This window comes from Notamacropus eugenii, chromosome 2 (genome assembly GCF_028372415.1).
Source record: "Notamacropus eugenii isolate mMacEug1 chromosome 2, mMacEug1.pri_v2, whole genome shotgun sequence".
NCBI classification, from domain to species: Eukaryota; Metazoa; Chordata; class Mammalia; order Diprotodontia; family Macropodidae; genus Notamacropus; species Notamacropus eugenii.
In genome coordinates this window covers 109468949-109613127 of record NC_092873.1, presented here as the reverse complement: position 1 = coordinate 109613127, position 144179 = coordinate 109468949, and the positions used below count along the sequence as shown (strand labels likewise).

The 144179-nt window shown below is 40.7% G+C and overlaps 1 protein-coding gene across 1 annotated transcript; it reads right to left on the bottom strand.

Annotated features, from left to right (window-relative positions):
* Positions 1-51416: 51416 nt before the first annotated feature.
* LOC140522791 (uncharacterized) lies at positions 51417-113110 on the bottom strand. Its single transcript, XM_072638050.1, has 3 exons — positions 112955-113110; positions 112816-112885; positions 51417-54215 (listed from the first exon to the last, which is right to left on the bottom strand). Exons 1-3 carry the CDS (start codon positions 113108-113110, stop codon positions 53551-53553), a joined length of 891 nt encoding a protein of 296 aa, XP_072494151.1. The 3' UTR covers positions 51417-53550.
* Between the last annotated feature and the right edge of the window lie 31069 nt (positions 113111-144179).

Genomic DNA, 144179 nt, shown 5'->3' with positions numbered 1-144179 from the left:
CCCCCACCCCAACCCAGCCCTCATCAAAAAGCCTTCAAGGAGGCCCCAATTTCAAAGCCCTCGCTGTGTCCCGCAGTGAGACGTTAAATCTATTGGTCTCAGCTGGTTATTCCAGACCAGTAGCAAACCTCACAAGACCCAGCCAAGGACCCCGCAAGCCACACAGGCTGGTGTGGAAAACATTCTGCACCTAATGAGCGTAAAAAGCAGAAAAAGCCTCTTTTAGCTATTCTCAATGTCTGTTGTTTGTGGTAAGCAGGAGGTAGAGGAAGACGGGAGGCCTAGAGATGGTGCCCCACCCCCTCCCCCTCGTTCCTCACCAGCTCTAGTTCTGCAAAATATCATAGATCCACGGCTCATGGCATGCAGAAAGGTCCCTACATCTAATACTTTGTTTCCTGCAAGTTTTTGAATCAAAAAACAGCAGGTATTGGGGCTACAGTGGTGAGTTAGAAAAGCAGAGGTTGGGTCTCCATTGTCTAGGACATGGTATAAGTTTCAACTTCAATCATTTCTTCAGCAAGTTTTTGCACTGAAAAAACTTGGGGGTAGAGAGCCTGTGGAGAGGAGGGAAAGAGGTAGAAGGCAGAGCCTCAAGTCAAAAGACCAGCAATGCTATTACTGCCCAGAGTTGGAACTAGCATGGGCCAACCAGGGCTTTGTCCCAGGCTCCCAAGGTTACAGTGAGTCCTCTTCCTTACATTTTCTGTCACCAGTCATATGCCTCAGTTTATGATCCTCTGCTGGATGGTGCTTCAGGGCAGTATAACCATCTCTACCTCTAGGTTCCTTTGACCATGGGTCTGCTTTTTCAGGTCCTCTAGCTCCCATAGGAATGAGGGTCTAACAGTCTTTCTCCTTCTACAGCCACATCTGTAGTTGAATTGTCCCTCTATACAGTCACCACTAAACAACAGTACCCTATATTATCACCGCATTTGTCTCTGGCCCCAAAATTCTCAACACCTCTCTACATAGTGAATTTTGGAGAAGCAGGGCTTGGTGAAGTTCATACCATGTAAACAGGAGTATTTGGCTATAGTTGACTTCTTCTGGGTAGCTAAGTGGTACAGTGGATAGAGTGTCAGGCCTGGAATCAGGAAGACCTGATTTCAAATCTGGCCTCAGACACTTACTAGCTATGTGACCCTGGGCAAGTCACCTAACATGTTTGCCTTAATCTACTGGAGAAGAAAATAGCAACCCCACCTAGTATCTTTGCCAAGAAAACCTTGGGGTCCTAAAGAATTGGACACAACTGAACAAAGACAAGACTGCTCCAATATAAATTGCAATTTATCCTGCATGGAGTTTGTTTGTACAGAGCTGTTTACTTATCACCCTCATCAGATTGTAATCTCTGATAGCAGGGACTGCCTTTTACCTTTCTTTTTATGCCCAGCATTTAACACATAATTGATGCTTAATAAAAGTTTGTTAATGATTGGCTAACCAGCAAAAATAATTTGCATTTTTATAGTACTTTGCAATAAGCAAAGCAATTTCCTTATGACAGTCTTGTGAAGCAAGTAATCTAGTATTATCATCACTCTTTTACAGAACTCACAAGGTGCAGGTCTATAAATTGAACCTAGGACTTTCAGTTCCAGGTTCGGCATTATCCCCCATCTACTATGTACCAAAAGTAGGCCTTGTCCCAAATAGTCCCATTCTACCTCCTGAACATGAGATGCTTCAACCCCTGGGTCCCTGAAAGGGGATTACTGGAAAGCGAAGGTAGGTATGGGAAAATATTGTGAGTGTAGTGGAAAAAGCCATGGATTGGAAATCAAGAGGCCCAGTTGTAGGCCTGGTCCTTCTATTAACTTTGTTAGATTTCCCTGACAAATTGCTTCCCCTATCTGGGCCTCAGCTTCTTTATCCCTGAAAAGAAAGGGTTAGACTTAGTGATCTAAGGCCCCTACTGATGAGGACTGGAAGGGGGTTGTGAGACCCCCTACAATGAGCAGGGTATCAGGGGCAGGTGATCTGGAGAAGAATTCATGGCTGAGGTCAAGGTAAAGATTTATTACATTTTTCAGAGGGTAAGCATTCTTAGGGAACCTGCAACCTTAATGGGGTACAAGGAAAGTTTATAGTATTACTTGTGCCAAATATGCTAACTAGGTGTTTTGGGATGGGATTAGGGAGTGGTGAAGGAGTGGTCGGTTCTTAAAGGAACATGCACTTTTGGTATCTACTGCACAGGTATTTTACCCAAAATTCATCTGGAAATAGCCCAAGCAGGGTCCACCTGGAGGTGTGATTTTAGGTCTGAAACATCTCTAAGTCAACCAACAGTCAGGGCTGACCAGGAAAAATCAGGCTTCTTTCATCAGTCTTGTTAGACAAGATTAATGTAAGGGAGTATAGGTATGTCTAAGTCTAGGATACGTAGGATTGGTCAGTGGGTGGCAAATATCGTTATGATCCAGTGCACAGCCCGTTAAGCCAGTACACAGCTGGTTCAGACTAATGAGTTCTACAGGTGCAGCTGGCTACTATAGCAGGAAGGGAGATGACGGTTGTTGCTAGGGCAGGCTGTGTCCTTGAGAGAGAAACTGCCTGAGATAGTGTTTTGAGGCTGGGGAGAAATGTGATTTTTAAAGAGAAATGTGATTTTAGAATGGGGGCCCAAATACATGCACCCAAGCACCCCATCACTACCAGTTCTAATATTCTGAGTCTATGTTGTACCAGAGGCTTCTATTATTTTGAAAAATTAGAAGGGGAGCTGGCTACCATACCATGCCTAGCTGAGGAGGAGTCAGTTGTTGTGTTCATCCTTTATTTTCAAAGAAGACCATGACATCAGAGAAATGACGACATGACTTGCACTGGATTTTGTTTTGAGTGAAGGAGGGCTGTGCAAGGTCACCAGCCTCCCCTTCTCCTCCTAAGCCTTCTGGATCCAGTGACTAGATATTCATCAGGAGTCAGTAAGCTAACTGGGATATATTTATTGAGCAATTGTTGCAGTTTGATGTTAACCCCAGTCTACATACCCAGTTTAAACCTAGTTTTGTGCAACAGACAAATGTGGCAAGGCTTGGACCTACGTACACACAGCCTTCCTCTCTCCCTTTCTCCCCCATCAAATATGTATGCACACATATTTATGTATAATATTATACATATGTATGTATGTATACTGCATATAGGTGGAGAAAAAGATACAGAAATTGAAAGAGAAAAGATAGGAAGAAAGGAGACAGAGAAAGGAGAGACAAGAGAGGGAAGGAAGAAAAAGTGAGGGTGAGAGACAGGAAGGAAGGAAGAAAGGAAGGAAGGAAGGAAGGAAGGAAGGAAGGAAGGAAGGAAGGAAGGAAGGAAGGAAGGAAGGGAGGGAGGGAGGGAGGGAGGAAGGAAGGAAGGAAGGAAGGAAGGAAGGAAGGAAGGAAGGAAGGAAGGAAGGAAGGAAGAAGACATACAGAAACAGAGAGATAGGACAGAGAGAAAGGAAAGACAAAGAAAGGGACAGAGATAAAAAGAGACAGACACAGAAGAGACAAAGAGAAACAGAGAGACAGAGAGTGTGTCTCCTAGTCAGAAGCACCTAGTTCAAATCTCACCTCTAACACATACTGACTATAACCCTGGGCCAATCAATTAGCATCTCTTTGTTCTGGGAAACTAAGAATCTAAGTTGCAGATCACACCTACACTGCAACTTCTGTGAGGAGACAGAAAGACAGAAAGACAAAGAAAGATGTATATATATATGTATACATGTATATGTATGTATGTTCATATGCACAACCATATTGGTGCATACATATATACATATATGTGTGTATAGTGTACAATGCATGCTTGTATATGCAAATTGTATAAGCATACCTGTATATGCATACATATACACATACATAGATATGTGCATAAGACACTATGAGGTGGCTGGAAAAAAGTGCTAAATTTGGTGTCACAGGGTCTGGGTTTTAATCCTGATTCTTTCCCTAGCTCTGTGAACTCAGACAAATCTCTTAACATCCCTAGGCTTCAATTCACTCCCCAGTACAATGAAAGTGTTAGAATAAGTGACCTCTAAGATGCCCTATTGCTCTAATCTTCCAGGCCTGTCACCTGGGGTGGTGAGTGATACTCGAAAGCCTTTGCACATTTTATTTCTTTTCTTTTATCTTTTTGTTTCTTCAGTGTGGCTGTCTCAGCTTAGAGATCATGGATGACACCAGCTGATGACCAGGCAGCATTAGAGGTCATCTAATCCAATGAGTTGGGGTGTATGAGGTGTTCAAGGAGGATTAGCACCTCTGGAGTGAGGGCTGCTCATCCACCTTTGCTGTCTATCTGGCACTCAGCTCTTCGCTGGGGTTTCAAGAAGCTGTAGTATGCACAGTGGCCACACCCCTGTAAAACTGTCCCCACAGATGGGCCAAACCAGGGTGAGAGTAATGAACACGAATTAAACCTGTAGATGAGGTTGGGGGTGTCTATCCCAAGCATGTGAAGACTTCCCTCCAGTGGAATGGGTGAATGAGAACAATTTATTCCAGCGTCCATGAAGGCTGCTGAAACAGGCACTGTGGAGCACTTAGAGCTTGGTCAGACAACAGACACTTGGGTAATCCACTGCAACCCCAGCCATCGCCAGTTGTCTTGACTTTTGTCTTGGCCCTGGACTTGGATGACTCTGGAAGGAAGAGTCAGGCTGAGGACTTTGTGTAACTCTGCCTCACTTAAATCCAATTCACAAAGGAGTTAAGATATCATTCTGTGACATCATCAGTCCTCTTCAAAAACAAATCTAAACTAAAACAGAACAACGATCCAGTGAGTACTTGGCTAAAAATCCTTCCAACAAGATGGAGATAAGACTCCACACTTTATGTTTTCTTGTGGTTTCATCGGAGCAGAGAGCTCACTGTGAGGACTCTCTCTACCAATGTATATAATCACCTGCCTAGAGTACCACAAGGTTTAGTGACTTGACCAGTGCCCACATTCATAATATGTCATATGAGAGATTTGAACTGTGTCTTTGCGATTCCAAGGCTAGATCTCTATTCACTGTGCTAAACTTTCTAAGATTGTTTATGCCACCCCTTTAATCTCACTCCAAATCGTAATGAAATTTGAAACAACGAAAATTTGAAAAACCATTGGAAATGAAATCAATGATTCTCATGACCCATCTCATGGTTTCCACAAGTATTTTTTTAGGTATACTGTCTAAGGATTTTACATGTATTAAAAGTAAGGACAAATCCTAAAAGACTGAGTAAAATTTTTGGAGAATCCTCACTCATTCTGGCTGCTTCAATATTTCAAAAGATTATTGATTTCATTGGTGTGGGTACCCCCATCTCTCACCCCCTGCCTCCACTGACCTAGCTGAAAACTCATCTATAACTTGGAAAACAATTTCATAAGTTGCTGTGACCAAAATGATCCATCATCTGAAAATGAGACCCCTCTGAACTTAGCTAGTCTGGTCTTCAGCTCAAAGATGAACACCTCTCACTGAGCCTATCCTCAAAGTAAGGGTGTGAGAAGAAGGGGAAGGGAACAAGAATTTATTAAGTATCACTTTGTGCCAGAAACCATACTAAGTGCCTTATAAATATCATCTCATTGATTCTTAGAACAATCTGGGAGGTAGGTTCTATCTAATCTCTATTTACAGTTGAGGAAACTGAGGCGGGCAGAGACAAAGTGACTGGTCCAGAATCATGTAGCTAGGGGCAAATCTATCTGAGGGCAAATTGAATTCAAGTGTATCTAACTCCAGGTCTAGTATTCTACCCACAGCACAAGACTTTCAGTCAGTAAGCATTTGTTATTAAATGCTTATTATGTGCCAGGCACTGTGCTAAGTGCCAAGGATACAAAAAGAGGCAAAAAACCAATTGGTGCTCTCACAAAGTTCACAATCCTATGAGGGGGCAAGCAGACAAATTTGCACGAACAAGCAATATGTGAGATAAATAAGAGATAATTAACGAAGGGAAGGCACTAGAATGAAGAGGGGTTGAGAAAGGCTTTCTGTAGAAGATGTAATTTTAGTTGGGACTTAAAGGAAGCCAGGAAGTGGAGATGAGGAAGGAGAGTGTTCCAGGCAGAAAAAATGTCCAGTGCCAGCAGAGGAAGAGGAATAATGAGAAAGCAAAGGCCACTGGATACCAAAAGACTGAAAAGTTAGAAAAGAGCTAGGTTGTGAATGACTCTGAACACTGGAGGATTTTGTGTTTGATCCTGGAGGTGATAGGTAGCCACTAGAATATTAGGAAGGGGTGTGATCTTTATGGGTAGCTATGGGGCACAGTGGTTAGAGTGCCAGGCCTTAAGTCAGGAAGAGCTGAGTTCAAATCCAGCCCCAGACACTTATTAGCTATGTGACTCTGGACAAGTCACTTAACCCTCTCTGCCTCAGTTTCCTCATCTGTAAAATGAACTGGAGAAGGAAATAGAAAACCCTTCCAGTATTTTTGCCAAAACCAAAAAAAAATAATCAAAAAATGGAGGCAGAAAAGACTGAAAAACACCTGAACAATAAAAATGACCTCTCCAGTTTTTTATACTCCCTTGAGAACCCATGATAAGGTATCAGAGGAGGACTTTTAATGGAAGTGTGGTCCACTAAGAATACAAATGCGACACATAATCATCCATAGGCAAAAAGATTCAGGCTCAAATACTTCCTTAGATGCTTACTGGCTATATTATCCTGGGCTAGTCATTCAAATCCTCTCAGTTTTTGTCTCCTCATCTGTAGGGAGAAGATAATGATACCTATAGGACTCACCTCACAGGTGAGTGAGGGGCCCATAAAATAGTGTATTGTAAACCTTAAGGATGAGCAGGTATGGACAAATTGCCTTCTGCATCTTTGAGAGAATATCCAAATTGAAGAGGTCACTGACCCATTTCAATATTTGTGTTATTATTATCGTTATTACATCAATATACTACCCTCCTGTCCTGCTCACCAGCACCACTACTCATATTGTTGTTCAGATGTTCATTGTTCATGACCACATGAATCATACCATCTAGGGGGTTTTCTTGGCAAAGATACTGGAGTGGTTTGCCATCCCCTTTAGTTATCTATATCCAGCACTTTCCTTCCTAAAAATATGTTTATTAGTAGTCTCATAAAGAAATGAAAACAAATTAAAATGGAAAAAATCCTCAAGTAATCTTGAAATTTTGGAAATAATTTTAAATGAAGGAAAAAGAAGATGAAAAGAAATCTGTCATTTCATAGCTCATAACAAGACGATGGCAATTAAAATTTGAAACTGAACTGAGCTTCCAAAAAGCAATGAATATATACAAATATACAATGAATATATCGTCCCACCACTGCACTCAACTGACCATTCATTTGCACCTTTCACTGTCAAGACGAATTTGTCATCAGGGCGAGGGAGGGGAAAGCCTTATGGAAATGTTTTATCACAAGACCAAGGAGAGAAGAATATGTATAGTCTCATTGAACTATACAAACCCCTCTGCCATGACAAGGCAATGATCCAGGAGGGGAGCAACCAAATGTAGTAAAGAATAAAAGAAGATTTTATGGCAAAGCCTAAGAAGGAATAGGACCAAATGCTACAAAATCATGAAAGGGTTGTCCATGGGAAAGGTAACAGGTTGGTGCTGAATGTAGCTCAAACCAGCTTGTCTGAGAGCTGATTGTGAAATTTTCAGGATGATCATTTATTCTTTGATTTTATGCAAACTCCCTCAAATCAGGGCTTAATTTCTTGTCCTGTTGATTGTCTAGACTTAAGAAAGTGATGGAGAAAAGTTTATAATACAGATTTAACTTAAGAGTGTGCCCTGCATACATTCATTCCCAGAGAGCCGATTATTAAACATGTACTGGCACATCCCTGAATATAGACCTCTTGAAAATCAAACCCCCATATCCTAGATCTAGAGGGACCTTCCCTTAGGCTAGGAAGAAGTAGCTTTAGGTCATATAAAAGCAAACTAATTCAGACAGCAGGTGATAGAGTCAAAGAACTCAGTAATTTGCTAATATGAGTAGATTCAAAAGGCCCTCTTCTTTTTTTAGTCAGTAGCTGTTGCTGCTGCTACTACCACTACTGCTACTACTATTAATACTACTACTACTTCTACTACTACTACTACTACCACCACCACCAGTACCACTACCACTATTACCTCTTCCACAACTACCATTACTAATTCTTCTCCTTCTCCTTCTCCTTCTTCTTCTTCTTCTTCTTCTTCTTCTTCTTCTTCTTCTTCTACTACTACTACTACTGCTACTACTGATAATAACATTAATGTAGTGCTTTAGGGTTTACAAAGCACATTGTAGATAGTATCTCATTTTATCCTCACAATAACTCTAGGACGTAGATACTATATGAATCCCATTTTACAGATGAGGAAAATGAGGCAGTTAGAGATTAAAGTGACTTGATTAGAGTCATACTTAGTAAGTGTCTGAGGCTGGATTTGGACTCAGGTCTTCCAGACTCCAGTAGGGTTCACTATACAAAACAAACTTGTCAAAGAATCACACAGCTGCTAAGGCATTGCATGTGTTAACCTTGAGTCTAAAACTCAAACAAAATCAAGGAATAATTCATATTTCTACAAGTTCATATACATATTCTTCTCTCCTTGGTCTTGTGATAAAGCATTTCCATAATGCTTTTCTCTCACTCGCCCTGGGGACAAATACGTCTGGACAATGAATAGGTACAAATGAACGATCAATTGAGTGCAGTGATGGGATAATATATTCATTCTATATTTGTATATGTTCATTGTATTTTGAAAGCTCAGTTGAGTCTCACATTTTACCTTCCATTGTCTTATTATGAACTATGATGTGACAGATTTCTTCTCATCTTCTTTTCCTTCATTTAAAATTATTTCTAAGATATCTTGTGGATTTTTTTTTTCTATTTTCCATTTTGATTTACTTTCATTTCTTTATAAGACTACTAATACACCTATTTTTAAGAGGGAAAGAACTGGATAGACATAATTATGACAACAACCACTGATATTTAGATAGTACCTTAAAGTTTGCAAAACATTTTACATATTTAACCACCAAGAGTTACCACTAACCTGATCCTGATCCCAATAAAAACTAGGCACCAAGATGTTCTCACACACATCCTGGTGGCTAAGTACTTCTTCCAATACCCAAAAGTTCCTTTGGGAATGATCATTGTGGTTCCTGCTATTCAGTCAAGTGTGATTCTTTGTGACCCCATTTGCAATTTCCTTGGCAAAGATACTAGAGAAGTTTGTCATTTCCTTCTCCAGCTCATTTAATAGATGAGAAAACTGAGTCAAACAGGGTTAAGTAACTTGACCATAGTCACAAAACTAGTAAGAGCTAGGCCAGATTTGAACTCAAGGAGATGAGTCTTTCTGATTTGAGGCCTGGCTCTCTATCCACTGTACTACTTAGCTGTCCATTGAGAAGGGTGGAAAATAAAAAATTTTCCATGATTCTTAGAAAGCAGAGGGCTTTCTCTCTCTCTCTCAGCTGTAACTCTCTAGGGTTAGCACTTGAGTTGTTGGTCTAAGGCATATCCTAAGTGTTGGTTTTCCAATCAATGTAGTTCCTCATCTCACCAGGAAACTCCATCTCCCTCCCTGAATCTTCTGTAGTTTAATAAAGAACTTCTATGTATAGATGTAGTAAAAAAAAAAAAAAATGGTGTCATAAGCCACCAAACAGCCTGGATCCTACACACAGTGGCTTTTACTGAGGCACAAAATCAACAAAATATATACAATTCAAAATAGGGTTAAACTTAAGTCATTCAGGCTGTAAGGCTGAACATCTAGATTTAAGAAGTCCTTAAGGATTCTATAGACATGGTATAAACCTAGGTGTTCTAAGACAAAGGTGTCAAACCATGACCCATTAAAGCACGTAATTCACAACATGCCAGAGTGTTTCTGGGACTGGGTTAAAATATAATTGGGAAACTAAAATGTTATTGATGAAAGAAATAAAAAGACAATAAAACACAGATGATGTTAATATGTGGTTTTCTAAGTCAATATGCAACCCATGGAGATCCTTGTGTGTGGCTGGTGCCCCATTTTTATTTGAGCTTACCTATTGTTCTTTAGCATGATGCAAGGTACCCAAGCTCAGCCTTTATTTGTCCCCATTGGTGACTGCAACTATTGCCAACAAAGAGGTCAACGAACCTTCTCAATGCAAGAGTTAACTAAAGTTCCCAGGTCCCTGATTCATTCCTGCCCAAGTCTGGTCTAGACTGTTTGGGAACTAGTTGTGTATTGCAAGCTCCCAGTAGCTAGTCCAACTAGTAGCTTTTTCCTTTCAGAGACTTTGGACTATTTCTCTCTGAGGCTATCTCATCAGAGAGAGTGGTAGAGTGGAATCAAGGGCAAGCCAGGCCCAGAGAAAGACTCTTCTGGAGACGATTCCTTTGGCTTATCCACCATCTGTCTCTGTCTTTGCAGCTCTTTGGGGCCAGCTTGGCTGACTACAACAGTGCCTTCCTCTCATCTTGACTCTTCCACACTTCTAATTTTCCCATCCGGTCTCAGGCTTTATGGGTGGGGTTCAGAGTTCATCAGGTGGGGAATACATATAATTCCCTACTATACACATATATTATTTCATTTGAGCCTGTTGTCTTCTCTATTAGGATGTTACCTCCATGAGAGTAGAGATTATTTCCTTCTTTGTAATTTAACCCCCAGTGCCTAGCACATAGTAAGTGCATAATAAGTATTTACTGAGCAAAACAGCCAAAACTGAATCCTAGGAAATTATAATGACCAAACTTGGCCCCAGAGAACTGATATGAAAAAACATCTCCTCCTGATTCTTTGAAAAGGCAGGGGAATAATAGGTGTGGAATATTAACTTTTTTTTTGATATGTTGGTTAATTTTGAGAAATTTTTTTTCTTTTCTCTTCCTCTTTTTAAAATTATTAAAAGGGAAAGCTCTCTGGAAGCTTTACCTTCCAAGAGGTAGAAAGTATAGTAGGAAATATAGTAATGTAAAAACAAAACTATTCATAAAAATTTGTTTTAAAAATAACAACAACCATGTGAAGTAAATAGGCATCATTGTCTCCATTTTATTGATAAGAGGCAGATGTAGCATAGTGACTAAAGAGCTGACCTTAGAACCAGAAGACCTGGGTTTGAATTCTGCTTCTGACATTCACTAGCAGTATGATTTTGGGCAAGTCACTGGAACTCTCAGTGCTCTATATAGCTCTCTAGGATGAGAAGGTGATGACCCATATTAGAACGCTAGACCTTCCCTCTACTAATTAAATCACAGGTCTAGCTAGTAAGTGTTTGAGGCAGGATTCAAACCCAGCTCTTCCTGGCTCCAAGTTCAGCATTCTATCCATAATGCAGTTTTATATAAACCCATGGTGGGAAACTCATTAACGGATGATTAGGAGAAGTCACAGATGCCTGAGGTATGGCTGGAATCTCAGGAGAATGCCTTCAAAAAGGACAAAAAAGGCCCTCCTTCATCTCATACTTTGGTGCTCTTGTCAGGGACAGAACCAAGGCTAGAGGGACCAGAGAGCTGACCCAAGATGGCCATTTTGTAGCTCCCATGACTTTCCTGGGGTCAAGGAACAAAATAAAGCACCATCTCAAACTTAATTCAGGAATGATATTTGGCCCAGCCAGGCAATGGATAGGTTGGACATGAGTATGGTAAGATTAGGGACTGAACCTTGGAGTTGAAAAGACATAATCGCAGTAAGCTCCTTACATCATGGGAGAGAGTTTTCTCCAAGCTGGGGTCCTCTACCCACCAACCACTCCCTATTCTATAAAGAGGCAGAGAGGGGTCCATTGCTGGGCCTATAGCAAGCAGACTGTAAGATTTCTCCCAGTGAGATTGTACCTTTTGACCTGGAGGAGCCTGTGATTTTCTCTCCTCCAATTCAAGTCCCAGGGATCCACCCTAGGGACGCTTCCACTCCAGATTGTTCTATATGGGACTCCCCTGCAGGACCACCCAGGAGTCTGAACTGTTGCAGAACCCTGGCTGCCTGTTTACTTAAGAACATGAGCCGAATGGAATGTACGGCACCTGTCTGTACTGGCTACCTAGTCTTTCCTGGAAGACCTTGGAGGTGTTTAATTTAATCTACAGAACTCTGTGGGGGGAGACCCTTGCTCACTCAAGGGCTTCTGCTTTTAGTGTCATTTTGCTGCCATAAAGTTAGGAATCTATATCCCTAGGAACTTGGGGGCTAGTCATTACTGCAACTCCCTCCCACAACCACCACTAAATAGCAAAGCATCTGTCTCTTTGGGGAAAATGGCTACATTCTAGAGCTCATGTGACATTTGTGACAGTAAAATAAAAAGTTCATGTTTCTATAGCCATCAAAAGTTGACTAAGGGACCTCCTAACAATAACCAGGTGAGGAAACTAGTATAAGCATTATAATCCACATTTTACAGTGGAGGAAATTGAGGTCTTCCACCACCATGACCTTGAACTGTGATAGTCCCCTTTCTGATCATACTGGATTACTAATCAGAGGGCATGGGTTCAAACCCTATACTTGCCATTTACTCCCTGTATTACTTTGGAGAAATCACTTCATTTCTCTGGACCTCAGTTTCCTCATCTATAAAATAGGGGAAGAGATTGGGAAGCAGGAAGAAGAAGGAGGAGGAGGAGGAGAAGAAGAAATGAGAAGGAAAAGGAGAAGCACTGTAAAGTTTCCAAATCACTTTACAAATATCATCTCATCTGATCCTCACAACTGTCCTAGAAAGTAGGTGCTAAATTATCCCTATTGTCTAGACGAGGGCAACTGAGGCTCAGAGAAGTAACTTGTTCAGAGAAACACGGTTAGTGTCAGAAGCCAGATCTGAATTCAGAACTTTCTGAGTGCAAATCCAACACTCTAACCTTTGTACCACCTAGCATTTTCTCTCCAGCTCCATCTATGCTGTTATGATCCTACAATTTCTTGGTTTTCCATATTTGCTTCTGCCTTCTTGTTGTTGAGTCATTTCAGTCATGTCTTATTCTCCATAACCCTCTTTGGGTTTTCTTGGCAAAGATATTGGATTTATTCACCATTTCCTTCTCCTGCTCATTTTACAGATGAGGTAACTGAGGCAAACAGGGTTAAGTGACTTGCCCAGGGTGATACAGCTAGTAAGCATCTGAAGTCAGATTTGAACTTTGGTCCTCCTGACTCCAGGGACAATGATCTATCCACCACACCAACTAGCTGCCCCTTATAATTACTTTTTTAACTTATCTCTCTGCCCTCAATATTTCCCTCTCTTCAATCCAACTAACACATAGCTGCCAAGATAATCTTCCTGAGACATAAATTTGACCATATTACTTTTCACCCTGAACTTTAATGGCTCCCCATTTCCTCTAAAATAAAATACAAACTCTCTCTCCTGGCATATAAGATACCCCACAGTCTGACTTTGACCTGCCTTTTCAACTATTTTACATTACTCTTTTGTATACATTTACCATTCCAGTCACATTCAATAGCTAGCTATGTTATTTCTAATACCGAATAGGTAGTGAGGTTATATCGGGTTGAGAACAGGACTTAGAGTTAGGAAGACCTGAGTTCATATCCTACCTCTGACACTCACTAACTGTGTCATCCTGGGCAAATGCTTTAGCCTCTCTGAGTCTCAGTTCTTCATCTGTAAAATGGAAGCAGACAAAAGGTTCCCTTAGGTCCCACCTCTCTGCAAATCTACGATCCTCTGGCCCTGTGAATTTGCACAGGAAATAATTTTTTCGGTTGAAATCACTTTCTTCTTTGATGGTTCAATTCTGGCACCACCTCCTCCATGAATCCTCCCCTCTTCTCTTCCTCCCCAAAAGCCTTTTCTTCCTCCTCCGCTTTTCCTAGAGCACTTTGCCCCTCTTCTCTGTTCCTATCTCTCTCCTCCTTTCATTATACTTGACAATGTATAAAGCAGGGGTTCTTAATGCCTTTGACAAGCTAGTGAAGTCTGTGGACCTCTTCTCAAAATGATGTTTTTAAATGCAAAAAAAAAAAAATACATAGAATTATAAAGGAAGCCAATCATATTGTAATGCAGCTTTCAATTTTTTAAAATAAGGTCACAGACCCCTGTGATAGGGAAATATAGTCTCCTATGGGAATATTAGTTGTTAAAAATAGTCTGGGACCCAATGATATCTAAAGATATCTAAGATGCCTTCAGCTCGATAGTCTCTGGTTTCAAAAGTTCCCTGTTTTTCTGTGGTTTTCTGAACACAGAGCAACAGCTCAGGTAGTGTTTCCTGTGTGCTCAGGTGAACACTTGACAAGACTTATTTTCTCCTTTGCTTAGAAATGAAAGTGATTTTCATACTGAACAGGAGTCTGTTTTAATTTGAACTTCTTGACTTTGAACTTTGCTGCCTACTTCTCCTGACCTTACTTCAGAGGGATTTGAGACTGGTAACAGCCTTTCATCTTTGTTACCTTGTTCAAGCAGTTCTATTCCTCTGGTAGGGTTTCAATCATTCCCCAAGAGGGATCTTTTATATTAATTCTCAATTTTATTGTTTCTTTTTTAAAAAATTAATTGAGGAAAATAGGGTTAAGTGACTTGCCTAAGGTCACACAGCCAATAAAGTGTCTTAGGACGGATTCAAACTCCTGAAGACGAGTCTTCCTCATTCCAAGTTCAGTGTTCTATCCCCTGCATGACCTAGTTTCTCCAAACTTTACTTTTCAAACATTACTTTTGAAAGAAATTGTTCTTTTATCATAGAATCGTGAAGGTCTTTGAGCAAGGTTAGATATGTTTGAAACCAATGAGTTTGAACTTTTAGAACTTATTTTGGGACCAGAGAGGTGCCTTCTAAACATCTGGAGCTCTAGAGAAAAATCTATGATGGTATTCAGGAACAATCACGGGCTGGATTTTCATTTTTTGAGATATTATGGCAGAGGTAACTGGTCTGTTTGAAATATGGGCTTCAAGTTATGGTCTTAGTGAGTTTTGTTATAACAAATATAATGAGGAGGAGGAAGGTAATGATGATGGTGATCATGGTGATGCTAAACAATTAAGACATCTGTAGCAATACTTTTAGAGTAAGCAGATATTACTTCACTGAGCAATAGGAAAGACTGCTAACACGAACATGCCTTTGGGTTTGTCAACTGTAACAATAAGTGATTTGTCTCCAGAAGGAAGCTATACCTCAGTTAAGCCTCAGGAGTGGAATCAAAAGATCTTCAATCAAGGGAGTCTGCATGAACGTTAGCCAAGTATATATATATTCGCAAGAAGGCATGAAACAAATGCCTGAGTCATGCTAACTTGTTTATAGAAATGGAATGACTTATAACAGCAGATTAGAACCAGGCCATTGTTACCAGAAATTACAAAAGGGCTACACAGTGGATGGAGTGCCAGACCTGGAGCCAAGAAGACTGAGCTCAAATCTAGCCTCACACACTTACTAGCTGTGTGACCCTGGGCAAGTCACTTAACCCTGTTTACCTCAAATTCCTCATCTGAAAAGTGAGCTGGAGAAGGAAATGGCAAACAAGTCCGATATCTTTGCAGAGAAAATTCCAAATAGGGTCATGAAAAGTAGGACGCAACTAATCAACAAAAAAGTTGGACATGATTAAAAAAATAGTTCAACAACAGCAACAACTGCTGCTGCTGCTGCTGCTGCTACCCTTAAGGAGTCTTGACTTGGTGACCAGTGCATGTCATTGACATCATTTTCTAATTTCTATAGCACTTTAAAGCTTGCAGAGCTCTTGGCATATGTTCTTACTCAGTTCTTAAATTAACCCAACGAGATTATCAATATTATTATCATCACTGTTTTACAAATGAGGAAGCTGATGCTGAGAAAAGTTAAATGATATACCTAGAGCCACACAGCCAGCAAGTCTCTGAGGAAGGATTAGAACTCAGGTATTCCTGACTCCACGTCTAGCATTCCCTCCACTGTGCCATCTACTTGTCTCCTTATGTAAGAAAACGGTAGAAGCTATGCCACACATCACAGGATGCAAATACTTACTGAACCTCTGATCTGGCAGCTACAATTATACACTGGAAAGTCCCTGTCTTTCATGGACATGACAGATGACAAATTCCTGAGGACAAACGTCAACCTTAAAAACTCAACCAATGGACTAATGGAATTGGAACATTATTACAGACTCAATGGTTGCCTGGAATTGCCTGCATATAATATTGACCCATAAAAATTTGGAAAATTATTTTTAGTAGCTAACACTATACCAAATACTCACAATCTCCAAGCTATACGGAACAAAAAAGCTTTCAAAATAGAGAGACCAAGAAGAGACTAATATAGGAAAAGGATGAGGGGGTCATATCATCTCCATCATCCTGTCTGCTTTAAGAGCATCCAGAAGATTCTTGCGGTAAGTCTGCAGAAAGTGAGCTTAGGTCTCAATACTTTTATTGAGTTGCAAAAAACAATCATTTTTTCCATCTACTCATTATTTTACTAAACATGAAATGTAAGATAGCAACTTGTACCAGGACTATTTCTATCTCAAATCCTTCAAATAGAAAATGAGAAGAATGAATATACTATTACTAATTAATGAAAAAGATGTCACTATCATCATTTTATTGTTTAGTACAAGTGCTATAGCATGGAATCCAGAGATCTGTGTTCAAATCCTGGTCTTGAAACTTATCATACTGTGATCTGGGGCAAGTCAGTTCATCTCTCTTAGCTCCAGTTTCCTCATCTGCAAATTTGAGTGAGGATGGGAGGCAGGGGAGGAGGAGAGGGGGTTTCCTACCTGCTTATTCCAAGGTTAAGAAAGGTTTATGAAAAGGTTTTTAAAATACTAAGCCACTGTATCCATGCAAGATAATGATACATGTGTATATAAGTAAATACAACTCATACTTATTGCCTTTTATGCATAAGGCACTGTACTGGGCACCAGAAAATCAAAGACAAAATCAAAATGGCTCCTATCCTCAAGAAGCTCCTTCCACCGTGGTGAGACAATGTGCCCGTAAGTAAAGAAATATATAGCAATGTGAGAAGGAGGAGAGCAATAACATCTGGGGATGGGGGAAGAGAAAGTTATACAGGGTTTGTGACACTTGAACCAAGACCTGAGAATCAGAGATGAGCAAGGACTTGCCTTCTAAAGCATGGATGATGCCTTGTGCAAATTCCCGGAGATGGGATGTTAAGATTGAAGAGGTCCCAGAGTCCAGTGGGGCAGAAATATAGCATGCAGGAAGGTGAATATGTGAAACATCAACCAAATCAAAAAGCATTTTGCTAAAGATACAAAGAAAGTCCAAAATATGATGCCAATTCTCAAAGAGTTCATAACAAGCAAATAACTATGTGCATACAACGTATATTGTGAATAGAAGGTAACCTCAGAAGCAAGGCACTGAGATGACGATGGGACTGAGAAAGTCTTCTTTCAGAAGGTGGGATTTGAGCTGAGATTTGAAAGAAATCCAGAAATCAGGAGGGTAAAGAGGAGGAGAAGAAGCATTTCTCTCATGAGAGACCATGCAAAAAACCAGTGAAAAGGCATGCAGTTGAGAGATGGAGTATTATGTGAGATGAACAATAAATTGGTCTGTGTAGTTGGATTATGGAGTATGTGGAGAGGAGTAATGAATAAAAAGAATGGAAAGGTAGAGGCAGGGCAGGATATGAGGGGTTTTATAATTTATAATTTGGTCCTGAAGGTGACAGGGAGCCACTGGAGATATTGAACAGGGCAGTAATATAATCACACTTATACTTTAGGGAAATTGCTTTGGCAGCTGAGTGGAGGATGGATTGGAGTCAAGAAAGAAGTGAGGTTGAGAGCCAACAGGAGGTTATTGCGATAACCCCGGTGAGTAGTTCTGTGGATCTGAACTAGTGTGATGGTTATATGGGGGGAGAGAAGGCAGGGATGTACTGGCAAATGTTTAACAACTCTCTCTCAAAAAAAAATGTACATGTGACAAAATTTTCAGTTAAATTTGCATTATTAATGCTGTCTCCATCACTTTCTTAAGCCAAGACAATCAACAAAACAATAAATAAATCCCTGATTTGTAGCATTTGCCAATTTCCTACTATCATATCCAAATCTTCTTTGTATATGAGGAAACTGAACATGGTGCAGTATCTATAGTGCTGAGACGGGAGTTAGGAGGATTTATCTTTGTGAGTTTAAATCCAGCCCCAGACACTTACTAGCTGTGTGACCTTGGGCAAGTCACTTAACCCATTTGCCTCAGTTTCCTGTCTGTAAAATGAACTGGATAAGGAAATAGTAAACCACTCCAGTACCTTTGCCAAGAAAACCCCAAATGGGGTCAAGAGAGTCAGACGGTGTTCAAAAACTACTGAACAACAAAAACAACGTATAAGATATAGGATGTTACTGGGAGCAGGTGGAATGAGGGGATCCAAAGTCACCTCCCATTTCTTTGAGTCCCCATTCTATTGTCCTGCTTGGAAACAAGGTTGACAAGTACCAATGATTAGTCAAACACTAGAGATGAAGAGAGGCAATCTTTTCCTGGAAAGAGGGCACCATAAGACCACACAATTAAGGCTGGAAGTGATGATCTAGGTCATCAAGTTCAACTCCAGTTATTCTAGGTGGGGCAACTGAAGCCAAAGAGATTAAATAACTTATACTCAAGGCCACAAAGTTAATAAAAGGCAGAGATAGGGCTCAAACCCCAGTCCTCTTAACTCCAAGTTCTGTTCTCTATCCTCTGCACTCCACTGAACATGTACCTATAAACCAAAAATGACCCTGGGACACTAATCAGCTTTCTTGGGAATGTCACAGTTTAAGGGGTGGAGACAAAATGTAGGTTTCAAGAGCAGAGAACTGGACCGGGAGCTAAGTACCAGATCAGGAGGCAAGATACAAGGCTTTGGAGGATGGGAGCTGAGTGGAGGGAGGGTTGTTTGTTTGTTTGTTTTTTTTATTTTTCTGATTCAACCTCTTTCCCAAAGACATCAGGATCTTATAGCAGCTGACAAATTCCTTGACCCAATTCAGCAATTAGGACCATAAATTTAGATCTGTAAGGTAACTTGGAAGTCATCAAATTGAAGTCCTTCATCTTACAGCTGAAGAAAGTGAGGCCCAGAGAGGTTTCCCTGGGTCACACATCCAATAAGTCTCTCAGGCAGGATTCTAAGACATGACTTCCTCACTCAGGACCCAGTGTTCTAATCCAGTGATGTCCAACTCACATAGAAATATGGCTACTAATACAGATTTTGACTTAGAAAACCACACACAAACTGTTTTATTGTATTGTATTTATTTTGTTAAATATATCCCAATTATATTTTAATGTGATTTAGACAACACTCAGGGAGTGTTGTGAGCAGTGTACAGCCCACCAGCTGTGGATTACTCTAATTCACATTAATATATTGCCTCTTCAGGGGAGTACCATCAGGCTTTCATGGAAGCTGTCATGTTCATTATGAGGCCCAATTCTATACTGGCCTGTTGGCTGACCCTATCATTCCCTTCTCCTATATCATCTGCACTAGCAAAGTCTACATACTCAAGCACTTCTGCTTTTATTGAGCCTAAAAAGATCCCAGGTAAATAATACAAGAGTCAGAAGTAGATAGAATATGAGAGTTAGTTACTGTACACACCTCTTCAAAGTCCTGGCACAGAATTATGGTCACAGAATTGTGCTCCAAGAATGGGAAAATGTCATTGTAAAATTCCCAATAGCCAGTCTATTTTATCAGCAAAATACTTCCCCATTCTCTCATAAAGAGGGGAAATTATATAAGTAAAAAGCTCAGAAGAAATGACAAAGATTGAGTGACTGAATAGGAAATGTCAGATACCCTCGGTAAAAGCTCCCAGGCCCCCCACCAAGAAGCGAGGTTCAGACAGGGATCTAGGGCCCCTAGGGTAAGGCACAGGAGCTGCTCTACAGCAGCCTGGCCCAACAGTATTGCTTCTGTGAGGTGGGTGGCTGAAGTTTCACACACACTTCAAAATCCATTTCCCTTCACACACATACTCTCACTCACACATACACACTGCATGCTTTCTATGGTTGCCGGTGATAAAACACCCCAAAGTAACCCTTTAATGAACTCTCACATTCATTCCTTGGACACCACTCTTCCTGGAGGGAAACGTTGCCTTAGAGAGCCACAGACCTGACAAATTAGGAAGAGGGGACCCCCGATTCCCTTTCTGGGACATTTAGGACTTTGCCAACAACAAGGGATTGGAGGAAGAAGTCAAGACTTTCAAAGGAAACAGTCTATTCTAGGGAAATAGTATTTGTCTTGTTATCCTAGCCAGGTTCTTCTCAGCATGGAGAAAAGAGTGAGAATTGGAAAAAGGAGGTCTTGGGGCACCTAGAGCTGGGTGACCTTGTGATCACTCCTCACCTCCACTTCATTGAATCCATAGCCCACCCAGTTCAAACACTACCTCATTCAGGAGGCCAACTGCTAGTACTCTCTCTAGGGATTTTATATTTAATTTATAATATTTCGTATTTCTTTAACTATGTTCATTGTATTTCCCCCAAGAAAATATAAGCTCTTTGAGATGAGGGACTTATACTCCTATTGACTCTCACAGTATCTGGCGCATAGTAGGTGCTAGTTGAATTGAAATGAATTAACAATCCTTCCTCTGATACTTACTAGCTGTATGACCCAGAGCCAGTCACTCAACCCCTCTGAGCCTCATTTTTTCATCTGTAGAATGAAGTGTTTACTCTGGGTGGCCTCTAAGGTCCCTCCCAGCTCTAAATTTATGATCCTAGAAATTTCCTCATATTAGTAAAATGGAGGAGTTACACTAGATAATCTCTAGGACCGGGGGTATATTGGCTCTCCAGTGAGGGAAATGTACTCACAACACATTTCTAAGTTTAATCTGAATTATCAACATTTTATCCAACGGTTTTTTTAAGTCTAGACAATCAACAAAATAATAAATCAAGCCCCGATTGGTGGCATTAGACAATTTCGAAGTAGTAAACGGTAACACTGAACAATGAACAATGGGGTCTCAGAAGCCTATAAGAAAAGGCTCTGGCTCTCCTCTATCTAAGACCCTTCTGAGCTCTAACATTTTCTATGACTGTGATTGTCTGACCAAGGGAAACATGCACTGAGTGATAAGAAAAGGTCACTGGAGATGAGACAGATGTGGGGGAAATGCTCAGAGTAAGAAGGGGTTCGGTAAGAGAATGTGTCATCCAGAGGTGGGGTACATACAGATGGAGAAAGGAAGGAGGAGTTCCTGGTATCTCCTGATATCTTGATGCCCCAAAATGCTGAAAGGGACCTGAGACCAGTTAGAAAGTCCAAAAGATTACTATAATACCAGGTTTCATTTAAGTCTTACAACAATACGGAGAAGCGGGCACCACAGGCATTGCTATCTTTTTACAGACAGGGAAACTGAGGCTCAGAAAAGTCACCAGCTAGGGGTTAGCCCATAGCAAGTGTCAAAGGCAACATTTGATCCCATATCTCTGGGTTCAGTACTATTCATTCTACAACACGTTTTAAAGTTTTAAAAGTTTTCTTTTTAAAATTGTTTATTTTATCTTTGATTTCTGGAATAAAACAAGCATTTCCATACCATAGTATAATAAAAACAAAGATTGCACTTAAAACTACAAATCTATTATGTACAACCTGCTGTCCCTTCTAAATATGTAATAAAGTGATTTAATATTTAAATGTATAACAGCTATCCTGTAAATTTTTTTCTTCCTTCCCTCCTCCCAGAGATGGCTACCATTGGACACACACATGTGCACATATATATGTAAAATCATTCTATACATACTCTTTCTCTGGATGCAGATGGTATCTTCCCTCATAGGTCCTTTGTAGTTAATTTGGGTATTTATAATAGTCAAAATTGCTTGTTCATTCCAATTTGTTTTAAAACAATTATTGCTATTACTGTATACAATGTTGTCTTAGTTCTGCTAATTTCACTCCATTATTTTGTGCAAGTCTATAGTGTTATTATTTCATGCTTCATTATTTCATGCAAGTATCATGTAAGTATCTCATATTTATAAATAACTTTAAGGTTTATGTAGTGATTTCTTCATAACAATCCTGTGAAGTAGTTAGTGCATATGTCCCCACTTGATAGGGAAACTGAGTCTCAGAAAAATGAAATGACCTTCATAACCAGGGACACACAACTATTAAATGTATGAGATAAAATTTTATCTCAAATACCCTGCTTCCAAGACTAGCGTTCTTCCTGCCATGGCACACCGGTATCCCTTCCACCCCTTGTATGCTTCAGGTAGCTTCAAGTAGTAGTAGCCCCAACCCCCATCTTTAGACCATTTAGAATATTGGAAGAGATAGGACAATAAAGTCAGGTTATGAGTCACTTTTCAACCTTAATGATGATTTAAAAATATAATTAATGATACTCCTAGAGTCCTACAACAATACCTCCTCATAGCAGGCATGGAGGTGACCTTGGGTTCTCAAGGCAATACCAATAGAGAGTACCATGTCATGTTAGGACCAAGGTGGAAAGACTTCCATTCTGGGACCAATAATGTGCCTGCCATCATGGAAGTCTAGCCAAGGTCATCACCAGAAGACTGGCCACAAGGTGATGAGTCATTGGCCTCAGCCAACACAAGAAGCTTATGATCTGCCTAGGCTGACGGAAAACCTCTATTGATGAAACTAAGGAGCTTTCAAAGTAAAAGTACTTTCTATCTTCACTCCAAGGAATTACAGACATTTATAGACCTAATACTTTGGAGTTAGAAGGGATCTTAGACCCAATCTAGCCCAATCCCCTCATTTTACAAATGAGGAAACTAAGGCCCAGAGAAGATACATTTCCGTTTAGAGTTATAAAGCACTAACACGTGTACAGAGGTCATCTAATCCAATTCCCTTCCCCTCCTCCATTCTATAGATGAAGAAAACGGAGGCCTAAGGAGGATGTGTGACTTGCTCATGACTGCAAAAGTAGGAAACCCTCTGACTCCAAATTCTACCCTCTTTTCAATATTCCATGACAATATAACTCAGCCAAAGTAATAAGTAGTACAGTCGAAATTAAAACCTAGGTGTTGTGATTCCCTCATCCAAAACTCTTGCCACCGTACCACAGCCACCCCTACCTATGAGGCCTCCATCCAACTGGCTTGAAAAATCTACATTCAAATCCCAATTTTGTTACTATGAAACCTTGGACAAATCATTCAACATCTCTGGGCCTAAGTTTCTTCACTCATCTGTAAAATGAGGGAGTCAGACTACAGTTACCCCTTCCACACAATGAGGTTTAGGGCATGGCACTCCAGCAATCTGGAAAATTCATGTAAAATTTTTTGGTTCTCCCTTTGTATCTGAGAAGTCTGAATTACTATGGTATTAAAAGATAAAATGTGTTGATTGTTATACAATACTACACATACATTTTATACATTTCTGAATTTCTAAACTTTTTCTGTGTTATCTGCTGACCTTCATGTGTTATGTGAGGCTTCTGCAAAACTCTCCCAAAATTCCCATTTAATTTCTTAAGCTGATCCACAGTGTTTTGAAACTGTGATGGGGAAAGTTGCAACATGGAAGAGAGAAGTGTAGATGGAATTCAGAGAGTTCTTTTCTTCCTCCACATCAGTGATGCTATGACCCTGTTCTTTGTCTCTGAGATGCCAACGGCAAACACCACCACCTTAATGCTACAGGAAAAGAACAAAGACCAAGGGGTGAAGGATTTTGGCCAAGGTCAAGGCAGGGGGGAAGCTAGAATACAATAGGATGCCTGCCTCTTGTTCACCATCCCATCCCCATGCCCCATCTCCCCTTTACACCCTTGAGAAACTAAACCACATTTCCTGCCTTGAAAAATTGTCCAAAGAGAGTGCTGGCTGGGCCAGAGTGAAAGGGGGTTGGGGGCTAGACAGAATGAAAAAAGCCTTGGAAGGATTCCAGCTATTTGCCTTTTTATTTTAGTTTGGAGATCTGGGACACATTGATTCACAATTTTATAGGTCTTATACTGCATTGATTTATAGGCCTGCCAATCTGGGCCCAAATAGTCAGAGAGGGATTGTTTTTTCATCCAATAGTGTTATATTTACGAGCCCGTTAAGCTCACCATCCATAGGGCATTGCCTGGAGTCAATAGAACAGCCCTTTTAAGATCACTGGGAGGGGAGGTTTTGCAGCACATTTTCTACACCCATACTATGCTTAAAGCTCCACGATACATTAAAGGCTTCTGGTGTCATCTCGTCTTTAAACTTCAAACTGCTTCCCTATAAATCTTTAACAACTGTGAACTGCTACAATTGTTTTGAATGTGCCTAGTTCTGTCTGTCTGTCACCTTTCCTCCCTTCTCCCCCATCTATTTTGCTTTCTGAATTGCAAAGATGACTAGCCTGGGATCGGTGATTTTTTTTTTTTTACAAGGTCCAATGCTCCCTGGACAATTCACAGCTACAGAGACCAGAGGTTCTTGCTGTTACACACTAGCTTCTCAAGCTCTGGCTGTGGCTGCGCTGGGGTTCAGCAGGTTTTCACACACTTCCTGCTTGATTTGTGGTTACTCTGGTTCAGTAACTGTACAGAAATGAGCTGCTTGGCTAGACAGGAACTAGCTCAGAGCCTGCGATGGTACAGAGGAAGTGGATATACTTATATTTCAAGTTTTTTTTTTTTTTTGGTTTCTATTTTATGCTCAAAGAATGTCTCTGTCGTGTTCATGTTGTCAGCTGCTTCCCGTGGATACCTAGTTCTTTTACAACTGCCTCTTATGTTAGCTTCACACTAAGTCAGTAGGGTCAGAGATTGCTAACTTCTAGAAAGTCCAAGCTGGAGAAAACTTTAGAGAACATTTAGACCAGAGGTTTCCAAAGTAGGTGATACTATCCCCTGGAATGATCCAGGGGGGTGGTGGTAGCCTCAGGTGCAACTGGGGGGCATTGAGTAAAAATAAAATAAAAATAAGGGGTGGTAGAAGCATAAAAAAAGAAGAAAAGCAAATTTTGAAAAACCCTTGTACGTCTCATCTGTTGTATAACAGAGTTAAAGACATAGTGATTACATTATTTTCCAAATAAACACACAAAATGCAAGTTATAACTCATCAGTGGTCAAGGCCACGGACAGGTCTTAACAAGCAAGTGTTGGCAGGCAAGAGTGTCATGCATTGTCGGGAAGTCTAGCATGCAATGGCAAGAGTACCTGCATGTAATAACTTGTTTACAATATGATACTATGCCGTTGCATGACACAATATTGTGTCATCTAAATTTCAATGAAAAAAATAATTATAATAAATTATTAAATTTAAGATGCATCATTTTTTTTACAAAAATATTTTTTTTTTAAATGATGCAATTTTTTAAAAAAATCATTAAAGGGTTAAAGAAAGATTTCTGGAGGGTTGCTGAGAAATTTTTTTTTTTTCAAAAGAAGTGACTAAGTCTCTGGTTTAGACCAATACTTCCATTTGATAGATGAGAAAAGTGACACCCAGGTCTGTCATATATGATTGACACCTTCTATTTAATACAGAGTTCATTGGTGTCAATACTCTAGGTTGGCATGGCAACTCCTCCTATCAAAGGGGCTGATATGATCATAACACATAATTTTATAGCTTCCTCCAAGGTCTCTACATGTCAGGGTATTTCTTAGAAAAAACAAAGAAGCAAAAATCTAAGAAACCCTAACACTACCATTACTGTGAAAGTCAAGCGGGATTCCATCAATAAGGAAAGAAACTTCAGACTCTCAATTATTGACCATGAACCTCTTGGGGATTTTCTTCTAGTCCAAAGCCAGTGGTGGAACCTTCCTAAAAGAAAAGGTAATCCTTTTGGGCATTGGGATGATAACTCTCTATAGTCAGATCAAGTTAATCTAAGAATGCTTTCCCCTGACACAAACCCACACTGCAGAATCAAAGCTGGAAAGGAATTTAGTGACCATTTAGTTCAATCCTTACCTAAACAAGAATTCTTTCTACAACATGTCAGATAAATGGACATCCAGTCCAGCTCAAAGACCTCCAAAGAGAGAGAAACCCAGATCCTCCAGCTATCACTTGATCCACTCTGGGCAGCTTCAATTGTGAGGAGGTTTGGTCTTTTCCTTCCTGTAAGTCTCTTTGCAGCTTCTACCCATTATTTATAGTGGGTCAAATGAACAAGTCTCACGCCTCTTCCAAGGGAGAGCACTTCCAATACTTGAAGACAGCTATCCTGTCTCCCCCAAAGTTTTTTCTTCTCCAAACTGAACACCCCAAGTCCCTGCAATTGACCCACCCTTTGTGCTTGACCCAAAGCACTTGACTCACCTGGTTGTCATCTTGTGGACATCCTCCAGCTTATTAACAGCCTTCTTAAAATATGGTACCCAAAATGAATACAGTACTCCAGATGCAGTTTGACCAGGGAGGAATACAGTGGAATGACCTCCTCCCTAGTCCTGCACACCAAGCTTCTTACAATCACTTTGGTTTCCTTGGCTTCCATGTTGGACTCAAAGGCCACTAAGCTCCTAAGAACTTTTTCAAATGAAGTTCTATCCGGTCAAACCACCTCTATTTCATACTTGTGAGGCTGATTCTTGAACCTAAGTGTAAGACTGCACATTTTTTTGTTGCTGTTGAGTTGTTTTGGTTACGTCCCACTGTTTGTGACCCCCATCTGGGGTTTTTCTGGCAAAGAAACTGGAGTGGTTTACCTTTTCTCCAGCTCATTTTACAGATGAGGCAAGTGAGGTAAATGGGGTTAAGTGACTTGCCCAGAGTCACATAGCTAGCAAGTGTCTGAGACCAGATTTGAACTAAGGAAGATGAGTCTTCCTGACTTCAGACCCTACACTCTATCTACTTTACCTTGCTGCCTTTTATCCCTATTCAATTTCCTCTTATCCACCTATTGAAATCCCAACCATCCTTTAATGCCACCTTTTCCATGAAATTTTCCCTCTTTCAAGTGGGCTCCCATTGCCTTCTGCTCATATACTTGTCAATTCTGTTTTGTACTATAAATGGGGGCCATCACCACAGTCTTTATCTATGTCTTAGAACTGGACTCAGATGACTCTGGAGAAGAGACTGGGGTTGACTTTGCACAGCTCTGCCTCTCTTAAATCCAATTCACTTGCAAGTAAAGACATCACACTCCTGAGGTCCCTGATCCTCTTTGAGAAACAACTACTATAGGTATTTGTATATATGTCTTAGTTTCCCTTTAAGGCTGTAAAGTTCTTGAGGGCAGCAATAGCACCTTATTTATAGTGCCTTCCTTGGTATCAAGAATAGAGAGCTTCCTCTGCAGTTCAAAGCCCTGTGCTTAATAAATGCTTGCTAAATGTTTAGGAATTCAATTAAACAAGCATTTATTAAGTATCCACTATGACCCCACTACTGGGACATTCTATTAGGGGTAATATAGTATGTATATGGCTAAGGAAATATGAAATGCATATAATGTAAATAGAAAGGAATTTGGAGGAAGGGTTGTTGGGAAAGAATTAAGAGATAACAACTGGGAGGACCAGGAAATGACAAGTGTAGGAGACGGCAACTGGACTGTGCCTTGAAGGGTGATAGGGGGTTTCAAGAAGTAGAAGTAAGGAAGGTGAGTATTCTAGGCACGGATTGGGCACAGTCTGTGCAGAGGTACATTTGGGTGTGTGGGTGGATCATTGTGAAAAAGAAACAGCAGGTAGGATGATTTGGCTGAGACAGATTTCATGAGAGGAGTAGAGAAATAAACCTGAGAAAAAAGATTGGAACCCCATTGTAAAGGGCTCCAAAAGCCAAATAGAGGAGTTTGTATTTGTTGAGTGTTGAGTGAACAAATTCTTACAACTCAATCCTGTGAAAACTTATTTTCCCCTTAGTTGTTTGAAGTGAGAGAATAGCCCTAATTGTCCCAATAGTCTCTGGGGCTATTGGACTAATAATGGAGAGGTGATTTCCTTGCCAGGGTGAGATCTTGCACAGGTATTATTGGGTAGATCATCAAGAGACCTGGCATCCAGTTCTGCTGCTAGATCTTAGTGCAGCTCCATCCTTAGTGAGGAAACAGGTCCTGAGAGATGTAAGTGACAAAGAGGTTTGTTCAAAATCAGCTTAGTTTCAACAGTGGGTCAGGAGATTGGACCACTGAGGAAAAAGAGGGAACCTGCCCTCGATGTATGACCTTGGGTACAGCTTGAAGCCTCAGTTTCCCTATTTGTAAAATGAAAGTTTCCATATTTGAAAAATAAAAGAATTGGACAAGATGAATTAATCAATAAACCTTCATTAAGTAACTACTGTGCATATGTATCACTTGGGGAATGACTATACAAATTGTGGTATGTGAATGAAATGGAATGTACTGTGCTATAAGAAATTATGTATATAATGGATATCAAGAAATGTGGAAACATGAACTAACGAAAAGTAAAGTAAACATAATCAAGTAAAGAATACGTAGAATGTCGACAGCAATGTAGATGGAAAAAACAGCCGCCTCAGAACAATCAGAAATGAACGCTGCAAAATTACAGATAACAAGGTTGGCCCCTGGAGCAGAGATATGAGAAGACACCTCCTCCCACTGCTTTGCAGAGGTGGAAGGGTTCATAGCATGGGTGTGTAACACTGCATAGACTGTCAGATTTTTTTTTTTTTTGATATATCAATGTTTCTCCGATTTTTTCTCTTCCTTTTTCTTTGAAAAAAATATTCATTATAAGGGATAACCCTGGGAAGGAAGAAAGAGAGGGATCCTGGGGGTAAATTCATCTATGTTAAAACAAAAGATACCAATAAGTTAAGGGTTTTTTTTTTTAATAGTATGTGCCAGATACTATGCTTAGCTCTTGAGATACAAAGAGAAAACTGAAATAAGTGCTACCCTCAGGGAGCGTTTTATTCTATCCATGGAAACACATTTAAGTATAAACAAAATGCAAAAAAGAAAAAAAAATGAATACAAGATGAGGGAGAGAGGACAGGAACACACATAGATCTCCCTCTCAGCTCTAACACTCTAGGATTTCGCGAACTCGTTCTTTAGTTTGGATGCGGTGGAAACAAAAGCAGCCTCTTTAAGAGAAAGTACTCCTGACTGAATGTTCAGAAGGTCTGTGTGACTCGGGTAGGTTAGACCACCTCTGCCACTCCTACCACAGAAATAAGCCCTGTGGAGTTCTGTCCAAGCCAGGAGTGGGTGTAGCTGAACAGGACATACTATTGTGGGCAGACACTGAGAAAACAAGCTAAGTTCATGCCAGAAAATTAGAGATGAGGCAGGTCAGTCTGACCTTCTTCCCCTCTCAAATGCCAGATGAGTCTTTGGTTCACTGAGATTCAAAACAGCCCAAGGGCCGTGGCTTTCATCATTTCCCTTGGGTTGCCAAAGTCCCAGCTCACTGTTCATAGAGAGATCTGTCTGCCCCCTGGGCCCTTTACTTCCTTTGCATCATCCCTTCCTTAATACCCACCACGCACCACCCACCATCAGTACCACTGAATCATAGAATGGGAGCTTAGGGATCATCTTAGTACAGCTCCATCACTAGGGAGGAAACAGGCCCTGAGAGATGTAAGTGACAAAGGGGCTTGTTCAAAATCAGCTTAGTTTCAACAATGGGTCAGGAGATTGAACCACTGAGGAAAAAAGAGGGAACCTGCCCTCAACTCCTAAAAGGTTAATTTGTCTATCCTCTTTGTGGATATAACTTGACCCTAACTAGGACCCAGCCACTCTCCTCTGAGCCTGTGAAGTGTCAAGGTAAAAGTCAAGATCAATTGTGGGGTAGTGTGGTGTGGTATAAAGAGAACTCAAACGGAAGTCAAAAGAAACCTGGACTCAGATGCTGTCAAACTCTTAATAAGCATGTGCATCAGGGCAAATCATTTAATCTCTCTAAGCTTCAGTTTCTTTGTCTGTGAAATGGAGATAATAATACCTGTGATTAATAATTGTTTGTTCCTAAAAGGCTGAGAACACCAACTTCTGGTGAAATGAATGGAACTCAACCACGCTTATCTTTACTTAGTAACAGCAGAATCTATCTGCCTAACTTCCCTAGTCTCCGTCTCACCAGTCTGTCTTCTCTGAATTTTCTCTTTCTCAATTCATTCTTTCTCTTTCCTGCTCACTTCCTCTACTCCTCCCCTAAAAATTTCCAAAGTTTGTGACTAGAGAAACCCATGATGATACTTTACCCTCCTTCATCTCCTGACTCTTTGTATCAAGCTTTATGGATATTTAGTTCCCCAGAGACCATCTATAAACATTGACTTAGTTACTGGTATTATAAATGGGTGATTCTTGTCTAAGAATGCATTGCTACATAAAACATGTAGAGAATAATCAGGGGAAAAGGGAATCAAAGTATTTACAGATAATATTAGTAACATATTAATAAAGTTGACATAATAACCTCATAACAACCCTGAGAAGTAGGTAGTGCAAAGTATTATTATTTCTGGGAAACTGAGTCTGAAGCATTTAGTAGACACTTTTCATGTGCCAACACTGTACCAGGTACTGGAGATACAAAGAAAGCAGGGGAAAAGACCTTCCCCCCAAAAAATCCCACCACCTGACCTTAGGAGCTCACATTCTGATGAGGGAAACAATACAATGTACATAGTAGAAATGGAACGTTTATAAGGGAGGCACTGTGGTGTGGAGGGGGACAGTCACATGCCTAAAAAGTGTCTGAGAACCATGTTGCCTGGTTCGAAATCTGTCGCCCTAGCCACTATACCACACAGTTTCACAGAATCTTAGGTTTGGAAGGAATCTTAGAAATCATCTCATCCCGCCTCCAGTTCAGGAAAGTACCCCAGGTGGCTTGTTGGTATGGCCAGCTCATTTCCCTCTGCTACCACCTCTCCTCTAGATCTGAGTTCCTGGTAGACTTTTCCCTCTCCTCTTTCCCTGCTCCCAGAAAACATAATAGAACTCTTCTTTGGGGAATTTTTAAGATTTTTACTATTGTACATTGTAGGAAACCATCTCAGGGTTAAAAATAACAAAGGAAAATGTTTATAAATTTCCAGGAGTCTTAAAAAAGTTAATTCTGGCCTCACATGCACATATGATCTTTCTTACTTCCTCTTCTTTTGTCTCAAATAACCTCTTTTTGTCCTCTTGCCCTCTCACAGTTTTTATGAAGATCAAATGAGATAATCCTTGTGAAATGAAAATCCTTGTGAAAGCACTTAGCACAGTACCTGGCACATAGTAGGTGATATATAAATGTTAAGTATTATTGTAGTTAGTTGGTCCATATAGGCTGGATTGCTAGGTCTAGCTCTAGATTTCTCACTAAGACAGAGACAAGGGGATATAGGGACTAGAAAACTGGCCTTTTGGAATCAGGGAGACCTAGATTCAGATCCCTCCTTTGACACATAATGACTTCGTAATCCTGGGTAAACCTCTTAAACTGTCAGTGCCCTAGACAACTCATTAACACTATTAGCTACAGAGATGTTGTGGAAACTCATCAGGAATTCTCTATTCCAGTGAAACCTCAAGTCCAATCCGCTCAAAGATTTGGTTTAGCAAGGTTGCTAAGTATCACTGGCACTTAGTAGGTGTTTAATATATGTTTATTGAATTGACTTCACTAGAGTCAGCTTTCCCAAGACTTAACTCTGGAGTTAAAGTCCAGACCCACAGAATGAATCTATGTATTTGGTCCCCACAGTGAGACCATTCCCAAGCTTCAGGGGGTCACTTTCTTCAACTCAGACTCACTACCCACATAGCTATGACTGTGGTCCCCTTGCCCATAGCTCTCTGGCCTTTGTTGTCTTATATTTTGATGTTCTGATGGGTCTGTGATCTCATCAATATGTCTTCCAATAGTGTCAAAGGACCAGGACCCTTGGTAAATCTAAGTCCAAAAAGATGGAGGAAGTAGGTAATTTGTCCAAAGGAATGTATCCTTTGTTCATTAGTTCCGTGGCGTGAAACACACCCTAATCACAAGTCATCCAAAACTTATCATCACATCACATTCACCATACTTTTATCTCTTCTTTTCCCTAACATGTACCATTAAAGGATGCGCCATGTTCTTATTTGAAGGGTTCACCTGGCTCCCAGTCCATGGAAAGTGTCAAGATAGCATACATACCCTGAAGCCAATGAACAATGGACACTTTCTTTGAACCAACTTACCTATTCCCTCATTTCCTTGTCCTTCACTTTACCGGAGTTTGAAATCTCTGACAAAGACATGCTTGAGGATAGAAAAGTGCCCAGAAAGTGTTATCAAGGACCAGACATACTTTACTGTCTTCTATGCCTAAGAACTCAATCAACTTACAACACAGCCAGATGCAAAAGACAAGACACGAACACTCACAACACAAGGGAACCCAGACACATAAACACAGGAGAGGCCACCCAGACAACCAGACTACCCAGAATTGCTCTGCCACAGAGATCTAGCCTCATTCTCTTCCTTTTCCCTTCTTCCAAAACATCTACGTAGCTTAACTAACATAGTATAATGGAGAACTCTAACAGCAGAAGCCTGGGAGTTTTCTGCATTACCTACAAATAATCTCAGTATGGAAAAGAAACTGATGCCCTCTCTCATATCTATTAGCAGCAGCCTCTGCCTTCCTGTTTCACAAATCAACCATGGCAATGATTCTAGTCAATTCAGAAGACTTTTATTAAGTACTTACTATGCACAAGGCACTGTACTAGATTTGGAGAATACAAAAGGAAAAATAGAAAAAGATCTGCTTATTTTCTAATGAAGAAACAGAATAAGTACACAGACAAATAAATGCAAGGTGATTTGAGACAGAAGAGAACATTCGCTGAGAGTAGCAGAGAAGGCTTCATACCAGAACGAACAAGATGAAACCTGAAAGAACATCAGTATTCAGGGAGACAGAGATGAGGAGAGAGGCTGTTCCAAGCAGGGGTGAGAATGACTTGTGTGAATTCATAGAGGTGGGAAATTGAATGTCGAATGTCAGGAACAGACTGGAATTGAATTTGGCTGGAACAAAGAATGAATGAGAGGGAAAGAAATAAAGTAAAACTGGAAAAGCAATTTAAAGCCAAATTGTGGAGGGTCTGAAAAGTTGAGGAATTCGTATTTCATCCTAAAAGCAATAAGGGAATCAATGGAGGTTTTTGAGCCGGGGAATGATGTGGTCAAATTGATGGATCAGCCTCAGACATTCCCCCAAGAAAAAATGCCATTAAGCATAGAGTAAATAATAATAAATAACCCCACTGCAACTACCAGTGGGGGCAAGGTCATGGCAGCACTAATGGTTTAATATTCTCTTGAACATAGTTTTGGTCAAGGGTAAGTCCCTTACCCCAAAAAACCTTTCAGAATAACTCCCTTGCCTATCGAGTCAAGTAGAAAACCTTGGTCTTGAGAGCTGAAGCCCTCCACTATCTGACTTCAGTTCCAGGCTAATCTTGACGGACTGCCTTTCCATGAATTCCATCTAAATTTATCTCCATCCCCCATTCTTCTACTGCCTTCTCAAAACATTTTCTGGAACCATCGCATTGCCGGAACCCTCTATCACCTCTAACTTGTTGGAATTTCTGCCTTCCTTTAAAATCTAAGTCAAGTGCCACCTATTCTACAGGGCTGTTTTGAAGATAATGTTTTGTAAATTCTGTTTTCATTCATTCATTCATTGTCCAACTAGTATTTAAAAGCTTTAACTATGTTCCAGATCATGTACTAAGGGGTGGGGATACAAAAACAAAATTAAAGCTGTCCCAGCCTTTATGTAACTTATATTTAGGGGGAAGGGGAGGAAATCCTATATAAATAGATACATAAATATGATATATGCAAAGTAATTTCATAAGGGGAAGGCATTGTATATTATAATTAAACAAGATAATGTATGAGAAAGTACTATGTTAATGAGCATTAACGTTACCATGAGTGCCATGAAAATAACAAGCATTACCTCATGCCTTTGGGTAATAGGAGTAAGCAGAGAGTTAAAAGAAGAGGCTTAGTAGTAGGCAGAATATGTAGTTAACAGTCCAGACACCTGTTTCTCTCCTTACCCTGACTGCTGATGATCCAAATTCCAAAGAGGTTTTTTCATTTCTCTAACTTACAGGGCTAAGCAGTCAGCACCTTACAAGTCACATGTGACTTAAAAGTCCATTAGATGGGCTATTTTATCCAAAATAAATGAACACAAGCATTGTGAATAGAAAGTCAACCTCAGAGTCAAGAGGATCTTGACATACTGACTGTGTGACTAAGGGAGAGTAATTTTTAATGTCCCAGTTAGCTGCCTAAGACTATAACACCTCTTCTGGAAGGAAGGAAGGAAGGAAGGAAGGAAGGAAGGAAGGAAGGAAGGAAGGAAGGAAGGAAGGAAGGAAGGAAGGAAGGGAAGAAATAGGGAAGAAGGGTGCGAGACAGGAAGGAAGGAAAGAAGGGAGGGAGGAAGGGAAAGAAGGAAAGAAGAAGAAAAGAAGGAAGGAAGCATTTTACTAAGTACCTACTATGTGCCCAGCACTCTTTACAAATATTACTAAACACTTTACAAATATTACCTTACCTATCTTCATAACAACCTGGGGAGGGAGGTACTATTATAATCTCTATTTCTATTTTACATTTGAAGAAACTGAGGCAAACATAATAACTTGCCCAGAGTCACATGCTAATAAATGTCTGAAGCCAGATTTGAATCCAGGCTTGGGACTCTATCCACTGTGTCACCTAGGTATCTGAACTTTTCTATTATTGTTAAGAGCATCACCATCTTCCTAGTCACCCTGACTCACAACCTCACAGTCATCCTCTACTCATGCCTTGACCTCACATATTCAATCTGTTATCAAGCCTTGTTTCTATTTTCTACCTTCACAATTTCTCTCATATGTGTCCCTTTCTCTCTATTCACAGGCATCACCCTAGTTAAGGTCTGTATCTCACCTCTCCTCTAAACTATTACTTGTTCAGTCATGTTCATCTCTCCATGACCCCATTTGGGATCTTCCTGGCAAAGATACTGAATCAGTCTACCATTTTCTTCTCTGGTTCATTTTACAAATGAGGAAACTGAGGCAAACAGAATAAAGTGACTTGCCCAAAGTCACACAACTAATAAGTGTTTGAGACTAGATTTGAACTCAGGTCTTTCTGACTCCAGGTCTAATTCTCTATCCATTTTGACATCTAGCTTTACCTAGACTATTATAATAACCTTCTAGTTAATCTCCCTGCATTAATCCTTCCTCACTATAATCCACCTTCCACTGACAAAGTGATTTTCCTAAAGCTGAATGTGACCAAATAGATTCCAGTGGCTCCTAATTACTTCCATTATCTTTCAGTTAGTCAGCCAACATTTCATTAATTTAGTCTTCTATTTGTCATTTAAACTCTTCATAATCCATCCCTTATAAATTGATACCCAAAGCCTGAGTGCCGCATTTGGACCTACTCACTTCAGTTGTTGCTCCCCTCCATTTAGAGGTATCTCCCCCATTCTTCTGTTATCCTTTACCCCAATTATTTCTTCTATTACCTCTTGCCCCATATCACACCCCCTCAGACCCACCCTACCTTTCAAGGTGACACAATCTCATAAGCTCTTTGTACTGATGACAGAAACCCAAAAGAGGTCCTTGCGGAGCTGGTACTGATGTACTAATGAGGAAAAAAAAACAAAACTATAGGAGCTCCCTCCAATTCCCTGACCACATATGTACAAAAGTCCTTCTGGAAGCCATAAGTAATTGGCTTGATATCAGAAAATACCAAGGTTAAATTCCCGCCTATGACATGTACTTCCCATGTGACCTTGGGTTAATCAGTTGATTTTCCTGGGCTTTGTGATTTATAAAATAGAGCATTTGGTTTAGACCTGGGGGGTGGGGGGAAGGAGAAGAGAAAGGAAGAAAAAAGGGGAAAAAGTTACATGATAACTTTATTATACATCTAAAAGGAGTAGTAAGTTGTTAAGAATAGATTTGTAGTTTCTATAATCATCTTCCCCCCCACCCTGTCCATTCTACTAGTTATGGAAATACTTGTTTTATTTCTTAAGTTCAGAATAAAGTTAATTAAATTTTTTAAAATGAAGGAGTTGGCCTAGATGACTTCTGAGGTTCTTCATAGCTCTAAATTTATGATCAATGAATTATTATTTGTACTTTTTCCTCTATGGACTATTTACAGGAAGACATGAATGAAAGAAGGTATGGATAGGTTTTGGTTTGTATCAATAAAGGGTTGTCATTGTTGATGCAATCCTGAGTACACTGAAGGAAGGCATTGTTTACTATTTAGTACTTTGAATTGAGTCTTATTATTTTAACCCAGAGGTTCTCAGACTTATTTGGCCCACCACCCCCTTTTCAAAAGAAAAATTACTCAGCAACCCTGTGGAAATCTACTTTTTTTCACCCTTTAATGGCTTTTTTCAAAATTTGTGTCATTTTTAAAAAATTTGTTTTAAATGATGTAACTTATATTTAATAACATTGTAAATTTGTGGGGTTTTTTCCTACATTAAAATTTTGATGATAAGTATAGTAAACAAGTCATATACAATATTTTATACATATATAGAGACACACAAACACATATATGTGTCATTACATGCACATATTCCTACTGATGCATGCTGGACTTCCTGACAGTGCACAATATGCTTGCCTGCCAACACTTGCTTGTTAAGACTCGTTGGCAGTCTTAACCACTAAAGGGTTATAACTTTAAATATACACAAAGCTAAGTGTCCCAAGTAGGAGATTAATCCTTACTTCTGGAGCCAAGTCTCAAATTCTTTTAAATTCATCGGACTGCCTCTGACTTTAATCTTAATCAGATCAGCAGAATGCATAGGATTCTAGGATCAGAGCTAGGAAGGATCCTAAGAAAGATAAATCTTGAAATGAGAGATGGGAAGGGTGATTCTGGAGCAAAAGCAGAGTCTAGATAGGCCAAATATCTTTGAATAGTAAGAAGGTACTATTAGGAGAATGAGGAGAAGATAGGAGCAGTTCAGAAAGGGAAATCAGAGAATACTGGTTTCTACCAGAAATTTCTACCAACAAACTACCAGAAACCTGTTCTTACTAGTAGACAAAATAGTCTATTATAGATTATTGAATAGGAAACGTTTGTTTTTTTTTTTTCTATTGCAAACATAGAATGTAGAGATATTGGTGGGGGGAAGTCTCAGAGTCTTGGGGACAACTGAGTATGTCATTAAAAGATAGATGGGGAGAGGAATGAAGCTAACTACCTCCACCATTTTCATCTCCTGAGCCCTATCTGTCATCTGGAATCAGCAAAAAGCTGAGAAGGAAAGACTAGTATAGAGCAGTTGGGCTGATTTAGAGTCTATGGAACAATCTTGGCCTCTGACACCTCATTTGGAAAGTGGAGTTGTTTGTGTGAATGCTGTGTGGTCAACTTGTGTGCAGAGTTACTTTGGGTGAACAGATTCTAGAAATGCCTCATGGGACACTGTACACTCTGCCATGACCCACAGAGAGATCAGGATATGGGCCCAGCCTCTGGGGTCACAAGACTGTCAACATCCTGGTATATTTGTGGGAAGGGAACCACTGCCTATGTTGAGAGGTCATTTTTGGCTCTGTTCCTTGCTGGGGTCTCAGGGCTGATCAAGCTACAGGAGGAAGGGGAAATTGTCAAGGAAAACCCCATCCTGGTTTGGGGAGAAGACATTTCATTCCAGATACAGCAGTTTCAACCTACCATGGATGGGACTCATGGATGAAGGGCACCATTGACGGACATGATGCTTGTGGACTGGGCAGGACTATTATAACTGCCCCACTCCAAGGAGGAAAATATCCGAATATCCAAAGAAGTTCAGAATGGAAAATCACTGGATAAGGAGTCAGAAAGTCTTAAATTATACATCTAGTCCTGTAACTTTCTAAAGTGAGCAAGTCTCCTATTGGGGCCTCAGTTTCCCCAAATGCAAAATAACTAGATAGTTGATGTAGTAGGTAGAATACTGGTCTTGGAATCAGAAAAAGCTCAAATCCTGCATCCAATTATTGCTAACTAACCTGAGCAAGTCACTTTATTTTGCTTAACCTTAGTTTCCTCTCATCTGTAACATGGGAATAATAGTAGTACATAATTCATAGGATGTTTGTGAGAAAGGGAACCATTGTCTGTTTTGGGAGGCCATTTTTAGCTCCTGTGGGGGAGGGGAGGGTGGGTCCCAGGGCTCCTGAGCTGATCAAGTCACAGGAGGAAGGGAAAATTTTTTGGATTAATGTGTGATTTTAAAAAAATAATTGCTTTCTTTGAAATGAGTCTTATGTTCCTTCCAAGGTTGTTCAAAGCCCTTTACTTTCTCTACATACTCTATCTTGATGATCTCCAACTCCCATGGTTTCAACAATTATCCCTATTCAGTTGAATACCAGTTCTGTATATCCAGACCTAGTCTTTCTCCTGAGTACCAGTCTTGCATTGCCAACTGCCTATTGGACATTTCCAACAAAATGTCCCAAAGGCATCTCAAACTCAACATGTTTAAAATGGCATTCGTTATCTTTCTTTCAAAGCCCACCCCCTTCCTAATTTCCCTAATCTCATTAAGGCTACCACCACCCTTCAAGTCACTTAGCTTCATGCCTTCAGTCATCCTCAACTCTTTACCATCACTCACTCCCATAATCAATCAGGTGCCATTTTTTGCCCCAGTTCTCTCACCATAACATCTTTCACACCTGTACTCTCCTCTCTACTCATGTGGTCACAACTATAGGGATGGGAAATTTCCTGCCTTAAGACCACATGTGGCCCTGTAGGTCCTCAAGTGTGGTCCTTCGATGGAATCCAAACTTCACAGAACAACTCTCCTCAATAAAAGGATTTGTTCTGTAAAACTTGGACTCAGGCAAAAGGTTGTACTCAAGGACCTAGAAGGCCACATGCAGCCTTGAGGTTTAGGCCTTTGTTTTTTCCTAGACTATTTCAGTAGTTTTCTAACTGGTCTTCTTACCTCAGGTCTCTCCCATTTCTTAGCCATTATTTCAAGTGCTACCAAATTGAAATTCCTCATGCATTGGTCTGACCATGTCAATACTTTGCTTAAAAAGCTTCAGTGGACCCTTCTTGCCTGGAGGATAAAATGCAGTCTTCTCTGTCTGACTATTAAAACCCTTTACAATCTAACTTCAGCTTACTTTTCTCAGCTAATTATTCATTTCTCACTCTTGCCTGACCTATGTTCCTGACACATAGGGCTACTTACTGCTTACCATATAGGACTTTCCATGTCCCATCTTTGCACTGTTATACAGACTATCTTACATTTCTGAAATGAATAAGAGGTCAAGGCTGTACAAAGCAATGGATTTGGAATCAGAAGACCTAGGATCAATACCTACCCATGCCCCTGGGTCACAACCTCTCTGGGTCTCAGTTTCCTCATCTGTAAAGCGAAAAAGTTGGACTAAAGTTCCTTTCCAGTTCCAAATGTATGATCCTTCTTTGCTTCTGCCTCTTAGAATCCCTGGCTTCCTTCAGAGGTCAACCCAAGTTCCAGGACTTCTTGGAAGCCTTTCATAATTCCCTCAGTTCCTAATGCCCCTCTCACCAAAATCAAATTGTATATATATTTTTATTTGCCCATATGTCTACATGTTGTTCCCCCTGCCCCCAAGAGAAAATAGGCTACATACAGACAGAGACTATCTTATTTTATTTTTCTCTCTGTATTCCTACCACCTGGCACATAGTAGGTACTTAATGTCTATTGAATGATTAAATGAATGAGTGAATGACTGAAAGCCAGGCTAATAATTTACAAGACCAAATAAAATGGGAATTGACACAAATATGTAAAACCAAAAGCCATTTCCTAACAGAAAAACAGTCAAAGGAAAAAAAAAAGAAAATACAAGGGAATGATCTGCGAACATATGAAAGATTACTGCATAATCACCAACAGTAGAATTACAAATTAAAACAACTCGTAGGTTTCACGTCATATCCATTGAAATTGACAAGGATGATTTAAAAACTGAAAATAGTTCATGTTAATGGCATAGTATGCTATCAGTGAAGTTGTAAAAGGTCCAAGAATTCTGGGGGAAAAAAATTGTAACTAAAGTGAGAAAATACACTAAATCTTCCATACACAAGGAAGTCAATGAAAAAAAAGAAAGTTCCTACACATAAAATATTCATAGCAAAACTCTTTGTTGCAGGAAAAAACTAGTGAATAGATGAACAAATTGTGGTATATAAATGTAATGGAATAATATTGTATTATAAGAACTGATGCATATGAGAAATCCAGAGAAATATGGGAAGACCCCTACAAAGTGATGAAGAGAAAAATAAATTGAATCAAGACAATTGTATGCACAATGATTGCAACTATGCAAACAAAATCTACAAGAAAAGGCATTTGGATTCTGATTAACTGTAATAAAACCATCTCTGTCCTGGAGAACTCATAGGGGAACCCATCTTCCTCTCAACAGAGATGTGGGGACCATGAATTTGAAATGCAAGATACACTGTCAGATATTTGTTATAGGAAATGGCTTTGCTTAAATCATAAGATCAAAGACTGAGAGCTGGAATGAAAAAGAAGCCATCTAATCCAACCCATTCATTTTAAACCTGAAGAAACTGATGCCCAGAGAAATGGAATGATTTCAGCTAGGTCACATAAGAAGTAAGCAGCAAAGACAGATCTCAAATACAGACTTTTGATTCCAGAACCAACCTTCTTCCCACTGTACCCTGATACCTCCTTAAGGTTTTTCTTAGGAAGAGTTCCTAGGCAGGAAGGGGTAAGGAGAAAGAACTGTGGTATAATAACAAAAGATAACAATAACACTTTTACTAAATAAAATAAATAAGTAAAATTTTTTATTAAAAATTAAAAGCCCAGGTTAGGAAAAATCAAATGAGATAAGGTAGATGAGAAGGGAAAGTCACAGAAAGAGAAGCCTGGGGATATTACACTCAGTCCCCAGCATCATATTTGGCTTGGGGCCAGTTCTGAGATGGGGACTGATATGAACCTCCAAAGTGTGACCAAATATATTTTGGAGATCAAATGAGGACAAATATTATAGACATCAGAAACAACCATGAGCTAGAGTATTCCTCTCTGAAAGAACAAGAGATGAATCCAAAGGTGTCCAAATGTGAGTCTTTGCTCTCCATTTCCATTTAAAAACAACATTCAAAAGACTTACAGCTTTCAAGACCATCAAGCAGCACCAAAATGACTGAAACGATTCTGATGCACCAACCCCATCCCTCGGCAAACCTGAGGATTACTGGCACAAAGATTTGTTTTGTGTCATTTCAACAACAGTCATGTTAACATGTGAGGAGAGCTTTAGTCAAAAATCCAGTAGATTAGGAAGGAAAACAACAAACAAGGGATCCCCCAGCAGTAGTTTTCAGTGATATTGGAAGAAATCCAAGATGGAAGAAAAGGAGTGAGGAGAAAACAGAGAGGAGTACAGTAAGGTGCAAGGGAGAGGAGTGAGCAGGGAAGAAGAGACAAAATAGAAGGAAAAGTGGAGAAAATAGAAGCAGAAGAGAGGAGAAAAGAGTGAAAAAAAGGGGGAAAAGAGAAAAGGGGGTGAGAGAAAAAGAGAAGAAAGAGGAAAGAAGAAGGATGAAGAAGAGAAGGAAAAAGAAAATGAAAAGGAGGAAAAAGAGGAGGGAGAGGGGGGGGGGAAGGGGAGGAGAAGAAGGGGGAAGAGGGAGGAGGAATGGAGAGAGGGAAGCAAAAATGTGAGCAGTGGCCCAGAAAGCCATAGAATCAATCCCATGGGGGTAGGACAGGGAGTGAGTGAAGCAAGCTGCTCATCGAGGAATGACATGCCTCCCTATGCCAGTAAGATATAATCAACTAGCTTATTTAGACAATGAGAGAGAATTATGATGAGTCATTGATATTATTAAACTGGCTACATCCTTTTGTTTAAATTTAAATTTTTATTGATCTTTTGTTTTTACATCATCTTCATTTCCCATAGCCTTCTCTCTTCCCACTCCCAAAGAACTATCTTTATAAGGAAAAAAATTCCACAGTTCAGCAAAACTAACCAACACATCAACCAAGTCTGACATTAAATGTGATATTCCACACCCATAGTCCCCTACTTCTATAAAGAGAGGAAGGAGGTGTATTCTCATAACCGGATGTCCTCATTAATCTGTAGACACAGAATAAACATCTGAAGAGGAGATAAAGAAAAAGTTGGAAGGAACTTCTAATAAGGCAATTAATAACTTGGTATCACTCATGTGTTTTGTTATATTTCTGATTCTGGATCCTTTTGCAACATCCTTAGCTTAAGGAGATAGTCAGTCTCATATGGGTCCCTTAAGCCCTCTGGTTTTTCATTACAAGCAGTCAGAGAGACAAGTGGGCAAATACCAGGGCATGGTTGGTCAATAATGAGTTGTCCTGATCTATATCTTGCCACTAGATCCAGATGGCTCCCGAGGACAAAGTGAAGCTGGTAACTTTGCATAGCCCTCCCTCACTTAAATCCAATTCACTTGCAAGTCATGGCATCACTTCTCTGATGTCATGGTTCTCTTCGAGAAAGGACAGACAATAACAAAAAATGTCCATAAGCACAGCTGGTTGATTCTCTTGTCATCTCACCTGGGACTAAATCTGTTTACTAAAGGTATTGCTGCTGCAAACTAAATTGCTTTGAATCGAGCAAAGAAAAAGAAAAGAGAAAGGGGGGGGGGGGGCGGGTAGAGGAGAGGCCAAATCTTGTCATTTCTCTGAATACTCTGTCTGTCAAATCTGATCACATATCCACTGATTTAATTCAGGTCATCAACATCTCTGACCCAGACTTGCAAGAATTTCCTAATTATTCTCATGGCCTCATGTCTTTCTCTACTTCAATGCACGTACCCAATATCCACCAAAGTGATTTTCCTAAAACCAGATCAGACCATGTTACTCCTCTACTCAATAAATTCCAATGATTTCCTATTACTTCTGGTTAAACTATTCATTCTTTTTTGCTTTTAAATCTCTTCACAACTTGGCCCCAACCTATATTTCCAAAGTCTTTCCTCTCCTTCCCACACTCCACAATCCAGTCCAGTGACCTTCTCCTGGTGTCTCCTTAGACAGCTCCACTGTCCTATCTCCATTCCTTTCAATGCCTGGATTCTACTCTCTCCTCACCTCTGCCTCCAAATCCTTCATTTCCTTCAAGACTGTTCAAGCCCCACTTTCTTTACACAGTATCTTTCCTTATCACCCTCCAACTTCTAGTGCTCTTTCCCTTTAACTACATTTTATTTCATTGTTTTATATTTATTTTGTGCCAATTCTGATTAAATTTATTCTTAGAAATATGTCTGTATAGGTCATGTTCTTCAATAGAATAGATGCTCCTTGAGAGCAGGGCCTGAGTTTTGTTGTTCATGTATCATTGGTGCCTAGCACAGAGCCTGCTTGACTGAGAGAAAATAGAAAGGAAAAAAGGAAAAGAGAAGAAAAAAGAGGGGTGAAAAGGAGTGGAGTTGAGTGGAGTTCTACAGACTCAGTAGCTCCCTAAGAGAAAATAGTGAGTAATATAAAACTGTTAACAGAAGGTGGTAAAATTTGAGGGATTTGTTCTAACCAAAAACATCCCTGTTCCCCCTCCTCCAAACTATTTGCCAGCTGGTACATTAATGACTGACATTTTAACATTAGAGATTCATTCTTTGGGAATAAGATAGTATCCCCTTTTAGAATGCCAAAACAAAAACTAGGAAAATACCATATTAAGCTAACAGTTGTTAAAACTTACGCATAAATAACTTTTTTTCTTTGTGGCAGCTACCGCATCTCCAAGCGCTAAGAGGATAAGAAGTTTGATTAAGTTTGATGGTAAGAAGTGAGGCAGCTACGTTGGGCAGTGGATAGAGCACCAGACCTGCAGACTCATTTCCCAGAGTTCACATCTGGCCTCAGACATTTACTAGCTGTGTGATGCTGGACAAGTCACTTTAACTCTGTTTGTCTCAGTTTCCTCATCTGTAAAATGTGCTGGAGAAGGAAACGCAAACCACTCCAGTATCTTTGCCACGAAATCCCCAAATGGGGTCATGGAGAGTAGGAGAGGACTGAAACAACTCAACAACAGGAAGAAGGGAGGAGTAGAAAGAGTCCATTAGAAGTCAGAGGACCTGAGTGAGAATCCTGCTTCTGTCACTTACTCTTTCTGTGACCCTGGAAAAGTCACCTAGCCTCTCTCACCCTCAATGTCCTCAGCTGTAAAATGGGGAAAACAATCCCACCAATATTCAGAGGGTTCTTGTAAGAATCAAATAAAATAAAGCACACAAGGTATTTCACAAAAGCTTTAGGATTATATGAATGTGAGCAATTATTATCATTCTTCTATGTGATATAATAAATAAAAAGGAAGCCAAGAAGCCAGAAAGACGGGGGTTCACATCCCACCCCTGACACATAATATCTGTGTGATCCTGGACACAGTGCCCCAGGCAATTCACTAAGAACAATCAGCTGCAAAGATAGATGGAAGTTCCTCACTAATTCATTGTTGGTGGAGCTGCGAGCGCATCCAACCATTCTGGAGAGCAATTTGGAACTATGCCCAAAGGGCTACAAAAATGTGCATACCCTTTGACCCAGCAATATCGCTACTAGGACTGTATCCCCAAGAGATCATAAAAATGGGAAAGGGTCCCACATGTACAAAAATATTTATAGCAGCACTCTATGTAGTTGCCAAAAACTGGAAGTCAAGGGGATGTCCATCAATTGGGGAATGGCTGAATTAATTATGGTATATGAATGTAATGGAGTACTATTGTGCCATAAGAAATGATGAACAAGAAGACTTCAGAGAGGCCTGGAAGGACTTATATGACCTGATGCTGAGTGAAAGGAGCAGAACCAGGAGAACTTTGTGCACAGCAACGACCACAGTGTGTGAGAGTTTTTTCTGGTAGACTTGGAATTTTGTAATAACGCAAAAACTTCTTATAAAAAAAAAAAATCCCAAAGATGGTTCTCAAGGCAAAATGCCTTCCACACTCAGAGAAAGAAATATGGAAGTCACTCACAAAATGTAGCAGATCATGTTTGTGTATGTGTATGTGTTTGTGTATCATGTTCTGATTTGTTATACGATTTCTTTCATTTATTTTAGTCTGACTACATAGCATGACTATAGAGAAAATATACTCAATAGGAAAGTATATGTAGAATCTATACAGAATTGTATGCAGTCGTGGGGAGGGAGGGGGGTAGTGGGGGGTAGGTGGGGGGGGATAAAATCTCAATTGTATGGCAGTGATTGTTAAACATTAAAAAATAAAAAAAAATTAAAAAAGTGTAATTGGGAAATGTTTAGCAAAATAAAAAGAAACACAATACAACATAAAAAAAAAAATAGATGGAAGTTCCTCCTTGGGAAATCCCTACAGCAGTGAAATTTCAGGCCCTGTCCCAAATCTCAGAGATTTTGTTTAACAAGGTTCCAAAGTTGGAAAAAGTGCTGACTTGGGTGGATAGAAGGGACTTTCCTCACTGGGAGGTCCTTACGATGACAAAATGCCAAGTTTAGCCTCTTTCTCAATCATCTTGCAGATATGCTGTACCTAAGTCAATCAATGAACATTTATTAAGCACCTACTATGTGCTAAGTGCTGGGGATATAAAAAGAGGTAAAAGATAGTCCTTACCCTCAAGGAGCTTAGGATCCAAAGGGGGAGACAAGATGCAAACAAATATACACAAAACAAATTATGTAGAGGATAAGTGGGAAATAATTAACAGAGGAAAGGCACCAGAATTAAGAGGGTTTGGAGAAGGCTTCCCGTGGACTTACAAGAAGCCATGCATATCAGTAGTCTGAGAGGAAATCCTCTGGGGAGTGACCAAATGTCTGGGCACAAAAGGAGGAGACAGATTTTAGTCCTCTCTTTCTATTATAGGATTCTGTTTACAGCCTTGGGGCTCTCTGAGACATAGGTTCCAGTCTGATTGGACTAGATAATATCAGCTCTCACTTTTATCTCCCTTGAAGGTCTACAAAGTGCTCTACTCACACCAGCCCAGCAAGGTCAGAAGGATAAGTATAGTCCCTATTTTCCGGATCAGAAAACTGAGGTATATCAAGATGAAGTGACTTACCTAGGGTCACAGTGCTAATATCAAAGGTGAGATTTAAATCTTTTGACTGCAAAAACTGTGATCTTTTCACAATTTCCTGCTCTTTCTCTTGCAGGCTATCATACGGTGTCAGATTTAGCACTTTGGGGGATAATGTTGGGAATAAGTTCCTTGGGAACATTTTCTTTCCAGGCAGGGGAAAGAAAGCAAATCTGTCATTCTCTAACAGTCCTGGAAGCCAGTCCTGCTGAAGGAACCCTCACACCAGAATTAACACCTTGGCAAAAAATACCTGTCGTTTTTGTCTCATTTTGTTCTGTTTTTCCCATCTGTCAGAGGAGTCATCCCATTTTTCCTCCCTAAGGAAATGTAATTACATTCTTTCTGGGGAGCCCCACCCTCTGCTCTTTAGCCCTCACTTCTTTGGTTATGCAGAGTCAAGGACTGTCCATTGAAAGATATGACTCAGCGATACTTTCCAAAGTCAGGTCAGGACAGGGGGTGGGGGACCAAGAAGGATAGGGAGAGAAAAGGAGGAAGGGAAGGAGAGATGAGAAGGGAAAGAAGAGCATGCAAGGTTGGCAAAACATTTGTCATGGAGGAAATGGTCAAAAAGCATGACTAGGGATTTTCCTGAACTAGTGGCCTGGGAGAGGCAGTGAGTGACCATTTAGAAAAAGAGGATCCAAGGGTAGAAGCTTCTCTACAATTCAAAGTTGCAATAGCTGGTATCCATAATCATAATAATGCACCCTACACCCCCCAAAAAAATTTCTCATGATGAACATTTCTACACTAACCTGGAGCCTTTCAATTTGGGTAGAAATGCATGGGATCATTGATTTAGGGCTAGAAGGTACATCAGAGGCCATCCAGTCCAAACCCCTTATTTTACAGGTAAGGAAACTGAGTTCCATAAAGGTGAAGTGACTTACCCAAAAATGCAAAGATCAGAAGTGAAAGAAATAGGTCACTTGATTCCAAATCCAGATCTTTTTCCATGGACCATGCTGCCTGTCAGAGTTCATACCCTGTTAACCTAACCATCCTCAATGTCCCCTTAGTACAATGGCAAAGCATACCAAAAGAGCTTCAGTGGGATAAAATGCTAGGTAAGGCATCATAGTGTCAGCTTTAATGAAAATTGTGCTCAGAGTGTCCCAGACCTGAAGACCTAAGCACATCATTTTACAATTAAAGCATATATTTCTTTAAATTTATGGATACTACCTATAGACATGGTAAGTGATAATGGATTTATAGTCAGAGGACACAGATTCAAATCCAACCCCTATACTTCCTATGTGATTTAGGGCAAATTCACTTCAGTTCTATGCATCCCCATTTCCCCAGTTGTAAAATGAGAGGATTTGGAATTAGATGACCTCTAGAGTTCCTTCCAGCTCTAAGCTATGCTCTGTGACTACTTGGTAATCTTGAAATCTTTATTTTCCCATACAAATATATATTAATCCTACTATTTACCCACAAGAACCAAGGCACCAAGAGCTGCATAAAATGTGGTTGAAAGGGCATACAAGAATTTCTATGTATCTTTAGTCCTTGAATTTGAGGTCACTGGCTGAGCTATAGTTTGAGATAGATAGATAGATAGATAGATAGATAGATAGATAGATAGATAGATAGATAGATAGATAGATAGATAGATGGATGGATGGATGGATGGATGGATGGATGGATGGATGGATGGATGGATGGATGGATGGATGGATGGATGGATGGATGGATGGATGGATAGATGGAGAGATGGATAGATGGATGGACAGACAGATGATAGATGGATGAATGGATAAATAGATGATAGATAGATGGATAGATAGACAGACACATAACTATAGAGATATATTGCATACTGTCTCCTCCATGAGATAATGAGCTTCTTAAGGGCAGGGACTGTCTTTTCCCTCTTTATGTATCCCCACCACTTAGTACAGTGACTGACATATAGTAGGTGCTTAATGTTTATTATTAATTAGCATGTAATTAATTAACACAGCAAAGCTGTGTTCTAAACAAAAAACCTTATTCAGGTTCCCTTCTGGCCTCAGTTGTACCAGCTTTTTAGTCTCTGTAAACCTTATTTGCCCCAACACACAGTGCTAATACAGATCTCTTTTCCCAGGATGTTGATCATTAGACATCGAAAGCAATAAGAAACACACGGCATTATGAGATGCAGTACCGGAATGAAGTGTTTTTAATATGGTGTTCTCTCGTAAGAGTGTCTGGATGAAATAGACCTGGCCTGAAATTCATTAGATGGAAGCAAGAAAGACCCCCACAAGAGAATTGTGATGAAAGTTTTAGTGGAAGACTGAAGGAATGCAGGCCACTGGATGTGAAAGTAGAAGCAGGAGCTCCTTGGAACCAGCTGCAGCCTGAATCTGCATCCCCAAAGGCCATTGCAGCGGAAACAGATGGATTACCTCCATTTCTAGAAGTTGATTTGCTACCAGAGGAAGACAGCAGGGAAGCAACAGACAGCACCATCCTGACTGGCCAAGTCATCAGTGGCTGCGTCTTACTCTGATCAATGTGATCATGCATCTAATTATTTCATTAGTTTCTTTTAAATCAATCAATAGATACATTTATTAAGCACCTACCATAGTCCCAGATGTCTTGTTGAGTTCTGGAGAGGCAAAAAGCATGAAAATCAGCTAAACTGAGTTTTGAAGCTTAAAATCTATTGGTGAGATGTTCTCAGATAGGCAAATATAGGACATGTAGAAATATAAAGTGAATATATACATATGTATGTGTGTATATTTATAAATAAGGTAAAAGAATGGGAATTAATAGCTGTGAGAATCAAGGCAGGTCTTTTGAAGGAGATAGTACCTAAGCTGAGCCTTGAAGGGAGATGGGGGTACCAAGAATTAAAAAAAGAACATTCTATACCTGGTCAAAAGCATAGAGACAAGAGATGGGATGTCATGTATGGGAGTCAGAAACTAAGCAAGTGTGTGTGGAATGGAGGTATGAGTACATTAGGGTGAGAAATATATAATCAGCCTGGAAATATGACTTGGAGCCAGATGGTAAAGGACTTTAAATGCCAAACTGAGACTTTTGTATTTCATTTTAAAGGCAATGGGGAGCCATGGAAGCTTATTGAGCAGGGAAGTGGCATGGTCAGACCTGTGCTTTTATATCATTTGACGATTATGTGAAGGATGGATCAGAGAAGGGAGAGATGAGAGAAAGGAAAACCAATTAGGAGGCTATTATAATAGTCCATATGCAAAAGAGTGATGAGACTCTGGACTGGGGTGGCTATGTTTACTTCATGGGTGGGTAGGTAAACCTGAAACAGTAAGAGTAGCAAAATGAGACCCATATTTCCTCCTTTCGTGACAGGCAGCACCACTAAAGGCATATGGGGTTTCCTCGGCCTTCATGTGGTTGCCCAAAGAGCCACATTCAGCATTTCGGTGCCACTCCTCCAATACTCTGAACCTGTTAAAAGAAGTAGAGGGTACAAGACAGTGAGAAGACGATCCAGTGTCCAAGGAAGATCAAAGGGGTGCTACTTCCGTCCTTAGCTGAGTCACAGTGGAAGATGTGATCCTCAATGACACAAGCACAATCCTGGGATCTTTGGGAACCTGGGAATTCACGTCCTACTACTAAAGACTTTTCTTTGATTCTTAGGCATATCATATTCCCTCAAGCAGTGGCTTTGTAAAGAATTAGAAATTATTTCTTTTTCTAAAAAACAAAAAATGCAGCTCAGAGAGGGAAGTAAGTGATGGGGAAGAATGAGAACTGGATTTGGAAGCAGAGGATTTAAATTCAAATCTTACTTTGTCATTTATTTCCTATGTGACCTTAGGCAAGTCATTTACCTGCAATCTTTAAGATTATAAATTCAAGAGTAGAGGCAGATCTAATAAATAGATTTCTCCTACCTGGGAGCTCCCCACATCCATGAAATCACAGATATGGGACAAAATGACAATAATAGCTCACATTACCACAGCATTTTGGGGTTCACAAAGTAAACCTTAGAACAATCCTGTGAGCTAAGTGGGGAAGGTATGACTGTAGCCATTTTGCAGATGGGGAAACCAAGGTACAGAAAGGCTAATTGACCCTACAGCTAGTTAAGTATTATTAGTGCCAACATTCAAATCAGAAGCAAGGTGGTACACCAGAAGTGTTGGTTGGGTCTGAAGTCAGAGTTCAAATTCTGGCTCTATCACTTAGCATCTGTGTGATCTTGGACAAGATACCATCTCCCTGGGTCTCAGTTCTCTCTCCTGTGAAATGAGGTGATTGGATCAGGGGTGGGGAACATGTCGCCTCAAGGCTACAGGGAGCCCTCTAGGTCCTCAGGTATGACACAGAATTCTGTGAAGCTGGATTCAGTCAAAGGACCACACAGGACCTAGAGATCCTCAAGTGGCCTTGAGGCCACAGGTTCCCCACCCTTGGACTAGATGACTTCTGAGGTCCCCTCCTGCTTTAGGTCTGTGATCATAGCTATAAAACCAGTGTGACCTTGGGCAAGTCACTGAATTCTCTTAGCCTCCATCTATGTCTGGAAAAGGAGGAGGTTGAACCAGACACTCTCTAAAGTCTCTTCTAAATCTAAATCTATGATCCTGACTCATAGGTTCTTTTGGCTACTACAAAATGTTGCCCTAAAATGACAGAAATGGAAAGGACTTTGGTGATTGCTAAATCCAGTTCTCAGAATTTGGTCCGGGGGTCCCCCAAAGCTGCATTTAGTAAAGTTTTCACAAGGCCAAAACTATTTTCATAATAATACTAAGATGTTTCATTTTCTAATATGGTAAACATCGATAGATATAATTCACAAGAACAAAAGATCTCTAGTGGAGGAGGTTCCCAAATAGTTTTTAAAAATGTTAAAAGGGTCCAAAGAGTTTGAAAACCACTGACTTAATCCACCCCCTCACTTTACAAGAAAGACAATCTAAAACCCAGAAAAGTGAAACCACTTAGGACCCCTTACCACCATATCTCATTGCCTCCGGTCTAACTCCTTTTTTTTTTTTTTTTTTTGACAACCCAGGGGTAGATTTCTTATCCTTTGGGGTTGTAAGAAAAAGCAGGAAGAATGCAGAAAGACTTATTCCTCAGGAGTGAAGGGAAAATGGAGAATCGGAAGATGGAAAAATAAAAGTGAAGAAAGAAGGACATTTTTACTTTTGAATTCCTCTACTCCTGTAGGGCAACATCAGACTCCAAGAGACTATTAGGCCAGTGTGGGATAACATCAAGCACGTCACAGCACACATAGCAGAACAGGTATCAACGATTTTATTGATGACAAGAAATTATGTGCTTCATGCAGTTATATACTAACCTTGAACCATCTGTTCTTGATACAATTTCTTGGTTTGGTTTTTAAAGCAATACATCATGCCCAAAAGTCTTAGTGCAGTTCAAAGCTTGAATAAGTTCAGAAATGTAAATGCTACAAACACTTTTTAAAAATACCATTTGAAAGGTAAAATATTTAATTTTTTAAAATATGGATAGGTTTCTCATTAAAATTCAGCCTCACCACCTTCTTGGGCTATATTCATTGCCTTGTTTTTCAAATTTTATAAGAACCTCCATGAGCTGCTGCTCAGTGACAGAAAGGATTGTATTTGTAATCCTAGAACTAAGATTATCCAAAGAAGGAGGTTTTCACACATAATATGATAATTTTATTGTGATCCCACAAGAAAAAACCTATTGAAGATAGATCAAGGGACCAAGGTGCTCAAGCAAGAAGACCCCTTTTATAGATCTATCTGTCTGAAAAAGTGTCATATAGAAGGTGTCACGTACACAATCCAGAATGATAGAGTCCTTGACTTGTTAAAATGAAAATATTAAAGTGATTATTAAAAATTCATAAAACTCATTCGAAGTAAAATTTAAATAATTAAACTTTCAACTGATGTGGGTTTTTTAAGGTTGTAGCATTATAACAAACTATAAACAGGCATATTTCAAAAAAATCTGGAAAGATATATCAATTGATGCAAAATAAAGTGAGCAGAGACAGGAGAATATTGTACACACAAATCGCAGTATTGTAAGGGTGATCAACTGTGAATGGCTTAACTATTCTCAGCAATGCAACAATCCAAGACAATTCCAAAGGACTCTTGATGAAAATGCTGTCTACCTCCAGAGAATGAAGTGATGAAGTATGAATGCAGATCGAAGCATCCTTTTTTCATTGTCTGCATTTTTTATGAGTTTTTTTCTCCTTTGGGCCTGTGTGTCTTTTCACAACGTGACTAATATGGTAATATGTTTTGCATGATTGAACATGTATAACCCATATTAAATTGCTTACTGTCTCAGAGACAAGGAAAGGGAGGGAGGGATAGAGAAAATGTAGAGCTCAAAATTTTTTAAAAATGAATGTTAAAAATTGTCTTTACATGTAACAGGGTGGGAAAATTACAAATAAATTTTTTAAAAGGACCATAGCATTTATGCTTCTAAAGTTCTTAAAGCTTATGGCTGCACTGACCTTGGGGATAAGATTTCATGTGTGTGTATGTGTGTGTGTGTATGTACATATGGGGGTATGTGTGTGAGTATATGTATATACACACATGTAACATACATATGTGCACACGTGTGCATGTATATATGCACCTGTGTGTGTACACTCATACTTATGTGTGTGTATACCCATATACATATATACACATATATGTGTGTACATACATACATACACATATACATACCCAAAGATCAACTAGTCCAATCCCTTCATTTTACAGATGAAGAAACTGAGGCTCTGAGAAGTAAGTGACTTGCCCAAGGTCACATACACATAGTAAGCATCAGATATGAAATTCGAACCCCTGGGTCCTCTGAATCCAGAGCCAGTGTTCTTTCCATTGGACCACACTGCTACTTTCTAGGTTGACCATCGAAATGTATGCTATCATCTGGCCAGTGACTAATTGCTCCCATGGTATCCTCCTAATATCAGGAGAAAATGAGGAATGCCTTACCCCACCTTCAACCCTCTGCCTGTTGATCCTTTGTCAAACTTCTAGGAAGTCATGGGTTCTTTAGAGAACAGGCAGACATGGAAGGGGCACAGTTTGGGATAATGGGAAGGAATCATTTTGGGACTGGATTATGGGACAGCATTATGGGAATGGATGTCCAAACAGAGGAGACCAGAGATTGATCACATAAGTATTTTTAGAGAAAGTAACACCATTCATTCCTGAAATGGTTTCATGGACACCTCTTAAATTTAGTACCCAACTACAGTTGTGTACTTGGAGCCAACATGGGAGCACACCAATAGCATCCATAAGAAGCCTTCTCAGGCAGAAGAGAGCAGGGAATGGGAAGTGTGCCATGATACTCTATTTGGATCCTTGGCTATCTGGAGTGTTCTGGGTTTGGGGCAGAAGAGACGTGGCCAGCTTGGTGAGGGCTTTAGCGATAAGGTCCAAGTGGCCATTCATTGTCCTCAATTCCACAAGGATGTTGCCCACATCTGCTTCCAAGTTTGGAGTGACTGCAAGAACCTTTTTGGAGTCTGAAGGACCCACAGGACAGGTAAGAGATGGGCGGGCGTCTGCGGGTGACTGCTCCTCCACACTCACTCTCTGAACGTCTCCCTGTCTTCCACTCATGTGTGAAGTTCTATCTCCGCCCCTCTCTGGGCCCTGAATACTTCCCTCCATGGGAAACGTGTGCTCCCGCTCATCCCCAGGGCCCCCACTTGGAGGTATTGCCGAGGTGAGGTTGGGCAGCCAGTCAATGAGGCGAGGGGCTGGTTCTGGGGACGTGGCCAAAGGGGAGTAAAGTCCAGGATGTCTAGTGGTGTTAGAGCTGGCCTTGGGTGCCAGTGGGAGCAGTGAGGGCAGCAGGGGCTGGAGGGCTGAGGAAGGAGGTGAAAATGGTGGGGGCACGTGCTCACAGGAGGAGGATGGGGAAGGGAGATCCGTGGTGGAGCGACCTGGCTCTTCAGATGATAGGAACAAAGTGCTGGAAGATGGGGAGTCCAGGCTGCTAGGCTCTGAATCTGTTAAGGAAGGAACAAGACATTGGTCACTCAGGCATTTCAGTAAGCACTTATTAAGCATCTGTGCAGTGCCCAGCTTTCGTATAGGCACCATGGAGAGCAGGGGAGAGGGGAGGGGAGGAGAAACAGGGGAGAGAAAGACCAGGGGAGAGAGAGAGAGGGAGAGGCGGGGCGGGGAGAGAGACAGAGACAGAGACAGAGAAACAGAGACGGAGAGAAACAGGACAGAGGTAGGGAGAGAGAGCAGAGAGGGAGATAGGAAGACAGAGAGAGATAAGGAGAGACAGAGAGAAGAGGGAGATAGGGAGAGTCAGAGAAAGAGACAGAGAGAGAGAGCAACAGAGAAAGAGAAAGAGAGAGCAGACAGAGGTAGGGAGAGAGAGCAGAGAGGGAGAGAGAGAAAGAGAGAGAGAGAGAGAGAGAGAGAGAGAGACAGACAGACAGACAGACAGACAGACAGACAGACAGACAGACAGAGATAGGGAGAGATAGATAGAGATAGATAGAGAGAGAGGAGGGAGATAGGGAGAGACAGGGAGAGACAGAGAGAGAAAGAGAGAGAGACAGAGAGAGAGACAGAGAGACAGACAGAGAAAGACAGAAAGAGACAGAGAGACAGAGAGACAGAGAGAGAGATTTCCTACCTTTGGAATAATTTATGATCCAGCTGGAGAAGCTAGATATTCAACTCATTTCAATATAACATATTATTTGCCCAGCATTGTACTAGGTTCTGGGAATATAAAGACAAAAACAAAACCATCTTGTGCACAGAAACTTAAATACAAAGTAAGGAAAGGATGATGGATTTGGAGTCAGAGGATGTCAAGTCAAGAAGTACTTATTACACACTTTCTATATGGCAGGCACTGAGCTCAAATGTCAGCTCAGCCACTTCCTAAATGTGTTACCTAATTACAAGTCACTTTAACTTTTCTGGGACTTAGTTTCCTCATTTGTAATATGAAGGGGTTGGATTCAGTGATATCTAAGATCCCTTACAACTCTAAATCAGTGATCCTATGACCCTACAGAGAGGAAAGAAAGGGACATCTAGGTGGCTCAGCAGATGGAGCACAGGCCCTGCAGTCAGGAGGACCTACGTTCAAACTTGCTAGCTAGGTGACTCTGGGCCAGTCACTTAATTCATATTGCTTTGCATAAAAAGCAAAACAAAGAGAGAGAGAGAGAGAGAGAGAGAGAGAGAGAGAGAGAGAGAGAGAGAGAGAGAGAGGAGAGATGATAAAAGGAAGGAGAGAGAAAATGAGGGGAAAGGAGAAGAGAAAAGAGGCAGAAGAGGAGAAAGGAGGGAAGGCATTCCAGGAGAATGGAGAACATGAGAAAAATAATCTTTTACTCTGAGTTGGGAATCATAAGAGGTGGGTCTGAGGACAGTGGGAGCATCTCTCTATTTATAGCAGAAAGTTCCTGCGCGTAATGATTTCAGATGAGATAATTAGCAAGGATGGGGTTGTGCCTTTCCCCTCTAAATACTGGATTGAATTTATATTTATTTTGTATTTCGTAGGTTTTGCCTGTACTCCTAGGTGCTTCTGTTGCCTCCCCTACCAGATGCAAGCCTCTTGAGTAGACATATCATTCCAACTTTTATCATTGGATTCCAGCACAGTTACAGGAACATGGTAGGTACTTAGTAAATGCTTGATGATTGTCACCAAGTAGATAAAACAGACCAACAATGGAGACTGTCAGGTGAGTGCACCACAACAGCACTTTAAATACATTTTAACACTCCTTCCATCTATTATCTCCTTTGATCCTCACAACAATCCTGTGAAGCAGGTACCACAGGTATTATTATTGCCCCATTTTATATAAGAAGAAACTCAAGGGAGTTAAGTAACTTACATGGAGTCACACAGGTTAAGTAGAACCAGAAGTGGCATTTGAACCCAGGTTATTCTGGGTGGCTTCTTCCTCCCTCCCCCTCCTCCTCTCCCCACAGTAATTTTATTAAATAGCCCAAATATTATCATTCCATTTTACAGATGATGGAACTGAGGCTCCAAAAAAAAAGGTTAAATGGGTTACAAACCCAAGGTCACACAACTTATAAGTGTAGGAACCACGTGCTGAGCCCAGATCTGATCCGAAGTCAAGGATTCTTGAATAACAATGTACAACTTATATAGGTTTAGCATCTTTAGAGCTGGAATTAATCAATCAACAAACACTTATTAAGCAGCTACCATAGGGCACTATGATAGGTGCTAGGGATATGAAGATGAGAAATAAGACAGTTGCTGACCCCAAGTACATTCTACTGGGAGATACTTTTAACAATTATGTAGTTTGACCTCTTCATTTTACAGTTAAGGATACCGAGGTCCAGTGAGAAGAGGTCCTGGGATCATATGACTAGAGATGGAAAGGATCTCAGAGGCTATCGATCCATCCCCCTCACGACAGAATGAGAGAGAGAGAGACTAAATGACTTGCCCAAGGTCATATAGAGACTAATCTTGAGAGGTGGGATTTCAACCCATATCTTCTGACTTTAGAATCAGGGAATTTCCCCACCAAGTCAAACTACTTTTGCAATGAATAAAATTGCATGTTTATGTAATGGGATTTGGTGTTTGCCCAGACCATCTAAAATGGTGTCACTCATATGGGAGACACTTGGTACCTGCCCCTGGAAAATCGGGGAAATGTCTGGTATACGTATGGATATTTTTCCTTGGCCATCTTTACCTTTAGACATGCATACTGGAAAAGAGGAATTGTGCTCAGTCAGGTCATTTTAAAGATGTAGACAGTTCAGGCTATGTAGCTGTTGGAGAAACACTGCTCCCAACCATCTAGCCAAAGCAGAATGTCAATACATATGCTACCTAGTTCTCCCACCAGCAAGTCCCAAGTACCTGCCAGATGGGGAATACTATTTTAGGTGGTCTGAACAGGCACCAAATTCTGTTATATTTATAACTTTAAGATCACTATGGTGTCTGTGACATAACTAGGAGAAGATTTGGGAATCTCTTTGCCGCAAAGATTCTGAAAGTGACTCTAGGCTCTTCAACAAGCCAAAGTATTCCTGGCTTTGACCATGGGGACTCGGAGAGCATTAATGTGTCTCCAATACAGCTCAGCTTGGGGCACATCTACATTAAGGTTAAATAGGTTTAAACATTCTGCCTCTGGGAACAAAAGAGACCCAAAGTCTTTTTCAGAGACTTTTCAGAGAAAATCTGACCAAGAGCATTGAGTGACAAGTAATAAAGATGATCATTACAAAGTTTCCAAGTAAATGATGCAGCTGAATCTCCTCCATCCTAAGCACTCATGGGACGATAGAAACAACAGGGGACCTGGACTCAAGTGTCCAGTAACTGTGTGACAAGTCAGCAGGGTAGCTAGGCGGTAGAGTACCTAGTACGCTGACCCTGGAGTGAGGAAGACCTTGGTTCAAATCCAGCCTCAGAAAATTTCAAGCATAACTTCTAGCTGTCTCCCTCATCTATAAGACTGGGAGAAGAATAACACCTACCTAAGATTGTTGTGAAGATCAAATGAGATAATATTTGTGAAAAGTGTTTTGCAAATCGTAAAGTTACATATAGATATACAAATATATTAGCTATTATCATATAAATATCAGATATTACTATTAGCAAATTTAAAAGGCCTGCCTGCATTGGAATCCCAGCTTTACTGGGATTTACTACTTGTGAAGGTAAGTCATTTAACTTTTCACTTTATTTCCTCACCTTAAATGTAGTAGTGGACTAAATAAACTCTGAGATCTCTTCCAACTTAAATACCATAAACAACTCTCTAAGATTATTTTTTGTTGTTCAGTCACGTTGGACTCTTTGTAACCCTGTATGGCATTTTCTTGGCAAAGATACTGAAGTGGTTTGCCCTTTTCTTCCCCAATGGATTAAGGCAAAAAGAGATTAATTTGACTTACCCAAGGTCACATAGATAGTAAGTACTTGAGGTCACATTTGAACTCAGGCCTACTGCTTTATCCACTGAGGTGCCCCTTTAAGACTATAGGTTACTGAGACCTGAGAAAGATCTTAACACAGAAAGGCCAAGACCACTACATCTGTCTTGATTTTTATCTTGCCACTGGATTTTAATGACTCTGGAGGAGAGAGTGAGGCTGATGAGTTTGCACACCTCTGCCTCACTTCAATCTAATTCATGCTATGTGGAGATATCATTTTCATGAAGTCATTAGTCCATTTCAAGAAGGATAAACAACAAAAGCAGATAATTAGGTGCCTAACTGAATTGAAAGAGGGAATGGCTCATCCAGGAATTCCTTATAACAATGAAATTGCAGATCTAGTCCCTTTCCTTATCCCTAAAGCTGAAATGGACCTTAGACAGGAGTGTGCTGATAAATATTTAACAACCAGCTCTATGAGGGGGGAGGGAGAGAATGTATACATGGTACATTTTTCCATTTTAACATCATTAATATTTTCTCCATCACTTTCTTAGGTCTAGACAACCAACAAAAAATAAATCAAGGCCTGATTTGTAGCATTTGCCAATTTCTAAGGTATAAATGCTCAAGTTGAAAATTTAACAATTGATTCACCAGAGCCAGTACAGCTAGCTCCAGCCCACCGCTCATTAGAGATCATATAGTCTCATCCTTTTACTTTACAAATGAGGAAACTGAGGCCCAGAGAAGTTACACTATTGACCATGGTGGGTTGATTTTAAAGGTTCTTTCCAGCTTTAATGCTCTGTGATTAATTAACTTTGACTTTCCCAGAAGCTCAAAGTTAGGGAATTGCTCTAAGTTTACAGTGTCATTCATTCTCTTAAATAACTCAACCCACTTTACAAACATTGGTACATTTGCCCTTCCCTAATCCCTTGCTCTTCCAGATAGAAAATGGGAGGGAGATATTTGCCAGCAGATAGAGAATACTTCAAGATTCTAAGATCAAAGGACCCACATCAATGACGAGGGGGAATCATTCCTGCCACTGCTTCAGTCCCCTCTGTTGGACAGACTTTGAGCAGATGATCTCCATTATCCCTTTGAATCACATCTGGAGCCTAAGGCACCAAGACACTGAGTGACCTCTCCCAGCTCTCAATCCACCTCTTTTAGTCTGCTCTGTTGCTCTACTTCAAACCATTGGCTTGCGGATTTCCCTCTGAGCAGATCCACATGCCCCACCCCTGGCCAGTCTGTCTGCTCTCTCCCTCCTGGGGATTCCAGGCTTTTCAAAGGGAGACCTTGCCTGAGTCACCTCACTGTAATGCAGGCCCTGCAAGGCCAGGATGGATTCTCCAGGCCAGTCTGTGAGTAAACGTGTCTGTCTCCTTGGTGCATGTGAATTTGGACTTTCTCACTGTTCATCATGGGTGAGTTGTTATTTCATCTGGTGTCTGGCTGGTGCTCAGCAAAGTCGTTCTCATCTGGTGATAAGTAATTCCCTCATCCATTTGGTCTCTAGCATCATCACTGCTTCTTTCCCACAGAGCTCACCAGCTTCAGATGTGCTGTTCTGGGTCCCTGAGGCTCTAGTTCCAAACTGAATCATCTGGCCAGTTATACTGTGAGGCAATTGGACTGAGATCAAATCCCATCATCTTCAGGAGGCTTTTCCAGGTGCCCCCCCCCCCCCCCACACACACACACTGCTAGTGCCTTCCCTCTGAGATTCCCTCCAATATACACATTTTTGTATGTTTATAGTTGTTCACATAGAATTTCCCCCCATTAGAATGTGAGCTCTTTGAGGTCAGGGACAATGCTTTTGTGTTTCTTTATTTCTGAAGCTCTTAGCACAGAGCACTTAGTATGTATTTAATAAATATCTGTTGAGTAACTAACATGTATCCTGTGCAACTGTCCCCTTCTCTGGTAGAAACCATATTGATTGCTAATGGTGTCTGCATAGAGTTGCTTCCCCTGCTCAGTCAGAAATGAATTTCCACTGGGAACCAGATGGCAGAGTAAGCAATAAATTGTTGTAATTCTTCCATAGTTGGCTCCAAACAACCATAAAATAATGCCCCAAAACAAATCCTGGAACAACAGGACCAGCAAAAAGGTGGGGTAAAACAATCTTTTAGCCCAAGAAACTTGGAAGATCAGCAAGAAAAGTCTGTCTCACTGGGTAAAAGGGGAATGCAGTCCAGGACTGGAAACATCTCAGCAAGTCCCACCTCAGAAAACCAGCTGGAGATCCTGAGCCCCAGTGGTGGTGGAACAGGCAAATACCAACACCAGTGGTGTCCTTTCCCCCATGTGCCTCAGCATAACCCAGGGAATGGGCAGACTCCAGCTCCAAGAACCTCTACATTGTCTCAGCATAGCCCTGGACAGACAGCCTCCAGCAGCCAGACCTCCATGTGCTTCAGCATAGCTGGGTCAAACAGGCAGACACCAACCCTGTGGGACCAAAGCAAAAAGGCAGCTGCTAGCACTGGCCCCTGCCACATACACAGCATAACCCTGTATAAACAGACAGCCGCCAGCTGGCCAGACCATCATATTTTAGCGAGCCCAGCATAACACAGAAATGCCCCACTGTCCTCAGCACATTCCAGACACCAGCACTAGGACCCTGGCTCAGCCCCAGGTAAGTTGCCAGATCCCTACAACCTCCAGCAGCACCAGTCAGCCCTCCACACCACCCCTATATCTCAGCACCAAACATGAAGGTCTCGGCAACATCAGTGCAGCACCAGGTAAACAGCCAGGGCCTGCAGTCCTGACACAAGAAGCCTGAGACAATGCCCCTTCCAGCTTGGGAGCAGAGTTCAAATCCAAAAGAAAAGGAAAAGGCCAAAAAAGATGATCAAGAAAAATAACAGAAAAAAAATTTGACCGTAGAAAGTTATTATGGTGATAGGGAAGATCAAGACACAAACTCAGAAGAAGACAACAGTGTCAAATGGGCAAAACTCCAAAGAAAAATGGGAAGTGATCTCAAGCTCAGAAGAATTCACAGAGGAGCTCAAAAAGGAGCTTAAAAATCATATAAGAGAGATAGAAGGAAAAAATGGGAAAAGAAATGAGAGGGATGCAAAGGAATCATGAAAAAAGAGTCAACAGCTTGGAAAAAGAAAACTACTTCTTAAAAGTTAGAACTGGGCAAATTTAAGCTAATGACTCTATGGGACATCAAGAATCAAACAAATTCAAAAGAATTAAAAAATAGAAGAAAATATGAAATACCTCATTGGAAAAACAACTGACCTGGAAAATAGGTCCAGGAGGGACAAGGTCAGAATCATTGAACTACCTGAAAGCCATAATCAAAAGAAGGACCTGGAAGGTGCCTTTCAAGAAATTATCAAGGAAAACTGCGCTAGTGTCCTGGAACCAGAGGGCAAAAACAGGCATTAAAAGAATCCACCAATCACCTCAGAAAAGAGATCCCAAAATAAAAACTCTAAGGAACATTATGGCCGAATTACAAAATCATAAGGTCAAGGAAAAAATACTGCAAATTGCCAGAAAAAAAAAATTCAAATATTGGGGAGCCACAATCAGGATTATATAGGATTTAGCAGCTGCAGCATTAAAAGATTGGAGATCATGGAACATGATATCCCAGACGATAAAGGAGCCAGGGCTACAACCAAGAATCATCTACCTAGCAAAATTAAGCATAATATTTCAAGGGGGGAGGGGGTGCGGAAATGGCCATTCAATGAAATAGAAGGCTTTCAAGTTTTCATAAGAAGAAGACCAGAATTGTACAAAAAAATTGCTCTTCAACATTAAGACTTAAATATAAAAACCCATCCTACCCAATAGGTAAGTAGGAGGGGAGAAGACTAAGGGGTGGGGAGAGACTGATAGAAGAGAGGACAGACCAGGGAAGGCAGTAGACAGAAGCAAAACACTCTCAAGGAGGGAAAGGGTAAAAGTAGATAGAGAATAAACAGGAAGAAAAATGTATGAAAGGAAACATACAGTAATTGTGAATGTAAATAGGATGAACTCTTTCATAAAATGGAAGTGGATGGCAGAGTAGATCAAAGCCCAGAATCCTAAGATATGTTGTTTACAAGAAATACACAAAGCAGAGAGATACACACAGAGTAAATAAAGGTAAGGGGATGAAGCAGAATCTATTATTTTTCAACTGAAGTAACAAAAGAAAAGCAGGGGTAACAATCCTGATCTCAGACAAGGCAAAAACAAAAATAGATGTAATTAAAAGAGATAAGAAAAAAAATAAAAGTGATAAGGAAGGAAACTACATCTTGTTAAAAGGCACATTAGACAATGAAGCAAATCAATACTAAACATATATGCACCAATTGGTATAGCATCCAAATTCTTAAAGGAAAAGTTAAGTGAATTACAAGTTCATGACCAAACATGAGATAGAGAGCATTATAAAATGCAAAATAAATAATTTTGATTACATTAAATTAAAAAACTTTTGCACAAACAAAACCAATGCAACCAAGATTAGAAGGAAAGCAGAAAGTTGGGAAACAATTTTTATAGCAAGTGTCTCTGATAAATCTGTTAAAGACTCCTTTTATCAAATATATAGAGAACTGAGTCAAATTTATAAGAATACAAACCATTCCTCAGGTGATAAATGGTCAAAGGATATGAACAGGTAGGTTTCAGATGAAGAAATCAAAGCTATCTCCAGGCATATGAAGAGATGTTCTAAATCACTTTTGATTAGAAAAATGCAAATTAAAACAGCTATGAAGTACTACCTCATACCAATCAGATTGGCTGATATGAAAAAAAGGAAAATGATAAATGCTGGAGAGGATATGGAAAAATTGGGACACTAATGCACTGTTGGTGGAATTGTGAACTGCTCCAACTATTCTGGAGAGCAATTTAGAACTATGCCCAAAAGGCCACCAAACTGCATATACCTTTTGATCTCTTTTGATTTTGAGCAATATCACTACTGGGTCTGTATCCCAAAGGGATCATCAAAAATGGAAAAGGACTTACATGTGCAAAACTATTTATAACAGTCTTTTTTGTGGTGGTAAAATATTGGAAACTGAGGGGATGCCCATCAACTGGGGAGTGACTGATAAAGTTGTGATATGTGAATGAAAACTGAATGCTATTGAGCAGTAAGAAATGATGAAATGGCAGATTTCAGAAAAACCTGGAAAGACTTTTATAAACTGATTCAAAGTGAAATAAGCAGAACCAGGAAAACATTGTACCCAGTATCAGCAACATTGTGTGATGATCAACTATGCATGACTCAACTCTTCTCAGAAACACAATGATCCAAGACAAATACAAATGACCCACAAAGGAAAATGCTATCCATATCCAGATAAAGAACTGATGGACTCTGAATGCAGATTGAAGCATACTTTTTTCATTTATTTTATTCTTTTTTCTAGTTTTTTTCTTTTGATATGTTTCTTCTTTCACAACTCTGACTAATATGGAAATATGTTTTACATGATAACACATGATAATTTACATGATGACATATATCAAATTACCTACAATTTTCAGAAGAGGGGAAGGAAGGGAGAAAATTTGGAACTTAAAATCTTGTAAAAATGAATGATAAAGATGATCTTGACCTATAATTGGGAAAAATAAAATATTATTTAAAAAAAAAGAAATCTATTTCTTTAGGTTTGGTTTTTTTTTTTTTTGGTGGCTACCACTTTTTAAGTGGAGAATGTAGAAACTTGAAAACTCAGCTATTAAGATTGCAGTTACAGTAAGGAGAAGATCTGAATAGAAAAGAGAAACCTGGGGACTTTTTGCTTTGGTCTTACAGGGACAGACAATAGTGAGAGTCACCAAATTTTACCTCTCCTAACAGCTTGGTCAGATGTTTTAGCTCAAATGGTGGTGAGAACACAGGATGTTCTCAGTCAGAGCAACAAACTGCACGAATATGGCCAAGATGTGTGACACCCACTCATCCACCTACAAGTTATGAAAGGTGACAAAAATGTAGACTAAAGCCCAGCAGCTGGTCAATGTGAAACCCACCTGAAATAATAGTTCCAGAGGTGACCTTGGGAGCCAAGAAGTATTAAGTCTCATTTTCATGATTGGCAAAGAGGAGGATTTCTAACAGAACACAGGTATGTTATCATTCTGTTGTGAAGATGAATAATGACATAAGTTTTATAAAGCATTTTGTCCACCTCTAAGTAATTTATCAGCGTCAGCCACATTATGTTATTTTTGTTTGTTTCTTGGGTTTCAATGACCAAAGAGTCTATCACTGCCTGGAGAGGCCAGAATTTCTCTGTACTTAACTAGACTGGGGACCAGAAAACAGACTCAGTCTGTTGCTGGGATTGTACCCAAAGCTTTTCCACCATGATGGAATTTAACAGAACTCATGATGTCCTGACCTAGCTTTGGAGAATACAGGGTCATCTACAAACCAAGACTTTAGTAGGGAATGTCATCAGGGAAATGTATGATAAAAAAAAGAGTGAGGGGTAATACATGACAGCCAATAGATGTGCTTCACTAATATCTTCCTGCTATTGGAGAAATAGTAGAGACCCCAACACATTGAAGGGGTTCCTGCTAGTGAAATTATGGGAGGATATAGACAAAAGTTTCACAGAATGGGCAGACAAAGATGGGTTGTACTCTGCACCATTGGATCAAGCTGTGTGACTCTCTGACCTCAGTTTTCTCATCTGTAAAATGGTGATAAAATATTTACCCTGGTCTAACCACATGTACCCACTAATCAAAAAACTCTAGAGGCTCTGTATTACCTCTATGATGAGATGCAAATTCCTCCATTTATTAATTAATCAATCAATAAACATTTATTAAGTGCCTGCTATGTGCTATGTTCTGATGATTCAAAGACAAAAATTAAACAGTCCTTGACTTCATGGAGTTTACACTCAATCAGGGGAGACAATATGCATATGCAGAACAAAATGCAAATTCGGTTGAAGGGGAAGATGGTCACTAGCAGTTGGGGAATTGCCTTCAGTTAGTGGGATGTCCAGGTATAGAGCTTCTAGTTTCTCTCCTCTTCTCACTTTAAAGACTGTTTAAGAAGTGGCACTTGAGTTGGGTCCTGAAAGGATCCTACGAGGTGAAGATGAGGAGGGAGTGCATTCCAGACACAGGGGACAGTCAGAACAAATTCAGGGAGACAGGAGATAGAGTGTCAGGTGTGAAGAACAATAAGAAAGCCAGTTTGGCTAGATCAAGGATGGGAACAACCTGCAGTCTCAAGGCAACACATGGCCCTCTAGGTCCTCAAGTACAGCCCTTTGACTGAGTATAAGTTTTACAGAACAAATCTTTTTATTAAGGGGACTTGTTCTGCGAAGTTTAGACTCAATCAAAGGGCCACACTGGAGGACCTAGAGGGCCATATGTGGCCTTGAGGCTTCAGGATCCCCATCCTGGAGCTAAATCAGAGTTTTGGGAAGAAAGGAATGAAGTCTGGAAAGATAGGATGGAATCAAGTTATAAAGAGCTTTCAAGGCCAAATAGAGTTTCTCTTTTATCCTAGAGGCAATAGGAAGTCACTGGAATTTGAGTCTGAGAGTGACAGTTAGCAATTGAGGATAATAATCACTTTGGCTGCAGCATGGAAGGTAGCCTGGAATGTGGAGAGACTTGAGACAAGGAAAACAATTGGGAGGCCATTGCAATAATCCAGGAGGGAGGTGATGATGTCCTGAATGAAGGGGATAGCTGTGTGAGTAATAAGAAGGGGATGAAGGTGAGAGAAGTAGAGATAGAACAAGTTTTAACAACTGATTGAGTGTGGGGGGTGAGAGAGAGGGAGGACAGAGAGTATAATAGGTTGTGAAAGTGGGAGACTAATCAATCACCAACCTACTTAGCCTCATTGTACGTTAGTCTGCTTTACATGCTTTACAATCCAGACCAACGCACCTTCGTGTTGTTTCTCACAGAGGACAAGCCATTTCCTATCTTCTCATCTTTTTGGAGGCTGAAATACTCTCCCTCCTCATCTCCCCAAGTCTTAGAATCAACCAATCAATAAGCATTTATGAAGCACCTATTGTGTGCCAGGCACTGCTCTAAAGGCTAGGGGATGTAAATCAAAAGAACAAAACCCACTAAGAATCTCAAGGATCTTAGAATTTCTTGGTTTTTTTTATAGCTATCCTAGGTCTTTCCTGGTTCCCCAGTCACTTTTCTGGCCGTCCCTCCCCCCATTATTCTATATCTTTGCATAAATCTTACATATACTTTTATGTACACATATTGTCTCCCCAGTAAAATGTAAGCTCTTGGAGGGTAAGGTCTATTCCATTTTTTTTCTTTTGTGTCTCCAGCACCCACAACTCAGTATACAGTAAGTGCTTAGCTTTTCAACTGATTACACCATCTAAATCACAGGATAATCCTGAAGGAAATCTCTGATAAAGCCTAAAGTACTATAGAAATGTGAGATGTTTTTTAAAATTAATTGACTATTTATTAGCATTTATTATCTCTATCTCCCACTGCCCCCTACCCAATCGAACAATATAAAAGAGGCAAAAAAACCTCTATAACAAATATACACGGTACAGCAGCACAAATTCTGTGTTTAAAATATATTTCTTGAAATGCAAATATTTTTCTTTTTTTTTCTGAAGCAAGGTTCAGAGAATACTGTTTAATTATTCCTAAACGTGCCCTAAATATATTATTTCCCAACTTGAAACCAAAGTATTTTGACAAAAGCAATAGTACAACCTCTTCTTCTCCCACCCAATGAAAACTTTCCGGGTACCTTTGGGTGTTGAAGCTTCCCAATGTTGGGTGGAAAGTCTCTCTCCTCCCCTTCGTGGTAAAGTTCCATGTGAAACCTCTGTCCCTGGAAAACCTGCCTTTTGCTAAGATCTATGTTCTCATATCAAGAGTTGTTCAAGGCAGAGAGCCAAGGGGAAGACAATCAAAGGAGAAGGAGGTGAAAAGACAATTGGAAGCACATGAGCCCATCAATACTCTCTGGGGCTAAGAATAGACAGAAAGATGGATGCAAGTCTAAAGTGACTCAATAATCATTTTTTTCAATTTGTTGAAGACTTTGAGCTCATCAAAGCATTTTCATACATTATGTCAGCTGAGAGAAAAGGAGGTGGCTGTGGTTCACTAAAGAAGCTTGGCTTTGGAGTCAAAGGTTCTGAGTTTGAATCTTGGCTTGACCAGTTCCTATCTGTGTGACATTGGGCGAGTCACTAAACCTGAATGGGTCTGTTTTCTCGTCTGTAAAATGGAAAGGTTTGAATTCAGTGTCCTCTAAGGTCCCTTCCTGCTCTAAATCAATAATCTTCACAACATCCTTAAAAGGTAGACATTCTTATCCACATCTTACAGATGATGGAATTGCACCATAGAGAAGTGAGGTGATGTATTGAACACATGGTCATAGAATTTTAGGTCTGAAAAGGACTTTGAAGACCATTTAGTCCAACTCTCTTACTATATAGATTAGAAAAGTGAGGCCATAGAAAGGTTAATATGTGATTTTTTAAAAACTCATCCAGAAACATCTAGAATGTTTATGGATTTGCAAAGTGCTCAGTGTTCTTCTCACAGCATCCTTGGGAGAGAAGAAACATAATTACTCTAATACCCATTTTACAGATGGAGAACCTGATGTTCAGAAGAGTCAAGTGATTTGCATGAGGTTCCACAACTATTAGCAAACACAAGACAAGAATCCAAGAGTTTTGACAACCAGTCTAGTGCCCTTTCCGCCTCTCATCATATTGCCTCTTCAGTGGACAACATGATGGCATAACTACCCTGAAAAGTCTAGTACAATAGCACAATATTCAAAGGCCATAGCAACCAGACCCACTGGCCAATTTCATTTGGACTGATTCAGGCAAGAGATATTCAGATCAGCCTTTAAACAATCATGCTAGTGACTGGAGTGTGCAAATTCCAATAATCCAATAACTCAAATTTCCTAATTCAGTTCTCTGCCCACCTCCCCATTTCCCACCACCACTACCACTACTACCACCATGACTCACAGTATTAAAGAGTTCATATTTATCCCTGTCTTTTTTTGTCAGAAAAACACATTCAAATAGGGGCCATCTATGTCAAAATAGTCCCCTTGGGAGGTTATAGACATGTGCAAGTGACTCCTCTTGGACAGGGTGCCAAGATGGTTTTTTACTATATTTGGGGGAGATCCAGATTTATATCCAGATTTTAGATGGACTACCCAAAAGACATCTTTCAGTCTTTTGTGACTTTTCTCTTCATTGATATTCAGATGAAAGTAGACCCTCTCTGGATATGAAATTACCCTGTTCTTTGGGACTGGGTCAGTAATCCTAACCATCCAGAATTCTGCCTTGTTGTAAAGCATAGCCTATAGAGAGGGAAGAAATCATAGGGTCTACCTGAAGGGTTCTTAATCTCCCAGTCTGGCAACTTATATCTTTTGAACACTTTCATAAATGAATTTCAAGACCTATTGATTTCCTTTGTAATCCTATATGTTTTATTTTCTGCATTTAGAAATACTGTTGAGAGAAGCATTGAGAATCCATAGACTTCACCACATTGCCAAAGGACCATGGCACAAAAAAGGTTAGGAACCCTTGAGCTAGAGCAAAAATGGCCTTCAAGACCCTAGATTCTAGAATCATCAATTCAGAGCTGAAAGTCACCTTAGAAGCCATCTGGACCAATCCCTGAATTTCAAGAAAAACAAGATACAGAGAAGCAACTGGGTCACATCTTACACGTTGACTCTTCTGTCTACTTTTTCACAACCTTGATTTCTCCAAGACTAATCATTTCTCAATCTCAAGTTCTTCCCAGTCCTGGCTTAGCTAAGTATAATGCACAAAAAGGTAGCAAAACGGCTTTTCCAAGGTATGGGCAAAGAAACTGATCCATGATTGTTATTCTTCATCACATAAACTTTGACATACTATAATATGTTAGGATATTTTAATACATAAATATCCCCAAATTAATGAAAAATAATACTATTGATGAATACAAACTGTAATTCAATGAGCTCTTTCAACAAAAATCGCTCAGAAAATACTTAGTAAGCACCTTTGGTGTACAAAAAATGAAAGGATATACTAAGAAAAAAAGAAAAGTATGATAAAGCCTCATCCTCCTCCTGGAATTTATAGCCTGTTAAAAGTGACCGCATTGATTTCTATGTATTACTAAATGTCCTACTGAGCCCAGGGTAGTGCCCACTGGTAATTCCTTATCCTCCTCACCACCAGGTGGCAATGTGGGGCCTCACAGAATGAGGACTTTAAGAAGTTCATTAAAGTTTTCATAATTTGGGGAAAGGACCTATTCTGATGCTTCTCTAGGCTTGCCTTCTAGACAGCTATACAAACCACAAATTCAAATGAAGATCATTATTTTATAATCACACATTAATTTCATTTGTGTCATTTTTAAAAAACCAAATGCTGCATTAGGAGGGTCACCTTACTAACTTGGCTCTGAATAAATGTTGACCATTCACCAATATTTAATTCATACTCCAAACATGCTATTTTCCCCACTGAGAGAATTCTAAAGTATGTACCATGGGCGCTTAGTGAACTTCCAAAAGAGCAGTTTCAACCAAGTCCTGACCAATGACATTTGAACAAATATATAATCTCCCAAGGGGACTATTTTGAAATGGATGACCCTTATTTAAATGTATCTTTCTGAAATTTCTCTCCTCCTTTGGCTTCTAAGAAACCAGACTCTCCTAAGTCTCCTTCCATCTTATTCCTTCTTTCTGTCCTCCACTGTTAGATTATCCTCATCTACTCTACTGGAAGTCTTTATCACCTCAGGCCTGGGCTATCATAAATAGCCTGCTGATATTTTTCTATCTAGGCCATCTCTCCATACTCTAATCCATCCATAAAGTGATTTTCCTAAAACACAAAACCTACCACGTCACCACCACCACCACCCCCAGTCAATAAACTCCAGTGGTTCCCAATTGCTTCTAGGATCAAAACCAAAATGCTCTATTTAGCATTCATAATCTAGACCCTTTGTACCTTGCCAGTCTTCCTACACCTTACTCCCAGACAGGTAGTCTTTGATCCAGTGACATTAGACTCCTTACTGTTTCCTGAGCAAAACACTCCATCTCTCCTCTCTGGGCATTTTCCCTGGCTATTCTCATGGTTGGAATGCTCTCTCTCCTCATCTCTGCCTACTGACTTTCTTGGCCGCCCATCAAAATTCTACCTTCAACAAGAAATTATCCCCACCCCCTGCTAATTCTAGTGCCTAGTTCTGTTCATTATTTCCTATTTACAAAATGTCAACCATATCCAGAGCAAGAACTATGGAACTGGAAAGCAGAATGAAGCAGGCTGTTTTCTTTTGTGTTGTGTTTTGTTTTGGTTTTTCTCATGGTTTCCTCCCATTTGTTTTAATTCTTCTATGCAACATGACTAATATGAAATGTGTTTTATAAGAATATATGTGTAGAACCCATATAAGATTACATGCTGTCTCAGGGAACGAGGAGAAGAAAATTCAAAACTTATGGAAGTGATTGTTGAAAACTGAAAACAAATAAATTAATTAAATTAAAAAACATATTTCCTAGTTATTCTGTGCATAGCTTTCTTTGTACATATTTGTTTATATGCTATCCCCCCTTTTAGATTCTAAGCTCCTTGAGGGCAGGAACTATCTTTTTCCTCTTTCTGTAATCCCAGCATTTAACACAATGCCTGGCATATAGTAGGGACTTAATAAATGTTTTATTATCATCCAGGTCACACAGGTGACAAGGGTCAGAGTTAGGTCTGGTTCTAAGGTCAGTCCTCTATCTACTACACCAGGCTGCCTCTATCACTACTACAGCTTCCAAGCCCTGGTTCTTTCTTTCATCTCTCTTCTGGCCTCTAGACCTCACTTTTTACATACCCCACCTGACAGTTGTAACAAGGCAGAATGCTGGACTTAAGAGTCTAAGAAACTGAATTTCAAAACCCAATTCTTCCATTTACTACCAAAGTGACCTTGGGCAAATCTCAAATTCTCGGGGCTTTGAATTCCTCATTAGGAAAATGAGAGGGATGGAGTAAATGATCCCTTTTAGTTCCATAGGGATGACATGATCTCCTAGAGCACTAGGCATGCACTCAGGAAGACCTGAGTAAATCTAACTCAAAAACTTACTGATTGTATAATCCTGGTCTAGTCACTTAAGCTCTGTTCTCCTGTGGTTCCTCAACTGTAAAATAGGGGTAATAACAGCACCTCCATCACAGAGTTCTTTTTGAGGATCAACTCTCCTATTTCTACTGCCACCCAGGCAGAGGTTATAATTATCAGCCCTCTGGACTATTATTGTAAGAGCTCCCCATCTCCACCCCTTCCCTCCCTCTAATCCATCCTTCAGACAACCAATCTTATCCAGCCATATTTCTGACTATATCACTCCTTCACTCATAAACCTTTTAATGACTCCCTATTACCTACAAAGGAAAGTATAAACCCATTATTTGTCCTCTTGCATTGGCAGATCACCTTTCCTAATACACAGGTTAGGCCAGGTCACTCCACTGCTCAAAAACTTTCATTGGCTCCCCACAGGATCAAATATAAACTTCTTGCCTCTCATTTAAGGTCCTGCCTCAGTCTGGCTCTAATCTACCCTTTTCATTTCCTACTACTCTCTTTCAGGTGTTCTATTAATAACAGCTATTTCCTTCATTTACCCTGAATGCTCCTGCCTTCTCTGCATTTTTTACAGTGAAATGTCCTTCCATTCTCTGAGCTTCCCCTCCCGCAGACCCAAACCTGAATCAGAGCTCTGTCTCCTCATACATTTCTAAAGTGCTTTGTTCTCTCGTCTGCATCTTTCATTTCCCTATCATTCTCTACTTTGTATGCATGTGCATGTTCTTTCCAGACATTGAACTATAAGCTCTTTGTGAGCAGGGAGTGCTTTTCTTTTTTTTCCCATTTCGCAATTCATTTTTAAACTATGTCATTACACGTCATTTTCAAAGCTACCCTGCTTTTCTGTGCTTCCTTTGAAATTATTTTTTGTTCTTTGCTGTGCACTTTTTTTCTTCCTCCCTTCCCTGATCTAGAGAAGGCTACAATTAGATGCAAAAAAAAGTGTGTGTGTGTGAGTGTGTGTAAAAGAATGTGTCTTTTTTCATCTTTGTATCCCTGGGTCCTAGCACAGTGCCTTGTATATAGAAAGTATTTGTTGAACTGAACTGAATCATAAAAATGATTCCAGGAAAGTCCACACTACCCTCTGCCTTGTACCTTCCAATAGGTCTGTGGTTGTCTAAAATTTCCACCATTACTCACTCCTGTGAGTTAAGGCATAAAAGGCCCCTGCTAAAATGTGAATATGTTTGTTCCTTGGGAGGGATAACTCAGTAAGACGTTTACACTCTGAGGGAACAGGAAGGGTCTATAGCGTGAAACATTGGAGAGGATCATATGGGAAGCCAGAGGGAGAGAGAACAGAATTAGAGACAACTATTCTGAGTTCTGGTTTATTAATATTGTTGTTTTTGTTCTTATTATTATTGCTATTTTTATAACTAAGGCAAACAGAGGTTAAGTGATTTATCCAAGGTCATTGTGTTCATCTTTCGTTTTCAAAGAGGACCATGACATTAGAGAAATGATGACATGACTTGCACTTGACTTTGTTTTGAGTGAGGGAGGGCTGTGCAGGTCACCAGCCTCACTTTCTCCTCCTGAGCCATCTGGATCCAGTGACCAGATATTCATCAGGATGACTGGAGATGGGTCACAACCAGCAAGTATCTGGGACAGGATTTGAGCGTACATCCAGTTAAGAGACAGCATGGACAGAAGTGCCTTGGCAGGTGGGGAAGGAAGCAGGCACTAAAAAGTGGATGAGGAAGGATAAATTTTGCTTAAATTACAATTTTTCATAATTGTCAGCCATAATGTCCAGGTCTCCAAGAAGCTTTCCTAAGTTTAGAGATAGAAGGGAACCTTAAGGGCCAAATGAAACCAGTGGTGTTGAATTTAAATAGAAGCAGGGTGTGGGGTTGGGCACTAAAGGATCCCTGCAGGCCACATATTGATTTAGAATTATTATATCATCTGTGTTTTATTGGATTTTTATTTATTTTTTATAAAATATTTCCCAGTTACATTTTAATCTGGTTTAGGATGTGCTCATAAGTGTTGTAGACCAAGGGTTGCTACCTCTGAACTAAACCATTCACTTTATGTTATGGATGGAGTGACTGAGGCTTAGAGAGGAGACATGATTCAGGATTGTTGTAAGATCATAGACTTTCAAGCTGAAAGAGAACCTTGGAAGTTACCTGGTCTACCCTCTCATTTTACCAATGAAGAAATGAGGGCTCTGAGAGATTGTGACCCATTCAAGGTCACATAGTGAAGTGGTGGAGCCCAGACCCTCTGACTCTAAATCCAGTATTCTTGCTTGATGTACTATGGGGTTTCTCTGTGGGGTCTTCAGGTCAGAATGAAGGCAAGTCCTACACATGTACTGTATCTAGGGTGTGTGATTTGCAAACTTTATAATAGATTGCTAGCATATGTGTGTGTGTGTGAATGTGGGTGTATGTGTGTGTTTACACGCATATATGTGTGGGTATATGTATATACACACATATATATACATGTGCACACATAAACATATTCCCACATATATGCATATGTGTGGGTGTATAGATAATTTTTTGCAGATGAGAAATGAACTTTGCCTTTCATCTTTACTGTGGCTATCTCCCTTGCTCACTCAATATTTTAGGAGACAAATCTTTAGAAAGGAGAGGAAGGGGGAGCTGGGCAGCCCTTGGGGTGGGACCTGGGGAGGTAAGGGACAGGAACACCACAATAGTAGAGGTAGTAGTTGTAGTAGTAGTAGTAGTAGTAGTAGTTCCAGCATTGCTAGAAGGCCTGCTAAGTTCTTCACCTTTAACTTGACTGCGGGGGCTGGGCTTGTTTTCAGCCGGCTCCCTTTAGAACTCCCAGCAGACAAAAGGCAGGGCCCAGCCGTTTGATGAACTCAACCCAATAATATTCACTTCTTTTATTTTCCGGGAAAGTCATGAGACCCACAGGGCAATCTTCTGGTTTTAAGACCTGGTGAGTCAAGTCTGCAAATACCTATGACTCAATCAGATTCCAAGTGCTCCCGGAGCATCAGTGGAGGAATGGAGCAAAACTCTGCAGGAGGGCAAGTTCTGTCTGCCCTTGGTCCTGGTAATGGAAAAAGTCCTGACTGGAAGACAGGATCTGGTCCTTACTCTGCCAACAATTAGCTGTGTGACCTTGAGCAAGTCACTACATCTTGCTAGGTCTCAGTTTCTTTTGTATTTTTTTTTAAATCTGTGAATTGAAGTATATGGAAGCCTCCTTGAGGACGGAGACAATCTTTCTTCTTAGTATCTGTATCCACAGAGCACAGCACAGTGCCTGGGACATGTTGTTGCTTCGTCGTTTTCAATTGTGTCCGACTCTTCATGACCCTCTTTTTTGGGGTGGGGAGAGTGTTTCTTGGCAAAGATACTAGAGTAGTTTGCCATTTCCTTCTCCATTTCATTTTATAGATGAGGAAACTGAGGCAAAGAGGGTTAAGTGACTTGCCCAGGATTACATAGCTACTAAGTGTCTTAGACCAAATCTGAACTCACAAAAATGAGTCTTCCTGATTCTAAATCCGGTGTTCTACCCACTGTGCCTGCTTGCTGCCACCTGGTACATAATAGGGACTTAATAAATATTTACTAACTTACTGATTATTGACCTGCTCTCAGTGAGGTCTGTGCTGTGAGATTTGGGGTTTTTGTTTCCTCAGGGATGAAGATAGATGTGTGTGTGGAGGCATATTCCAGCAGCTGATGGCTTTATGCCTTTATTAACAAAAGGAGTTGTGTCTGGCACATCCTGTCCTGCCACAAAGGACCATTCTGCCAGAACATGTGCTGAGTTCTATTCAGTTCTGTTCAATTGCCTTCTCAGAGCTCCTGTTTCTACCATCACATTAACACTGGGTTCTATGCACCCACTGTTTCTTTAGAAGGAGATGCCCCAGAAGTTTCTGTCTCAACTTTAGTAGATGTGCACCATGACCAGGGAAATAAAAAATTTAGAAATAGGAGGGATCATAAAGGTTACCTAGACTCTTATTTTACAAATGAGGATATTGAGGCTCAGAGAGGGTGAGTTGGCCAAAGGCCTTTAGGGAGTTAATGGCAGATCCAGGACTCAGATTCAGATCCTCTCTCTCCCAGTTCTTTCTTTTGTATTGTACATGCTTAGGTGTTTCTCTTTCCAGTCATATCAGTAACTTTCTGAAACAGAAATTTTGCAAAGATTATTTACCTGTTTATCAACTCCCCAGTTTTAACTCTGACTTTCAATTCATAATCAACAAACTTCTTAAGGGCCAACTAACTGCAAAACATTGTGCTAGTCACTGGGGGCAGTGGATAGAGTGCCAAGTGTGGAGTAAGGAAGATTCCTTTTCCTGAGTTCAAATCCAGCCTTGGACACTTACTAGCTATATGACCCTGGGCAAGTCATTTAATCCTGTTTGCCTCAGTTTCCTCATCTGTAAAATGAAATGGAGAAGGAAATGTCAAACCAGTCCAGTATCTTTGCCAAGAATGAAAAAAATCCTTACTCTCAAGGAGTTTGCATTCTATTGAGGAAAAACATATCCATGTACATAGCATAAATATAAAGTAAATAAATCAGTGTGTGTTCATCCTTTGTTACCGAAGAAGACCACGCCATCAGAGAAATGATGACATGACTTGCACTTGACTTTGTTTGAGTGAGGGAGTGCTGTGCAGGTCACCAGCCTCACTTCTCCTCCAGAGCCATCTAAACCCAGTGACATTCATCAGGATAACTGGAGATGACCCAGGATGAGGCAGTTGGGGTTAAGTAACTTGCCCAAGATCACACTAGTGAGTGTCAAGTGTTTGAGGTGAAATTTGAACTCAGGTCCTTCTGACTCCTGCACTGGTACTCTATCCACTGTACCACCTCACTGCCCTCAAAGTGAATAAATACAGATATATACGAAGAAGTTATGAGTAAAGCTGATGAGAGTATTTATAGGGGAAGAGCTTTGGGATAGGAGAAGAAACAGCTTCACTTTTTAGGTAGAGTAGGTGGAAATGAGAGGAAAGAGGTTCTAATTTCAAGGACTTAAGAATGGACTCCCCCAAGTACTTCCCCAATTTGCTTGCTGATCTCTGAAATTCTTTTATTCTATGATAAAAGATCAAGTTAAAAAGAAAATCCTTTAGGAGGAAAGGTTAATAACACTAGGATATAAATTCTTACTAAAGTGTGAATGACTGATATCATTTCCTGAGAGAAGCTTAAAGTAATATCTTGTAAGTGGGAGAATAGAGAAGGGGATATTATTGTTCATTTTTTTTTTATTCATGTCCAACTCTTCATGATCCTATTTGGGACTTTCTTGGCAAAGATACTAGAGTGGTTTGCATTTCCTTCTCTAGCTCATTTCACAGACGAGGAAAGTGATCCACTGTGCCATCTAGCTGCCCCAGAGAAGTGGGTAGGAGGCAGAGTAGCAAAAAGGGTATCTGTGGATGCTGAAGACAAGTTTTGGCTATTTCCTAGTGCTGTACTAGAAGAGTGATCTATGTGGAAACCACAATGAGGCACCAAATTAGGAGGAAGCATATGAAAGACTGCTACTACTGAATAGACAACAGATTATGTAGATGGATAAAATGACCAAGAAGGGGACTTGAATGAGAAATAGTTGTTTCTACTCTAGACCCCTAACTCTACAGAATCTCCTTATTTTAGGAAATCATCAGATTTAGGACTGGAAGCAGGGGTGTGATAGAGCTAGCTAAAACTGGCCTCTGAGAATCTGATGTTAAATTCTCAGTGTGATCATTTACACATTGGAAGTCAGCAAATGCTACAAATCGGGGTTTTGGTTATTATTTCATTGATTGGTTAGACACAAGAAAGTAAAGGGAAAATGTTAATAGTACAGATTAAATTTTAAAGTATGTTATGTTACATTTATGGAGTTGGTTGTTAAATGTTTTACCAGCATACCTCTGGCTGGAAGCATCCTTAAAGATCATCAAATGGTGGGGGAGGGATTTGATTGAGCTTTTTTTGTCTGTCAGTAAAACTTAATTGGACTCCTTCTCAGAACAATGCTTTTTTCAAAAAATTCATCATTGAAGAAAATGCTAAATTTCAGTAAGAAGTTCATGAAAACAAAAACATATTTTTCTCATTCAGATTTGTGGACCTCCTGAAATCTACCTATGGATCTTCTGGGGGTTTGTAGACACCAGGTTAAGAATCCCTGCTCTACCATTCCCCAACTGATTATTGGTCAAAGTATATGAACAGGCAGTTTTCAGACAAAATAACCAAAGCTATCTGTAATCACGTGGCAAAAATGCTCTAAATCATTATTGATTAGAGAAATGCAAACTAAAACACCATGCCTATCAGATTGATTAATATGACAGAAAAGGAAAATGACAAATAATGTACTTTGCTTATCCTGCCAGGTGTTCCTCAGAATCTTCCTAAGACAGTTCAAATGGAAATGATTCAGTTTCCTGGCATGGTACTGGTAGACTGTCCATGCTGCACAAGCATATAACAATGAGGTCAGCACAATGGCTCTGTAGACCTTTAGTTTGGTGGTCAGTCTGATACCTCTTGTCTTCCCAAACTTTTCTTCGGAACCTCCCAAACACTAAGCTAGCTCAGGCAGTGTGTGCATCAACCTCATTGTTGAGAAAATTGAGACATGTATTGTTGGTGGAGTTGTAAACTAATTCAGTCATTCTAGAGAGCAATTTGGAACTACTGTGCCCAAAGGGCTATAAAATTGTGCATACCCTTTGAGCCAGAAGTACCACTATTAAGTTTGTATTCCAAATTGATTAAAAACAAAAAGGAAAAAAAGACCTATATGTACACAAATTCTTACAGCAACTCTTTTAGTGGTGGCAAAGAATTGGAAACTGAGGGCATGCCCATCAGTCAAGGAATGGCTGAACAAGTTGTAATATATACTTGTGATGGAATGCTATTGTACCATAAGAAATGACAGGTAGAATACCCTCAGAAAAGCCTGGAAAGGCTTACATGTACTGATGCAAAGTGAAATGAGCAGAACCAGGAAAATACTTAACATAGTTAACAGTCGTATTGTACAATGATTAATTGTGAATGACAACTGTTTTCAGCAATACAATCATCCAAGACAATTCCAAAGGACTTATGATGAAAAATCTGTCTCCAGAGGAAGAACTGATGGAGTCTGAATGCACACTGAATCATACTATTTTCCATTTTCTTTAATGTATGTGTGTTTTTTTCCTTTGGTCAGTGTTTTCTTTTACAACCTGATTAATATGGAAATATGAATCTGTGGACGATACTGTCCATGGGGTTTTGTTGGCAAAAATACTGGAGTGATTTGCCATTTCCTCCTCCAGCTCATTTTACAGATGAGGAAACCGAGGCAAACAGGGTGAAGTGACTTGCCCAGGGTCACACAGCTACTAAGTGTCTGAGTCTGGATTTAAACTTAGAAAGATGAGTCTATCTCCTGGCTCGGCCCTCCAAGATTGCATTTGTAAAATTGCTTGCCTTCTCAATTAAGGGAGTGGGGAGGAAGAAAGGGAGAAATTTTGAAATTTAAAATTTTTAAAAATAAATGTTTTTACATATAATTGATGAAGAAAAAAGATTAAATAAACATATAATAAAAATTTTCTGCTCTAATCCAAGCTCCCCATTTTCCGGTTGACCCAAAGAAGGAGAAAATGACTTGCCCAAAGTCACATAAGTAGTAAGTAATGGAGCCTGCATTTGAACCTTGGTCCTCTGACTCACTGTACCATACTAGCTCATCCTCATCACTGTGCCAGAATGCTGAGTGTTGCTTTGGGTGTTTTTTTTTTCATTTTAAGCATTTATTAAACATGTGTCAGATGCTGCGCTAAGTATTCTACAAACATGATCTCATTTGATATTCACAACAACCCTAGAAGGCAGGTGCTACTTTCTTCCCATTTTACAATTGAGGAAACTGAGGCAGGTGGCAATTAAGTGACTTACCTAAGATCATACAACTAGTCATCATAAGCAAAGTACAAGCAAAGCTTAGAGAGAAGCAAGATTCCTGGTTCAGTAAGAAGAAAGATGAAATTCAGTTTTATGCTGATAGTAACAATCCAAAACACTTTTATGATTCCCTGAAAGCTGTTTATGGACCAAAAAACCTATGGTGCATCACAGCTACTCAGTGCTTATGGAGTCACATTGGTTAGTAATAAGGACATGATCCTAGAGAGATGGGCTGAACACTTCCATAGTGTTCTCAATAGACTATCATCAATCAATGCTGAGGCCATTAAGTCAATCCCTCCTTAGCTGAACTTCCAACTGAAGAAGAGGTTTTGAGGACCATTAGGCTCCTTTCATGTGGCAAATTATCTGCTGCTGATTCTATTCCAGCTGGGATTTACAAGGTAGAAGGACCATTGCTCTTACAAAAGCTGACTGAAATTTTCCAGGTTATATGGCAAGATGAAGTTAGCCCCCAGGAGTTCAAGGATACCTCCATCATCCATCTCTATAAAGGTAAAGGGAATAGATTGTCTTGCAACAATCACAGGGGGTCTCTCTCTTAGTCATTGCTGGCAAAATGCTTGCTAGAGTCCTCCTTAATAGGCTGATCCTTCACCTGGAAGATGGGCATCTACCTGAGAGCCAGTGTGCCTTCAGAAAGGGCCAAGGAACAGTCCATATGGTGTTTGCTGCCCGACAGCTCCAGCAGAAATGCCAAGAGCAGAACAGAGGTCTATACACAATGTTTGTAGATCTGACCAAGGCCTTTGACACTGTTAGTTGTGAGGGCTTATGGAAAATTATGTCAAAATTTGGTTACCTGGAAAAGTTTATCAGTGTTGTACTTCAGTTTCATGATGGCATGTTTGCCTGGGTTCTGTATAGTGGACAATGCTCTCATGCCTTTCCAGTCACCAATGGAGTGAAACAGGGCTGTGTGCTTGCCCCCATGCTTTTTAGCATGATGTTTTCAGCCATTTTGTCAAATGTTTTCAATGAGGACGACACGGCATCAAGGTCAACTACCATACTGATGGTAAGTTCTTCAATTTGAAAAGTCTACAAGCCAAGACCAAAGTGGAGGGAGTGTTGGTGCATGATTTTCTGTTTGCAGATGATTGTACTCAGCAGCCTCTGAACCTGAGATGCAACAAAGTATGGATCAATTCTCTGCTGCCTGTGCTAATTTTGGCCTAATAATTAACATCAAGAAAACACAGGTGCTCCATCAGCCACCACCGCATCATCCATCCATGGAACCATCAGTTACAACAAATAGAGAAGTTTTGAATGCTGTGGATAAGTTCACTTACCTTGGTAGTATACTTTCCAGGGATGTACACATTGACAATGAGGTTGATGCACACACTGCCTGAGCTAGCTTAGTGTTTGGGAGGTTCCGAAGAAAAGTTTGGGAAGACAAGAGGTATCAGACTGACCACCAAACTAAAGGTCTACAGAGCCATTGTGCTGACCTCGTTGTTATATGCTTGTGCAGCATGGACAGTCTACCAGTACCATGCCAGGAAACTGAATCATTTCCATTTGAACTGTCTTAGGAAGATTCTGAGGAACACCTGGCAGGATAAGATACCTAGACACTGAAGTCCTTGCTTGAGTTGAACTGCCAAACATTCAAACTGTGCTTCAGAGAGTGCAACTCCGATGGACTGGCCACATTGTTCAAATGCAAAATGTATGCTTGACAAAAAGACTATTTATAAACTCACATGGGGCAGGCAATCAATTGGTGGTCAGAAGAAGTGATACAAGGATAATCTCAAGGTCTCTCTCAAGAACTTTGGATTTGACTGTGCAACACGGGAGACACTGGCACAGGACCGCTCAGCATGGTGTGCCCACATCAGAAAGGGTGCTGTGCTCTATGAGCAAAGCAGAATTGAGACAGCACAAAGTAAACATTGGGTGTGCAAATTTGGAATATCTGCCACAAATATTCCTATGGACCATCTGTGGTAGAGCATTCCAAACTCGTATTGGTCTGATCAGCCACAATCAGACACATTGAAACTTCACTTTATTGTGGTGATGTCATTTTGGTCCTCTTCAAGAACAAAGGATAACAACCAACCCACCAAGGCAGGATTTGAATTCAGGTCTTCCTAACTCCAGACCCAGCACCCCATCTACTATACCACCTAGTTGCTCCCATTATTATTATCAGCCTTTCTCTAATGAGGAGTACGATCTTTCTATGCCTGAGTAGATGTTCTTTGTAAAATGCTCCATTTGGGTCTGACCTTAGGCAAGTTATTAAACCTCGCTGGGACTCAATTTCCTCATTTATAAAATGATTGGGTTAGCCTAGCTCACCTCTGTGGTCCCTTCTAGCTATAAATCTAGGAAACCATGAGGCAGTAGTGTAATAAATCCATTCTTTGATATACAGATAAAAATCCATTCTGAAAAAACTGCCTACTAAGAAAAAAAAATCTAATAATGAAGACTCATTTCCAAAATGTATCTTTATGTAGATATTGAGATGATATATTTAAAGTCTTTGCAAAACTAAAAACATTATTTGTTGTTGCTGTTGGTCCATCATTTTCAAAGAGGATCAATAACTCATGGGGACATATTGACTCCCGCATGAATTGGATTAAAGTGAGGCAGAGTTGCTCCAAGTCATCAGCTTTACTTTCTCTTCCAGAGTCATTCAGGTTCAATGGTAAGACAAGAGTCTGGATGACTGGTGATGACCCAGGATGCAATGGATGACCTTGGTATCTTTGATGTATGATGAAGCTCTAAGCTCATCACAGCTGCCTTCATGGAACAAAGGTTCTCATCTGCCCGTTCCGCCAGAGGAATGTTTTCCTGTGCTTGGGGTGGCCTTCCCCCTAGACCTTACTAATGAATTGGAGGCCTGTAAGTTAAAAATCACTAAATAAGTAGTTGTTCTTAAGTTTTTTGTGTATGTATATGTCTTTATCACACATATAGCTTGTGGGTACACGTTTGTTCTCTTATGGTCTCCTCCATTAAATTGTGAGTTTCTTGAGAGCAGGGATTGTCTTCTGCCTCTTCTTGTATTTCCCACATTTTAGCATAGTTCCTGGCACATAAAAGGGACTTAAATGTTTATTTAAGAGAGAGCAAGATAGACAGACAGACTCTGACTCTACATGTGTCTATATGTGTATGTATGTATACACACACACACAGTTTATATATAGTCTGTATAGATTATACATACGTACATAGTCTATATATATGTATATCTATAGTACATATATATGTAGTATGCATATAGAAAGACTCTCTGTTTAGACATATGTATGTGGGACTGAACTTGTGCATTCATATAGGAAGCTCCCCATGAAGAAATTCTCTCTATCAATACAGATCAGTATCAGATCTGCAACATGTAGTCTTAGAGAGCTGCCTAAGATATTGAGATGTTAAATGGCTTGCCCAAGGTCATTTGTCCAAGGCAGAACTTGAACCCAGATCTTCCCAACTCTGAGAGTAGCTCTCTATCCACTACCCAACACTTCAGATAGACATATAGATGTCTTTTAGGGACTTTTACATCTTTCATGGGCTATTCAAATATATATGTTGATACACATACATACACACACATGCACACACACACACACACACCCCTATATATATATATTTATGTGTACATAGAGAAACACACTGTAACCAACTTTAGCATTTAAGGAAAAGCATGACTAGAAGACATTTCATGCACAGTTGCTATCAGGGTTAGCTACCTCATTGGCCAAATAGTTAAGTTCATCTTCCTTAAGGACAGCTCACTTTTGACCTCACTGGAGTATCTTAAAAACAAATAAACACAAAAGAAATAGGTGGTTCTGAAATGTGCGAGGTGGGAGGGCCAGGAGATTCAGCAGTCTCCTCATAGGAAAGAGGACCAAGGGGGCCATCTTCCTTATATATATATTTTTTTAAATGGCCTGCTTAATTAACTTTATGGAAAGAGGCTGAGCCATAAAAAGACGGCATTTTGGCTTTAACAAGGCCTGAGAGCCAGGAGCGGAGCCAGCTGGGTAGTCTGTGCTAACCCAAGAATATTAGAACATCGAGGTCATGCAGAGCCCGGACGCCACCAGGAATGCAAGAAAGAGAGACAGTCTGGCGATGTGGCTGTACTGAACAACTGAGGTGCTTCTGCCAGCTCCGTAAATGAGTCAACAGGCGAGCAAGGTCAGAAGCCAGTCAGAGGAGAAGAGTCCCACGTGGCAAACTGACGGCCCCACAGACGTGTCCGAGCAGGGGCTCGCTTGTGCGTGGTATGTACAAACAGATGGTACCACGATCTCCATGGCAGATCCACCAGCTGTGTTTGGCATGCATGCCTACCTGTGCACTCACAACTGGATAAAGGAAAAGAAGTACTACCTGACTCATTCCTTGAGGCCCTTTGCTTTGACCAGTAAGCTCCAAAGCATCCTTAGGTGGAGGCTGTTTCAACTCAACTATTGTCCCCCAAATCCCAGAATGCCAGAATGGAAAACACCTTAGAGATTATCTAGTCCATGGTTTCTTAATCAGGTGGTCTGCCAACTTGTTTGTTTTTTAATGTTTTGATAACTGCGTTTCAATATAATTATAATGATGTATACTTTATTTTATGCATGAAAGAAACCATTAATCTGAAAAGGGGCAGGTAGGTGGGCCACTGAATAGAGTGCCAGGCATGGAGTCAGAAAGACTCATCTTCCTGAGTTCAAATCTAGCCTCAGATGTTTATTAGCTATGTGACCCTGGCCAAGTAACTTCACCCTGTTTGCTCAGTTTCTTCATCTATAAAATGAGCTAGATAAGGAAATGGCAAACCACTCCAGTATCTTTGCCAAGAAAACCCCAAATGGAGTCATGAAGAGTTGGACATGACTGAAGTGACTGGACAACATCAATCTAAGAGGGAATGTATGGTATTCACCAAATTGTCATGGGGTCCATGGCTTCCTGATCTAGTACAAATTCCCCATCTTACAGCTAATAAAACCAAGGCTGAAAGAGGAAAGTGACCTGTTAGAACCTTCCCTCCTATGATTACTTTCATTAATTTGTATATAGCCATATGGGTGCCTGTTGTTTCCTGGTAGATTTTAGGTACTACATGAATGCTTGTGGAAGGACTGGTTGATTGTTCAAGGTCACACAATTAGCAAGAGGCAAAAAAACCCAAGTCCTGACTTCCTCATTTTATCCCAGCTACAGGGCTCTTTCCACTATGCCCACTCTACTGTCCTTTCAATTTTCAGACCCAGCAAATGAAGGCATATTTAGCTCAAATGGTGGAGCTAGGGAAATCTCCCAGAGCCCTTTGTTCTCTCCGTAATCACACCAAAATGACTTACTAAACAGACATTGCAACATTCTCTTCAGAAATCAGTCCTTCCTATCCCTCTCAGGAAAAAAAAAAAAATGAGTTGCTATTAGTTGGGCTTAGCATTAGAGCCACATGAATGGAGCCAAGAACTTGCTCAACCAGAAGTAGATAAAATATACCTTGACCTGGATTCCACAAAGCAGTCATAGGATTATTGGCTCATAAATCTAGAGCTGCAAGGGACCTCAAAGATGGGCCCTCTAGTCTAGCTCCATCATCTGAAAGGTCAGAAAATCAAGGTGCAGGGAATTTACATGACTTATTCAAGGTCAGAGGATCAGTAAGCATTAGAGATGGGATCTGAACCTACCAGTCAAGGTTTTTTCCATTGTACTTTGAAACTTCATGTTATATACATTGTAGGAGGATAGCTAGATGGCACAGTGAATAGAGTGCTGGGCTTGGAGTCAGGAAGACTCATCTTCCTGAGTTCAAATCTTGCCTCAGACATTTATTAGCTGTATGATCCTGGCCAAGTCCCTTAACTCTGTTTGCCTCAGTTTCCTTATCTGTAAAATGAACTGAAGAAGGAAATGACAGACCACTCCAGTATCTCTGCCAAGAAAATTCCGAATGGGGTCATGGAGAGTCAGACAGGATTAAAAAACAATTCATGAACAACAATACTTTGTAGGACTAGACTATGACCCTGTGAAAGGAATACTATTCTGTATTGAGACTCATATAACTATATGAGATGAAAAAAGATTTATTTTACTGTCCAGTTATCCTGGATGACAGGTTGTCCAATTCTCAACATTCCCTAGCTAAGAATGCCTCAGAGAATTGACCTCCCATCCTTTCCACTTTATCTCCCCCAGCCCCTCAAGAAACATTTTCTACTTTCAGTCCCAGTTTTCCCTTTCTTTCATGTCATGCCATTCCCCTAATGATACCCCTTTGCGCCAGGTCCAATTACAAACCAGGCCTAGCAAGCCAGGCCCAGCTCTCAACCAAAGCCCCATCCACTGGAATGGCTCAAGCCTTGGGATAGGGGGTTTGTCCAAGGTGGGGGTAGGAGGGTGAGGAAGGAGTCAGATCCCCATGGTAGAATAGGAGTTGAAGAAGTGGAAAAAAAAAAAGGTCATTGCCAGAATAAAAGCACAGAGGCATGGCAGAAAATGGTGAAGTAACAGAATACCAGGGCTGTTCCATGTGAGGTCTTTCTAGCTCTAAGCAGCCACCGAATCACCAGCCAATATGGGCTGTCTTCGTGTAGCTGACAGTGGCATCTAGAAGCTTTTGCTTTGCTCTATATAAGACTCTCTTTGTTCTCTATTTCCCTCAGCCCTCTACCGCCCCACCCTACCTCCCTATCTGACCCCCTCCCCGTTTTGGGTCATATCTACACACAGCTTGATCATACCTATGCCCAGCAGGGTGAGCAAGGGGTAAAATGAGAGCATGAATCTGGAATTTCCTGGTTTCTGTGACTTTTTCTCATGATCTGGCAATGAGTCAACATGATGCACTTATAACTTGTAGGGCAATATGGCTGATTCCCCTCCCCTTGGAACCTAGTGTGAAATGTCTCGTCATCAAAGGGGAAAATTCAGGGTTGGATGACTAATGGGAAGGACACAGCCTTATCTCTCACTCTCTTTTCAAAGATCTTCCACCCCAGTTTTCTCTTTCTGAGGGTTCCCACAAAATTAAAGCGAGATTAGGTGTCACATTTTATCTACACCAAACTCAAAAAATATATGTAACAGAAAAGGAATGAGCAAGAAAAAGATCACCAATAGCTTTGTTGATTCTCTGATGCCTGATAGTGAAGAAAGAGAAAGAAAATGATGATGGGGGTGAGCACATGCAAGCTTGTATATGAGGAGAGCAAAGAGTGAGTGGGATGGAGGACAGGTCAGTAGGGAGGAGGGAAAGAAAGGAGGGGGGAGAGAGAGGGAGAAGGGGGGAGAGAGAGGGAGAAGGAGAGAGGGAGAGAGAGGGGGAGAGGGAAAGGGAGAGGGAGAGAGATGGAGAGAGAGGGAGAGGAGAAGAGAGAGAGAGAGAAAGAGGGAAGGAGGGAGAGGGAGACAGAAAGAGGGAGAGGGAGAGAGAGAGAGAGAGGGAGAGGGCAGGGGGAAGGGGGAGAGAGAGAAAGAAAGGGAAAAGGAGAGGGAAAGGGAGAGGGAGAGGGAGAAAGAGAGGGAGAGGGAGAGAGAGAGGGAGGAGGGGGGAGAGAGAGAGAGAGAGAGAGAGAGAGAGAGAGAGAGAGAGAGAGAGAGAGAGAGAGAGGGAGAGGGAAAAGGAGAGAGAGGGAAAGAGAGAGAGGGAGAAAGAGAGGAGGGGGGAGAGAGAGAGAGAAAGGGAAGAACAAGGAAAGAAGGGAAGAAGGAAGGAAGGAAAGAAGGAAGGAAGGAAGGGAGGGAGGGAAGAAGGAAAGAAAAGTATTGGTCACAGAGAAGTACTTTCTTAAACTACAAAACATAGAGAAAATCTGGACATTCGTGGAGGGAGTTTCCTCCTTCAGGTGAGGGAACTCCCTCTTGTTGCACAGGCACTTCTGAGTTGTACAGAGCTGCCTCAGTCACTGAAGAGAAGAATAATTTGCTCAGTGCCACACAGTGAATACTTGTCAAAGGTGAGACTTGAACTCAGGCCTTCCTGGTTTCAAGATCAACTCTATCCACTACTGCATTCAGCCTTTCAAGAAGATAACGTGATTAGAAGGAGACATGCATACACATCTAGATAGCTGTACATGTATCCATACATAGGTATATATACATACCTTTTCTTTCTTTCAATTTGTGTATATTCCTTCTCCGAAATTTCTCCCCCCAAAATTGCTTCTGTGACTTTGTCTACTGAGATCTTAATGAGGTAGACATTAAATTAAGTGGAAACTTTAAATTCTCCATTGAATTTTATCAATGTATACAACTCATCTGGAGAGTTCAGGCAAAGTGAGTTAAATGTTTTGGTTTTTTTTACTAGCAGGCTCCTTACATAAATTATCTGAATCATACTTCAACTTTTTTATGTCCCACTGTGGGTGGGAGGCACTGTGCTCCTGTCACTATCCATGCTGACACCTTCATCCAGTTAAACTATAAGCTGTCTGGGGACAGAGGGCTTCCTCCCTTTTTCCTTCCTTCCTAGTTTCCTTTCTTCCTTCCTTCCCTCTTTTATTCCTTCCCTCCTCTCCTTCCTCCTTCCTATCCTCCTTCCTTCATTTTTGTCTCTATATCCCTTGAGTATACATCACAGTATCAGGTACCCAATGAGTATTTGTTAACTTGAGCTGAATTGGGTTAAAAGAACTTGAGGTAAGCACTTTTATCAAAAATCTCTCTGCAAAGGCTGGCATTAACAGTGACTGCATTATGATGCTTTGACTTCCAAGATTTCTGACCCAAAAAGATTGACATATTTTATATATTGTTCATTCACATTAGACCTCACCCAACCTTTGTAAGTTTAGGGGCAAGTTTTTGTATCCTTGTTTTATAAAGGTTGAAGCTAGGGTGCTAACAAATCATTGATCATAGACTGAAACCTGCCAGCGATTTCAGAGGCCATCTAATCAAACTTCCTCCTTTTACAGATGGGGAAACTGAGGCTGAGAAAGGTTAAGTGACTTGACCAGGATGACACAACTAGTAAGTGTCTGAGGCAGGATTTGAACTCAGGTTTTCTTCATTTCAGGTCCAGTGCCGGAGTCACTATGTCCACAATTAAGGGGGATGTGCCTCAGATTTCTCAATAACGTCACTGACAATAAAAGAATTGGGAAACCAAGCATTCCCGTAAACCAATATAGACCTCTGGCTTCAGATGACTCTGGCTCCTTCTGTCCTATAGTCCTGTCTGAGGCATCAACTCTGGGCAGGAAGCTGGTATCCTCTCAGGAAGAGTGTTGCTTCTTATGAAGGAATGTACCAACTTCCAGCAAAATAGCACTGACCAAGAGCCTTCTATTTTCATTTAGCCTGTCTTCCAAGGGCTGGGGAATATGTTTGCCACAGCTGGCCTTGTTCCACTGAGATACTGAAATTCTCCCTAGGCAGTAACGCCTTTGTACAGTCCATGTTCCGGTGCCATCAAAACTGTGTTGGCTGGCACATCACCAGTAAGAAGGCTCTAGAAACCATATTTCCCCTAATGCAAATATTTCATTTAGACACCGGTGCTGAAACTAACTGACTCCTGAGGCTGATAGAGGGTTGGAGTTTATGTTTCCTGCTGTTTGTGGGGGATAAAAATTAGATTTATTCCTCAAAGGGCTTTCATAAACTAAAGGAGGATGCTTTCTTTCTCCCTCTCTCCTTTTCCCTCTTTTTCTTCCAAGTTCCTTCCTCTCTCTTTTCTCTCTTTTTTTTTCCTTTCTCCACCAACAACAGAGCTCTTTCACTTCTAACTCTTAGAAGGAGGAAAGTGACACAGAAGGGAGGTACCACCAGGGGGGAAAAGAATTCACTTTTGTGAAATGGGAATTTGTGAGCCAATAATATCTTTCATTTCCACAACATGACATTCCTATGATGTCCAGAGTCTGGAAGTTAAGTACTTAACTCACATGTAGCTGTAACCTAACAGTCAAGCAAAAGCACTGGGTTAGAAGGAGTTTCTAGTATGTTTAGCATGATTTCACATGTATAATCGATATTGTGTCGCTTGCCTTCTAAAGGGGTAGGGGAGGTTTAATGTGAATGGTCAGCGTATGAAATACATTTATCTTTTGGGGTTAGAAATCTGAGAAGTCCAAGCATCATAATTCAAGAACACTGTTAATGCCAGTCTTTGGGGAGAAATTTTTGATAGAGGGTGCTTTCCCAGAGTTCTTTTAACCCAATGCAGCTCAAGTTAACAAATACTTGTTAAGTACCTGGTATTGTGCTAAATTTTTAAATTCAAAATTTTTTAAAATGAATGTTAAAAAAATTTAATGTAAGTGGAAAATATTGAACAAAATAAATAAAAATACATTAAAGACCAGAAATAGAAGGAGACATTTCTAGAAGAAATTGGGAGGAACAAACTCTTAGGATTCCTGGGTTCCTAGGTAAAGAGAGTAACTCCTTACCAATACCCTATGAGATCTGTAGAGTTTTTTGGTTTTGGTTTTGTGTTGCTGAACTTTTTTGTTTTGTTTTGTTGGTTGGTCTGGTGAGGCAACTGGGTTTAAGTGACTTGCCCAGGGTCACACAACTAGTAAACGTCAAGTATCTGAGGCCAGACTTGAACTCCAATCCTCCTGACTCCAGGGGCTGTGCTCTATCCACTGCAACACCTAGCTACCCCTGAATCTTTTGTTTACTTTTTATGGACAAGGAAAATGAAGTTCATGGTGATGATATGACTCACCCAGAGTAACATAGCTGGAGGGGGAGGGGAAGGGGAACAGAGTTAGGATGAAACCCAAGTCTCATAACTCCAAGTCAGGAATTTTTCCACTACAGGATATAATAGTGGTGGTCAGCCTTAACCAATGTTCTTAATTCCACCCTGTCCCATGCCTGTCTACACATCCTATGAAATACTCAATGTTGGAGGGACTGTAGAAAGACAGATATATTGATAGAGCTATAACTTGATCCAAGAATTCTGGAAAACAATTTGGAAATATGAAATTAAAGTGAGACTAAAATATTCATATAGTTTGCCCTAATTATCACTTTATTACTTCCTAGTTGTCATCATTTGTCAGTGCTAGCTACCATTATCTAGAAGATTAACTAGTATTAAACTAAGATTGGAGAAATGTATTAGGTCAGTTTGGGCTTCAGAGCCAAGAAGACCCGTGTTCAAATTCCGCCTCTGACACCTACTGGACATGTGACCACAGGAAGCTCTCTAAGTACCCCAGGAAGCTCTCTAAGATTGTCTAAGTTATAAAACAAGTGCCCACTTGTACTGCTGAAGTAAGTTTCCTCACCAGGAGTCCCTTACACCTACATCAGTGAAGTCATAGGTCTTATTTAAAAAAAAAAAAATATGACCCTAAGATTGAATTTGCATTTCAAATAAAAAGAAGAAAATACATATGTGTGCATACACACGTGTAACTTTAACCAAGAAAAAAAATTAGATTGCCTAAATAGAATTTCCCTTAGACAGATAGAATTTCAAAGGGTTTTTTGTTTATTTTTTAAAGAGTATCAATAACTCCACATCGCTACCAGGAAGAAAAAGACCAATGGCTTAGATACGCAGCAAAATGAGTTTGTCATTTGGGGGAGGTCTGTAGACTTATGGAGAGGAATTTGCTGGAATCAGTTCAAATCTCAATTGTTTAAACTTTCAGTGTGAGCATTTGCACCTCAGAAATCAGCAAACCAGACACATCAGGGCTCTATATATTGTTTTGCTGATTTTCTTGACTTAAGAAAGTGATGGAGAAAACCTTAATAATGCATATTCAACAGAAAAGTGGTCTGTACAAAATTTTTTTTACCCAAAATCCAGTTATAAAATATTTACCAGAATGCTGCTGCTTCAGGGCCAGGGAAAAATAGTTTCCCAGACAAAGAAATGAATTAGAGATCTAATTGCAAGTTAGTCTAAACAAAAGTTGCTTCCAGGGCCAGGGATTGGGAGGGGAAGGGAGAAATAGAATGAGATAGCAAGGAAAAGGGGGAGAAAGGTTTGAAAACACAGCTCTGTTTTCACCGTAAGTCTCGTTCTACAAGTGGTAGATAGATCATAATCACCTACTCAGCCTCAAGGTCTGACTTGGTTAGTTGCAGGGTGGTAAACCACATCCCTCTGCAAAGCCTGTGGACAACTCAGGAATCGAGGGTAACCTAACCAGACCATGCCTTTCCTTCTCCCCTAGCACTGAGGAACTTCACCATTGGCTCCTCTTTCTCAGTCTCCTGTCCACCCACTCATCTTTCTCTAACAAATAATCTTTTGGGGGCAGTTAGATGGTACAGCGGATGGAGCACAGGCCCTAGAATCAGGAAGGAGTTGAGTTCAAATCTGATCTCAGACACTTACTAGCTATATGACCCTAGGCAAGTCACTTCACCTCAATTGCCTCCAAAAAAATAATAATAATAATCTCTCACTAAAAGAACTCAAGTCTTTAACTATGCTCCATCGCTTGAATTCAGGATTCAAAAGAAGTATCCTCTGGAGGTCCCTCAATCCAGACATCTTCCTTTCTGTATTCAGTCTTGAAGCACCTTCAAGAGAATGTCTGAGTGATTTCCTATTTCTTTGCATATTCTTGAACTGAAAGTGACTAGTAGCTTTAGACATTTGAATGTGGTTGGAGCCCCTACACACACACACACACACACACACACACACACACACACACACACACACACACAAACACACACATTCATTTAACTCCCCTACCACCACCACACACGTAGACACATACTCCACCACCAAAAGAACACATGGGAACTGGCAGTCCCTTAAGGATCACCACAGGTATGTCTTAGGTCTCCAACTGACTCCTTTTGCATTAGACAAGGCCACTTTGGGAGGAGCCCATCCAAGGGCAGCCCATGGGTGAAAGAAGGCCAACAGAGAGTTCCATCTCCTTTATCTGCATTCCTACCCTGAAAACATGTCTCTCTTAGAAACTAGAAAGGTAGGAGCTCAGTTACACTGAGCCTCTTTCTGAGCTCAGTGCTGCTGGTAAATGTTTGCATCTGGCCTTCCCCTACAAAAAACATAGGTTGGATGCACTTTAAGTTAAATATGCATCATTAAAATTTTTACTATCATTTTCTTAAGTCTAGACAATCAACAAAACAATAAACCACACAAGCACTGATTTGTAGCTTTGCCCATATAGGCTTGTTTGAACTATCTCTAGCACAACTCTGTCCCTACCTCAGTGGAAGCCTCCCCAAAGAATTAGGGTAGCCGCCTTTCCTATGGAATGAAGGACTCAGACCATCAATTAACCTCCAGGAATCGTTAACCATTCACAGTAACACACTAAAGCTTACCATAAGCTTTTCCCACAACACTCCCTGGAAGGTAAGTGATAACAGTATTATTATCCCATTTTTCAGATTAGCAAGCAGGTTCAGAGAATTTAAGGGACTTGTCTGGGACCAAGTGACTACCTTGACAGCTGGGATTCAAATCCAGGTCTTCTGATTCTAGGACCAGTAGACTTTATACAAGGCCAAACAGTTGTTCAAGGCCAGGAGTTCTCAGAACTAGAGAACGTTCCAGATAATGAGGGTGGGGACATTCTTGGAGTACTAGTAACTGGAGCAGAACTGAGTAGCTGGGGCTAAATGAAACTAGGCAGCCTTCCTTCTGGCTATCTCAGTTCCTTTCCATCTCAGTTCCCTCTCTCTCTTCACCTTCTTATTATTTCCCACTTCCTACTCCCCTGTGCTTTTCCCCTACCCATTTATTAGGGTCTACTTCCTCCTCCCCAGCCTGCTTCTATCAATCAATCTATCTATCAAAAAACCTTTATTAAGCACCTACAATCTACCAGGTGCTGTCTTAAGCACTAGAGTACTCCTCAAAAATCTACTAGCCTGTTAAAAAGAGATTTGCAAACTGCTTCTCTGAATTCCTGTATTAATATTTGTCCATATAATTCATTTGGTAATTACTCATATATTGATTTGTATTGAAAGAGTCTTGTTTCTAGTGTCTAGTGTCAAAAGACCTGTGTTCAAGCCCAAGCTTTGACACTTACAGATTATGTGACCTTCAACAAGTCACTTGACCTTATCTGTACAATGGGCATACTCATGTACCTCCCAGGAATATTGTCAGGAAAAATGCTTTGCAAACTTTCCAGAACCCTTAGTCCTTTTATGTCTCTGTCTTGTTTCTCCAGTTATACAGTGAGCTTCCTGATGCCAGGGACCAAGCCTTCTCCTCTGTAGGTCCCACATAGAAGTGGGGAAACAATGCATGTTTTGTCCAGAGACTTGCCCAGTAAATACTTGTGGCTGATGATGGTATGGAGAGCGTGGTTGTTGATTATTTATTCAAACAATTAGAAATGTAGAGGTGTATAGCACAATGGAGTTCAACAGCCCTCATTTTACAGGTGAGGAAACTGGGGTTCCTTGGTTCGTAAGAGTATAGGCTTATAGACCTAGAATTGAAAGGGATCTTAGGGGCTATATGTGCTGATTCTTTTCATTTTTACAGATAAGAAAAAAGGTCCTAGGGAGGTGAAGCATCTTAAGCTAGGAATTGGAAGAATCAGGAAAGATTCTACGAGACACAGCCAATCGGGGAGAGTTGACAAACTTAGCCACTTGGTAAGATGTGCTAAGAAGGGATGATCTTTCACGTTCCCCAGACCAGAGGTAGTAAATTCATGGCAGCATGATGCTTGCAAGACTCCTGAGTGGAGCTAAACCAGGTTAAAATGTAATTGGAAAATAGTTAACAAAATAACAAAGGATACAATAGGACGTAGATAATGTCTGTTTGAAGTTTTCTAAGTCAATATGTAGCAGGCAGGGATTTGTTTCTTTTTGAATATGACACCACTGGGTCAGTCCCATGATTTTATAAGCAAAGGGAATTCCCAGGATGGAAATTCATTCCCTCCATTTATGCAGCTTGTAGTACTACCTGGGAGTACTGAAAGATTAAGTGAGTTGCCTAGTGTCCCATAGGTGGCATGAATCAGAGGAAGGATTAAACTTAGATCTTCTTGATGCTATGATATCTATTAGTTACATGGCTCCACCTCCAGACACATGTAGGGGAGGGGGAAATGTAAAGGGATGTGAAAACACTGATATATTTTCCCCAAAAAATTAAGCAATGAAGAGCAAAAGGGAATACTTAAGAAGAGACAATATATAAATAAATATGGCCAGTTTAGGTCCAGCACCAAATGGGCAGCCAGTGGTCATTACCTCCTTCCTGGTGGGTCTGCCCTCATCCCATGGAAGAAAATTAGGTCATCATAACCCTGTCCCTGCGGCTTGAGAAGCCAGCCAACATGGCAACCGCACTAGGCCTCCACACCGGCGGTCACACATCAGCATGATTGATCCCTGTGTGTGTAGCGCTTTGATATCTGGGGATGAAAGAAGAGGTTCTCAAAGCCCCCATTCATGGACCCTACACCCAGGAGCAGAGAACAGAAAAAAAATGTTTCCCCACAGGTTTAGAAAGGTGTGTTCCTGTTTATTAATTGAAGACCACATAAAGAATGTAGAGTTATAAATGTTCCTTTCTGAGCCACACAAGGTCCAGTGGCTGAAGTTGGGGGAAAAAAAAAAACACCATCCGGTAATTTCTCTGGGACAAAAATGGGGCAACAGCACCAACCATTCCAGCCATGTTTGCATTAGTGGAAATACTCTGCAGAAAGGTCAGGGAGGCCCATTTCCAGAGAGGCTCTCACCTAATTCAATGTGGTCTTCCATAGGCCTGGATGTTAAGTAAATAAGCCTTTATCTAGTTAACTCACAATCTCCCTTCTCTGCTACCACCGCCATCTTTCCTTCTTCCCTCCCCCTCTTCCCCTTCCCCCCACCCCCAGCCTCCCTCCCATGTGTTTTTCCTACTGGGTTTGTATCAGGAATCACCTCCATCCCTTCCTCCCAACCCCACCACCCCCTACTAAGGAAGGCAGAAAGGTCATCAGCAATTAGCTCCCCGATAAAAACTGGGACTAGTTAAGTGGAGGTCCTTGGAACTACTAGAAGGACCTCATATCTTTCCAGGAAAGGAAACAAGAATAAAATATAAAGTCCCTGGTCTGGATTGGAGACCACAAGCTACATTTTCCACCTACAGCAGGGACCATGAAAAAGGAATTAGGGAACCAACTAGAGATAAGATGGGGGCTTGGGTTCTCTTTTGAAGCTTAATTAAAGCAAACTGATAGGTTTTAGACTGTGCATGTAACCAGAATCCATAACTGGGGATGATAATCATTAACAGGTACCCATGTTATTTCAGAGCTAAAGGATGAAGGGGGAGCTAGTTCAGCCTCCCAGTACAGTAGAGGAAATCCGAACTGTGATAATTAAATACAAATAATGCCCAGAGGCAAAAAATTCCTGGTCTCCCCTGATGAGGGGAAGAGGGAATCCACTCAGGGCCATCTACATTTCACTGACTTTTCTGGAAGGCTTGAATTTGTCTCCAGGAGAGAGGATCAGAGCTGTCACCATGTCCGAGCAGTTGTCTCCAGTCTGTGCAGGGCACACCCTCTGGCCTGGGACCACCAGCAGCTTTTTATGATTTCTTTACACTACAAATATTTGGCAGGACTGAAATCACCCAATAAAATAAACCTGGGGCTTCATCTGCAGTTCTGAGACACTATCCAAGTGTTCCTTGGAGACTGGCCCAAAACAACCGATGCTCATCATATTCTAATATCAAATGAAAATATGTCCTCATTTTTGTGCCTCACTACTACTGTCTGCTATTAAAGGAAAAGCCTTGTGTGTGTGTGTATGTGTGTATGTGTGTGTGTGTGTGTGTATGTGTGTGTGTATAAGCTCTTTCCTTTCCTTCATGCAAACAGAGGCAGGGTCAAGCTGAGTCACCCAACTGGGTGGTACCTCAGCGGTCTATGGGACAGTCCCCGCCATTGTTCCAAACATGCAGCATCAAAAGCAGTCACCAAGACTGCCGCCACCACCGTTGCCACCACCGCCACCACCTTTGTAATATATGATGGTGGTAACCAGGTGACCTGGCCCAGAAAATCTGCTGGTACCAAAGGCATCCCCAAATTTCAGGCCCTTTGCTGCCTCACCCACAGGCCACCTTAACCACTCACCCACCTATTACAATCCTCTTGTCTGGAAAATGAGACTAGTATTGGAGGAAGAAGGCAGGCAATAGGGAGAAGTGAGGAGAAGAGTGAGGTCCTGGGAATGGGAAAGGACAAGGGGTTCAGTGGAATCTGTCTGGAAAAATGTCCAGACAGGGTTAGACAAGGTGAAGGAGGATAATGAAACGACAACCACAAGCATTAATTAATTCCCTGTGGTACCCAAGGAAACCAGTCAGATCATCACTATTTTCCCCTGTTGGTCAGTGAGATCACTCTTTGGTTGTATGTGGAGTATGTGTATCTGTGTGTGTGTGAGTATGTGTGTGAGTGTGTGCATGTCTATGTCTGTGTCTTTGTGTCTACGTCTGTGTCTATGTGTGTGTGTGCGCGTCTCTGTGTATGAGTCTGTGTACACATGTCTATGTTTTCATCTGTGTCTGTATGTGTACAAGTATGTGCATGACTATGTCTGTGACTGTGTATGTATGTATGTGAGTGTGTGTGTGCACATGTCTGTCTGCATCTGTGTGTGTCTATGTCTATTTCTATGTGTGTAAGTATGTGCATGACTATGTCTGTGACTGTGTTTGTGCATATGTATGTATGAGTGCGTATGCACATGTCTATATCTACATCTGTGTGCATCTGTTTGCATCTACGTGTGTGTGTAGATTCCTATGTCTGTGTATATATGTGTGAGTTGTGTATGTATGTGTCCGTGTGTGCGTGCATTCATGTCTATGTCTGTATCTGTGTCTCTGTGTGTGTCTATGTGTGTGTGTGTGTGTGTGTGTTTCTTGACCACAGAATAAACTCTAACCAGAGATGGGGCAGGGATGCTGATGGTTTGGATCCTTCAGGGACTCCTTCAATGGAACCCAGCAGAGCAGCTAGGCAGAGCGGTGGGCAAGGGAGGAACTATTATTCAGCGTCCAATCATTATCATTACTGAATTATTTTTCAGAATCTTAGTTTCAGGATGTGCATCCCAAGCCTCCAACCACCTCTATCCTGGAGCCTTCAGCAAATTTATATAGCATCTTTCTCTGAGAAAGGCAAAAGCAATTTATGGATCTGACCTGAAATTATATTTGTCCTATAGCCAAGGAAGAAAAAAATCATTATATTCCACATTTCACATATAGGAAAATAGACACAAATGAGAGAAATGGTTCACCTGAGGCAAACTGTTTCGGTACAAAGATGTAAATGTAAAAGCCTCAGTTCTTAAGGAAATGACAGTCTATTAGTAGAGAGGGCTATAGCAGGAACTCAGAAAATATATACGTGACAAACAAAGTAAAGAACTCAAACCTGAGACTCCTCATATTCAGTTCAGTTCCATCCAAAGGGTCAAATAACATACAGGGCAGAGGTATTGCTTTCTTCATGTTTTCTCTCTTCTTTCTAGCATTAGTGATAAATCTAAGGCCTTTTTGTTGCTCATTGACCATTTTCAATGATCTGTCCAACAGCATGGTACTTACCATTAATGCTAATTCTCAGTTATCCAGGAGCTAGTTATCAAAGTCCCTTACTCCTCTTTTTCTCTCTCCTGCTGTGATGTTTTGCTATTTTTTTGCTGTTTATTAATGCTTCTTTTATGGATAGATAATCTGAGGTATAGTTTTGGATCTCACAATACTGAAGCATTCCCACAAAAATGGCCAACTTGCTGTTCCCCAAATTGAGCCACACCAACTTCTACCTCTGTGCCTTTGCACAGGCTGTTTCCAATTTCTGGAAATTCTACCACCTTGTCCCATAATCTCTCAAGTCAGATGCTTTTATGTAACTGTACATCTTTAGACAAGCTACTTCAACTTTCTGTTCCTCATTGGTAATGAAAGCTCATTGGCCTGGTTTTATTCACCAAAAGCATATAAAGTGCCTGTCATTTGCAATGCATGAGAGGTGAGATGGCAAAATGGTCAGAGGTCTGTTTTTAGAATCAGGAAGACCTGGATTCGAGTCCTTGCCTCTGGCACGTACCTTCCATGTGATTCTGAGCAAGTAGTTTTATCTCTGAGCCCCAGCCAGCTCTAAACAGGAATTCTTAACCTTAGGATGTATGTTTCATGGGCCCCTTCTACAGTCTGGTGAAGTTGATATTCACCTTCCCAGAATAATGTTTTTAAATGCACAAAATAAGAGATGTAAGGTAACAAAGGAAGCATATAATATTGAAATAGTGATCAAAATGTGCATTTTTTTCATCAAGTTCATGGACCCCAGGCTAAGAATCCCTCCCCCAAGTCTAAGACTGTAAGTTGCAGATGAGTTGCTAGTCTCCCTTGACAGAGAGAGTTCTCTACCATAAAGGGACCACGCATGCACACATCCCTGTGTTAAGATTAATCCTTTACTGTTTGAACCCTTTATCCTTTTACAGACTTATCATTTTATCATGAGATAGGGCGAGAGAGCCATGAGAAGCCATTATAGATGGTGTTCCTTAGTCACAGTGTTAATCCAAGGTTTGGCAAGGCAGGAAGGGGGATGAAAATTTCTAGTTCAAATCCGAATTGATGATGATTAATTTCCCCTTGTCAGTCTGGTCTCCTAGCATCTCCCAGATTCAGTAGGTCTTCTCCAAACCATGAAGTCCCCCGAGACTTTGGGTGTTCTCTAGCCTCTTGCTTGCTCTTCTCAAAGTATTCTGTCTGGCTTCATGAGTCATTTCATGCATGCCACCTGCAAGAGCTTCAAGTGACTGAGAAAGATTAAGGTCTAGACAAGAGTCAGGCTACCTGCACAGATACTTGCTACCATACATCCCTACTGGGTCAGTCACACTAGGAGCAAATCCAATGAACAGTTATCAAGTACCTACAGCTAGATGGTGCAGAGGGGAGGGCACCTGGCCTGGAGTCAGGAACACTCGTCTTCCTGGGTTCCAATCCAGCTTCAGACACTACCTCTGTGACTCTTTTTGCCTCGGTTCCTCATCTGTAAAAATGAACCGAAGAAAGAAACAGCAGGCCACTCTTGGCATTTTTGCCAAGGAAACCCCAAAATGAGTCATGAAGAGTCGGGTATGACTGAAATGACCGAACAATTAAAATTTATCAGCTACATAGAAGTTGGGAAAGACAGTCCCTGTCCTCAAGGACCTCACAGTCTAATGGACGGAGACAACACACAAATGGCAGCCAGATTCCCCAGCATTTCTGAGGAAAAAAGGTACAATGACAGGGATAAATCACACCCTCATTCCTCCATTCCCTAGATGGGAGAAACATTTCCAAGGGTCAAGAAACTCTACTTGAAGCAGTCTTCCAGCATCAAAGATGACTGAGAGGCTCACCATTGGCAGAGCAACCTGGAATAGGGTTATCTCTCTCAGACGACATCATCCCTCCCCATCGCCCTACCCCAGCCATTTTGTCAGGTTGGACTGTAAATGACAAGAATCTATGACAAACATCATGTGTGGTGAGTATGAGAAGGATTGTCCATCCTATATTGAATATTTCATAACCATAAATACATGAATCTCAATCATTTTAATAGCATCATCCAAAGATGATAACTTTGTACATCATCTGCGATTTCATCTATATTGGATGTTGCAATTAAGGAATTCCCTCTCTCAAGGCAAATCTGTGCCTACTCAGCAACCTAATCTTAGAAAGTTGCTTGAGGCACTGAGATAGTAAATGATTTGCCCAGGTCATACAGCTAGTAAGTGTCAGGGGAGGGATGTGAAGCCACATCTTCCTGATCTCAAGTCTTAGATATCAAAGGACCCACATTCAAATCTACTTTGCCACTTACCTGTATGATTTGGGACAAATTACTTAATTACTTTCAATCTCAGTTTCCAATAGGTTTGGATCAGATGCTTTTTAAAGTTACCAGTTCGAGATTTTTAGAGGCATGAAGCCAGGCACATAGTAGGAACTTAATAAATGCTTTTTAGTTGATTAATCCTGGTAGAGTGACTTGCTCAAAATTTAAGACCCAATAAATGTTTGGGAAAGGATTTTAATTAAGCTCTTTCTGACTCCAGGTCCCAGGATCTATTGATGATGCAATATTGCTTTTTAATATATGGTATATGATGTAAATACATCTCATTCATGCATTGCGCATCCAAAATATGGAAATTCAATTGGGCCTAGAAAGTGAAGAAGACAGGGATTATTCATGCCTTGATTACTGGCCCATTCCTGACCACTCCCCTCTCTCCAATACCAGGAAAAAGTGTTCCTTCTCAAATTCCTTCCTCTTCAAATTTTCCTGATATATTTGTCTGGATCTCTCCTTTGCTCCTATTATATTAAGTCTTGTATCTTTATTTACATAATTACTGTACCCAGGCATGTATTGGGGCCAGTTCTTAGAAGTCTAAGAGATCCTATTGACTAGCCCAGGGTCTCATAGCTCTTAAGTATCCAGGGTGGTATGTGAATACAGGTCTTCCTAACTCTGCTCTTACCCACTGTTCTACCTAGTTATATAAATAAATAAAATCATGCACTGGCAAGAAATAGAATTAAGTCAAGTTTTTGAATGTTCTGAAAGATTTTAGCAACTTAATAATGCTATATCCCCAATATGTTTTCTTTAAGAAATATTTATTTGATTTCATATGTGCATTTTTGGAGTTGTTTCAGTTGCGTCTGACTCTTCGTAACCCCAACTGGGACTTTCCTGGCAAAGATATTGGAGTGATTTGCCATTTCCTTCTCTAGCTCATTTTACAGATGAAGAAACTGAGATTGAACAGGGGGAAATGACTTGCCCAGGGTCACACAGATAGTAAGTGTCTAAAGCCACATTCAAACTCATGAAGATGAGTGTTCCTGACTCCAGACCTAATATTCTACCCATTGCACCACTCAGCTGCCCTTAAATGTGCATATGCATGGTAAATTCTAGAATACATTTCCTTTCATATGGCTTAGGCATCTGGGGAGATTTACTAAAATCTAAAGGACACAGGGACCAAAAAAAAAAAAAAGGTTGGGGATCCCCGCCATACATCTGAAGTTAGAAAGGCTGTCTAAGCCAACCTTATCATTTTTCAGGTGAGGAAACTAAGAACCAAGGAGATGGAATGTCTTCTTTAAGGTCACATTAGCAGGAAAAAGATGAACCAGGATCTGAAAACAGATCCTCTTCATCCAAATCCAGTAATTTTCTCACAGAACTATACTGCATTCTTATCCCAATTCTGATTCTTACAAATTGGAAAAAGTCCCTTAATCTCCTTGGGTCTCAATTTCCTCTTTTTTGAAACAAGCGAGCTGGTTGCTCTAGATGGCCTTTGAGGGCTCTCTCAGTTCTAGGTTTATGAATCTAAGAACTACAAACTGGATACAATGACCTTTGGACCATCTCCTCCTCTTGGGCCATGCTGGGAAAGTAAATCTTGCATCACCATATGATGCACACTCCTTGAGACCAGGGTCTGTGTGATTATTTCATTTTTGTGCCATCTATATCTGGCATAGGGAGAAGGAAAAGGGAGCAAGTACATACGCAACAGGTGTTGTGGGTAACCCTCTTTGTAGAAGAGGACCAATGACATCATGGATGATGTCATGACTTACAAGTGTATTTAAGTGAATTTAAGTGAGGCAGAGTTGCACAGTCATCAGCCTCACTCTCTGTTCCTGAGTCATCAAAGTCCGGTGGCAGGACCAAAGTCAAGATGACTGGCAATGGCCCAGGATGCAGTGGATGACCTTGAAGCCTTTGATGTCAGACCCAGCTCTAAGTTCTCCACAGCACCTGCTTCAGCCACCTTCGTGGTCATTGGAAGAAACTGTTCTCAGCTGCCCACTCCTCCAGGGTGCGCACTTGGGGTAGATATCTCCCTAACTCATCAATGGATTTGAGATGTGTTGGTTATCCTCAACCTGAATTAGCCTATCTGTTAAGACTATTTTTACTATGATGTGGCTACTGGACATGAAACAGATTCTTGGAGCTGCAGGTGAGAGTTGAGTACCAGGTGGACACTAAAAATGGATAAGTGGCCCTGAAAAGTGCTCAGCCAACCATCACACCAGAGCACCCACTATGTGCTAGGATTGTTCTATGTACTTTATAAACATTATCTCATTTGATTCTCCAACAGTTGGAAGTAGGTGCAATAGTGATCCCCATTTCACAGCCTTGGAAGTTGAGGCAAACTGAGGTGAAATGACTGACCCAGGGTCACACATTTACTAAGTGTCTGAAGCATAATTTCATCTCAATTCTTCCTGACTCCAGGCTCAGCACTCTACCCACTGTACCACCAAGCTGCCTCTAGCTACTTAGTTGTTGTGTTTGTCCTTCATTCTCAAAGAGGACCATGATATCAGGGAAATGATGACATGATTTGCAGTTGACTTTGCTTTGAGTGAAGTAAGTTGTGCAAGACCATCACCCTCACTTTCTCCTCCAGAGCCATCTGGGTCCAGTGGCCAGATATCCATCAGGAGGACTGAAGATGGTCACCTAATGCAATGGGAGACTGTACAGAGTAGGTACTAAATGAATCTTTGTTGAGTGTAGTTGAAGTGTTGCCATCAGAAAAGAATTCTCAGTAGGATCACAAATCTAAGTTTGGAAGAGTTATCAATGAACATACAAATGAGGACACTGAGGCCCAGGGAAGCCATTTGCTCAAGTCACACAAGTACAACTAGTATTTTTACTACTACTCATGATAATAACTAGCACTTGTGCAGCTTGGCAAACTTTAAGGTTTGCAGAGTGCTCTACTGTACATGTGTTGTCTCATTTGATCCTTACAACAACTCTATGAGGTAGGCACTATTATTATTCCCATTTTACAGATGAAAAAACTGAGGTTGTGGGAGCTCAAGTAAGGTCACACAGCTAGGAACTATTTAAGGGAGGATCTGAACCCAGGTTTTCCTGATTTAAAGTCCATATGTCTCTCCACTGCACCCTTTAGGAAAGAAGCAACAGAACCAAGATTTGAACCCAAATCTTCTGAATCTACCATACCACAGGCTCCCCTACCATACTGAAAATGGCTTGACCCTCAGAACTTTTATTTATAGACAATATTTCAAGAACATGCTGATTTTGTAGAGTGAGGGAACTATGTACACGTGCACATGTGAATCCACAAGGCTGGGCCTCTGGTCCCTGACCTCTCACAATCAAGAACAGATTCCCAGCCATGTGCCTGCCTCCTGTCTGCCACATACCAGCCATGGGCCCTCAAAGAACAGTTCTCTGCTATGCAAACAGGTGCTCCAGAGTTCACCCAAAAGGGAAGGGATGGGGGGGGGGGGTGAGGGAGGGGAAAAAACCTTTCCACTCAGCGCAAGCAAGCCTCACTTTTTTTTTAAGTAAGTGTTACTTAACAGTAGGCCTTGTAAAGCTCATAAAACATTGGAACATCTGGTAAATGGTGTCAATTTTACATGTTTTCCAGCAAAGGGGAACATGAGTCTTGTTTCCATTGGCCTTTCTGAAAGGTGCTGGGCCCCATGCTGCTGCCTCCCTCGGCTCCCTGCCCATCCCAGACTTTCATGGGACAGTCTCAGTTCCAACAGGTCTGTCCCTGAAACCGGGCAGCCTAGCAACAGGCTACAGGCAAACCCAGAATTTAATTCCAAGAGGACAGGAAAGTAAGGACAAGTAGACTAGCAGTCAAACACTCAATGAATAAAGACTGGAATCATGTGCCAGGCCGTACTATTTCACTGTAGAGACATGGGGCAGGTCATGTCCCGAGGCCATATTGTTTTTCATAGGTTACCCTGGGATACCATACCATGCCATTATCAATGCTGAAAATAAGAAAAATGCAGATCTTCTTTTCTGATGTTGTTTGGCTTTATCCTAGACATGAAACATCCTGGTGAGCTCAACACCAGGACAACTTTCAAAAAGGGCAGCCTCAAAGTCTTCTGGAAATACTGACCTTTCTCCATCAGAGAGATGGGAGATATTGCTGTGATGTCTGTATTTAGAGACAGAAAAGGGGGCTTTTTTCCCCAGTCTCACCACAGCTCCCTGACAAGGCTATATGAAGAATTTGTCCTTGCTCCCAATGGTCCTAGAAGCCCCAGTGGATGGGTTCTGGTCCTAGGGTTAGCAGTATGCTGTGGAATCACTTTAAATTCCAGGCCCTTGAGCCAAGATTTAAGGAAGGTCTTATAAAAATGATGATGATGATGATGATATAATAATAAAAATAGCTAACATTATATAGCACTTACTGTGTGCCAGGCACCGCACTAAGTGCTTTACAATTATCTAATTTGTTCCTCACAACAACCCTGAGAGGTAGGTGCTGTTATTATTCCCATTTTTAAAGATGAGATAATTAAAGCAAACAGAGGTTAAGTGACTTGCCCAGGGTCACGTAGCTAGTAAGTATCTGAGATTAGATTTCGACTTAGGAAGATGTGTCTTCCTGGCTCCATGCCTGACACTCTATCCACTTCACCACCTAGTTGCCTCCTATCCACTGATATGTTAGGCCTTTTATGAACTTTGGGGTGAAGGTGAAATGAAGAATGCATTACCTTAATATTTGTTTTATTAATGATGATTTGAAAAATCAAAACCAGGTGGGGACAGTATATCATCCCCATCATCTTGTCAGTTACTGTCAGTTATATCCCAAAGATGCTTGTAGTGAACCTAGGGAAAATGAATCTACATCTCAGAATTTTCATTCAACTACAAAAGAAAGATCTCATCTACCTATATAGTGGTCCATTGGCCAGTGAATATTAAAGAACAAGAGTAGTTTAGTGACTTTTCCCCTGACCATTTCTAGCTGAATTCCATTAGATCTAAGATGGGGGAGTAAAAAACATGCAGCAATAACAATAGATACAACAGGAGGGACTAGATTTATGATAATGATTTGTGATATCACTAATTTAGGGAACTCCCAAATAAGGAAACTATCTATGCCAATACTGATCAAGCCCTTCTGTACAACTAAAGAGTTACCTGAAGCACTGAGAGTTTTAGTGACTTGCCTAGAGTCACACAGCCAGTATGAATCAGATACAGGCTTAAATCTAAGTGTTCCTGGCTGCAAAATCTGATTTCTACCCACTAAGCCAGGATGCCTTTCTATCCCTAGTATTTAGCTTGGTGCCTGGCATACAGTAGGAGCTTAATAAATGCTTGACTGATTGACTGACTTGTTTTTCACACAAGACACTCCATCTTCCAATTCTATATGTTGTCTCTGGTTGCCCCAATGCCTGGAATGGTCTCCCTCTTCAACTCAGCTGCCTAGCTTCCCTAGCTTTTTTCAAATCTTTGCTCAAGTCTCACCTTCTGCAAGACACCTTCTTCCCTCTGTTCATCATCTTGAATTTATCCTGTATATATCTTGTTTGTATATAGTTGTTTGCATGTTGTCTTCCCTATTATATTGTGAACTCCTTGAGAGCAAGTGTTTTGGGTTTTTGTGTTTGTTCTTTGGAGGGGGGGAGTTGTTTTTTGTTTCGTTTTTTCTTTTCTTTGTTTTTTCAGTGCTTAGCAATGGGCCTGGAACACTGTAGTACTATATAGTATAATAAGTACTGTAAGTACTTATTGACTAGACTTGATTTGAATGTGATGGCTGTCATGTCAAAGAGAGATTTGCTTTGTTCTACCTGGTCCCAAAGGGAAGAACAATGATGGAAGGGGGGTGGGAATTGCAGAAAGATGATCTTAGCTCTATAAAAGGGGGGGAGGGAATTCTAAAAATCAGAGCTGTCTAAAAGTTTAATGTACTTCCTTGGTTAGTTCTATTTCACTGGACATTAGATGGCTACTTGTCAAGGATGTGCAAGGGATCTTACTCAAATACAAGATGGACTAGAGGTCCCCTCAGGCCAGGCAGTGGGACCAGGCACAGAGAATGGTTTGTATTGGGCTCCAGTCCTTGAGTAGTTGTGATAAACTTTGAGAGGCCCAAGGGCCAGACCCATGAGACTGAGGTTCCAGAAGAAGTCTAGTTTAAAACTAAGGATATTAAAGCCATCTAGTCAGGCACTACATGGACATTCTATTAGCATTTAGGATTCTTATAACTTCTGTAAATTTATGAATGAATTATTTTCGTTATTAATAAAGACTTTAGATTAAAATTCTAGATAGCTTCATTTTGATCCTGGGAAAAGAAGGGTGAAAGTTGTAGTTAGAAACATCAAAAAATAGCAGCAAGGTTGGGGGTATAAGTGAAGGTACAGCAGGATATTGGTTTTATGGGTAGCTGCAACCTTGAGAGCAGCCAGAGACAGATCTTACCTTAAAACAGATCAAGCAAGCCATGATCATATTCCTGAAGTATCCCAGAGCCTGCTCTCAAAGAGCCTCTTAACCTTTGGTCAGAAAATTCCCTGAACCGTAGCCCAAGGCTTTTCTGCTTATCAGATTTTTAAATATTTGCAGAAAGAGAGAGGGACAGAGACAGAGAATAATGAGGAAAGATCGCAGGGACCAGGAGAACCTCTTGAAATTATATTTTATAAAATCTCTCTGCATATCCATAATCATTCAAAAGAGTTTGGTTTAATTCCACCTAGGGAAAACCAAGTAGATGAAGAATACCTACCATTTAAACCATGAAATGTAGTTGGATAGTTAATATATAGTTATATATATTATATCATATATATAACTTATAGTTAATATATAGAATTTGATAAGCAGAAAGGTCTATAGTGGGAATTTATGATGTACAGGGAATTTATGATGTACGTAAATGAATATACTTATACATATGTGCATAATTCATATGTACATTCAAATATATGTATATGTGAATGTATATCCATCTATAGATACATTAGATTGGAAGCTCCTTGAGAGCAAGGATTGTCTTTTGCCTCTTTTTGTACTTAGCACAGTGCCTGACATACAGGAGGTATTTAATAAATGTTGATTGATTGAGATGTGTGTGTGTATTCATAGAAGTATACACATATATGTATATATACACACACATACGTGTGTGTGTGCGTGCACTAGGGCAACTAGGTGATGCAATAGATAGAACACTAATTCTGGAGTTAGGAAAACCTCAGTTCAAATTCTACCTCAGACAATAACTGGCTTTGTGACCTTGAGCAAATCACTTAACCTCTGTTTCCCTCAGTTTCCTCCTCAGTAAAATGAGAATAATATACTTGACAGGATTGTTTTGAGAATCAAATAAGATATAATTGTAAAGTACCACACACAGTGCCTGGAATTTAGTAAGCACTATATAAATATTAGCGGATGGATGAATGGATGGATGGATGGATGGATGGATGGATGGATGGATGGATGGATGGATATGTATCTTAGATACTGAAAATGATCAGTGAACTGGTCCCAGAACTGAACAGGAATATAGTGGGCTGAATTGCCTTTGGGAAACTGAAAAGTTCTTTTCATGACCCCCAACCTTCTCTCTGAAACAAAAGACCCCTCTTTTTAACAACCATACCATATGATTATAAGAAATGAAGCCCACCTGTGTCAGAAGGATTGAAGTTGAGAATCATCCAAAGGGTGTAAGCAGGCAACAATACCTTCCAAACAAGGACTTATTCAGGAGAATCAATGTAAATTATGTCATCAGAGAGATGTAAGCTCCCTCCAAAAGATAGAATCATCCCAACCACAGCAAGAGGTCGGCAATAGACAACCTGTTTCCTTTGCAATTCTCCCTGGAGAAAGGCCTCCGGCACAACAGGCGGAGCCTTTGAGATGAATTTATGGGAGAAGGTGGATTAAAGGTAGACTTAAAGGTCAGCCATGGATGACCATTGCAACTGGATTACTGGGGGAAACACTCCCATCAATGAGTTCACAGATCTATTAGCATACTGGAGTATAAGGTAAAAATCTAAACTTCCGGAATTACCCCATTTTTATCCCCACTCCAAATAAACCACTAACTTACCTAATTGCTTTTTAACTCATTTCAGCAGAAAAATTGCACATATCTCTTGCTAAACAGTAGTTACTTCACCCTATCTTGTCACAGCCTATTTATCTCATTGTACCAAGGACAGTTCTGGTTAATTTATCTGAGGCTTTTATCATATGTTCTTTTGTACAGATTGGTTCCTTTCCATCTTGTTCCCAGGATTACTGATGTGATGCTAGGTTGTTCCAATATAAGGAAAGCATTAGGTATGCTGCGGTCCCTTAGGCATTCACTCCCTATTAATTAATTACGCAAGGGGCACAGTAGAAGCTCCTGCTTCCTTGCTATCCCCCCAGCAACCCAAGGTCTCTGTGGGTATTACTTATGCCCTCATCTCTGGTGCTAAAGAGGGAGTGGAGATGTAGCAGACAAGAAACTTTCCACGCTAGGGAAGTTAAAACTATCTCTAAAAGAGCAATGACTCACAAGATCCAGATTTGAGCCCTGCATTCTCCACTACTTCATTATGAGTCCCTGGACAATCATTCCATCTTTCAGGTTTTCAGTTTTCTCATCTGTAAAATGAGTGGGCTGAACATCAAAGATTCCTTCCAGCTATAGAAACCTATGAATATAAGAACCAAGTACTGTGCTGATCACAAGGAAAATGTTCGATAAACATGGGTTGAGTTGAATTCAGAACCTCAGAAGGATGAAAGGATTCATTTCCACCAGTATTAACACTTACTTTGCTATAAACGCTCAGATGGGAAAGTACGCTGGAGTCAGGAAGACCCAGGTTTAAATCCTACTTCTGACATTTTCTGGCTAGATGACCACCTTTCAGCCTCAGTTTCCTCATCTGTAAATGGGAGTAATAATTCCTTAAGCACATAATTTGCAGGATCGTTGAGAGCCTCATGAAAGATGACTCCAGAAATGTTATATCAGTTGTCTGTTGTTGCCATTATTGCCTGCACAGACTAAAGTGTTCACTTTAGCCTTCAAGATTTTTCCATCAGTCTCAAAGCACTTGGCCACCTCAGAGCAGCAGAATTATTCCAGCCTCATGCTGTCTGACCTTTCACTTCAGGCAAGAAGCGTTCTTAGGACAACTCTCTCCCTCCTCTCCTTCTCTCTCTCTGCCTTGTAGAGTTACCATTTCTAGTCCCAACTGGAACTAGTAGCCCAGGGGCAGCCTCAGAAAAGAAAAGGAAAAAAAATAAAAACCGAACATACCACCCACAAGAGATCAGGAGGTTTTTTTTTCAATATAATAAAAGTTTCCATGTTGTTGGCCGAGAACATAATTTGAAGGGTGGTCCCTTTTTCACCACATAGCAGTTTTCTAACTACTTTAGAACCCCATTGCCAGCGGAAACTATATTAACCCTTCTCATTTCTTGAATGCCAACACAAACTCTGGTTGTGTGTTACCTCTTCCATACGATGACCAAGTTTCATGAACGCTAATCTTGGGATTCAGTCTCCCATCAGGTTTCCCAGTATGCCACCTTCCAAACATCCTGTACCAAATTCAGTTTGGGTCCTTCTACTTTGCTTCCTTATTTTATCTTTTCTCTCCCCTTCTCTCCTGGTTCTCATTCTCTTTCCCCTCTTTTCCCTCTCCTACCTCTCCTCTCTTTCCTCTCTACCTTTCTTCTTCTTATTCTCTCATCTTCTTTATCTTCTCTCTGTCTCTCTATCCCTCTCTGTCACTATATCTATCTCTATTTCTCTGTCTTTGTCTCTGTCTCTGTCTGTCTCTTCCCCCTCTCCTTTTCTCTTTCCTCAACACCTTTCTCCAGCTACCACTTATAAAACCATAATAATGATGTTTTGTCAATTTCCACTTTCTAGAGGATGTCTCTCAGGCCTTGTCCAACCTGTCCTTCGCTTTCAGACCATACTTCTATTCTCTCTCTCTCTGTCCACCTTATCTAATTTGGGCCCTTTCCCTCCCTTTGCCCCCACTCCACCCAGCTTTCCCTGACAGAGTAATAACTTGGTTTGCATATATGAAATGCCCAAGTTGTCCCATTATGTCGAACACTGGGGTCTCTGAAACACAGTTTGTTGGTCCCTTCAGTTGTCACTTATTGGAGAATATCCTTCCCTTTTTCTTCTTCTTTCACAAGTCTTTGTTGTTACCTCAAACCACCATACCTTCCATCAGATTCAGAGAACAAGGAAATACACCTTGGGATCAATTTAAAAAAAAAAAAAAACCAGGGGCCAGAGGAAAGGATGGAGCCAATATGGCAGCTGGCAATCATTTCAACTCTAAAGGCAATGTCTATGGAAAGGCTGGCTGAGGAGAAGGCAGAGGGCAGCCGCCACCCAATGTGTTCCTCCTTTCTCCGCCAATTCTGGTTTAAAGTGGAAGCGCAGCTGGGTAGGGGCCCAGGCCAACCTAGCCCATGGCTGGTCCTCACCATGTAAATAAGAAAAATATGCAATTGTAAATATATTTGCAGATTTGGGTTAAAAATAATGCCCTCTGATAATAGACACACCAGTTTTGAGTCTAGGAGAAATGCTCTCGCTCTTCTTATTTTTTTGGCAATGTTATAAACTCCCGAAAATAGAGGTTTATTATGGAAATGCTGACAGACCCTTAAATAGAGCCCTGCCTCTGTGACATTGTAATTATGGCTGCGTTGAAATGCTCCAAAGAAAACACGATTTCCCTGTTCAAATAAATCAGGCATGATTTTAAAGGCCTAGATTTAAACCATTTAGAACATAAGGAATTGTCATACTTACATATGTGTATGTATATATAATACACATATATAATATATACATATATGTATATGTGTATGTATGGAGAGAGAGAATATGTATAGTTGTTTAATAGACACATATATAATGATTAAAACAATTCTAGCCAAGGTACATAAGGAGATAGATGGAGACTGGATTTATAATATTTATATATACGTATAATATTATATATATTTACAATATATTAATATTTACGTTACTGGACATCTCTCTCCCATTCTCCTACGTAAAAACCCAGTTAACTTTACGACAGTATTTGATTAGCCTAGAGATTCCCCTCCAGATAAAAGGATAATATAGGATAATACAATGCTTTTTCTCTTCACACCCAAAATGGGATCCAATCAGTTGGAGTCTCCAGCATGTTCATCCTATGATACCTCTCAATGAGATGACATTCCAGAAGACCTCCCAAAGGATTGTCTGGAGGCATTCAGGAGCACCAAGACTTAAATGCCCAGTGTTCTCATAATGGATTTTTATTTGCCCACAGAAAAGTACTTGTCAGATTTTCCATAGTCTCAAAGATGGACACTTAAAAGGCCTACAAAAAAAAAGGATGCAAATATTCAAGTTGTGATCCACCAGAAAGTTGAGAGAAGGTGTGTGTGAGGTAAGGAGAAGGAAGTTCATTGAACTTTGAGTCAGAAGACCCTGGTTTATAAGGCAGTTCTGCCTCTTGGGAGGCAACGTGGTAGAGTGGCAAGATTCCTAGCTTCAGAGACAGAGGGCCTGGGGCCCATCCCTGTCCTTCCCCTTGACAACCAAGTGATTTCAGACATTTCACTTATCCTGCCTAGCCCTCCATTTCTTCATTTGTAAAATGAGGGGCTGAGACTAAATGACCTCTGGGTTCCCTGGCAGCTCGAAGTCTATGAGTAAAGTTGACAGGAGAGATAGAAAGAGGACTCTAATTACAATGTCTTAAGTGGTTTTCCTCGTTTGAAGTTGTGTCTGGTAAAAGTTTTTATTACATATACCACTCAAAGTTCACAAAGCACTTTGCAGACATTATCTCAGCTCAGAGTCTGGAGCACTGGGGGCCTGGGTTCAAATCATGAGTCTGATGCTGACTACTTATGTGGCCTTGGACAAATCACTTACCCTGTCTGAGAGCTAGGATCCTACTTTTAAAATGCGAAGTTGGATTAGAGGGTTATCTAAGATCTCTTTCTCTCCCCCTCCTCACCCCTCCCACCCCAAGGTAGGTGGTACAGTGGATGAAGTGCCAGGCCTGGAGTTCTGTTCTGGCCTCAGACATTTGCTAGCTGTAGAACTCTGAGTAAGTCACTTTACCCTGTCTGCCTCAGTTTCCTTATCTGTAAAATGAGCTGGAGAAGGAAACAAAGCATGCCAGTATCATTGCCAAGAAAACCCCAAATGAGGTCACAAAGAGTTGGACATGACTGAACAGCAAGAACAAAACAGGGTCCTTTTCAGCTAATTTGAATAAGATCAGAAACTTGGAGATAGGGCAGCTAATCCAACTGCCTCACAGAGGAGGAAACCAAGGCCCAGAGAAATGAAGTGGCTTGTTTAATGTCAGTAAACAGCACAGCAGAGAATCAGACCCAAGGTCTTAGGATTTCAAGGTCACTTCTAAGGTTTTCTGGCTTCCCAAGTACCAGAAAATACTGTCTATGTTAGGTCAAAACTTGACCAAATTGACATTGCTTTGACAGTCAGAAATGCACAAGAGGTGGACAGGCAAAGACATAGGAGGAGCATGAGTCCACCTTGAGTGACTGTCCCCAGTAAAAGAGAAGGGACAAAGAAAACAGAACTGAAAACATAGTATGGTGGGCTGAACCTTCTTACCTTGGGAGGTTAGAGAAAAGACTCCAGAATCCAAAGACAAAGCAAAGAGCACCTTCTGTGGAAGCAAGGCCTGCCATTAGTCAGCAAAGAGCTCCCAGGCTCTGATGCCAGCACACAGAGTAATTACATTAGCACTTACGCAGGACTGCTCATCTTCAAAGCCCTTTCCCAGCATTAACTTAATAAATCCTCCAGACAGTGCTGTCAGGTAGGCGTGATTATCTCTGCCTTGTAGACAGGAGAGAGCAGTGGCACCGAGAGGTCTCCCTTTCCCTGGGGCCACTATGGGAGGCATTGCCTCAGATAAGCATCCCTGGGGGTGTCTGCTTCCACAAAACTTCTCCAGGAAGCACTAGGCTTCCCGAGGGCCCTGATTCAGCCTGACCTGGGAGCTGGGAAGGGGCAGGGCTGATGACTTAGCTAAATCCCTGAACCTTAGAGAGACCCCAGGTGCTATATGAGGGCTACCTGTACCAGAACTGAAATCTCCTCTATGACACCTCCTGCTACACACACACACACACACACACACACACACACACACACACACACACACACACACACACACACACACACACACACACTTTCCCAATTCAATTAATTTTTTTCCCCTTTCTATAAGCATCTTCCATTCATTCCATGATGTGTTTCCAGGTCTATCATCATTAGGGCTACTCTCCTTTGCCCAAATCCCAGTTTGGCAGAAGAGTTCGAGCTGAAAGGACACTTGAGCAGTTATCTGGTCCAACATGTTACAAATGAGGAAACTGAGTCCCAGAGAGGGAAGTGTCTTGCCTAAGTGTCAAGTTAACTTGTCTCAGCCTTAATATTCTCCTTTTAAATGGAAGTTGGATTAGAGGACATCTAAGATCCTTTTCAGTTCCCTTATAAGGCGATTTGAATACAATCCAGGATTATAGGATCAGAGATTTGGAGATAGAAGGGACTTTAGAGGTCATTTAGTCCAACCCCCTCATTTTATGGAAGAAAAAAATGAGGTCCAGAAAAAAATGAAGTGATTTGTTTAAGGCTAATTAATTAGTGGGCAGCTGTATTGCACAGGATAGAATGCTAGGCCTAGAGTCAGGAAGACTCATTTTCCTGAGTTCAAATCCAGCCTCAAACACTTACTAGTTTTGTGACCCCAGGCAAGTCATTTAACCCTATTTGCCTCAATTTTCTCATCTGTAAAATGAGATAGAAAAAGAAATGGCAAACCATTCCACCATCTTTGCCAAGAAAACCCCAAAAGGGATCACAAAGAGTCACACGTGATTGAAAAACAACTAAACGACAATAACTAAGTAGCAGAGTCAGGATCTGACTGGTCCTCTAGCTCCACATCCAAAGTTCTTTGATCACACTACACTGCCTTTCTCAACAGCCTTCCTCAAATTCAGCACCTCAGACTGGACAAAATAGTCTAAATATGGTCAAGCGAGGGCAGAGGACAGTAGGATTTTATTACGACCATTTGCCCAAGAGCAATGAATATAATTTGCCTTAACTAGAGATGGAATAAACTCTCCCATCTGAGGCTGAACAGGTTGAACAGGTCTTTCCTTCCACTAATCAGCTTCATTTTTTCTCTTAGGGCACATAACAGAGACAGGATAAGCAAGGAATACTCCAGGCCAAGGACAGAAAGTACTCCTAGATAAGGGGTTACCAACTATAAGTCAACTATCCCCTAAAGGCTCCCAAAGTACCACTGCAGTAGCTTTAAACCAGGAAATATCCCCCATATCTCTCTGTGGAACTTACCAGCCCTGCTCTCCATAAATTTTAGACCCTACAGGGGAGGAAAGGAAGCCAACTCTCAGATCATTTTTCTGTCCTTCCTGGTCAATCTCCATCTCTGAGCTACCCTTCCCTCCTCACTTTATTTCCCATGTCATAGGGTGGGGAGAAGGAAGAGAGATGGAAGGGGGAGGAGGGAGAGAGGGAAGGAGAGAAAGAGGGGGGAGGGAGAGAGAAAAAGAGAGGAGAGAAGAAGAAGGGAAGGGAAAGGAAGAAGGGAAGGGAAATGAAGGGAAGGGAATGGAAGGGAAGGGAACAGAAGGGGAAGAGAGAGACAGAGACAGACAGACAGACAGAGGATACAGTCCCTCTGCCCTAAGACTTTCAAGTTGTAGAGCTGGATCTGGAGTCAGAAGACCTATGCTTGAATCCCAGGTCTGACACTATGCAGCTATGGGACCATGAGAAAGTTCCAAATTCTTCCAATCTTGGGTTTCTCTGTCTGTTAAATGGGGATAATAATACTTCCTCCTTCAAAGGGCCATTGGTCAGACAGTATGTGGTAAACTTTCAAGCACTAGGAGGTGTGATTGTGATTGCCACTTAGATAACTCAGTCATTAACATACTCCACAAACACATCTCAATTTGAGAGTCCAGTGGAGAGGTTGAAACCTCTCATAGGCTTGACCAATGTCAATGTTTTCTAAGGAGCCAAATGAGTAACGAAGCTCAAGATGCCCACTGCATCACTTAAAGGTTCAAATTCTTTGGAGAAGTATCCCTAAGGAGGTCATAAATGACCAAACTGAGGGCAGCTAGATGGTACAGTGCATGGAGTGCTGGATTTGCAGTCCACAAGACCAGGCATCCTTTCTCAGACACTTACTGAGCTCTGTGACCCTGAGCAAGTCAGTTACACTCTCAGCCTCAGTTTCTGTATCTGTGAAATAATAACACTTCCCTCACAGGGTTCTTGTGAGGATCAAATGAGATTATACATAAAAAGTGATCTGTAAATTTTAAAGCATGATATAAATGTTCTCTATCATCATTATTATTATTCCTTTCTAACTGGCAATTCCACTGTGAGGCATAGACCCCAAGTACAGCAACATCAACTTTTTTCTAGCAACACTTTCTGTGGCAGGAAAGAACTAGAAAGTGCATACTCATTGATTGGCAACTGTGATATTTATGTGATATGATGTAATACCAAACAGTGGCATTTGAATGTAACAGAATATTATTGTTCAGTTAGTAATGATGGATATGAGGAATTCAGAGAAACATGGGAAAATTTGTATAAACTGATGCAGAGTGAAACATGTCAAATTTACTATGTGCCAGGCACAATGCTAAATGCTGGAAATTCAAAGAAAAGTGGGGTAACTAGGTGACACAGTGGATACAGCACTGGACCTGGAGTCAGGAAAATAATTCATTTTCCTGAGTTCAAATATGGCTTCAGACACTTCCTAGCTGTGTGATCCTGGGCAAGTCACTTGACCCTGTTTGCCTCAGTTTCCTCATCTGTCAAATGAACTGGAGAAGGAGATGGCCAACCGCTCCAGTATCTTTGCCAACAAAACACAAAATGGGGTCACAAAGAGTCAGACAGAACTGAAAAATGACTGAACAGCAACAAAGAAAAGCAAAAACTGATTCTGTCCTTAAGCAGTCTCAGGGGGAAGAAAACATGCAAGCAAATGACAAACAAATGTATACAGAATAAGTTGGAGGTGATATCAGGGGGAAGGCCCTAAGATTACGCAAGAAGAGGAAAGACTTCTTGCAGAATGTGGGATTTCAGCTGAGGTTTAAAAGAAGGCAGGGAATCCAAGAGATGGAGATGAAGAGGTAGAGCATTCCAGGCATGCGGCACCGTGAGAGAACATGCCCAGAATCTGGAAATAAAGCATTTTTATACTCCACTAGTGAGCAGAACTTAAAATGTATATACACGTACACATACATACATTATGTATATAATATATATGTATAAATTTGTTGTTGCTCAGTGGTTTTGGTCATGTTCAACTCTTCATGGCCAAGATCCTAGAATGGCTTGCCATTTCCTTCTCCGGCTCATTTTACGGATGAGGAAACTGAGGCAAACAGAGTTAAGTGACTTGTCCAGGGCCACACGGTTAGTAAGTGTTTGAGGCCAGATTTGGACTCAGGTCTTTTTAACTCCAGGCCTGGCACTCTGTCTGCTGCACCACCTAGCTACCCATATATATGTATGTATAGATAGATAAATAGATAGATACCTATAGAGTTATATATATATATATAATTAATCTTATTTATCATTAATTAATTATTAATTAATTTATTTCTTATTTCTAATAATTAATTAATTATTAATTAATTTATTTCTTTCTACATTACACTCATTTCTGGAGCCATTATGAATCTCACACATATAACCCACTCCTGCCAATGTGTCTGTATTGTATAGCACATGGTGTTGTTCATTCTTCATTCTGGAAGAGGAGCATGACATCAGAATGTCAATGTAAATGGTAAATGAAAAGCCAGTAATGGTCCCAAAGGGCAGACAGTGAATATATCTCCCTTTTCTTCTCAGCAAAAAGGGAGAGGACATCTAAGGGAAAATTTACACTGTCAGCTAAGGTCACCATTTGGGGTGATTTTGCTAAACTATTTTTCTTTCTTAAAGGTAGGGGACATGGGGGGGAAGGGGTAGTGAAAAATAGAATATATCTTCAAAGCCCCAAGGAAAATTGCTCAACTTATCGGATACTTGCAAAGTACCCTAACCTTTCACACCTACGACCTAGAATTTGACCAAAATTGACTTCCTTCCTTCTGAGCCCTTCGAAATGCCTTCTCCCCAACGGAAGATGGTAGAGTAGAAGACAGCCTGAGGAAAGAATAGGAACCAGTGGAACTGTAGTTGACCCAAGCTGAAAACATGATGATCCATTAAGACCCTCAAGCCTGAAGGAAGACAATGAAGGGGGAGCACAAAACCCTCTAGACCTGCAACCAAGAGACACTGATTCAAGTCCTGACTTGGGAACAAAGTGACTAGGTGAGCGTGGGCAAGTTATTTAACTTCCCTGAAGCTCAGTTCTCTGGTTCATTAAGTATTGTAAACCCCAAATAAATATATAAACAGGAGCTTTGGGCTTGTTTGTTTTTTTAAACTGCAATGCTACTTTGGATTGTTTTTCCAGTACACGTGTGTATGTGTGTGCTTTTGTGTGTAAAAATACATGTGAATATATACATGTGCATGTGTGTGCACATATGGAAAAAGAGAGGGAATGGGGAAGGAGGAGGAGGGAAGATGGAGAGAAAAAAAGAAAAGGAGGGAAGGAGGGAGAGGAAGAAAGGGAAGGAAAGGGAGAGAGAGGAAAGGGAGGAGGAAAGAATGAAATGATACAGAGGAAGAGAGAGGGAGGAAAATAAAGAGAGGAGAGGTAGAGGGAAAAAGGAGAGAGGGAGGGAAAGAGGGAGGTGGAGAGAGACAGAGAGACCGAAAGAGACCAAGAGAGACTGAAAGAGATCGAGAGAAAGACAGAGAGAGTCAGAGACAAAGAGAGACAGAGACAGATAGAGAGACAGCCCTCCTTGAGGGCAGAGGCTAGTAATGCTTTTTTATCTCCAGCACTTAGCACAGTACTTGTCAAATAGCAGGCTTGACTCATTTCACTCGGCATAAGTTCATACGAATCTCCTTATGGTTCTCTTAATTCATCATGTCCAATATTTCTTACAGCACTATAATGTTCCATTACATTCACACACCACAGTTTGTTCAATCACTCTCTAGTCAATGTAGCAAGGAACTTAACTTAAATGCCCTCCAGGCAACTCTCTAAAATTTTCTATAAAATCTACAGAAAAAATGTGGAGCTGTACTGGTAGGATATATATGAAATATATGTGAGATATACAAACATGTATACATATATACACACAGACACATATATCTGTGTGTATATATGTATACATGTTCATAGATGCATGCATATTATACATAGTTGTGGGGGGTTTTTAGCAGACCTGTGATTTCATTGATGTAAGGAGCCTCTGGTAAGAAACTAATTCCTTCTACCAATGTCAATGCCAAGCCAGATAGATACCTACTCTTCTTTATCATACAGAGTGTCCTGTTAAATAGCTTGTCCAGTGTCAGTCAGTACAGATAAGAGATAGCAGAGAGCTCCTAAACTCTGCCTGACTCCAAGGCTGCCTCTCCTGTTCTACACTGCCTTACATAAACAGACAGACAAGAGTCAAATATTCATATATTCATCTGTCATTGTTTAGCTGCTTTAGTTGTGATCAACTTTTTGTCACCCAATTTAGGGTTTTCTTGGCAAAAGATATGGAGTGATTTTTCCTCTCCTTCTCCAGCTCATTTTACAGATGAGGAAACTGAGGCAAACAGGGTTAAGTGACTTGCCTGGGTTCACACAGTTAGTTAAGTGTCTGATGCCAGATATGAACTGTGAAGATGAATGAGTCTTCCTGACTCTGGGCCCAGTGAGTCATCTAGCTACCCAAAGTTCATATTCACACATGCATATACATTAGACTACTATGTGCACATATATGCACACATATGTATATAAAATGCATAATGCATGTTATGTATTTTATATAAAATAAATTCTTAAATATTTAAAAATAAAATAAATATTTAAATAAAGTAATATAACTAAAATGTAAGTAGCATTTATTAATTTATTGATGTATGTTAAATTTATTTTAAATAAATAAAATATACTTTATATAAAATATACTAACTATATGCAATATAAAAGATATTTCCTCATCTATCCAATGGAAACAATATTATGTATGTGAGCTAGGGCTGTTGTAGGAAAAGCATGTTGTAACCGGTAGCATGATTTATATGTGCACACATATGCAGGTATGTATGCACGCAAATATATGACATATACATATGTCTCTGGTTATTATTAATTTTAAATGCAATACCCACCATTTGTAGGGCATGAGCTTTGGATTGTTTCTTCAGTGTGTATGTGCCTGGCACTCTAACCATTCTACCTTCCTTCCTCCCTCCCTCTCTCTTTCTCTCTCTCTTTCTCTCCCTCTCATCTTCCTCTCTCCTTCCTCCTTTTTCTCCATACGTTTGTACACACACACACATATATATACATAGTTATACATGCATGTACACATTATATGCATATGAATATTCACATGTATATTTACACACACAAGTATGTACCTGTATATGCATACACACAGATTCACTGATTAATGAATACAAATTATTACCTCCTTGAGTATAGTTTGCAGAAAGCAAATGGAGTAAGACTTGATCTTAGACCTAGCTCAGCTTCATGATGCCAGAATTGGGAATGGGTCACCTGGACACAAGGCATCTAGATGGAGCAGTGGGTAGAGGACCAGACTTGGAGTCAGGAAGACTCATAATCTTGAGTTCAAATCTGGCTTCAGACACTTTCTAGCTATGTAACCCTGGGCAAGTCACTTCATTCTGTTTGCCTCAGTTTCCTCACCTGCAAAATGAGCTGGAGAAGGAAATGGCAAACCACTCTAGTATCTTTGCCAAGAAAACCAAAAAATGGGATCATGAAGAGTTAGACACAAATGAAAAATGACTCACCAAGATCACCTGGTTCACCATAAAGCAAGATCAAACGTACCTTTTCAGGACAGTTTTATACTTTGGGTAGAGCTCATAGACAGGACATATACACACACATACATATATACTGTATATTAAATTTATTTTCAATAAATAAAATATGCTTTTATATATAAAACATATGTGTGCAATATAAAAATATATTTCCTCATCTATCAAATGGGAATAATATTATGTGTATGAGCTAGGGCTGTTGTAGAGAAAGCACTTTGTAAACTATAGTACGACTGATATGTGAACACATAGATACAAACAGAAATATACATTCTGATGGATGGACCTCACGGTCAGGATACATAAGCATGTGTATGTGTGTGTTATGCCCATTTGAAAGAGAGGAGAGCTTCACCTCAGAGACAGGATGAGCTCCTTTCACAGTTTCCCCCATCCTCTCCCCCAGAACTTGGATGGTTAATGAATGATGTAGACAGGATTCAAATTCTGAGTGTAGTGTTCTTTCTGTTATTGGCCATTGGTATCCTTCTTACTTCAGTCTAACAGATGAGCATTCTCTCTGTCTGTCTGAAGTCAACACCAAACACCTTTGATATTTAGTTCCTGTGTGACTTTCCCCAAGTCACTTACGATAAATTAATCTCATTTCCTGATCTCTAAAATAAGGGGATTGGACAAGACAGCCTCTGAGATGTCTTCTAGATCCAGACCTGGGATCCTATGATCCTTTGACCAAGGGTCTAGTCTGTGATATTGGAACAAATGGGCTAAGTGGCCCAAATATAGATTAAGCATGTGGCTTTAGGATAAATATTATCGCCTTCTGTAATGGTAAGAGAATTTGAAGATCTTCCCTGCCCTTTAATAGGCCCGTGTGACCTGCTTTGAGCTCTGGCCCAGCCCACCACTTGAGTCACATGGAGCTAATGGTGGAAGGAACTTGCCGATCAATTGGAGCAGGAAGAGTGGAGCTGAGAGAGAGGCAAAGCAGAGCAGAGCAGCTAGCATGAGCGAGAGAGGGAGTGATTTTGCCAAATGGAGCTTGTTTGTGGGAAAATCTAACAGAGGGAAGGCTTGGGGATGGCCGTGCTCCCTGCTCTGATAATGTTTGTTACTATTTGTTGCTATGATGAATTTGACTTTCTTGTGTGTGAATAAATGTCTTGGTTTCTTCTTTAAGGAACAGAGTTTATTTTTTGTGAATTTACCCTGGAAAGACACATGCATATATGGGCTGCTGTGGGTATCACATTGACACTACACCATCTCCAAACCAAGAGGACTAAATGCACAAGCTATTAAAAATTTTTAAAAATCTTTGTGAGATCTCATATAAAAGTATCATAATAGCTGTGCAGAACTGACTGCCCTACCAACCTAAAGGAATAGATTCTCCCAGCATTCATACAACAAATACTGAATGTCTGCTGTGGGCAATGTGTTATGCTAAGTATTGTGTGGACTGGGCACCATGACTGCCCTCAAACAGTTTCTTTATATTCAGTCATTTTTCAGATGTGTCCAATTCTTTGTGACTCCCTTGGTGTTTTGTGGTTTTGTTTTGTTTTTTTTTTGGCAAAGATACTAGAATGGTTTGCCATTTCCTTTTCCAAATGAGGAAACTGAGGCAAATAGGTTTAAGTGACTTGCCCAGAGACATACAGCTATCTACTTAGTCATCTAGCTTCTTCATCTTAAGATACAGATAGCTCTAATATATAACACCAAATTTTAAGAATATTGAAAATTCAAGGGCTATGAATTGGACATCACCAGCTACAGAAATCAGAGAAAGCATGTTGGAAGACATGGTATTTGAGTTGGGGATATAGGGTGTCAGTTTGGTACAGTGGAAGTGGTACTGCCTCTGGAGTCAGAGGATTCCATCTCTGACATTTATTACCTCTGTGACTGAGTTGTCACGTAACCTCCCTATGCCTCAGTCTTCTCACCTCTAAAATGAAGAGGCTTATTCTAGATGGCTTCTGAGATCTCTTGGACTTTAAATAATGAGATGGAATTTAACAAGTGAAGAGGAAGGGAGAGGACATTATAGGAATAGGGAAAAATATTGTGAGCAATGTATGCCCCTAATTCTCCACAGTTCTTGAGCCTCAAAGGTAGAATTGCATACTACCTCCCCTGCAGACAGACACCAAGCCCTTCACATTGTTAGAAAATCTATCACTCCCATGGAAGCAATTTTGGCTGTGAACTCCACTCAAAGTATAAAGCTATCATGGGGAGGCCTGGTTTGATTTTTGCTTATGTGTCCCGGGTAACCCATCCTCATCTCTGACAACATTAAGGAGGGCTGTGGTCAAGGTCAAGTCTTATTCCATTTGTTCTCTGCAGCTGTGTCCAAGGATGCCATGGTGTGTTTGCAGATCAGTAATGTGCTCATTAGTCAGTGGCCTTCTGTGTTGGAAATAAGATTTAGGAGAAACCCTGAAACCTAAGAGCCACTGAGTCAGAGCATCCTCAACCAAGGCAGGATGGTGTTCCATGAATCTCCAAGTCAGCTAACGCTCCTACAAGGCCATAAGGTCTCCAGAGGAAAATACTTAAAACATTCGAAGCCATTTGCCTTTTTTTTTTCCAGAGTTCCCCGCTGAAGGAATGTCTGCTCACTGCTGCACTGATACTGAAAACCTTCCACAGAGAACTCCAGCCGGCCAACATCTGGATCACAGTGGGCTGTGTGTGACAAGTTGTCTTTCTCACTACAATGTTGGCACTTCTATTAGTGGCTATAAGAAGCTCTCATGATCCCACATCCTCTGTCTTGTGCCAACCTAGCTGGTACCTCTCATTTCCTCACTGTCTATAATTACTTCTAGAGCACATCTGTGCCCCAGGAAGAAAGGAGACCAGAGGGTAACTGGTACCTGCCCAAGGTCATTTGGGAGGGTCTCCTTATAGGTCCTTTCATCTCAAGCACATTAGAAAGGGCACTGGATGTAGAGTCAGGTCTTTAAAATGAGGAGGTCAATACTTTTCCTAGTACCTAATTCATGGGCTTTTAGAGGGAGAACACATTGTAAGCCTTAAAAGTACTATAAGAATGTGAAACACAGTGTGGGTAGATAAAGAGTCAGCTTGAGACTCGAGAGACCTGAGTTCAAGTCCCTCCTCAGGCACACCCTGGTTATGTGACCCTGCATGAGCCACTCCTACTCTCAATATTCTCAAACTTTATGTCTCTAAGTAGCTGAGCAAGTGTTGATCCTTTTTGGTAAAGGGAGTTTCCAGTATCAATAAAAGCACAGGGATGACCCAAAATGAAAATTTTTGTCAGTTTATTGTTGCTGAATGCCTAAATTCAGGGCAGCACAAATAGTGAATAGAGTGCTAGACTTATATCAGGAGACCTGTATTCGAATCTTTTCTCTGCTGTGTGGCACTGAGTTAGATAATTTACTTCTCTGGCCTTGATTCCTCCCCCTACAAAATTAGAGATTTGAACCCAATTTACCTTCATGGTCTGTTCCAGTTTTAACTCTGTGATCTTATATGATCTTCGAGTCTCCAGTAAGAAAGCTTCAGTATAGACTCATGATTAAATCTAAGGGTTCCCCTTGGTCCTTCCCCTTGGTGTAATCCAATCATTTGTAGCAAACATTCTCCTCAATACAATAAAAATCAGCTTAGCTTTAACTGGAGACAAAACTCATCATAAAACTACAGGTTGCAGATGAGCCCAGTTAAAAGGGAGCAAGAAACTCCTAAAGGTAAGTGATGCTAGTTTGCCCAGTGAGACAGAAGAAAGGGAAGGGATGGGGGAAGGGAGAGAGGATAAATTCACCAGGTCTCAGTGTGGCAGCAAATTCTATCCAGGCATATCAGCATTCCTTAAGCCAGTTAGTGAGTCAGACAGAGCACCAACTGCTCATGATTATACTATTTTCAGCTAGTAGCCTTTTCCCTGTAGTCAGTTAGCCTGAGTTATCTCTACCCTGGAGCTAGCTCCAAAGCTCCCCAACCTGAAAGATTTTCACCTCCCTTGATCCCATAGTCCTCTTCCATTTGGGAGAAATTCCACTTTCCATCATCCACTATGCCAACAAAGGGTTATACTATAAATTCTCCTATGCTATAAACACCGTAAACATGTAAACTAATATTCCTGTACCTTGCTTCTGCTTCCCTTGTCTTCTGAAACACAGATGCTCTAGCCCGCCTTGACTAATTCCTTGACTCCAAGACTTTTGACTCACCCTGATCTCTGGCAACTCAGGTGTACTTAACTCTGAACCTGCTTGTCTCTAGCCCTAGCTACCCCTGGGCTCCTGCCTGATCAATCCTGCCCACTCCCATCTACACCCCCACGCTCCAGGAAAAAGAAAAAAGACCAAGACCCAATTAAAAACAAAAAACAAAAAAACCTTGGTTGAAGCCTAGATAAGAAGGTGAAAAGAAATCAGGCCCCAGGAGGAATTTCTGTGGAATTTAGCATGCCATGAAATAACCACATACAGAAGTAAGTGGGAAGACATCCTTGGACTGTCTGCCCATCTCCCTGACAGTGTCAGAGGCCTCTTCTTCTCTAGTCATCTGTGCAGGAAGTCTTACATGGCTCTTGCATTCCATAAAGAAGACAGGAGAAGGGGTTGGTTTCTCTGAACCTGTGCCAGGTTGTGCTGAGGTGGGTGTTGGGGCTTTGGAAACCGTCAGAGAGTGTATGCTTCTGATTATGGAATTCCCGAGACTCTGAGCCAATTTTGGAGAAAAAAAATAGGCCATACATTTTTCTTTCTGGACTGGGGCCATGTTGTTCTGGCTACGTTAATCCCCTTCAGTAGTCACAGTGTTTCTGAGAGCATCCAGGGAGTTACTCATTTTAGGGAAATCCTGTGAGTTTGAACTGTATTCAAGAATGTGCCCAGTATATCTAAGCCAGGGAACCAAAGTAGATTTTGCCAAAAGTCCTTTAAGTTGATTGAAGGCGACCTGTAGTTTTTGGGATGAATGGAATAGAAATACATTTGGAGAAGACATCAGCGTGCCAGTCCAATATATCCCCTCAGAATTTAGATTAGGGAAGTGAGCACCATCATCTGTGACCTTGGCAGTGAACTGGAGACTTAGGGAAGCCTTCTGAGTAATTGTCATTCCACACAACCCCTTGGAATGGGAAGACTTTATAACAATGGAAGATCCAAAGGTCTGTATGTCCGGGTAGGGAGTTTAAACAAAATCTCAGAGTCAGGAAGGACCTTAGGAGTCCTTTTAACCTATAGGATGCCCCAAACCATCAAGATATCTGTAGGTGAACAGGTAACTTCTCTGCAATTGTTGTTCAGTCATGTCTGACTCTTTATGACCCCATGAATAGAAAGCCCATCCATGAGCTTTGCTTGGCAAAGATACTAGAGGGGTTTGCCTTTTCCTTCTCCTCATCTCTGCAATAGGCCCCCTCAAAATACTCATGCAGCTTCCACTTCAATCCATCCAATGAGGAAAGTTCAATAACTCCTGAGGTGGGCCATTCCACTTTTGGATAGCTTCAATTGTGAGAAAATTGAGGTTGTTTGTTTTTTCCTTTGATAAAGCCAATATCTACATCTCTAAAGCAACCTATTATTTCTTATTTTTCCTTATGAGGCAAATTAGAATGAATCCCTTATATCAGAGGTGTCAAACATGTTACCAGTAAGTATCCTACAGCACTCCAAATTACAAAGGAAACGGATTAAAACTTAATTGGGAAATATTTAAGAAAATAAGCCAAAATACAACAGAACATAGATAATGTTAATGTGTGGTTTTCTAAGTCCCAATGCAGTCTGAATATTGTACAGTATAGTGGACCTTGTTTCTGTAGGACACCACTGTTTTACATGATTTCCTCTCAACATGGAAGACAATTCTCATGCTTACTCTAACCCTAAGGCTCTCCCTCTCATACTAAGCTTCCCCATTTCATCCTCCTTGCAGGCAGAAACTATTTTCCTTTTTGTCTTTGTAGGTCCAGTGTTAAACACAATGATTTGCAATTTTTTTTAATCAGGACTTGTTATTTCATCAGTATGAATGTCTTCTATGGAAGCCCCCTTCATCCCTGCATATTAGCAACCCATCTTAGGTTGTATTGTGTAGAAGCAACTGAGTTAGTACAATGAAAAGAATACTGGATCTGGAGTCAAGAAGACCTTGATTCAAATTCAACCTCAGAAACTCACTAGCTGTTTTCCCTGGGCATGTTACTTAACCACAAGCTGCCACAATTTCCCCAAGTGTTAAAATGGGTATAATAATAGCACCTCTCTGGGTTATTGTGAAGATCAAACGAGACAGTAAAATACTATGGAAACTTTAAATTCTAGGCATTATTCTAAACGGTCAACTCCTCCGGAGCATTTATCTTTCTGTCCCTAGCTCTGGGGGGCTAAGGGGCACGGAGGATGGAGTGCCAAACCTGGAATCAGGAAGTGACCACAAGCAAATCATTTAACCCTGTCTGCCTCAGTTTTTTCATCTGTATAATGAGCTGGAGAAGAACATGGCAAACCACTTCAGTATCTGTGCCAAGAAACCCCCAAATGGGGTCATGAAAAGTCAGACACATCTCAACAACAGCCACCCTCACTCATACCTAGCATAAAGGAGCCACTTATTAAATGCTTGTTTATTCACTTTCACCTGAAACCTCCTACATGTCTTTTCTCTTCTATTAGAATATGAGCTCCTTGAGACTTGCATCTAGTAAGCACTTAATAAATCCTTTTTAGTCACTTCATTGTCTAAGGTGCTGAGAGGCTAAGTGATTTGTTCTGCTTTTATAAATCAAAAATAAGGATCTGACTGTAGGTCTTTCCGACTCTGAGACCAGTCCTTTACCCATAATCCAATCCAGTGGTGTCAAACTGGAATAAAAAGAAGAATCACTATACCATACATTATTTGTTGTTGTTGTTCAATCCTTTCAGTCATATCCAACTCTCCATGACTTCTTTTGAGGTTTTCTTGTCAGAGATACTGAAGTGGTTTGCCATTTCCTTCTCCAGCTGATTTTACAAAGAAACTGAGGCAAACAGGTTAAGTGACTTGTCCAGGGTCACACAGCTGGGAAGTATCTGAGGCTGGATTTGAACTCAAGATATGTCTTCCTGATTCCAAGCCCAGTGCTCTCTATCCACTGCGTCACCTTGTTGCCCTACACCATGCATAAGAATCCCCAGGGTCACATATTGACTTAGAAAACTACTTACTAACATTACCTATGTGTATTTTTATTTATTTTATTAAATATTTCCCAATTACATCTTGAGCTGGTTCCTATGTATTCCAAGGGGTCGAAGGGACCAATGCTGGCCACCACATCCAACATACGTAATAGACATTTCATAAATGTCTTTTGGATTACATGAGATCGGGGCCCCAGTTCTTCATACAGCTTGAGCACCAAACTAATTCTGAAAACTGTGAACTCAAAGCAGTTTGGTTTTGACTCCTCTCCAATTCCTTTCAGCTTCTTCCCGCTTGACCATTAATGCCAGGTCCTGGTACTGATCCCCTAAAGGCTTGATGCCCGTTAATCTCATACCTCCACTAAAATGCACTTTTCCTGGGCACCATTCCCAAAGGGCCCTGCACCTGCTACATCAGAACCATAATAAGAAACTAATGCCCATCAGGGTCAGCCTTAGAACAGATGGAGTGGGTCTCTATCAGTGACCTGTGATTTCAATGTAGCCCAGCTGCCACCTCCCCAAACCTCCCCCAGCTGCTTTCAGTTCCACAATTAGAGATTCATTCATTTGGCTTAAGACCTTTATCCCCAGTTAACATGCAGATGGAGGAGTGGCAGGTCATAGCAGAAAGACCTCTGGGCTTGGCCAAAGCAAGGATTACTAGGTTATAATCCTTGCTATACCATTGAACTAGCTGAGTGACCTTCAGTAAATTTCTTATTCTCATCTAAGAAATAACAGAATTGAACTAAGGTCTCTTTTGACTTCAAATCTTCTACAACAGTGGCATCAAACTCAAATAGAAATGGATCCCTACAGGTCACATACTGATGTGTTTATCATTTCCTGTGAGCAGGTTTTGATTAGAAGAGAAATGAAAAAGAAGGAGGAGGATGTGGTATCTGGGTAGGACAGAGACTAAGAGGGTTGTGGGTAGCTTTAAGGAAGGACATTTGAGAGGCAAACTCACACCCTCTATAGCATTACTTAGGCCAAGCCCCTTTCCTCCCATACTTTAACCAAATCACAATGTAGATCACCTTGAAGAGATGATTCTTAAGGAATAACTCCAGGAATGAGCTTTGCAGGAAATGGGCAAGTCAGGGGAGGAGGACCTTTGATGCTCAAGGGAGTGTGATTCAGTCAAAAGGGTCCTCTGGAACAAGAGTCAGAGGGTCTGGGTTCAAATCCTACCCCAGACACTTACTAGTTGTGTGACACTCTTGCAAGTCCCTTAAACTCTCTCAGTATCCTCTACTGTAAAATAAAGGAGTTAGATTTCATGACATTTAAGGTATTTTTCAGTCCTCATTCTATATTCCCCCTCTGCCTTGCCTGAAGGATCAGAGGAACATAACTGGGAAAGGACCTTATAGGTCATATTATAGTTGAGGATGCTGAGGAGAGGTCAGGTGACTTGCCCAGGGTCACACAACTAAGTCTTTGAGTCAGAATTTGAACTCAGGTCTTCTTGATTCTAAATTGAGCATCTTATCCACCTTTCCATGCTGTAAAGTTCAACACTACTGAAGAATATTTTTAACCAACCACTGGAGCCCTACTTATAAACTAAATATAATCCACAGAGGCCAGTCTACTAATGGTATATAGGCTCAGCCCTACTAAATATGAGTTCATTTACCATAATATGAAACTTTAAATACACACCCACATATAAGACACACCCCCCATGTTGCCTTTAAAAGCCTTTCATGTCCCATAATGGATCACACCTTATGAATTACAGTCACCCTTTAAACAGCCCCCCAAAACCCAACTCCTTAATAATGACATGTAACACACACCCCACAGATGAAGAAGGTGATTCATTCATAAAACAGGTTATTGGGGCAAAGGTATGTTATTTTTGTAACGCAGCTTGGTCGGGGTTTTCTTTGCTTGAGAATCTGTCTTCAATAAAGGAAATCCTATCCCAATCAAAGGAATAGCAATGAGATTTCAAGCCCTGGTGTGGAATATGGTGGAGCAGGGTTTATTGCAGGTACCCCAGGCAACTGTGATTGCCTTAAATCCCCTATTTCCAGAGTTCTTCAGAAAGGAATGTTCCAAACTCTTCTTGGATAGACTCACATAAATCTACTTTGCTGAACTATATTTCCCAGAAAAGAGTGTGAATTCTGACAAACGCTGGAGTCTTTTCATTTCTGTGGTGCTGAAAACTGAGCTGACTTGATTATTCACTTTCCTGCAAGCTCCTTTGTACTTAGTGTATTTCTCAGCAGTGGACAGAGTGCTGAGCAGTGGGATAGGGTCAAGAAGAGCTCCTGAGTTCAAGTCTGGCTTCAGATACTAACTATGTGGCCCTGGGCAGGTTAATTAGCATCTGTCCACATCGGTGTCCTCAAATGTAAAATGGGGATAATAACAGCACCTCCCTCCCAAGGCTGTCGTGAGGACAAAATGAGATAATATGTATAAAGTGTTCAGCAAACTGCCTGGCACATTGTAGGGACTTAATAAATATCCGTTCCCTTCCGTTCCTCACTCAGCCTCTCCCTAGTTATAGCTGATCTGTGGTGATGCTGCTGCTGCGGCTGAGAAGGACTGAGATCTTTCCACGTGGAGTCAGCCAATAAATAATCAACAAATATTTATCAAGACCCTCTGTTAGCAGTCGGGGTTACAAAGACAAAAATGAAGACAGTTCCTACCCTCAGGAAGCTTACAGGCTGTCAGGAAAGAGGATGTAAACATGTAAATAAATAGCTAAGACATACATACAGACCTAACAATGGAAGAGGTCATTTCTGTTTAGACAAATTGGCCTTACCCACAGGTGCCAACCTCATGGAGGTGATGGGAGGACCCAATACGGAAGCCTGAAATCCACCTTTGCCTGGAGGAACTCAGGATTTTGATTGGTTTAGGAAGTTACTTTCAGGTTCAGGCACAGGCCTGCAAGTCAATAGTGTCAAGGCTAGTGGCCAAGAGTTAAGACACAGCTATTCTCCACTAAATAATCCTTCCTCTGTCTCTATTAGTTCGGTTACCTTAGGCAAGTCACTTAACCTTCATGGGTCTCAGTTACCTCACCTCTAACACTAGAGGATTAGACTAGACAGACATGGAGGCCCCTTCCAGCTCTAGATGGTTGACCCTATAAAACAAGCTTACATCTAAACATCAGTCAAAGGTTTGCAAGGCACTTTATATCCCCTACCATGTTTAATCCTCACAACATCTCTGTGAGGCAGATGCTCCAGGTATTATTAGCCCCATTTTACAGATGAGAAAACCAAGACTCAGAAGTAGTGCAACTTTACTTATGTTCACACAGATTGCTGTTGTCTGTCCTTCATTCGGAGGACCGATGACATCACTCTGGAAATGTCTAGACATGCATGTGGATTGGATTTAGGAGGGGCAGAGATGTACAAAGTCATCAGCCTCACTTTCTTTTCCAGATTCAAGAGTCCAGGGGCAAGATGCCACAGGATTTGAACCTGAATCTCCTGAATTCAAATTCAGCACTCACTGTACTTCTTCACAGAGGGTAGAAGCTGGGAAGTGGGAACAGTTAAAGAAAAGGAGAATCAACGTAGCAGGTTACTCCTTCTCACTGTACCCCCAAAACCCTAGAAAGTCTCACCAAGAAAGTATCTCCTCAATTCCATTCAAAAAACCATGTTTTTTTGTGCCTACTTTGTGCAAGTATGTTGTGTTCTGGACATACAAGGATGAAAACTAGCCTGATCCCTGCCCTCAGAGAGTTTACAATCCAGTAGTAGAATGAGACATATATTTAAAAAAAAAACTGTTGCAAGGCAGCAAATGGTTAATTCATTTCAATTTGGTAAGCATTATTAAGTATCTACCTTTACCAGGAGGTGCTAGACTAGAAGTGAAGAAAATGTGAAAAAAAAAAAAAACAGTCCCTGAGGTCAAAGTGTTTAACAATCTGGGAGAGGGATACAACATGTACACAAACAAATATGGCCACACTTGTACTGTATTCTCTCACAAGAGAATGCTCTAAGAAAAATTTGTACCTTCCAAGTGTAGAGGACCAGATTGCAGGACAAGATGAAAAAAAACTCAGTCTCAGTCAGGGTTAAGCAGAATTGGAACCCAGACTTCATCATTCATTTTGGTTTTGGCTGTTGCTAATTGCCTCTTGAGGCAGCTGGGTGGCACAGTGAATAGACTGCCAGGCCTGGTCAAGAAAACCTGAGTACAAATTTAGTGTGTGTGGCCTTGGGCAAGTCACTTAACTCTGTTTGCCTCTTCTGTAAAATGAGCTAGAGAAGGAAATGGCAAACCACTCTGGTATCTTTGCCAAGAAAACCCCAAATGAGGTCAAAAAGAGTTGAACATGACAAATGGACAAAACACCACAACTGCTTCTTAATAGGCCAGAACTTACGTAACCACTGCTGGCAGAAACTCTGTGCCTTAGTTTCCCTGACTGTCTACAATACCTTTATATTTCACAGGCTCTTGCTGAGAACTATGAGCTCATGTCTGCAAAGCACTGAGCTTCTTAGAGGGAAGCTGTATATAAATACTTTACAAGGTATTATTAGATTAACCCAACCAAGGTTCCTTTGTATATCTCACTGAATGGCCAACGCACCCTCCTGTGGAACTGTTTTTCTCCTTTTTTCTTCCCTTTTTTCTTAGAAAAAGAATACTGAATTGAACCATCCGAAATTAAAAAATCAATTTTAAAAATCCTGATGCATGTTTGACAAGTCAGGTCCTCCTTCACCCAAGCCCCTCCCCAAATCAGAAACTTTCTAAACTTGGTTCTCTATGCTGGGTCTCCATCTTCACTAATATTCTGACAACTGTTGACCCTCATGCCCCGAACCTTCAGCCATCTATCTCAGAGCCCTGGGCTGATTGTTTTTGTGATAGGAAATCAACTTAATAGCTGGAAAGTTATTCTAAACTCTGACCTAGACTTTCACATAGGGACTTCTTTTTTTAGGTCCAGAAGTAGAATTCTGAGGAGTAGGGGAAGGGAGAGAGAAAAAAAATGTCTGAAATTAGGATTTTATAAATTAATAGGATAGAATTCCACCTTTTCTTCTACTGTAGTTTCCTGGTTACTGGACTTCCAGTCAGATGCCATCAGCCTGTGAGATGTGATGACTAGCTGTTTCTCAGGACATGATAGGAATTAGAGGTTCCCTTGTAATAGCTATAAACATACCTCTGCTGACCATGCCTCCCCTCCTGTGCTGGTGCACTCATACAGGTTTCTATTCACTTTCTTAAGGCTGTTCACAGTATTCGTCAGATCCTGTTCTGTTTTTTTTTCCCTCCCCCACTTCATTGAAGAATGTTCATTGGAAAGAGGAGAGGTGATTATTAACGCTACTTCAAAATACTCTGATGCCTGAAGCTAAGATGTCTTCTATCTGAGCCAGATCTTTTCAGCAGGAAGTGAACAGTGACATTAAATACTTTGGCATTTCACAGAATCACAGAATTTCAGCATTGGAAGGGATCTCACAGTAGTCATTTCAGTCCATAACTGAAAAACATCCCCACTATAGCACACTTAGCAAGTGATCATATAGCCCTTGCTTGAAGGAAAATTAATTGATTAATTAATTAATAGTAATAATAGCCAACACTTTGCTATTGCTTGGAGTTTTGCAAAGTGATTTACAAATATTACCTCCTCTTGTCTCCCCACCACCACCACCATCAGCCTTGCAAGGTAGGTGCTAAGGAAATTGAGGCAGACAGAAGCCAAGTGATTTGCCCAGGGTCACAAAGCTAGTAAGTGTTTGAAACTAAGTCTTGAAATGAGTTTTTGCTAACTCTATCCACTGAGTCATATAGCTGCCTAACCTCAAGGGACAGGGAACTCACTACCTCTTTTTCCATCCTCCAATACCCAAGGTAGCTTATTTCATCAACTTCTACCCTCTATGACTCAGAAGAATTAGACAAAGTCCAGTTCTGGACCCAACATTCTCCACCTAGTTAAACCTACCTTTCTAGCTATCCCAAGTCTTTTCTGAGTTAGCTATCCCCAAATTTCACCAACTCAACTGATCCTCCCATGCCATGAACTTGAAGGCCCTCACTGCCCTAGTCTCTTTCCTCTGGACACTCTCCAGCTGATCAGTTTCCTTCCTAAAATGCGGTGCCTAGAACTGAGTACAAGAGTGCTCCAATTCAGAGTTGTCCAGATGTGTTCCAACCAAAGTGAAGTCAGAGGGATGACCACATCCTTACTACTGAACAATGTTAATAGCAATTAGAAGAAGCGCTTTACATAGCGCTTACTATGTGCCAGGCACTGTTCTAAGTGCTTTACAAATATTATCACATTCAGTCTTCACAGCAACCTTGGGAAGTGGAGGCTATCACCTATAGTTGAAGAACATGAGTGACTCACCCAGGGTCACAAAGCAAGCAAGTTTCTGAGGTCAGATTTGAAGTTGTATCTTCCTGATTCCCAGGCTGGTGACTAGCACAGGGGTGGGGAACTGGCAGCCGCTAGGTTACATGTGGCCCTCTAGGTCCTTGGGTGTGACCTTTTGACTGAGTCCAAATTTTACAGAACAAATACTTTTATGAAGGGGATTTGTTCTGTGAAGTTTGGATTCCATCAAGGGACCTCACTTGAGTACCTAGAGGGCCACATGTGGCCTCAAGGCCAAAGGTCCCCCATCCCTGATCTAGCCATAATTAATGAAACATAAAGCTGCTCACTCTGGTTGAAGACTACTTAGCTCTCCGGGCTGCCATAGGGCAGTTAGCTGACAGACAACCCACTAAAACACCCAAACTTTTTTCAAATGAACTTCTATCTAGTCAAACGTCTCCCACCTCAAACTTGCAAAGACAATTTTTGGAACCCATGTTGGACCATCATCAACAATCCAGAGACAGTGTGCTTTAATGAATTTAGAGCCTGAGGGAATTTCGGTTTAAACTCTAGGTTCCCCTATTTATTATCTGAAAGGCTGCAGTGAGTAGGTCACTTTTTTCCCCTCACTGGGGCCTGAGTTTCCTCATCTCCCAAATTAACGCAGCAGGTTTTGCTTAATCCTTCACCAAGGGTTATTCATTCTCTCCGCCTCTTGGAATGACTTTGTATATTTACTTATATGTGTGCATGCCCCACTCCACCGCCATTGGCAGATGACCTCCTTGGGGGCAGGCATTACTGGCCAATGCAGTGCCAACCACACAGCAAGCGCTTTACAAAGGTTTGTTAAATTGAATTGGTTAGATGCAATGCCTTCGGAATTATCCTCTATTTCTTCCATCTCCTCTAACGCTACAAGTGAGCCTTAAGAACCAGGGCCCCTGCGCTCCGTTCTGCAGAAAGCAGAGGATGGGGAGACTGGGGGAGAGGGAGGGCTTGGGGCAGGGGGCTTTTGGAAAATAGGAGTTGAGACTTGAAAAGCAGCTCTGAAACAGACCCCTTGCTTGAGCCAGCTGACAGAACTACTAAGAATAATGAAGTCGGGCAGCAGGGGGAAATAATCTGCCCAAGGATTTCCTGTGGAGGCAGCAGCCTTTGCTTGAGGCTGCAGGTCCTCGAATTACTTTTCTGAAGAACCGATCAAGAGAAAGCGATACTTGGGGGGTGGGGGAGGGAGGAAAGGGGTGGGGAAGGGGATGGGGAGGGGGCGGGGGAGATAATTCAAACTCTGCTGAAGCCAAGCAGCTGCTACCTCAAGGATAACGGTGGGCAACGGCCCTGCCTCCCTTCAAGCAAGTTCTCTGAGGTCAGTTCTCCTTGGTGGGGAGGAGAATCTTAAAATCGGAGCTTGGGCTGTTCAGATCATCTCTGTTAATTCAGCCTTGCATAAACTGGTTCTTAAGGCAGCTAGATAGTACAGGACAGGGTCTGGAATCAGAAAGACCTGAGTTCAAAGGTGGCCTCAGACTCTTACTCATTGTATGACCCTGGGCAAATTGCTTCACCCTGTTTGCCTCAGTTTCCTCAACTGTTGTTTTTGTTCAGAAATATCCAACACTTTGTGATCCCATTTGGAGTTTTCTTGGCAAAGATACCAAAATAGTTTGCCGTTTCCTTCTCCAGTTCATTTTACAGATGAGGAAACTGAGGTAAACAGGCTAAGTGACTTGCCCAGAGCCTAGTGTCTGAGGCTGCATTTGAATTCAGGAAGACAAGTCTTCCTGACTCCTGGTACTGTATCCATTGTGCCACCTAGCTGCTGCCCTTCCTCAACTAAAAAATGGAAATAACAATACCTAGCTCCCTAGAGTTATTCAGAAATGAGAGGAAAACTTGTAAAACATTTAGCAGTCCACATTTGGGGCTTAATGTTCATTTCCTTCCTTAGGGAAAAGCAGTATGGTACAGAGGGGAAAAAATTCAAATTCAAATTGCAGATTCACATATTGCCACTGATATTTATTACTTGTGTGGCCTTGGTCAAGTCATTTGATTTTCTTGTGCCTCAGTTTCCTCATCTGTAAAATGAGGTCATTGGACTAGGTAGCCTCTAAGGTCCCTCCCTGTTCTGTGCCTGGGATCCAATGATGTCTCCCTCCACCACCACCACCTCTGAGAGTAGGAAGTGTTTCCTTTTTCTTTTTTATCCCCATCACCCTAGCATAGTTTCCTGCATAACTGAAAGAGCTTATAAATACTTGGTGAATTAAATAGAACATTATAGCCAAGGGTGTGCTGCCAAATGCTTAATAAGAGGCTCTCTGGGGGGGGAAATGTACACGTCATTTTTTTCACACATAAACTTTTAAGTTGAATCTGCAATATTAACATTTTCACCATCACTTTCTTAAGTCTAGACAATCAACAAAACAATAAATCAACTCCTCATTTGTAGCTTTTGCCAATTTCTGAGGTACAAATGCTCTCAACTGAAAATTTAAAAATCAGGGCCAGTTCAAGCTGGCTCCAGCCCGCCCTGTGTCCAAATACTTTCCAGCTCTGAATCTGTGATGCTCACATTCTGTGATCTCTACGGCACCTTCTAGCCCTTAACCCTAGAGCCATATTGGGCCTCAAAATTTCCCCAAATCACCTTGATCACAGACAATGTTCCCTGGCTGTCTGAACCAATCTTTGGGGGTTCTGTTGATATATTTCAAGTTTAGAAATATTCCATGATCAAAAATGGTTAGAAAACTCTGGATTACGTCTCTGCTGACTCTAAAAAATCTGAGTATATAAATGACAATACACTTCAAATAATAGCAGAACAATGTTAACATAACTGAAGAAAGGAAAACTAACTAGAGGAAGCAATGAAGGATGGGGACAGGCTAATTACTTGGGGTATAACCCTGAAAGAAGTCTAATGCTTACCTCCCCACCCTAAATATACTCATATAACACTTCCTAGAGAACCATAAACTAGCACAGTGCTTCGAACATTGTAGTCACTTAATATATGTTTATTGAATTGAATATACTGCTTCCTGGAGAACCTGGAACTAGCATAGTTCTGGAGAACCAATACTTATATGGTGCCTGGCACATAGTAGGTACTTAATAAATGTTAGTTGACTATTGATAGATGGATATCAACATTATGATATCAATGGTTTTGAATATACATGTCCAGATTGTCTGTTAAATGTGTCAGTAACCCTTGGATAAGTCCTTCAGCATCTGTGGATCTTATTTTTCACATCTGTTTGACTGAATAATTCCTTTCTTTTTTATTCTCTTTCCTTCCTTCCTTCCTTCCTTCCTTTCCTAAATATTTTCTAACATCCCTTTCAGCTCTAAATCATGATCCCATGATTTCCTTCCTCCTAAACCCATGTGTGCCCAGAATACTCCAAAGGATAGAAATTAGGCAGATTGGATAGACAGACAGACAGACAGACAGACAGACAGACAGACAGACAGACAGACAGACAGACAGACAGATAGATAGATAGATAGATAGATAGATAGATAGATAGATAGATAGATAGATAGATAGACAGATAGACAGATAGGCTGTCTCTAGAGTCAGAGAGACAACTTGTGTTCAAATCTCTCCTTTGATACAGCCTACCTACATGGCCTAAAACCAGGAGTGAGGAACTTGAGGTCACATGTGGCCTTCTAGGTCTTGGGTGCGGCCTTTTGACTGAGTCCAAGTTTTACAGAACAAATCCTTTTATTAAGGGATTTTGTTCTGTGAAGTTTGGATTCAGTGAAAGGGCCACACTTGAGGAACTAGAGTGCCATATGTGGCCTCTAGGCTACAGGTTCCCCAACCCTGACCTAGACCAAATCAATTAACACCTTTGGGTTTCATTTCCTTTGTCTTCAAAATAAAGATATTGGAGTAGATTGCCTCAAACACCCTTTCCAGATCTAAGTCCGTGGTACTAGGAACCCTGTATTTCTAGTTTCCATTCCACTTCCAAAGCTCTTCCAAGTTCCCTATTTATAGATAGATAGATAGATAGATAGATAGATAGATAGATAGATAGATAGATATAGATATATAGAGAAAGATCTATATAGAGATATATATGTATATATATGGATAAAGAGAGATATATGTGTATATATATATATATATATATATATATCAGATTCCCCTCCTTGCCTCTGAGATAGTATCACTCTCTTGCTCTGTATCACTAAATTATTTTCTAAATTTTTCATGATTTTTCATATTCTCATTCAACTGGACACAATAACCTAATAAACACTTGATTGTTACCAACTAGATTAAAACTATATATACCCTTTATGTCAAAATTAAGATTTTTGTAATAACCTTAAATCACTGGCTCCATGCACACAAATGAGAAATTGCCAGGAAGACACTTTTTTCTGAAATGATTTCAACCACTAAATGTGCCCAAAAGAGAGGGAACAGCACTGATATCATGGAAGGAGAGAATGTGCCATTATACATACAAGCAGCACTAGACCCGGAGTCAGACTGAATAAATGAGCATTTATTAAGCATTTACTGTGTGCCAAGAAACAATGCCTGGTACATAATAGGTGCTTCATAAAAGTTGACTATTGATGGCTGGATGTTGACACCATAATATCAACAGTCTTGAACATACATGCACAGATCGGTTAAATGTATGACAAGTATAAACAAAATAATGCAATAGTCCCTGCTCTCAAAAGGCTCATATTCTGAGCAACACAAACATATATAGGGTGATTTCTGCTGCCACATGGAAGGAGAGGTCCAATGGGCTTTTAGGTCAGTAATATGTCCAATGGAAAGGGCCAGTAGACCAACAGTCTGTAGGACAAAACAGAGTATAAACCCAGAAGACCAGTATCTGAGTTTTGGCTCTAGTACTTACTAAATGTGTGACCCTGGGCAAGTCATTTCATCTGAGGTTCATCTTCCTAATCTGCAAAATGGAGATGGGGCACCTAGATGGCACAGTACATAGAATGCCAGGCCTAGAGTCAGGAAGACTCATCTTCCTAAGTTCAAATACTCTTTCAGACACTTACTAGCTGTGTGACCCTGAGCAAGTCACTCTACCCTATTTGTCTCAGTTTCCTCATCTGTAAAATGAGCTGGAGAAAGAAATAGCAAATTACTCCAGTATCTTTGGCAAGAAAACCCCAAGCAGGGTAACAAAGAGTAAAACCTGACTGAAACAAGTGAGCAATAGTAAGAAAGCTTCCTCACTGGGAAGCTCCTCATACAAATGAAATCACAGGTCCAAGTCTCTTTCAATTACATACCACAATGTTCTTAGAGAATGAAAGGCAAAGAACACCAACCACGACGCCATTCCCTTCATTTTACAGATGACAAAATGGAGGCAAAGAGAGGTTAAATGCTTCCCCAAGGTCACACAGGGAGTGAGTGGCAGAGTCAGGAGACTGTTATTCCAAGATTAGAATTCTTTCTATCAATTAATCAACATTTATTAAGCACCTGCTGCATTCAATCTTCTTTTTAGAAGGAACATTAGAAAATCTTCCTCTAATTCTTCTTGTACCTAAAAAGTATTACTCTTCCAGCATCCTTGACAAGGAGTTACAAAGCTTCAACTTGAAAACTTATACTTCTCCTTGGACAGAATATTTCCTTTTAGACAGTTGTAATTTTTGGGAAGTATTTCCTGTAGCTAGGTGGTGCAGTCGATAGATCACTGAGCTTGAAAGCAGGAAGACTAATCTTCATGACTTCAAATATGACCTTAGACACTCACCAGCTGTGAGACCCTGAACAAGTCACTTCACTCTGTTTGCCTCAGTTTCCTCATCTGTAAAATGAGCTGGAGAAAGAAATAGCAAACCGCTCCAGTATCTTTGCCAAGAAAACCCCAAATGAGGTCACAAATAGTCAGACATGACTGAAACAACTCAACAATAACATTTCCTGACAACAAACCGAAATCTGCCACATCGACCCTTCCACTGATTATTCCTAGTACTATACTCTGGGACCAACGCCAAGATATAATCTGTCTTCTAGACATTCTTAGCCTTTCAAGTGCTTGAAACAGCTATCAGGACTCTTCTCCAGTCTACAGGTCCCCAATTCCTCCAATGGATCCTCTGTCAAACAATATACAAACAATACCCAAATAATATGCAAACAGTAAAAACTTGTTAAGTGCCTACTATGTGCACAGCACTGGTAAAGGGCTGCTCTGCATAAGGAGATGCTTAATAAGTGTTGTTGAATTAAATAGTTGGTAAAAATTGAAAAGTAACACAAAATACCAGACCCACTAAATGGTGACTTAATTATCCTCTCCCTAACCCTCATCAACTCCCACAGAAAAAGTAAGCACACCTAGAAGTAGCTGGGCTCCCTACAAAGCCAGCCACATCAAAGGTGGGGTGTGTGTGTGTGTGTGTGTATGTGTGTGTGTGTGTGTGTGTGTGTGTGTGTGTGTGTTTTAAGTGACAAAGCTTTCTATTAAAAAGTCAGAGCTACACCCAATAGCACTTGGGAAATTAGAGAATAGATACATGGCCCAGCTTAGAGCAAAACAAAGGCCTAGTCATGCTGTTGCAAAAGAGCCTCAAATTCCTCCCACCCCGCCTTAAAATATGAGGAGCTCAAAAAGGCAGCCTCTGGCTTCTCTAAATATCTGCCTCTTTTTAATTTCACTGCAAACTGCCAGGCTGGGCCTACCATCCCTTCAGTCTTCTCATTACCTCTAGCAATTTGTACCCCATCTTTCTGGAACTCTGAATTCCGGGACAGGGTTGAGTGTGCTGGAGCAAATTACTAAGCCATAAAAATGGGAGGTAGAAAAAGCCCTCTTGGGTCACCAGGTTATCCTCTGCCAGTACAAGCAAGACTGCTCCCTGTGGTATAGCCTGAATTGCTTTGTTCAAACTGGTATTAAGTCAGTGATAGAACCAAAGGGATGGTCGCAGAAGAAATTATAGGAATAATAGAAAATGTCATCAAAGAACAGGACAAAAAGGAAAGAGAGATGGCATACCAAAATGTACAGGATTCAGCCAGAGCTGTCCTTAGAGGAAAATGTATATCTCTTGACACTTTCACCGGCAAAGGAAAGCCTACAGCAATGGATTGCATGCAATTAAAAACACTAAAAGAAGCAAAAATTTAAAAGCCTCAACAAAACATCAGCATAGAACCTCTGAAAATCCAAAAAGAGATTAATAAAAATTGAAAGAAAAAACCCTTGAATTGATAAATAAAACTAGGAGCTGGTTTTGTTTTAAAAATAATAAATTAGTTATCCAGTTCAGGTTTTAAAGACAGAGGAACACCAATTTTTTATATTAAAAAAAAGAAAAAGGGGAATTTGCAACAATCACAAGTGAAATAAAGAAAATTATTAGAAAGAACAAAAACTCATCCCACCCTGCTATTCTGTTAGTCAAACTAACCCAGCAAAGGGGAGGACTTATAATCACTGGGGTGAATCACAGACTGTCAGAGATCAAAGGGACCTTAGAACATAGGATATTCAAACACAGAACATAAAATGTTAAAATGGAGAGGGATCTTAGAACACAGAATGTTAAGACATGGAACATACAATGTCAAATCTAGAGAGGGACCTTAGAAGATCAAAGCTTTGATCTGGAAGGACTTTAAAACAATGAATGTTGAAACACAGGACACAGAATGTGAGAGCCAGAAGAGACCATAGGGATCATCTGTGTCTTTGACCATACCCTCTGTAAACACTGGATTTCGTTTGATCTCCAAAACTAAGCAAGGTTAGGGCTGGTTAATACTTGTATAGGAGGCCACTCAGAATAACAGGTGCTGTCAACTTTTCTACTGGGAAAGCAGTGTGGTACAGTGGGTCTCAAGTCAGAGGACCTGGGTGTTCAAATCTTGGCTCAATCACTCATTGCTTTGGTGACCTTAGGAAAGTCTCCAGGCCTGTTTTCTCATTTTCAAATATAATGGGCTTGGACTCAGTGACCTCTTAAGTACAGCACTAGTTTCATGATCATACAATCTAATCCAACCTCTCCATTTTATAAGAAAGGCAACTAAAGCCTGGAGAATTTACCCAATAAACTCCACTAGCAACCTGTCTCCTCCAGGTTCAAATACAAAATTCTCTGTTTGAAGACTCATGGTGGAAAACACTGTCCCCATCCAGAGAAAGAACTATGCAGTCTGAACGCACATCAAAGCATACTGTTTTCTCTCTTTTGTTGTTGTTTTTCTCGTGTTTTTTCCCCTTTTCTAATTCCCCTTTCACAGGATGACTAATGTGGAAATATGTTTATATATGTGTGTGTATATATATATATAGTCTATATTACATTGCCTGCCATCTTCGGGAGGCAGAGGGGAAAATTTAGAACTCAAAATCTTATAAAAGTGAATGTTTATTCAAACTGATATTAAGTCAGTGATAGAACCAGAGGGATGGTCACAGAATAAATTATAAATATAATTTATAATACAATAATATAATTTATAAATGATAAATAAAATAAAGTATAGAAACAATATTGAAAGTGAAAAATAAATAAATAATTTCAAAAATTTCTTTGGTTGGCATTCAAAGCCCTGCTTAGTTTGACCCCTCCTTACCCTCCTAGTCTTCTTATACCTTCCTTCCTCCAACACACACTCTGTGATTCAGTGACACAGGCCTCCTTGCTCCAAAAAGACTCCTCTATTTTTTGACTCTGCGTTCGCACTGGTTGTGTCCATCATACTCTTCCATCCTTATCTCTAGGACAGCTAGATGGCACAGTGGATGAGAGCACTGGGCCTAGAGCCAAGAAGACTCATCTTTGTGAGTTCACATATGGCTTCATACACTTACTAGCTGTGTGATCTTGGGCAAGTCCCCTATTTGCCTCAGTTCCTCATCTATAAAATGAACTGGAGAATGGCACACATTCCAGTATCTTTGCCAAAAAGAAAATACCAAATTGGGTCATGAAGAGTTGGATATGACTGAACAACAAACCTCATTTCTGCCTCCTGGCTTCCCAGATTTCCTTCAATCCCCAGCTAAAATCCTACCTTCTACAGAACACAGTTCTCAATACCTCTTAATTCTAGCACCTTCTCTTTGTTCATTATCTTTATTTTACTCTGTTTATATCTTGTTTATACAGAGTTGTTTGCACAGAGTTGTCTCCCCCTATTAGATCACAAGTTCTTCAAGAACAAGGATCGTCTTCTGCCTCTTTTTATATCCCCAGCACCAATCATGGTGCCAAGTCCATAGTAGGTACTTAATAAATGCTTATTGACTAAGAGATGAAGTGCTTTATCTAGGGTCCCATAGTATGAGAGCCAGGATCTCCAAAGGCTTGGTCCACAGCTCTTTCCAGCATATTACAATGCCTGCCTGGAGACAGCAAGAATGGATGAAAGCAGACATCCACAGGTGGACCTGGCCTCTTGTTTCCCTATTCATTTTGGCATCTGCAGTGCCAAAATGGGGCTGGGCCTGAGAACTTCAGTCCTCTGATAACCCTTTCCAGACCCAAGTTCTCATCATCCAAAAGAAGTAGAGTCATTGGAACGTTATCTCATTGGGTGTGGTGGCACATTCCTGTGATCCTAGGGAGTCTGAGACTGGTGAATTTTTGGAGCTTTAGAGTTCTAAGCTGTAGTGAGTTAAACTGCTTGAGTGTCCTCATTAAGTCCTCATATTAATATGATGGTCCCTGAGGAACAAAGGGGATACCAGGTTGTCTAAAGAGGAGTAAACTAGCCCAGGTCAGAAAATGAAGGTGGTCATAACTCTTGTGCCAGTCAGAGGACTGGGTTTGTGAGGATAACAGGAAGAAAGGGAGGGAGGAAAGAAGGGAGGAAGAAAAAAAGAAAGGAAAGATGGGGAGAGGAAAGAAAGAGTAAGTTCCTAAACAAAGGGGTTTCTTTGTTTAACTGAGGTAGGCTCATTTGTCATTTAATTTAATTCACCAAACCTTACGACTCCATGCAGGGTGCTTCGTGAGGTTCTGAGAATACAAAGATAAAAAACAACCCAGTCTCTGTCAGGGTGCTTATAGGCTAGCAGGAACTGACACAAGTACAGAAGTAGCTATGGCACTATTTTGAATGTTATACTTGCACAAGAGAACCAAGCAGAGGACTAGGAGAAATTTGAAAATGGAGAGATTCCTTTCCCTGGGAAGGGAGGAAGGCCTCGTAGAGGGAGGTGACATCTGAATCAGCCCTTGAAAGAAAGAAGGCATTTTAACAGATTAAGACTGGGACAGGAGAGTCTATTCCAAGAACAAGACATGGCATGAACAGAAGCAGAACCGAGACAGGAGAGAGAAGGACAAGAATGGGGAGGAATAAAGAGAAGTTCAGTTTGCCTAAAATGTTAACTAGGTCAGGAGGGGCAATACAAGATAGGGTTGGAGTCAGATTAGGGAGGGCCTTGAATGCCAGGGGTCAG

Bases quoted from the DNA above. Each gene is read 5' to 3' on its own strand.
- LOC140522791 (XM_072638050.1), bottom strand. From the start codon at position 113,110: ATGCCTCCCATAGTGGCCCCAGGGAAAGGGAGACCTCTCGGTGCCACT. The intron at 112,886-112,954 runs GTAAGTGCTAAT...GACTAATGGCAG, and splicing joins TTGAAGATGAGCAGTCCTGC to GCCTTGCTTCCACAGAAGGT. The intron at 54,216-112,815 runs GTAAGAAGGTTC...CTTCCTTAACAG, and splicing joins CTTTTCTCTAACCTCCCAAG to ATTCAGAGCCTAGCAGCCTG.